Genomic DNA, 141,324 nt, shown 5'->3' on the forward strand with positions numbered 1-141,324 from the left:
TTAACAGTGATTAAATGTAGGGGCCAGGCTGGGTATTTCATAATCAATACAGGAAGCATTTAATGCAAAGGATGTACAGCATGACCACAAGTTAATACACCTTTTATAATATTGATTAAATTGTTCTTTTAATGAAGCTAGCTTTGAAGAAATAAAGACTTAAGAAGTGGCTGCAGAGATAGTGGAGACATTGGTTGTAATCTACCAAAATTGGGTGGCGGTGTGAGCTGTGAGGAGGATGCTATGAGGCTGCAGGGTGACTTGGACAGGTTAGGTGAGTGGGCAAATGCATGGCAAATGCAGTATAATGTGGATAAATGTGAGGTTATCCACTTTGTTGGCAAAAACAGGAAGACAGAATATTATCTGAATGGTGCCAGATTAGGAAAAGGGGAAGCGCAACGAGACCTGGGTGTCATGGTACATCAGTCATTGAAGGTTGGCATGCAGGCGGTGAAGAAGGCAAATGGCATGTTGGCCTTCATAGCTAGAGGATTTGAGTATAGGAGCAGGGAGGTCTTACTGCAGTTGTACAGAGCCTTGGTGAGGCCACACCTAGAATATTGTGTTCAGCTTTGGTCTTCTAATCTGAGGAATGACGTTCTTGCTATTGGAGTACAGCGAAGGTTCACCAGACTGATTCCCGAGATGGCAGGACTGACATATGAGGAGAGACTGGACCAACTGGGCTTGTATCCACTGGAGTTTAGAAGAATGAGAGGGGATCTCATAGAAACATACAAAATTCTGACGGGATTGGACAGGTTAGAGGCAGGAAGAATGTTCCCGTTGCTGGGGAGTTCCAGAACCAGGGGTCACAGTCTAAGAATAAGGGGTAAGCCATCTATGATTGAGATGAGGAGAAACTTCTTCACTCAGAGAGTGGTTAACCTGTGGAATTCCCGACCGCAGATAGTTGTTGAGGCCAGTTCGTTAGATACATTCAAAAGGGAGTTAGATATGGCACTTACGGCCAAAGGGATCAAGGTGTACGGAGAGAAAGCAGGAAAGGGGTACTGAGGTTGAATGGTCAGCCATGATCTATTGAATGATGGTGCCGTCTTGAAGGGCCGAATGGCCTGCTCCTGCACCTAATTTCTATGTTTCTAAAATTCCCTGGATTCTGGGGAGGTCCCAGCAGATTGAAAACCGCAAATGTAATGCCCCTATTCAAAAAAGGAGACAGACAGAAAGCAGGAAACTATAGACTGGATAGCCTAACATCTGTCATTGGGAAAATGTTAGAGTGCATTATTCATCATCATCATCATCATAGGCAGTCCCTTGAAATTAAGGAAGACTTGCTTCCACTCTTGAAGGGTAGAAGATGCCTGTGCTGAGGCACTGAGTGAAAGAACTAAACGTTTCTCAGAGAGTGGATGGGTGTCGGTATTGCTCAAGTTTGACTCCTTTTGAATCCCGGGAGCTAGTGCAGTTGACAGTTTATGTTTCACTTTAGGAAAAGTCCATTTGCTGCACAGATGCTGAAAGATTTAACTGTGTCCATCGACTTTAGGCTTGTCACTGAGATATTAGCCCAGCACTGTGGCTGTAAAGTGTGTGAAGTTTTCCTACTCGGAATGGTGACTTATAAACATATCCTTAACAGTAAGATTATACGGGTGCTGTGTAACACTCGAATAAGAACGTAAGAAATAGGAGCAGGAGTAGGCCTTTTGGCCTCTCGAGCCTGCTCCACCATTCAACGAGCTCATGGCTGATCCTCTACCTCAACTCCCCCTGTCCGCACTATTTCCATATCCCTTGATTCCCTTAATATCCAAAAATCTATCAATCTCTATCTTCTTGAATATGCTAAATGTCTGAGCCTCCACAGCCCTCTGGGGTAGAGAATGCCAAATATTCACAACCCTCTGATGAAGTACAGATCCGTGGCTGGTGGTGGAGGAACTGAAGTTCAAGAAGTGTATTGCAGACATTATCCTACCTGGGTTAGATTCATAGATACTTACAGCAGAGAAGGAGGCCATTGGGCCCATCGTGCCTGTGCTGGCTCCTTGAAAGAGCAGTTGTGCTTAATCCCCCACATCCCTGCTTTTTACCCGTAACCGTGTTATAAGAACATAAGAAATAGGAACAGGAGTAGGCCATACGGCTCCTCGAGCCTGCTCCGCCATTCAATAAGATCATGGCTGATCTGATCATGGACTCAGCTCCACTTCCCCACCCGCTCCCCATAACCTCTTATTGTTTAAGAAACTGTCTATTTCTGTCATAAATTTATTCAATGTCCCATCTTCCACAGCTCTCTGAGGAATTCCACAGATTTACAACCCTCTGAGAGAAGAAATTTCTCCTCATCTCTGTTTTAAATTGGCGGCCCCTTATTCTAAGATCATGCCCTCTAGTTCTAGTCTCCCCCATCAGCGGAAACATCCTCTCTGCATCCACCTTGTCAAGCCTCCTCATAATCTTATACGTCTCGATAAGATCACCTCTTATTCTTCTGAATTCCAGTGAGTAGAGGCCCAACCTACTCAACCTTTCCTCATAAGTCAACCCCCTCATCTCCGGAAGCAACCTAGTGAACGTTCTCTGAAGTGCCTCCAAAGCAAGTGTATCCTTTCGTAAATATGGAAATCAAAACTGCACGCAGTATTCCAGGTGTGGCCTTATATAGCTGTAGCAAGAGTTCCCTGCTTTTATACTCCATCCCCTTTGCAATAAAGGCCAAGATTCCATTGGCCTTCCTGATCACTTGCTGTACCTGCATACTATCCTGTTGTGTTTCATGCACTTGTTGGGTAGAAATCTGTTTCACCTCCTTATGTTCTGTTGTGTATATATTGTATTGAAACAGTTTTACTTTTCCTCCCATCTTTGTATCGTCAGCAAACTTGGCTACATTACACTCAGTCCCTTCTTCCAAGTCGTTAATATAAATTGTAAATAATTGGGGTCCCAGCACTGATCACTGGGGTACCCCACTAGTTACTGGTTGCCAACCAGAGAATGAACCATTTATCCCGACTCTCTGTTCTCTGTTAGTTAGCCAATCCTCTATCCATGCTAAAAGATTACCCCCAATCCCGTGAACTTTTATCTCGTGCAGTAACCTTTTACGTGGCACCTTGTCAAATGCCTTCTGGAAGTCCAAATACACCACATCCACTGGTTCCCCTTTATCCACCCTGCTCGTTATATCCTCAAAGAACTCCAGAAAATTTGTCAAACATGACTTCCCCTTCATAAATCCATGCTGACTCTGCCTGACCGAATTTTGCTTTTCCAAATGTCCTGCTACTGCTTCTTTAAGAATGGACTCCAATATTTTCCCAACCATAGATGTTAGGCTAACTGGTCTACATGTATTGGTATTACAAACCAATCTGTCACCAGGTTATGGTTCGAATTTGGAATGCCGTGGGTGAATTTGGGTAACTTTGTATTTTTCTTATTTGGTAGTTGCATATAAATTGGGCGCTAATCACGTCGCTGCTCCTCTTCCACACAAGACAAGGGCCTAGCGTTTCCACTAGATTGTGCTGGCTTTATCAGCGCAATCGGGCTGAAATTGGACAAACCAGCACAAAAGATCACAGAATTTTAAGTTACATTAAACATAAATCAAGTTTCTGCGATCTGTAACACTGCTTTAAAAAACATTGTGCAGGATGTTGGCCCCGCCTCCAAAATTGGCCACACTCCCAGATCAAAATAATGAGAACAGCATAGAAAGGGAAAGACTACAAGTGCGGAAAAACTGCTAATGCTGGTGGCAGTCTGAAACCAAAATTAAAATGCTGGAAATACACAGCAAAGGCAGTCAGCATCTGCAAAAAAAAGATGCAGGTGATGATACATAACATAAGAAATAGGAACAGGAGTAGGCCATACGGTCCCTCGAACTTGCCCCGCCATTCAATAAGATCATGGCTGATCTGATCATGGACTCAGCTCTACTTCCCTGCCCGCTCCCCATAACCCCTTATCCCCTTATCATTTAAGAAACTGTCTATTTTTCTCTTAAATGTATTCAATGTCCCAGTTTCCATAGCTCTCTGAGGCAGCGAATTCCACAGATTTACAACCCTCTGAGAGAAGAAATTTCTCCTCATTTCTGTTAAATGGGCGGCCCCTTATTCTAAGATTATGCCCTCTAGTTCTAGTCTCCCTCATCAGTGGAAACATCCTTTCTGCATCCACCTTGTCAACCCCCCTCATAACCTTATACGTTTCGATAAGATCACCTCTCATTCTTCTGAATTCCAATGAGTAGAGGCCCAATCTACTCAACATTTTCTCATAAGTCAACCCCCTCATCCCTGGAATCAACCTAGTGAACCTTCTCTGAACAGCCTCCAAAGCAAGTATATCCTTTCGTAAATATGGAAACCAAAACTGCACGCATGTGTAAGTTCCTCATCCTCAAGTACCTGCCCAACACCCTTTTAAAATGATTAATGCAATCAGCTTCCACCACCTTTTCGGGTGGAGTGTTCCAGATCCCGACAACTCAGTGAAAACATTTATCCTCATCATCCCCCTAGATCTTTCTCCAATGATTTTGAATTGTGACACAGCCCCGGAGATCGCTACAACGCCCCTCCCCTTCCATTAAAGGGGAGGGCCGCTGCGCACGCTGCACAGCCTTTTGGTGGCCACCACTGGGCCACCAGGGCAGCGTGGGACCGGGCCAGCAGCCCGGCACCAAAGACGGAGTGCCGGCTGCACGACGGTGGCCTGGACCATGCTAGGGCTGACCCAAGAGTCGGCGATGAAAAAAGATGGCATCCCGGGGCGCTGCAGGCCTCCCCTTTAAACAGCAATGTCTGTGTTACAACAACGGGTGGAGGAATTTCAAGGCTAGTTTACTTGCATTTGTTACTGTGTAGTTTCAATTCCACCGTGCATTGGCTTGAGAGTGCTGCTTCTTAAAAGGTGCATTGGTCCCAGTGCAATGAGCATGGCTGGTGATGGTAGTGAAGTAGCGGTGTGATATAATACACAGGAAGGACCGAGATTTGTTGGTCGCTAGGTAGCAGCCTGCTCATTTTAAACTCTTGAGCCTTACCATGGCAAATGATAAACTCAACAGCCAAAGCAATGTGCTTGGGTCTAGGATGTGCTATGTTGAAGAGTGAAAGGAGTAAGACATTGAGTCTATTTACCTGTTGATTAACTTGCACCAAGTCCCGCTCATGCATCACTCCTGCGCTCGCTAAATCTGCACCCGGTTAAGCAACCCCTCGATTTCAAAATTCTCACGTTTGTTTTCAAATCCCTCCATGGCCTCGCCCCTCCCTGTCTGTGTAATCTCCTCCAACCCTACAACCCCCCCTCCCCCCCCCCCACCCCCGTCCGAGATATCTGCACTCTTCTAATTCTGCCCTCCTGACCATCCCTGATTATAATCGCTCTAACATTGGTGGTCGTGCCTTCTGTTGCCTAGGCCCTAAGCTCTGGAATTCCCTGTCTAAACCTCTCCGCCTCTCTATCTCCTTCAAGATGCTCTTTAAATCCTAGCTCTTTGGCGAAGCCTTTGGCCACCTGCACTAATTTCTCCTTACGCGGCTCGGTGTTAAATGTTTTATCTCATAATACTCCTGTGAAGCGCCTTGGGACGTTTCACTACACTAAAGGTGCTATATAAAAAAAAGTTGTTGTTGTATTTGTAACAAAGACACAAGCTCAAGTTGTATGGTTGATGAAAGAGATGATTTACTTACTCTAAATGAACAAGATTTCCAGCATTCTGTTTTTTCATCTATTAATAAATTCAGTTTGTGAAATTGAAGATTTATTTGAAATGTCTTAAAAAATGTATTGATCTTTGTAGTAAGCCTCTTATTTTAGGACAGCTTAATTAAAATAATAGATCACAAATAAACAAATACATAAACAGTGTGCACTGCAAGCAGATAAATAAAACTGCATGTAATATGCTGTAGTTCTATAAATAAATATATATTGCTCACAGGCCTCGGTTACATAAAGAAATCTATGCACCTCACCTGTTTTTGTACATATATATTAATTTAAAATAGAATCACTGAGCATAAGAATCAGAAATATACATATTATATACAAATAGAAAATGTTATATATAAAATGTAAAAATATATAAAATTGTACAGAACTAACAGTATATAATCAACACACATTTTACACAAATGTAAATATGCTTCATTTTATATATCTATATATATATTTTTAAAATATTAAATTATTATAAATGCATGCAATTGGAAATATGTGATTGTAATTATAAAGAAAGAAAAAGTTGCATTTCTATAAGCACCTGTCACAACCTCAGGACGTCCCAATGTGCATCACAGTCAATTAAGTACTTTTTGAATTGTCACTGGTGATATAAGGCACCCAATTTGAACACAGCGTGATCCCACAAACAGCAATGAGATAAATGACCAGATAATCTCTTGGTTGAGAGATAAATAGCTAAGACACCGAGGGAACTCGCCAGATCTTTCTTCCAACAGTACCATGGAATCTTTTACTTCCATCTGATAGAGCAAACAGGGCCTCGGTTTAACATATCACCAAGCAATGGCACCACCAAACGTGCAACACACCTTTAGTACTGCACTGAAATGTCAGCCTAGATTATGTCTCTGGAGTGAGGCTTCAGTTACAACCTTCAGACTCAGAGACGAGAGTTCTAGCTCTGAGCCAAGCTGACACTATTTAAAATTATATATGCAAGGAATCACTGGGCTAGAGTTGTAGGTCAAGGACAAGACTCAGAACCAGGTCATGTAATACCATTTGGCTGAGCAAACGGTGGGGCAAGTGATCTGGGATGCATGGGGGAGGAGGGTGGGGATGATAAAATATCTCAAATTGGTGTGAGGGGAGTGGGTGCAGGCTGAGACCTAGCCTTGGGTTATAGAATCATAAAATGATACAACACAAGAGGCCATTGGCCATTGAACTATCCAATCAGTCCCACTCCCCATAGCCCTGTAAATTCTTTCCCTTCAAATATTTGTCCAATTCCCTTTTGAAGATTACTATTGAATTTCTACCACACTTTCAGGCCGTGCATTCCAGATCACAACTACTCTTTTGCCAATCACCTTAAATCTGTGTCCTCTGGTTACTGACCCTTCTGCCACTGGAAGCACTTTCACCTTATTTACTCTATTAAAACCGTTCCTAATTTTGAACACCTCTATCAAATCTCCCCTTAACCTTTTGTGCTCCAAGGAGAAAAAAACCAACTTCTCCAGTCTCTCCACATAACTGAATTCCCTCATCCCTGGTACCATTCTAGTAAATCTCTTCGGCACTCTCTCCAAGGCCTTGACATCCTAAGTGTGGTCCCCAAAAGGTGAACACAATACTTCAGCTGAGGCCTAACTAGTGTTTTATAAATGTTTAGCATAACTTCCATGCTTTTGTACTCTCTGTTTCGATTAATAAAGCCAAGGATCCCATATGCTTTTCTTTTTAAAAACAGCCTTCTCAACTTGTCCTGCCTGGTTCAATGATTTGTGCATACACCCCAGGTCTCTCCGTTCCTGCAGCCCATTTAAAATTGTACCATTTAGTTTATATTGCCTCTCCTCATTCTCCTTACCAAAATGTATCATTTCACACTTCTCTGCATTAAATTTCATCTGCCACGTGTCTGCCCACTTCACCAGTCTATGTCCTCCTGAAGTTTTGAGTTATGTGTTATCTGCACACTTTTAAATTCTGCCCTGTAGACTCAAAATACAAATAATTAATATATATCAAAAAGAGCAGTGGTTCCAACACCGACCCTGGGGGACAGCGTTATATACATCCCTCCAGTCTGAAACACAACCATTCACTACTACGCTCTGCTTTCTATCCCTTAGCCAATTTCGTATCCACGCTGTCACTGTTCCTTTAATCCCATGGGCTTTAATTTTGCTAACAAGTCTATTATGTGGTTCTTTATCAAATGCCTTTTGAAAGTCCATACCACACTACCCTCATCAACCCTTTCCGTTATTTTTTCAAAGAACTCAATCAAGTAAGTTACACTATTTGCCTTTAATAAATATGTGCTGACTTTCATTTATTTGCCCATAGTTTTCCAAGTACCAATTAATGTTGTCCAGGAATATTGTTTCTAAAAGTTTTCCCCCTCACCGACATTAGGCTGACTGGCCTGTAATTACCGGTTTATCCCTCTCTCCTTTTTTGAACAGGGGTGTAACATTTGTAATCCTCCAGTCCTCTGCACCGTCCCCATTTCTAAGGAGGACTGTAAGACTGTGGCAAGAGCCTCTGCAATTTACACCCTTACTTCCCTTAGTAATCTAGGATTTAGATCCTATCCAGACCTGATGAGTTTTCTACTTTGAGTACTGCCAACATTTTAAATACCTCTTTGTCTTATTTTCACCTTATCCAATATCACTACTACCTCCTCCTTTACTGCTACATTGGCAACATCCTCCTCACAGATGCAAAGTACACATCTTGGCTGAATTTCTGCGTTTGCCGTTTTCGGGGCAAAAGTAGAGGCGGGATGGGAAAGTTACTGTCCGGATAATGTTTGCACTGTGTGGAGAAAGTTTTGCCATCTGGGTTCTGCGCTATCGCAAATGGAGGCGTTGTACGACTTTCGCGCCGCAAAAACGGAAACCAACTAAAGTGAGGGGCTGGGAGCGCTGAGAGGCCTTGGGAGAGGGGAAAAAATGTTTTAATTCACAAAAACATTGCCCACACCACAGCACAAATCGCTATAAAAAAATAAAAGAATAAACACTGGAACTTACCTTTTTTGCAGTTTATCTACCTCACCGCCGCTGGCAGGGCTGGACCGCTGTGTTTTCCCTGGCGGTCATCGCGGGGTGGTTTCGGGGCGTACGGGTTGGGTGCGAGTCGAAACTACTGCCAGTTTTGTAACGAGAGCCGTTGCACACTGGCGCAGCTCTTCCCGGCAGTGCTTCTAAGCGCTGTCGCAAAATCCGACCGGAGGATCACGACTGGAAACAAAAGACCGCATTTTTCGCAGCAGAGGGTCAAAACCTGGCGCGCAAAAGACCCAAAAATTCAGCCCTTAGTATCTCAGCCATGCCCTCTGCCTCCACAAGATCTCCTTGTTGATCCCCAATTGTCCGCACCCTTCCTTTGATTACCTTTTTACTATTTATGTTTATAAAAGGCTTTTGGGTTCTCTTTTATGTTAGCCGCTAATCTATTCTCTTACTCTCTCCCTGTCCCTCTTATTCCCTTTTTTGATCTCCTCTGTACTTTCTGTATTCAGTTTGGTTCTCCACTGTATTGTGAACCGTACACTTGTCGAAAGACTCCTTTTTCTGTTTCATTTTAATCTCTCTGGGCCGTAATTTGCAGCTGCTATGGTCGTGTACGAGGTGCGCACGCGCCCATGAGGGCCATGCAAGAACGTGTTTTCGTGCACAAGGCGCATGTGTGAAAACCCGGTGCTTACATCTGTCAAGTTGATAGATCCAATACATCCCTGAGAGAAGGGTACCCATGGGCGGAGAGTTGGGCTACTTGCCCAACGAATGTCCATGAAATTCTTACGCCTAAGGCTTGCTTGCACCAGTGCAAGAGTTAATAAAAACATAAAAATAAAATTTTATACATTAAAAACGCTGTGCATTAATTAAAGTTTATTTTTAGCCCCTTTAAACATGTACATTTATTTTTCAAAAAATTAAATATTTAATTAAATGCCATTTTAATTCATTTTAAATATGTAATGTGTTTTTTAATATTTATTTGAAGTGTAGATGTATTACCAGGGGTATTCCCATTCATACTTATGGGATTCCGTACATACATGAATGGGCATTCCCTTCTTTCATTCGTTGGGCCATCCCACGTGATCCCAGGGGTGCTTGCGAACTGCCTGCGTCCCTGGGATTCGTGGGCCTCTACCCGTGGGTACCCAGAGAGGCCCAGAATTGCGAATCTCCGCACCACCAGGTACGTGGGCATTTTATTTGCAAATCGGAAGCAAATTCAGGGTTTGTATCTGTAGTTACCCAGGGAGCTCTAGCTTCCTTTCTCCCTCATGGGAATGTGTCTATGTTGTATCCAAACCATCTCCTCTTTGAACGCTTCCCATTGTTCAATTACAGTTTTGCCTACCAATTTTTGAGACCAATCCACTTGGGCCAGATTCCGTTTTAACTCACTGAAATTAGCCCTCCTTCAGTTACAGATTGAGGTGTATCCCAGCATTGCCAACCATAATTTCTAGCATGTATTGCTCTTGACTTTTAAAAGTCAAATTATATGTTTGGTTTCCAGCAACAGGCATGGAGGTTGAATTTTGCATTTTCTAGTAGATCTGACTGACTGCCTTAACCTAGAGTTGGCAATCTTTTAATGTCCTAATTTGCACTGCCTACATTTTTATTGAAATACTTGCAGTTATTAATTTTCTCTTTGAGCTCCTCAGTACCACCATGTCCATCCAAGATGGCTTCTGCCAATCACTTCTGTAAGCAGCCGTGCCTTCTGTTGCCAGGGCCATGAACTCTGGAATAGCCTGCCTAAAACTCTACACCTCTCTTTCCTCCTTTAAGACACTTCTTAAAACCTACCTCTTTGACCATCTGCTCTAATTTCTCCTTATGTGGCTCGGTGTCAATTTTTTTATCATAATACTCCAGTGAAGTGCATTAGGACATTTTATTACCTTAAAGGAGCTATATAAATATAAGTTGTTTGGAAGAAGGCAGGAACATCTCCTAATTACTTTTTGCCTCCTTGTTGAGAAATTTCAGACACAAATCTACATCCTGTCACTTCATGATCCACTAGAAGTAATTTCTTAAATTGGTATATACTTATGAGAGACAAGATCTATTATAGTTGGAATAATGTAGTTGTATAATTGAGATTTTGCAATTGTAACACATTTTTGATCACATAGTAAGTTCACAACACTTCTAATTAATAATTGCACATAATCAGTTAGGCATGACAGCAAGAAGCTCAACATATGGATAACTATTTCATCGACATTAATTAATGGGCCTGTTTAATTAAAGCCTACGTGTTTGCAGCTCAAACACATTTTGGATGCATTATCCCTCCATTAAAAATAATGCAAAGCAAGGGAAAATACATTTATATTGTAGACTTCAGCATGCTCTGTAGAAAGGCAGCTTGACAGCAAGATGCAAAGAAAGTAATCAATAAAAAAATGAATGTGCTTCTAAATTTATTTGACAAAGCCTTACATTTGAACAGTTTCAAGTACTGTTTTGGAATAAGTTAGTGGCAGAAAACAGGAGTGAAAATATTTCATGATTATTGTTTAATAATGTTTCTTTTTAACATTTGTTTTCAAATACTCTGGGATCTTGCACATTCTCACTGCAACAACTGCGGTAGAACTAAAATGAAATGTTATTATAAAGTAAAACTAGCATCATTTCACAAAAGACAAGAGGATATCTGAAATATTAAACATAATGGCTAATATTTGCTGCACAATGACTGTGATAATACAGCAGAAAATGTTGCATAATGTAAAAACAGCCTTATGCACAACTGCTAAAACAAGCAAAAAGTAAAAATGGTTGAAGGCTAGCATTTTTGCATTTGAAAGTAAAATAAAGACACGTATGAGTACTTTTGGAGTACTATTTTAATTTGGCCAGTTGTTCAAGCAGTTAATTTATAAAGCATATATCAACATATTAAAATATATTGCACAGACCACATTCCAAAAGCAAGAATCAGTGTTAAGACATTTCACTTTATGGAGTAAATAAAATGTCGTGCTTTTTTTTGTTGTGGGCAAGGCTTCATCTAATTTACTATTTAAAAAAAATATTCTCTGCCTTACCAATTGTTCCATGCACCATCCCAGATCAGAAAGGTGAGTACCTTCACCACACAGACTGCAGCAGTTCAAGGCGGCGGCTCATCACCAGCTTCTGAAGGACAATAAGGGATGGGCAATAAGTGCTGGCCTTGCCAGCAACGCCCACATCCTATGAACCATAAAAAAGACCTTCTACTCCTTCACCAGTACCACTCAGAAGTCAGTTGCAGAAAAGTATGCAAGCATGACCTGGAACTTACTTGCCCTCTGATTTTTCCAATGCTTCCTGAATTTCCTATGGGGAAATTAGCATGTAGGACAAAAGCACACACAACTCCACTTCTAACCAGAATATAGTGTAATTTCTTAGACGGTATACTTTTCATATCATCTAATATTTGCTTTACCTTCTGGAGAGGATAAGAGGAATAATAACAGGGAGTTAAAGCCTGCACGTGCAGAGTATGACACACCATAAATTATGTAAGGTGCAATGTACCAGAGAAGATATTTGTTTAAGTTCAAGAACTCTGGTCCCTTTACAATGTCAGAATAGTCTTACTTTTATGAAAATGAATCATGGAAACAGAAAATCACCAAAACTTTAAAGTAATGTCATTGATGTGTAAAATGTACACAATGAAACAATTACAGAACATATAAAGCAAAAGTACAAATAAGGAAATAAATGTGTTGCTATGAACAGTATCTATTGTAAGATTCACCAAACCAGTCAAGATATTAGATTGCAGGAAAAACAGCAGTTGGTTTCTGCTTATGGCTTCAATAAGACAGAAATTTGTAATGGTTTTATCCACCTTTCCCAAAGGACTGCTTTTTAACAAGGTCCTATCTTTCTTGTTTTGGGAGGATTCTGATAAAATGTTCCAAGAACATGGCACGTTAGACATCCCTGAGATAACTTTGACAAATACTAAAACAAGATCAGCCATCATGTGAATGATCAGAAAAAACAAACTTTGCCCAACTGTCCATAAAACAAAACTGAGATTGGCCATCCGGCGAGATACTGGCTCTGTGAGTGCCTCACACACATGCAGTAGCAGCCACAATATCAACATACTCATCAGAAGGCAACCTTGCACTTTTATCCAGTCTATTACCAATGTCCTCTTCTTCATTATGTAAATGCCAGCCTGTACACCAGCCATGTAAATAGCTATGTATCCAAGCATTGAAAAGAGTCCTTCTCTGTTGGCATTAATGAACCCAACCCTCGTACCTTTGCCATCACTTCCATGCAATATAAATTGCTTCAGATTTGTAGTTTCAAGAAGCAATTGATAACATATGGCAATGCTAGCTGACAAGATCCAAGAACTTCGATCAGGACATAACATCAAAAGAATAGATGACAGGATCCTAACTACTGCCAGCGTGAAAAAGAAGTTCCAATGCAAACCATATTCAGATACGTGCTCATGGTAATCCACTGTTTTAACACTTATTAGACGAGCTAACCCCAAGAAAACTAAGGGCCAAACTGCAATGATCTGTTTAATCACAAAACTAAATTTAGAATGCGATATATTTTTGTTCCTCTGTCTTGCTTCAGGAGAAACAAGTGCATTTGCAAAAACATAAGCTGCCACACCAAAATCCATAATCCCAGTCCCATATGTTTCAGCTTTAGCATAGCGTCTTGGAAATATTGGAAAGTCCACGGCTAGAATGCTGATACCAGTCTTTATGTTAACAAAGACTCGAAACAAAGTGACAAAAGGAATGTAATTCATATCCAAGCTGGTTTCCAAAAAAGATCCTATGACTTCTTTCAAGTGTTGATGGGCATATTGTTTTCTTTGATTGTATATCTGAACCACAGATATCACAAGAATAGCTGCTAGAACCAGCACCAGCCAGTGAAGCACATCCGACAAGACAGTGCAGGACAATACAAGAGATGCCACCAACACAACAAAATCAATCAACAGGAGCCTTTTCCATGATGATCTTGTGCTTCCTCCAATGAAATACATCAATATCAATCCTCGGTAGGTGACACATAACGCAGATAGAATTAAACCCAATAAATTCTCAGTCAGGGTAGTACCACTCAGGTTACTGATAAATGCTTCTTTGAATTCTTTTTGTGCCATTTTAGGATTGATTATTTTTTTTCCTGGAAAAAGACAAAAAATATATTTATATTCGTACCCGATATGCTGTATTTTTGAAAACTGAAAATTGGTAATAGATTATTGGAAAAGAAAGTATATAATTGATTTACTCACCATACAAATTACCTAGAATCTGTTGTTTCTGTTGGGTCAGCTGGGGAGATAAAAATAGATCTTTACTCAATCAAATGTGTTTTTAAGAATTCTATAACATCCTTGTATTGGATGCCCATTTTAAAGGCGTTTGTATTTTTTGTCCTCAGTCCAAAAGAAACAGTTCCTAAGCTTTTGGCTCTGCCACTGAAGTGTCTAAAAGTAGTCTTTGGCAATTCACCCACTGCTAGGAAAGCATCTGACACCCACTTGCGGTGTTCTGTGATGGCACAACTGATACTGAGCAGTCACCTTAGAAGGAACTGGAGGTATAAAAGTCCCACCACTCTTATTTCAATTTGCAGCAACACCAATATCCCGCACCATGTTGGACCTCAACTAGAAACAGGTGATAACCGAGAAGTGGTTTTGCACATTGACTAATGCAAACCCACATATCAGTCAAGAATCCTCGACTCCAAGGGACTGCCTAAAATAAGAGATTTTCCAACAGTCCATCTAGAATATAGGTGAGAATGCAGAAAAGATACTAAAATAATTAAGAGCTCAGGTATCATCCAGAAGTTGCTCTGGCTGCCGCCCTTCTACGACAATATCTGTGCCCGGGTGGCTCCTAGAGTGGGAGCATGCAGTGTCCACTGGTACCCTTGAGGCCTTCCGCAACCAGTGGGCACCACAAGGTATACAGTGCATCCTGGATGCTCACAGTGACATTATAATTTGATTATTGTTTGTGTTATTATTTGGTTGTTATATTTGAGGTGCATTTGACTTAAAGTTTTCCATTTGTGGTGCCCTAAGGCACTTGCCTTAGCGTTTTCTGTTTCCCTTGGATGACACTGGGGCAACTCAGTCTTCCCCACCAGTACCAAAAAGGCGCAGGTACCATCCAGATGAATGCTGACTCTTCTTCTTACTGGCAGTGGCCAATTTAAAATTCAGCTTGTACCCCCTTTTTAAAGGAGCACAACAAATAACGACTGTAAATTTTAAAAGAAATTAAAAGAAACCGTAACAAATTAAATTAGTATTCTATTTCCGGGAGTGATGAAGCATTCTAGTCCCTCCGGTGCTCACCGGTGGCAGAAAAAGAAAGATTTGCATTTATATAGTGTCTTTCACGACCACTCGACGTCTCAAAGCGCTTTACAGCCAATGAAGTAATTTTGGAGTGCAGTAGTCACTGTTGTAATGTGGGAAACGCGGCAGCCAACTTGAGCACAGCAAACTCCCACAAAGAGCAATGTGATAATGACCAGATTATCTGTTGAGGAAAGCCTCAAGCGAGCCGGTGGACGCCGTGTGCTCCAACTCCAGGGACACAGAGGCGCGAATGTAGCCACGGAAGACCCCCTCGATCGACTGCCCACTGCCCAGGTGAATGCTGAGTTCGATGCAGAGCCCAAGCCACATCTCATCATCATCATCAAAGGCAGTCCCTCGAAATCGAGGAAGACTTGCTTCCACTCTAAAAGTGACTTCTCAGGTGCTGTACAGTCCAATATGGAAATTACAGTCTCTGTCACAGGTGGGACAGACAGTCATTGAAGGAAAGGGTGGGTGGGGAGCCTGCTTTGCCGCATGCACCCTTCCACTGTCTGCGCTTGATTTCTGCATGCTCTTGACGATGAGACTCGAGGTGCTCAGCGCCCTCCCGGATGCTCTTCCTCCGCTTAGGGCAGTCTTTGGCCAGGGACTCCCAGGTGCTGGTGGGGATGTTGCACTTTAGCAAGGAGGCTTTGAGGGTGTCCTTGAAAAGCTTCCTCTGCCCACCTGGGGCTCGCTTGTCGTGTAGGAGTTCCGAGTTGAGCGCTTGCTTTGGGAGTCTTGTGTTGGGCATGTGGACGGCCCAATGGAGCTGGTCGAGTGTGGTCAGTGCTGGGGATGTTGGCCTAATCGAGAACACTGACGTTGGTGCGCCTATCCTCCCAGTGGATTTGCAGGGTCTTGTGGTGGTGGTATTTCTCCAGCGCTTTGAGGTGTCTACTGTATATGGTCCACGTCTCTGAGCCATATAGGAGGGCGGGTATCACTACTGCCTTGTAAACCATAAGCGGTGCCAGATTTGAGGTCCTGGTCTTCCGCAGGTGACTAAAGGCTGCACTGGTACACTGGAGGCGGTGTTGGACCTCGTCATCGATGTCTGCCCTTGCTGATAGTAGGCTCCCAAGGTATGGAAAATGGTCCATCTTGTCCAAGACCCAGCCGTGGATTTTGATGAGGGGGGATGTGTGGCAGTGCTGTGTGGCGGGGTCAGCTTGGTGGAGGACCTTTGTCTTATGGATATTTAGTGTAAGGCCTATGCTTTCGTACACCTTGGTGAAGATGTTGACGATGGCTTGGAGTTCAGTCTCTGAATGTGCGCAGATGCAAGCGTCGTCCACGTACTGTAGTTCGATGACAATCTGAGCACATCTAAAAGGCAAATGTCACCCAACACTTCCAGAATTAAAAGCATTCAGAGGAGGGTTACTTTGCTCACCTGTACCTGGCTGTGACGTTCACCGCATGAACCTTTCCCGATTGTTCAGAAGCGTCACTTAGGGTGAAATTTACCGCTGGGCCGGGGCAGTGCTCACTGCGACAGGTAAACACCGAGCGCGGCCGAGCGGCTGCCCTCACTCCCGCGAGTCATTGGCGCACACGGGAGGTCATCCCTGTGGCGGCCTCGGTTAGTGAAGCAGAGTCAGGCTCCCACAGCCGCCTGCTGAAGGCCCGAGAGGCCGAGGTTAAAGGTCAGGGTAACCAGGGTAACGAGAGTCCCCCCCGCCCGCCAGGTCCCGCGAGATCTGGGCGAGCGCGTCCTTCAGAGCCGCTGGAAAGTGCGGCCAATGAGGGAGTTGTGGAAGCGGTGCCTCGGACTGTGAACCACCGCGGAGCCGGGCTTCAGGCAATGGAGCGGTGAAGAACCCCGGCACCGAGGCTGGCGATGGCCGCCTGGAACACTAACCGAGCGGCGGGGGATGCTGTTCCCAACCGGAGAGGTGCCGTGGCTCCGCGCTCCACCACAGTAAGGCGCCAGGTAAGAGCGGCCGCTGCCTGCCGGCTGATCCAGGGGGCCGCGTGTGTTTAAAAACTGCCAGTGCCTCTAAAACTTTCCCCCTTCTGCCACAGGCTTGCTAAGCGTGTCAGACGAGGCGTAGTGTTTGATTTTCCAGTCACAGGAATGACTATCCAAGGGCGATGTCACCTTCATTGCACCGGACACTTTCCCTACATCCTCTATAAACCGCGCTCGTTTGAATGTGAGACAAACTGCAGGTTTAAAAAAAACATTAAAGTGTGGAAAGACTGAGGAAGACCGTGAAATGGGTGTACAATAAACGCTGCTAACCTTATCTGCGAATTTTAAATTTCATGCATTGTCCACTTCTGAGATTGTAGGTTCTGGTCACCAGGTTCTTTTTAATTATTCTAAAACGGTGACTAGCTGGTCTTTGGGGAAAACAATCTGTCTGGGAGGAGTTGTTCAGCTAACTGAATTTACTGCTGTAGCACCATACATTGATTGCAATTACAGGTACTGGAATTTTTATACTATATACTGAACACCAATAAAAGGAATGCCACTTTAGTAATTTCAATTTATGTACACATAAATTCTGTTTCCTCAAACTGCATTTTAGCATGTCTGCAAAGAATTCAGGTAGGATGCACACATGATAGGCATTTTGGGGTCGTCTGCAGTCTGATCTGTTTACCTGACAGCATATCGGCTGCTTAATGGATGTAGAGAGGTGGAACCAGCTAAGTTTAGCAAGCAATTTTTCAAGGGTACATTTACACTCCAACTGTAACATTGGTGAGAACCAATTTCATTTCACACCAGTATTGTAGTTACAGTGTAAATGTAGCCTGAATCTGGAATCATAGTCTCAGCAGATACAGGAGCAATGGAGCAAAGCGAAAGAAGGAGGCGTGCTTCACTTTGTTTCAGAGTTAACTTGGCCATAACAATTTATACTGCACAGGTTTAGCATCAGTGCATTCATACTTTCAGAATTGATTTTTTTGTTGTTGAAAATAGTCCTCGGGAGAAATAATCTTGGAGGCTATTTGTGACAACTTGCAACAGTGACCTCTACTGTCCTTGGCCCTCAACAGAATGTTTGTGTTCTGAAAATGAATGTTTTGTCAGTTTTCAAATGTTGGTTCATATTTAATTAACCTTTTTCACAAACTTAGCTCTTGGATTTCCCACTCTATCTGGAACACCAAGTGACCGCACGTATGACTTGGGTGCCGCCAGTTCCGTATCTTGGGCTGTTTTTGTTTCTGTTGTACCGAGATTAGACCCATGTTGGATTGAATTCATGTTCTTGGTAGTTATATTTGAACAGTGATGCAGCAGCCATTCTGCCATCTGATCTTGTTGCCAGACTTATTTTCCCTTCCAGTGCAATAATTCCGCCTGAAAATGGTGGTCTCTGCTTTACCTTGCCTTTCAAATTTCAGCTTGGCTCGGGTGGTAGCACTCGTGCCTTTGAGCCAGAATGTTTTGGTTTCAAGCCCTTCTTGAGAACCTGAGCCCAGAATGTAGGCTGACAACTGAAGGAGTGTTGCTTTGTCAATGGTGTCATCTTTCAGATGAGATATTGCATTGGGGCCCAGTCTGCCTCTTGAGATGCCCATGGCACTATTCTAAGAAGAGTAAGAGTTCTGTTGATGTGCTGGCCAACATTCCTCCCTCAACCAATGCCACCAGAAACAGATGAACTGGTCACTCATCTCATTTACAGGATTGGCTGTCTTGTTTGTCTAGGAAATGTGACTACACTTCAAAAGTATGTCATTGGCTGTGATGTGATTTAGGGTATCCTGATAACATGAGACTTTATATAAATGCTCTTTATTGGCCAACTTAGACACATTGAGGGGTATATTCCAATTGACTTTCCTTCCAATTTCCACATTCAGCATATTACTGATCTTCCATTTACTATGGGATAAGAGCAAAACCTAACTTTTGGTGGAACCAGTGCTTTGTGTTTTCCCTGATCTATGCAAAACAGATTTGTTTGGTTATTGGGCACTTCAGCATGTTTTATTTAGAAGGTAGCGTTTTCTATGATTATCTGCAGGTGCACCTGAAGAAATTAGAAAATATGTCACTTGATCAATTATACATGGGGGTCTTTCTTTAACAATTTACTTCTCAGACAACACTGACATTACATAAATGTTGAGATGCAAATTTGCTATTTTAATGGCACATTTTGTTAATGGTTCAAATAGTTGCTTTTATAGTTAGCCTCAAAGTCCAGACAAGGGAGGGGAAAATCATCCAAGATTCCTGATTGCAGTCCATTCTCTTGATGGGATGATGCTCATATGATGCCATTTGAATTTTTGTAGTATTCCTGAACTAACTTTCACTATCCCTTATCTGCTGGCAACTGTATGTGTGCGAGTGTCAGATGAGGACTGGCTCAAACTAAGCTGTGATGTCTGCCACAACTGTATAGCTTGCTAGCTCGACTCCTGCTTGAAGAATGACAAAGTGGGTGAGTTATGAATGGGGTGGCTGGCAATAATGCAAATACACTCCTTGCAGAAAGGGGGGAATTGGACAATACAGGTTGAGCCTCTCTTATCTGGCACCCTTGGGACTTGGTCTGTGACGGATAAGGGATTTTGCCAGACGAGGTCACGTTAAATTGGGTAGTATAGGTACTGAGCAAGGGGATATTGGGGCTGGGAGTGCGACAGAGAGATCGTGGGGTGGGGTGGGGCGGTAGATCGCAGGTCAGGTCAGTGATTGTGGGAGTCAGCAGCGAGGAACTACTTCAATTTGTTCATGTCGGAGTGGCCGGGAATGGTGCTGGACGAGCGGTGGTGCCAGATAAGGGAGGGTCAACCTGTATATTGTTTTTAAAAGAAGAGAAATTAGATGCAGAAGATATTTGATTTTAACCTCACCAGTGACCTGTTGCTGTGACTCTATCTATCTATCTATCTATCTATCTATCTATCTATCTATCTATCTATCTATCTATCTATCTATCTATCTATCTATCTATCTATCTATCTATCATAGAAATGATAAAGCTGAGTGCATTGCAGTAATGAAAAAGTTGTACACCATATCCCCTGAGCATGCTGATGATTCCTTGAATATAGTTTGAAATTTTTGAATTGCACTGTAAATATTTTATTGTGGTTAGTGTGGGTTCTGCTTTACGTAGACTGGGAGCGGCAGCCATACAACTCGGTGATGCGTTTGGACTTGCACTGCTGGATTTTGAACAGTTTCATGCAGCCTCTTAGAATGCTGATCGAATCTCATTCAATGTGGCTATGCCCTCATAGTCTAAAGAACAGTTTCTGAGTATGTTGGAAATGGAAATTATATACATCAATTAAATTTGACCTTACAGTAGAAATAATGGGTTACTGAAAATGTAGTGTCAGGGTGTGTATAGGGGTGGCGGGGGGGAAACGGGGGAATTTTTCTGCCGGTGATAGTTGAACCATCCCTGATGGGCATGGCAAAGTTCCTAGGATCTCTTCCACTGAAACAGGAAGAATGGGTGTGTGTCCCTTACTGAGTCTGTTAGAGTCCTCTTGCTGTGTCTGACTTTATGGAAACAGTCAAACACTGAGTTTTGAGTCTAACTCCACCCTGTTGAAAAATGGAATGTTGTCATTAGTAATATTTCTAGAAATTGTTTCAGAGTGGGTGTTCTGTTACAAAAGTAGCAAGCTAGAAATGACTCAGCAGCCACATGCACACTAAAGTTACTGTCCTGACTTGTGAACAGTGCCTTGGCTGCTTCACACGAGCAACTTCCATGCTGTAATCAATAGCTGTAACTTTTTAAATTTTGGTATTTGCTCTTTGGGTAATGCATTGAGACAATTGTAAAATAATATTATTTTCTTTTAAACGTGCATAAATGTTGACAAAACATGGATAGAGTACAGTTGTTCAACACATGGAGAAACCTTGCGTTGTATACAGATCAGCGTTCAATGGTCCTCAAATCAAACTATGTAGTGAAGTCAAAAAATATTTCTAGTACAGTACACCAAAACAGGTGGGTCTTTATGTGACTCCAGTCAAGCGTTGATGCCTGCTGGAATTATCATTTATTTACTTGCAGTTTTGCACTAGACATTTGCTAAATCAGCCTCCAGGGGTAGAGGATGGTCTTGCGAACAATTGATGTGCACAGGCACACGTGCTGGTGTGTAACTTGTGGAGGTACAAATGTATAAGAACTGAGCAGAGGCACCCCACTGTTGGCTCATAAACTAGGCACTCCCAGGTGGAAAAGGATGCATTTGAAATTTTTTCTTCATCCTTTTGGAAATTGAAGATTTTGTCAAAAATCCTAGTTTTAGAAAAAAATCTCAGAAAATTAACGAAGAATTGCCAAAACGTTCACTGGATATATGTCATTTGATTTGGTCGGTGGTGACGTACAGTATTGTCATGTATTCCTGCAGTTGACAGATGATCTAGTTGAGATTGCTTAAATATTCTGCAACCACCAAGCTTCTGGTGTTCCAATATGCATGTTTTTATTTCAGAATACATTTCATTTCTCTAAGTGAGGAGACAATACCAATCTATTCATTTGGTAATTTAGTAATGTATGGAAGAGTTCAAGATGTTTGACTGTTTTTTGCCCAGATTGAACTGCAATTGTTTTTTTCCTCCAAAAAAAGTGTTTGTAGTGTTTTTATAATGGTTACTGTAAAAATTGATATTATTGGAATAAAATCAGAGCAGAAATTTGAATGTAGTGTAAATGCACCTCCTGAATTCTAGACATGTATATCATCTACAGAGTTGCAGTGGAAGATATTTGTAGAATAAAACTTGCTGGAAGTGGAACTGATCATCCTCTCACTCTTTGCAGTGTCTGACACATTCGCAAAGTCCTCATCACCTCACAACTGGTGCCAAAACTCATTGTGCTAATAATTTGTACGAGAGAAGATTTCTGTTTTTTGGTGTGCTCTGTCCCCCCCATCCCCACATTATTTTCCTACCTGACTGTCTTGGCTCCTTGCTGGGTATGGTTCCTTGGATGACAGTTGGCTTCCTGTATATTTCCTAAGCAGCTGTTCCTCGTGTGTGAGCCCAACCAGTGAGTATTGGCAGACTATTTGAGCATGAAGTATCGGAGCTGAGCCTCTGTATCTCCTTGCCTGAAGTTCACTAGATAGGTTTTGGCAGTGGTTCTGAGCTATTTAGGAGTGATCAGGAACCCTGATTTCAGTTGCTTTTTCACTTTTCATAACCCAGTGTGATCAAGGCAATTGCAATACTGCCTCCCAGGTTAAGATCAACTAACTCAGCCCATAATGAGAATTGAACCTGGGACCAACCTGATCTGCATGGTTCAGCTCTTCCCTCATTTGTCAGTTGAATCATTGGATGAGTTGGATTTCTACTTTGAATTTAAAAACACAGCAAGAGGAACAAGCATTGGCTGATTGTAGAAATGCTGAACAAGCAAAGAAAGCAGCAAATGAACTGAGGATGTAAGCCAAAATAAAAACTTTTAGTACTTGTAAAAACACATTAGAGGTTCTCCAAAGTTGTCGAAGCTAATTTTATCAGACATATCCAAAAACAAAATAGAGGAATACACTTATCTTTATGATAAGGTCAAATAACTTCAATGCTGGAATGAGCACTTTGGTTCCACTTCCAGTAATCTCTCTGAATCTGTCAGATATGCAACAAATGAGAAGCTTGAAGCAAATCTGGAAGTGAGCGAGCCCTTTGCTCTTTTTGAAAATGAAGGATAAAATCTGAAACGGATGAAACCATATGTTGCCTTATTTTAGAAATGCATTCCTAGTCACTTTGACAGGCACTAACTGCTACTGTTCATTGAGAAGTTTTATTCTTAAAGCTGTCTGAGCAAATAGAATGTCTGCTAACCTTCATTGCTGACACATTAAAGTTTTTAAAGAGATTGGTGTAATCAGTAAGCCTCAGAATTGTCTGGATGAATGACAGAAACTGATTTTGTAATCCTGTTGTTTCAGAAATGCAAAGAGCCATTCTTCTAATAGATAATGCATCTGCATACTCATCAGAGATGTTCTCTGGAGAGATGCAGAGCATGTTTCCATCTAAGAACACTTAACCATTCAATAAAATCCATTGGCCCTGCGTACAATAAAAGCCACAAAATATATTTACTGATTAAAAAGTGCTTGAATTGATTGGTTTTTTTGTTATTGTCAATGTAGGTCAAATGAACATGAAGGATGTTTTGTATTTGGTTGCCGAAAGATGGAATAACTTAATAGTGTTTCAAATGTAGTGAAACTATTTGGATTAGAAAATTGAGCAGAAGACATTGAATTGGAGGGGTCAGCTGTACTTTAAATTGGTTGGTAGAAGTATTGAAAAGGCATTACAGGTGTGGATAAATATGAGTAATTAAATTGGATGTGCAGGAGTAACTGAGAAGGCCGTGCTGGAGTGGATGTGCATTTGAATGACTGGCCACCATGCTGTAGGAGACGAAGATCTCCATAGCTGCAATAATGTAAAATAGAAGAGGCTAAGACTGTGATTTAAAAAATCTGTGGGTCCAGTGAGTGTGAGAAACCCGAGACTACTTTGTCACCATGATTTGAGACCATTGTTCAGGTGTCTTCTGCATAACCCCTTCCCCATTCTTACATAGCCCTGAACCCTTGTCCTTTTCTAGTTTCTCTCCTATCTCCACTTGTGCCCTCTGAGTTCATCTTGTCCAAAAGACCCACTTTCTGCTCTCTTGAAACCATTCCCATAAAACTGCTGACTTAACTTCCCTTCCTGGCCCCCATATCTGCCAACATTGTAAATAGTTCCCTCTCCTCATGTACTGTCCCACTCCCTTTCAAAACCACTGTCAGCGCCCCTCTATTTTTATATTAAAAATAAAAGATCCACCCTTGACACATCTGTTATTGCAAACTACCACCACATCTCTAACCTCCCCTTCTTATCCAAAGTTCTTGATCGGGACGTCACCTCCAAAATTTGTTCACAGCTTTCCTACAATTCCATGTTTGAATATCTCCAATCCGGTTTCTGTGAATCTATTATTGTTTGATTACGCTTCTGTGAAGTGCCTTGGGGCCGAAATTCATCACTCACCGCCGACTGCCGCCGCCAATATTACTCTTCTTGGTCCGCCCAGTGCCACTTTCCATTTGGGCTGAAGCGGGCGGGAGGGGAAAGCCACCGGGAACCGCCCGCGGACGGCCGCGTGGCACAACTGAGCTCCCGCCCACCGAGCTCCCAGATTCCTTCAGGCGGGACTCGGCGGCAGAACGGGGTGGACCGCTGGGAGGAGGCTGGTCTGCCCCCAATGGTGAGTAGGAAGAACCTGAAATTTAAAAAAGTTCACTTACCTTTTTTTCAACAGCGACTTACCTGTATGGGGTCCCCTGAAGGTCTTCGGAAAGTTTAAAAAAAAATGTTTTAGTGTTGATTTTTTTTTTCAGCCCTTTGACCCGCCGTGAGCCCAACTCCATCCTCGGCTGCACTTGAGTGGCAAGCGCCTCTGCTGCCGAGAATGGGAGCTACCGCCCGCTGCCACCCAGATTGACGGCGTATGTCGTTGATTTGCTGCCCGCCGACCTTCGAGGGACCTTGGCCATGAATATCTCGCCCAAAGTACTGTCCGGTACCTTGGCGGCACTTGGGCAGGTGGAGGCCTTGATGAAAATCGTCCCCTATATAAATGCAAATTTTTCTATTAGTCCAATGATCAGGAACCATTAAAATGACTAGAACAGTAAGTCATGGCAGATCCAGCATAAATTGTACTTTTGTGGTCTTTGATCAATATGGCAATGAACAGACCTTCAAACAAAGAATCAACTCTATTCTTCTTTATGCTCATCAGGATGAAGAATGTTGGTGCTGAGAAGCAGAAAATTGTTTCCATTTTTGACATGCAGCACAAGCAGCTAGAGTTCCTATGACACTCTCTTGCTGACAATGTGCCTGAGCTCTAGTCTCATTAAATTCTGCAGTTGTGTGACAATTTCCAAATCTCTCAACAGCCATCCTTGGATCTCTGAATGAGATTACCAATGATCAAATTTGGGAAGATTTTGTGCTGTGCTCCTCGCGCTTGGATTGAGATTGCCTAATTTGATATAGGACATTTTTATAGCCATCAGACAGAGGGGTCTTTTATTTCATCATTTTGAGCTAGATTTGAATTTGAGGTGAAAGGCTGGTGGACTACACACTGTACGATCCTGTCCCCAACCTAACCATTGCTCGAGTACACGCTGCTTAGAGGTTATGCTTATTTTGAGGCAGTGTGGAGTACAGCAACTAATTCTGTCCCTTGTTGTGTCTGTTAACACAGCTGCCCTTCAGACATTCATGTGTTAAGAGTAATTACACCTCTGGGTGTATGAGGTTACACGCCGTTTTTTAAAAATAAACTAAGTTGCAGTGAGTACATTTGGATTATATTGGGCTCAATTTTCCCCGGTTATCTGCACACTTCTTTTTGGCGCACGCCACTTTTTTTGGCTTAAATTAAAATATCCAAGTTTCCCCAAAGTTTCTGTGCCAGCGTAACTCAGTTAGTTACGATTTTTTTAGGTTAGTATTTTTTTGTGTCATGGGAGCGTGACCTGATGTCTGTGCCAGTTTTTCAGATTTAAGCAAGTTTGGTCAACTTGTATTTTTCCTAAGACGGCGTATGTGACCATTCCCCAAAAAACCTTCTAGGCACTTAAGAAAAGCCAGTGCACATTTTAAAAACTTGGCGCAGAAAGACGCCATTGTTTTTAGGCGAAGTTTTGGAGGGAGTCAAGAAGACAAAGAATATACATCATGAAGCTTAATTTTTTCAAAGTCAAAAGGGAGAATATGGAAGTCTAATGCATTTCTTTCATTTTTGTTTTTGTTTCAAAGTATTACCCCACCACCGAACGTCTCCTCACTGGGCTCGAGGGTTGGAGCTTTGGCCAGCAGAATTGCTCCCTTGCCGGGACACAGGTGCTCGGCTTCAAATGAAGCCGGGGGGCGGGGGGTGGGGGGGAAGCCGAATTGCAGGGATGAGAACCCTTAGACATACACAGCTTCAAAAGAAGCCTGGGGGGTGGGGGGAGTGATTGACGCCATGCCCCTGGGTCAGAGCGGCAATTTAATTATGGGGGCAATATTGACAATGTCGAACCTCATACAAGCCTTCTGCGTGATAGTGCTGCGGATGAGACGATCAATTCGACATCATCGCTGGGGAACCTCCGAGCATGTAGCATGATGGGCAGGAGGCCTTGCCCACATCGGGTATATCAAGACAAGCGTTCATAACTGCACCAGAGTGATGCAGACTGTGTGAGAAGGCTACGTTTCCGCAAAGAAGTTGTAACCGAGATCTGTGAGTTAGTAAAAGCAGACCTGCAATCTAGAAGCTTCAGGAGGATTGCTTTGTCAGTTGAAGTGAAGGTTACAGCTGCACTTTCAGTCTATACATCTGGATCATTGCAGGCCACAACTGGGGATGTGTGCGCCATTTCTCAACATGCAACACACAATCTGCATTCGGCAGGTGACTGCTGCACTTTATGCCTGGAGGAATGACTACATAAAGTTCTCCATGACCGCCCAGGCAATGCGTGAAAGGGCTGTGGGCTTCTCTAGGATTGCTGGCTTTCCAAAGGTACAGGGCTGCATTGATTGTACCCACATCGCCATGCGAGCATCTTTGGAGGATTCCGAGATGTACAGGAACAAAAGGCGTCCACTCCACGAATGTGCAGCTCGTGTGTGACGACATGCATCGCATCATGTCAGTTGATGCGAGATACCCTGGGAGCACCCATGATGCATTCATCCTATGCAAGAGTGCTATATCTGCCATGTTTCAGCAGCAGCCAGAAGGGCAGAGCTGGCTACTGGGAGACCAAGGGTATGGCCTCGCCACCTGGCTCATGACACCCCTACGCGTAGCCCAGACGGAAGCTGACCGGGAATACAACATGTCGCACATTGCGACGCACAGCATAATAGAGAGAATTATTGGCACCTTGAAAGCAGCGTTTCTGACGCCTGGATCATTCCGGAGGCTACTTGCAATACTCCCCATAGATTGTCGGTCAGTTCACTGTTGTCTGCTGCATGCTGCATAACTTAGTCATCATGAGGCAGCAGCAGCTGGTAGTAGAAGACCCACCTGAGATGAGAGTGGCCGATGAGGAGGAAGATGCAGATGACGAGGAGGATGAGGAAACCATGCTACCTGAACCCAGAGCACGACGGCAGAGGAGGACGGGCCCTCATGCCCCTTTTAACGATTGCTTGAGCCTTGCGCCAGCAGCTCATCCGTGAAGCTTTGCTGCATGAAGGCTCAGCGGCAACTATTCCACATGGACCATGTTTACTGTTTGGAGCTGTTCTGTAATGTTGTGTTGTGTTAATGGAACAAATAATGGAAATGATTCTTTAGTTCAAAAAGTTGTGTTAATAATGGAAAAAATAATGGAAATCATTCAGTTATAATTTAAAATATATTTTATTCAAAAGTTTCACAAACTTGTTTGTATTAACTTAACTTTAAAATTTGATGCAATATTTTTATTATTCAGTTAAGATCACTTACGAACTTTTAAACTTGTAAATTTACATCACTTACAAAAAACTTTAATTTGAGAACAGTTACAACTAACAACAATAATAATAATAACAGCAGTAGCAGCAAAGAAAGGCTGCATCCATCTCTCCTCCACCTTATTCTAAGACCGCCCGGTCCGCAGACGGTGGCGCAGCATTTCTCAGATTGGTACCAAGCTTATTCTTTCGAGCATTTCTGTTAATGTGCACTTCTTGATTGCTTGATTGGGGGGGTGGGCATGAGCAGGCAGTAAGGCCTGGCTTGGGCCTCTTCAGAGACTGGTCTGGGGATTGGCGTGGGAATGGCAGTTGATTCTGTCAGTGGGCACGGGGTTGGGGCGTGTTCCCTTATTGCAGCAGCTAACTTCGACATACATTCCCTCCCTCCCTCCCTCGTGCCCTGACAGTGTCTCAACTACCTGCAACATTCCCTTCCTCATGTTCACTGACAGTGTATCAGCTACCTGCGACATACACACTCTGTGCACGAGGGAGGGAATCAGCTGCCTGAGGCATTCCCTCCCTTGTGCCCAGACAGTGTTCCCATTTCTCGTTAGTGTTGATATTTCTCCAGACAGTTCCGATACCTCATCACACACCCTACTGATGCTGTCCAGGAGTGATTGTGTAAGATTAATGCTCTCCGCACTCATTGCCATCATCTGAACCACATCTGTTAGATCCTGCACCTCGGAAGAGCGCTGTCGAGCTCTCCTTCCCCTCCTCACCCTGGGTGCGCCTCGCTGCATCATACTGGGACCCGCAGCCTCGGATGGTGGGGCCCTGGGTGTGCCTTGCTGCATCCCACTGGGACCCGCAGCCTTGGATGATGGGGTCCTGGGTGTGGCTTGCTGCATCCCACTGGGACCCGCAGCCTTGGATGGTGGGATCCTGGGTCTGGCTTGCTGCATCCCACTGGAATCCCCAGCCTCGGACTGTGAGAAACCATGGAATGTCCCAATACTTGTACCACTTGGGAAAGGGGCTGGCACCTCAATGGGTGGCACCTGCACATCCTCCAGAGTGAATACAACAGTGGGAGCTTCATCCTCCCCCTCACCCCCATGCTCTTGGTCTGGAAGGTGGGATTGGAAAATGTACTCCTCTTCAGGATCGTCCGTGTCTCAATCTTTTGCATCTGCTCCATCCTCATCTGGGTTGGCCTCCAGTTCTGCAAAATATAACAGAACAGACAAATGGTTAGCCACAAAGGAGAGGGGCAGGGTGGGTGGCATGAGTAGGCTGAAACAGCACAAGCAGCAGGCTCATTTGAAGGACCACGATGAATGATATATGAATATGGTTGATCATGGTGAAAGCTATGGAGAGGCTGAGGAGGATAAAGAGGGATAACGCACAGTGGTCATCACAGAAGTTGTCATTTGTAACTATGGCCAGGCAGTCTCGATACTGTGAGCAGAGTAAAAGTCGCATTGAAGGGATTCAGAGGGGGTTTTGGGGAGAGATGGGCACAATGCTGGGAGGCGATGACATATCTGAGGACCTTGAAGAGCAAAAGGAGGTTCGAGATTGGTGTGGTTGTTGGAGAGGATGGATGGGCCAACGGTAAAAGTTTTTGAGGCAGTTGGATTTGAAAAGAAGAGGGTTGGTGCTTGTGGAAAGAAAGCCAGTGTTGATAAGGGGTCATTGAGAGGGGAAGTGGGGTTCATGGAGGCAATGCACTTAGAGACTGATTGGATGCGGGAGGGGTGGAAATGGGAGAGAAACCACAGACTAATGGAGAATTTGACGCCGGGTGGATGAGAGACTGGGGGAGGTCGGGAGCAGCTAAGAAATCCATGAGCCCTTTGCAGTTGGTATTGGAGGTGAGAATGGAAGGGGTGGGTCTGAGAAGATGATATCTTCTGGGAAAAAGTGCAATGTGTTCTTCTCCAGGATGATCTTGGAGTAGTCGGAGGATTTGGTTGAGGAAAGCAAGGCATAATGGTGCTTAAACTGGTTAAGCCAGTGCTGGTGGTAGAGGAGTAGACCAGCGTGTGTGCCAGGTACGAACAAACCTGCATTTATATAGTGCCTTTCATGACCTTGGGACGTCCCAAAGCGCTTCGCAGCCAATAAAGTAATTTTGAAGTGTGGTCACTGTTGCAATGTAGGAAATGCGGCAGCCAATTTGTGCACAGCAAGCTTCAGCAAATAGCTATGAAATAAATGATCAGCTCATGTTTTTAGGTGTTGGTTGAGTGATAAATATTAGCCAGTACACCAGGGTAACACCTTTTGATAATCTCTGAACAGAGTCATAGGATCTTTTACGTCCACCTGAGAGAGCAGACGGAACCTCTGTTTAACGTAGTCCCTCTGACTGTGCAGCACTCCCTCAGTACTGCACTGGGTGTCTGCCTAGATTTTGTGCTCAAGTTCCTGGAGTGGGACTTGAACCCACTCGGCCAAAGCTGACTTCATGGTAAGCGACTTCAGGGACTGGAAAGGTGGGGGCTTTTGCGGGGGAGGGACGGGGGGGGAAGAGCAGGTCATCAGCAACTAAAGTCATGATGGGTGAAGGGCCAAGCAAGGAGGAGGAATTAATTTTCAGACGACTTCACTGCTTTACTAAGGCACCAGAAGAGCCTTGCCCCGAGGAATTGCAATATGTGCACATTAAATACAGGCATTGTTTTAATGTTTCAAATGGAATTGGCAATGTCGTCCATTAATGTAGATCAGCATTGTTTGATGTGACAACAGTTCTGGTATGCAATATTCAGGATGTCTTGAGAAGGCCAGATTTTCTGCCACTCTTATCAATAGTGCTGTAAATGTGCAGTTATTTTGTGCTGTAGTATTTGTGTTCCGTGTGTAGACTTATGTGCTCCCTGATGTTTTGTTTGAGGAGTATGAGTTATTTTCCAGTTTTTGTTTTCTCCCGCTCCTACCAAACTTAATTTAAAACTAATATGTTTTACATGGGGCAGCTCTTGCAGATTTTCAGTCTTATTCAGAAGAACTGAACTCAAACTTTGTGCTGATATTCATGATCACAAGGTATTACGTTCAGTTCCAGCTGATCAGAGGAACTTTATGTCATGCTTTATGGAACACTATGGCTCGCAACTCTTTCATTCCCGCAATGAATCTGCTGTATTCAAGCATTCTTGTGCAGTTTGACCTGCTGTATGACATTGAAGGACTGTAGTATTTCTGTTGACAAAAACAGCACTGATTAACATTTCTTTTTTAAGGCAGTTGTGGAGCTACATTATTCTCACAATTTAAAAAATGTTTTTCTCATTTCTCTCCCTCTCTGCCCCCCAACAAAGGCATCCATGATGGCATTGTTCCACATGCTGTAGGTGCCCATTATTTTGCTAAAGTGACCATCTGTCACACAAGCTTGGTCAGTGAATGTTCGATTTATTGACCCTGCGTTTCAGCAGGCTATAACCAGCATAGGGGGCCTCCCTGTCCAGCTAGTTCTGCCCTCCATCACCTGATGTCCACACACGTGATTTTTCCAGAAGGTTATCCCTTCCAACCTTCAGGATGTAGTTTGGGACCTGGAATATTAGTTCCTTCATTGAAACACCTGTGAACTCATCCCTTTTTGGCGTGGAAGCAAGTCATCCTCGATGCAAGGAACTGCCTATGATGATGATGATCATTCAGGACTGGTAGTCCTTGCCGATTTTACTGCTCTCCCATCTAAATTGCCCTGGCTGAGATTAGCTAATTCGGGGTTGAACTTGGGAATTCCATATGGTGCATGGGGATGATTGACTCACCAAGAAGAATTGAACGTTTTAGTATTTGCTTTCCTACCGTCATCTAGGACAATGAGTAAGGGGAATGATTTTATTTATAATGTCATTTGGTCCTTGTGAAATTTCCGCTCCGAACTCAGGATAGCAACCTCTTGATGTACCGGTATGACCATTTCCAATGTTTCACACCAGCCATTCTGTACTCTCTCTCTCTGAAAGAGATTCCTATTTAGGGATAGTTTAATGTTGTGGTCCCACATAGGATCCTTACAGTCAGCAGATAAAGGAATCATTCCTCTCCTCATTCTAAGCAGGATTTCAACTGGGGCCCCAGAGTTGAAAAGTAATGTTCTAACTAACTGTGCAACCCCAGTGTCCCAGCGCTCTCTGTAAGCAAAGCACAGAAGCAGTGACCAATGCTATTTTTCTGCACTTTTTTATGTTATAATTTCCTTTCTATTTTCACTGAGTTGCTTTATTACCAGATTTAGTATAATCTTTATTTGTTGAGTTTACATTCTGTCACTGACCAGCGTTGTTTCACCAAAAGCAAAACAAACTGGAGTTTCCTCAATACTTAGTACTGAGGTTATTTCTATTCACTAAATGTGCGGCACACGAGGGTAATCTAACAAATGCAATAGCACACACATATATTGTATAAGTTCCATACTATAACAAACATTGTTTACTGCTCCCGTAAGAGGAATACTAGTTAGCAATAAAAATTAAGCAAGTGTTCATGCTCTAGAAAAAGTACATGTTGGATGTCTTGTGGTTCTGTTTTCAGACTAATAGCTTCAAAAAGTCCCAGGCTTCAAATCACACTACATTGAATCATGCACTTGAGGAGGAGATAAAAGCTTTTCTCATTAATGAAGATGAGTTGCAACAGTTTGATGACCTCACTAAAGTCAACCCAGTGACCACTGCCACAGGTATCTAATACATTGGGTAGTAACCTGATTTTTATGGCATACTTGCTTTTTTAAAATACTGGATGTTTACGTATGACTATGACTTTGGTACTTAATGTGTGACCGTATTTTATGTATTAATAATGGAAGTACAAGGCACATATTCTTGGGTGAGGGAAAACTGTAAATATGAGTAAGACATTTTTGGAAATACACAGCAGATCCATAGGCTGGAATTTTTCTTACTTGACGTGGCCGGTGTCTGTTGTGTGTTATGACCCTGCTGCTGGCTCCATCCCGCTGTAGAAAATAAACTTGCCTTAATGGGGCCTATTAAGTCCGCCCAGCGCGATACCCGGCCCAATGAGATGGAATGGGTCTGGTGATGTAATTCAGGACGTGTTTTAAGCCGGAATCCTTTAAAGGACCATGGCCACATTACATTTTAAGTTTAATCTAACATAGTAGGTGTACAGTAAAGATTCAACAATCGTGTAATAAAAGTTATATGAAAGTGACAAAGGAATATTTAATATCATTAAGTAACATGACGCCATCTACAAATACGATCAAGAACATAATTAAAAAGGTACATTAATTATTGGTCACAAATCTAGACTTTTGTATCCGTAACTACTAGTAAAAGATGTGTGAATAGGTAATATTAAGCACATTTTAAATGAAATTGTAAAGGGGTGGATTTACAATCTTATGCAAGTTCAGCGAAGAACTGTGGAATCCCCGATAAACAGTGTAAGTGGTGCTTACAATATGTTTCTGGGATTTCTGCAGCTCATTCGATGAAGTTAACAATGTGAGAGAACCTCTGCAGAAATTCACCCTAAAGTCTCCGACTGAAAATTTAAATTAGTCATATTCAGGGACTGAAAGTAAATTGAACCAGTGGATGAGTGATGAGAATTAAATTGTTACGGTTGATGACTTTATTTAAAGTGTGACTGGACAATCACTGAGAAAAACCTGACCAGAAACAACAACAAGAATTTATTTAAATGGTATGTCATTTTTTTATAGTACAAATCAATTCACTGCAATTGCTGTTGAGTTGGAAGGCAACAGCTGAGAATGGCCAGTAGAAAATGTATCTCCCTCACGATCCAGGGTAGCATTTACTTACCCTTCAAGAATTTCTGAATTAACATTTACCAGTAACTTTTCAAGTAGAACAGAATCTCCATCAATCTGTTAGCTGATGTAATCAACATGTTTTTATTTTGGTTTGTTTTCCATGCTGTCAAATAATCAGCTGGAGCAATGGCCACGGAACTCGGGGCTCAGGTTGACAGACATGATTCCCGAGCTGTGTGACTCCCGTGGTCGTGCAGAGAAATTTAAAAAGTAAGTGAATAAAGGCTCTTAAGTGCCTGTAAACTACCCGATAATGATTTCAATTGGGTCACCCGCTGCTGCCGGTCGGGTCGGCTCCGCGATGACACGCGCCTGTGAGAAAGGCACGTGGGAGGAAGATGACGGCAAGTTCCTGATCTGCCAGAAATCTTGTCCGCTACCACCCCTGAAAATTCAGTCCATTGTCTTCTGCATTTAAGAATAAGGCCCCTTCAACAGAACTACTTTTAGAAGAGTGTGTTGATTTGACAAATTCAAAGTGATGTTTCTGCCTGTGTTCATTATCCAACTTCAAGGTTGGGAAATTATTATATTACCAGTGGTCTGATTATCCTAATTACAGAGGCCAAAGTACATTTTAATGGTGACGCTGGGTAAACAAAGGGACCTTGTGTTAAATGTGCATATTCTTTGCAGATACTGGATTATAATCCAAAACCATTTGGATCAACAAATCTCTGTACAAAATAAAAGGCATGATACATTAGATTTCACGATATTTTTAATATTAAGCAATCTGCAAAAATTGAACAGTGAACATCATTCTTTTTCTGTTTCCCAGTTTTAAAATGTCTGCAGGCAAGATATGCGGCCAGTGTGTTTTACACCAATGCAGGTTGTACGCTGGTGGCTCTTAACCCATTCCAGCCTGTGTCGAACTTGTATTCCCCTGGCATTATGAAGGAATACCATGCTGCGTCTCGACCACAGGTAACTCAAGTACAGAGTGGCACTTTGGTGCTTTAGTCATATAATGTGCTTGAAACAAAGAATTGATTGCAATGGTATTCATCCCAATTTCTGTAACCTATATAATCAAAATATTAATATTGAATTTGTTCCCAGTTTATTCTGACCATTTCTTCAATGTAATGTACGCTGCAGCCAGACCATGAATTTGCTCAGACTATTTAGATTAGATATTTGTTGGGGGAAGGGAGGGGGTGGCACTGATTTACCACACGTTCCTTCCGCTGCTTGCGCCTGATCTCTTCATGCTTGCAGCGTTGAGATGCAAAGAGCTCAACGCCCTCCCGGATGCACTTTCTCCACCTAGGGCGGTCTTCGACCAGGGTCTCCCAGGTGTCAGTGGTGATGTCGCACTTCACCAAGGAGGCTTTGAGGGTGTCCTTGTACCGTTTCCGCTGCCCACCTTTGGCTCGTTTGCCATGAAGGAACTCCGCATATAGCAGTTGTTTAGATGAGTCTTGTGTCTGGCATGCAAACTAAGTGGCCTGCCCAACGAAGCTGATCTAGCATGGTCAGTGCTTCAATGCTGGGGATGTTAGCCTGGGCGAGGACACTGATGTTGGTGCGTCTGTCCTCCCAGGGGATTTGCAGGATCTTGCGCGGAGACTTCGTTGGTGATGTATCTCCAGCGACTTGATGTGTCTTCTGTAAGTCGTCCATGTCTCTGACCCATATAGGAGGTTGGGAATTACTACAGCCTTGTAGACCATGAGCTTGGTAGTAGGTTTGAGGGCTTGGTCTCCGAACACTCTTTTCCTCAGGCAGCCAAAGGCTGCACTGGCACACTGGAGGCGATGTTGAATCTCCGCAACAATGTCTGCCTTTGTTGACGAGAGGCTCTCGAGGTATGGGAAGTGGTCCACGTTGTCTAGAGCCGCGCCGTGAGTCTTGATGACTGAGGGGCAGTGCTGTGCAGCGAGGACCAGTTGCTGTAGGACCTTTGTCTTCTGGATGTTAAGCGTAAGGCTCAGGGTTTCATATGCCTTGGTGACTATATCCTGGAGTTCAGTCTCCGAATGTGCGCAGCCGCAGGCGACGTCCGCGTACTGCAGTTCAACAACAGAGGTTGGGGTGGTCTTGGACCTGGTCTGGAGGCAGCATAGGTTAAACAGCTTCCCACTGGTTCTGTAGTTTAGTTCCACTCTGGCAGGGAGCTTGTTGACAGTGAGGTGGAGCATGGCAGCGAGGAAGATTGAAAAGAGGGTTGGAGCGATGACTCAGCCCTGTTTGACCCCTGTTCGGACATGGAATGGGTCTGTAATGGATCCGATGGTAAGGATTACAGCCGGCATGTTGTGGTGGTGCAGGCGAAGGACGTTGGCAAACTTTTGGGGGCATTCAAAACTGAGGAGGACGCTCATAGTTGACTGTGTCAAAGGCCTTTGTAAGGTCGAAAAAGGCCATGTATAAGGGCTGGCGCTGCATTTTTCCTGTAGCTGTCGTGCTGCAAAGATCATGTCCGTTCCCCGTAGGGGACGAAATCCGCACTGTGACTCCGGGAGGAGCTCCTCAGCCACAGGGAGAAGACGGTTGAGGAGGACTCTAGCGATAACCTTCCCAGTGGTTGATAGTAGGGAGATTCCCCTGTAGTTGCCACAGTCGGATTTGTTCCCCTTTTTAAAAATGGACACGATCACTGCATCTCTGAGATCTCTCGGCATGCTCTCCTCCCTCCAAATGAGAGAGATGAGGTCATGTATCCGCTCCAACAGCGCCTCTCCACCATATTTTAGCGCCTCAGCAGGAATTCCATCCGCACCTGTAGCCTTGTTGTTCTTGAGCTGTTTTATGGCTTTGTCTACTTGCAGCGTTGGAGTTTCACTGAGGTGGCGGCGGGTTGCATGCTGCGGGATGGAGTTGAGGACACGCGAGTCAAAGGCAGAGTGAAGATCTCCTCAATCGAGAAAGTGCTCCTTCCAGCGGGCCCTGACAACCTTGGTGTCCTTGATGAGTGTTTCCCCATTCTTTGCCAGGAGTGGGGTGGGGCCTTGGGAGTTTGGACTGTAGGTGGCCTTGACTGCAGTGAAGAATCCTCATATGTCATGGCTGTCGGCTACTTGTTGTATTAACTGCGCTTTCTCCATCCACCACCAGTTTTACAGCATTAATAATTCAAGACTTTTCTCTGTTTTTACTACTTTTAGTGTCTGTTTTATACAAATTAAAAACGTCACATGATTAAGTCTTTCTATTCTTCAGGAATTGAAACCGCACATATTCACAGTGGCTGAACAAGCCTTCAGGAATGTACAGAGCCACAATGAACCAGTTAACCAGTCGCTAATAGTTAGCGGGGAGAGTGGTGCTGGAAAGGTAAGAATTCAACATGAGGAATGTAGTTTGATCCATAAATAAGCAAATTTGCTGCATCCACAAGTTAACCAGTGTGGATGTGATTTTGGAAAATGGATTTTGATCATTATAAGCAACTGATCACTACAAAAAGTGATGAGTACAGTAGGATTGCACTGAACTGGCTTTATTGATCTGTGCTTTCTTCAGTAATGAGGCACAATCATCATGCAGTTGTTCCAAATGTTATATTTTTCAGTAGTGTTTTGGTGGCAGATCTCTGATCACTCTATGGAAACCAGTATTTTAAGTGGCTCCAGCGTTTGAGTGCACAATTTTTCTGCTTAAAAAATTATAAGGCAGGGAAATGACCAGGACACAACCAAGCAAAAATGCTTACTCGTCACATGGCCATGTTTTCAAGATCCATAATAGCGACCTTCAACACAAAGCAGTTTCGAACCTTTCTAACCATGCCGATTGATGAAATTTCCCTTTTTGCAGACCTGGACTTCTCGGTGCCTTATGAACTACTTTGCCACAGTTGCTGCCTCGTCCACTTCTGTAAAGTGCCAAGAAAATGTGGAAAGGATAGAAAAGCGAGTACTAGATTCCAATCCTGTGATGGAGGCTTTTGGTAACCAAGCTTTCTGCATTTATTAAATTGAATGAATGTTTGAGAATTTAGTGAAATATTTTAATTGGCTACCCAGTATGAAGTACTCCTTTTTATATTGGAATTTGGAATCTAATTACTAACCAGAAGAAGTGGTCCCATTAATATTTACATCATATTGATCACATTAAGTGGTCAGATCCTTGGCTTGCATTATGTGTCTGTGCAGTGCAGATTCAATGATGTGGCCAATGTTCTCAGATAACTTGGAAGGAACCAGAGGTATAAAAATCAGTGCTGTGGTGACCTTCACTGACCACTGGCAGTGTTTGCAGCTCAATATTCAGCAGATGGCATAACTCTGTCACTGCCTCCCTGGTGAAACAGATCCCGCAAAAGTATCTTTGGATATTGCAAGGTAAATGTGTCTTGGTCCTTAGGTGGGTAAGAATGAATGTAGTCCGTCCGCCTCTGTTGTGAGAAAACTACTTGTATTTATATAGCATCTTTAACATAGTAAAACATTCCAAGGTGCTTCACAGGAGTATTATGAGACAAAAAAGTTGACACTGAGCCACATGGGGCCTAGGCAACAAAAGGCACAGCCACCAATAGTTGAGCAATAAGGGCGAGGCCATGGAGGGATTTGAAAACCAAGATGAGAATTTTGAAAGTCACGCATTGTCGTAAGGCAGAATGTGGGAGGCCAGCCAGGAGTGTTAGAATAGTCAAGTCTAGAGGTAAGAAACGCATGGATGAGGGTTTCAGCAGTGGATGAGCTGAGGCAAGGGCGGAGACAGGCGATGTTAAAGGTGGAAATAGGCAGTCTTAGTTATGCTGCGGATATGTGGTTGAAAGCTCATTTCAGGGTCAAATATGACACCAAGGTTGCGAACAGTCGGGTTCAGCCTCAGACAGATGTTGGGGAGAGGGATGGAGGTGGTGGCTAGGGAATGGAGTTTGTGGCGGGGACCGAAAACAATGGCTTCGGTCTTCCCAATATTTAATTGGAGAAAATTTCTGCTCATCAAGGACTGGATGTCGATCAAGCAGTCTGACAGTTTAGAGACCTTGGGGCCATTGAAACAAGTGGTAGTGAGGTAGAGCTGGGGTTCATCAGCGTACATGTGGAAACTGACGCTGTATTTCTGGATGATGTCGCCAAAGGGCAACATGTAGATGAGAAATAGGAGGTGGCCAAGGATAGATCCTTAGGGTCACCAGAAGTAACGATATGGGGGTGGGAAAAGAAGCCATTGCAGGAGATTTTCTGGCTACGATTAGATAGATAGATAGATAGATAGATAGATTAGAATGGACCCAGGCGAGTACAGTCCCACCCAGCTGGACGATGGAGAGGCATTGGAGAAGGGTAGAGTGGTCAACTGTGTCAAAGGCTGAAGACAAGTCAAGAAGGACGAGGGGGGATAGTTTACCTTTGTCACAGTCTCGAAGGATGTAATTTGTGACTTTGATAAGAGTTGTTTGGTACTGTGGAAGGGCGGAAACCTGATTTGCGGAATCTGCCCATTGCTCCTTTCTTCCTCCTCTATAAACTGTGAAGATAAACAACCATAGCAGTTCCCGTATTCAAAATTTAGTGTGCAACAATCAAAATGCAGCTTTAAATACTTGCATTTTTATAAAATTAACAATATATATATATTTTTATGTACAACCTGAACACAATGCACAATCCCACTGAGAGAATTGGGATCCTGCAGGTTATGGCACTTCAAGTCCATCCAAGCACCTTTTTAAATGTGGTGAGGGTTTCTGTCTCTACCAACCTTCCAGGAGGAGTTCCAGACCCCCACAACCCTCTGCGAGAAGAGGCCCCCCCCCCTCAAATCCCCTCTGAACCTTCTCTAATGCAATCACATCCTTCTTATAATACGGCGACCAGAACTGCACGCAGTACTCCAGCTGTGGCCTAACCAGAGTATTATACAATTTAAGCATAACCTTGCTGCTCCCTGCTCTTGTATTCTATGCCTCGGCCAATAAAGTCACGCATTCCGTATGCCTTCCTATAACCACCTTATCTACCTGGCCTGCTACATTCAGGGATCTGTGGACAAGCACTCCAAGGTCCCTTTGTTCATCTACACTATTAAGTGGCCAACTGCTTAATGTGTATACCTTTTCCTTATTAGCCCTCCCAAAGTGCATTACCTCACACTTCTCCGAATTAAATTCCATTTGCCACTGCTCTGCCCATCTGACCAGTAGATTTATATCCTCCTGCAGCCGATGACTTTCCTCTTCATTATCAATCACACAGCCAATTTTAGTGTCATCTGCAAACTTCTTATTAATACTCCCTATATTCAAATCTAAATCATTGATATATACCACAAAAAGCAAGGGACCCAGTACTGAGCCCTGCAGGACCCCACTGGAAACATCCTTCCTGTCACAAAAACATGCATCAACTATTACCCTTTGCTTCCTACCTCTAAGCCAATTTTGGATCCAACTAGCTACTTTGCCCTGGATCTCATGGGCTTTAACCTTTGTGAGCAGTCTACCATGTGGGACCTTATCAAAAGCTTTGCTAAAGTCCATATACACTACATCGGACGCACTACCCTCATCGACCCTCCTGGTTTCCTCCTCAAAAAATTCAATCAGGTTAGTCAAACACAATCTTCCCTTAACAAATCCGTGCTGACTGTCCCTAATTAATCGTTGCCTTTCCACAAATGTAGGTCTATCCTGTCTTTCAGGATTTAAAAAACTTGGCCTATCCCTTTCTCCCTTCTTAAACAAGGGTACCGCATTTGCAGTCCTCCGGTACCATGCCCAAATCCAAAGAGGACTGAAAAATGATGGTTAAGGCCTCTGCTATTTCCTCTCTTACTTCGCTCAACAGCTTGGGATGCATTTCATGTGGGCCTGGGAACTTATCTACTTTCAAAGCTGCTAAACCCATTAATACCCCCTCCTCCTCCTCAGTGTTTATTTCATCCAGAATTTCACGCTCGTCCTCGATAGCAGTATCTGCATTGCCTCTTTCCTTTGTGAAAACACATGCAAAGTATTCATTAAGAACCATACCAACATCATCTGCCTCCACACAAACCATACCCTTATGGTCTCTAATAGGCCCTACCCTTTCTTTAGTTACCCTCTTGCTCTTAATATATTTATAAAACATCTTTGGGTTTTCCTTAATTTTATACATCTATATAAAAATTATTTAAAGTACAGCTGGAATTACAGATTTCCTATGCCCATACAGGTAACAGCAGCACAACTTTAGAACTAAATATATTTCTCACTCAGTGGAGGTGCCGAGTATCCTCTGTTTCCCCCCTGGTCACGGTTTGGAGCCCCTGCATTGTAAGGGTCCTTTTAAGTAACAAAATTAAAACAACTGATAAACTGCTTTACTAAACCCTGTTTGGCGAGACTGATACTTATTCTGACAACTTTATTGAACAGAAACACACAGGCATTAAAACAAACTAATAAAAAAAAAAGCTCTTTGCAATTCTACGAAGCTCATGGCAAAATTATTCAAACTAAGCTCAAGGACTTCCCTCTGTTGTAATGTTCCAGCTTCACTTTTATGTGAACTAAATAATAAAACTTGCCGAACGATGCCTTGGATCTGTTGAGTTATCCCCTTAAATACAAACAGGCCCTGTCTCTATTTGCATCAGCTGTAAAATTTCCATATGTAATTGCTGGGCAATTAGCCCAACTCTGCGCCAGCAATGAGGATTTCTCCTTCGATGTGGATCATCTGTCAAGTCAGAACTTAACAGATTGCAAGTTCTGAATTTAGCGCAAGAGCATGCAGAAATCCTGAACTTGCTGCCCATTTCAAATAGGTATATGCTGTCATACCCACTACAAATTCTCGCCTAAAATAACCATCTGCAGTGAACAATCTAAGCAGCGCTATTTAAAAATGGGTTTGAGATAGTGTGTCTTGTACATTTACCAGTGTACGTGCCACAAATTAATGAACCACAAATTTATGTCCACAATTCACATGATAAGTTACCATCTCGGCCAATTCATTTGAGATGAACAAGAAAGTGCTTCCTTAATGGCATTCATAATAAAAAAAAATCAGTCGACAGTCCCAGATTGACTCTTGTGCACCACCTTGTGGGCTACTGCAGAACATCATTGGCTTAATTATTGGAACAGGCTGCTTGCTCACTCTTGTGGTCAGATAATGAAGTGTGCCACAGAAAGAATTGTGGGTGGTTGAAGCAGAGGAAAAATAACTTAAAGGGATGCAATTAATAGAACTCTCATTTACATTCTTGGAAATCAAATCGATAAAGTCTGACAGTAGGTTTGTTAAGCAGTACAAAAGATATGGAGTTAAAGCCAGTGAAAACAGTGGCACCATGTTTCTTGGAGGCCATTAAACTATGGATGAAAAGCTTGTTATTTTGCATGCATAAACCACTACACAGTGAATCGCAGAGACCAGTTAAATAATACTAAGACCAAAAGGAACTGCGCATGAAAGATTTGTAGATGACTTAAAACCATGATTCTGGAGGGAAGTAGATAGTGTCTCAAATGGATAGTGCCAGATAGTGGACAGTTTTATGTCCTGGACTAAGAACCATGAAGAACTTTTAAGTCATTTCACTTGGGATACGAGAAAAGTTTCCATGAATTATCCCCAGCATCCTGGGATGACCTTTAGTAAATGGCCAAGTACTGATGTGCGGAACCACCCAGTTTTTAGGTGCAACTTGGTGCTAAATCTGTGCAATATTGGATATTTTCAACTCTACTTTTATTCAACTTTCTAAAAAGATTAAAGGGTTGCTCCATACTTCTTTTTTGTTAAATGAACCTTGAAATAACGGTGAGTATTATTAGCCTCACGGCAAGTTATGGCCCAAGAAGGCTTTCAGAAACTGGAAGTGAGACTTTCTGAGGAGAGCATAAAATGAAGTGATTGATTATCAACATTATTAACTGTTTCACAGGAAATGCTTGCACACTACGGAATCACAACAGCAGCCGATTTGGGAAATACATCCAACTGCAGTTAAACAGGTAGTTTTACAGATCAGCTGTGTCTATGCATTTATTCAATCTGCTTTTAAATTCTTCAAAAGATTTACAGAGAATCATTCTCAGAACAATACTTTCCATGGTACAAGCCCATTCCTTACTGTCTTATTTGCTAATGGTTATAATACAAATGTAAGAAATGATATTTTCATTTAAATTATTATACTCTCCTGATGCAGGTTGTTCAGTTAGTAGCTGAATCATACAGACCAAGAAGGTCCACTGTTTGATGCTGAACTGTGCGGAGTTAGCTGATCTATTAAATGGCGTTATAGTTGACCTAATGCGCCAACGGGTTAGGGAGGTAGCAATCAGCCAGGCTTTCTGCTCCCCATCTCGCAACAAACCTTTCTGGAAGTGTACATGTGTAGAAGTAAATTAAAGACAGGATTTGCCTTGGACATGATGTCCTTTGTGGTGAAACAGCCTACTTCACTCTCTTGTGTGACGAATGATCACTTCGGCAAAGTAAATTCTGAAATTTCTGCAGCTGTTCAGATTGCGGAACACCTTACAGACTTGTTCCATTTTAGTCCTTCTCCTGTGTAACTAGAATCTTGTTTTTCTTCTCTTTTCTTGACGATCACTACTAACAGATGCTTTATTTTCAGATCACAGCAGCTGGAGGGAGCCTCTGTACAGACTTACCTATTGGAGAAAACACGAGTTGCCTATCAAGCTCCTTCTGAGAGAAATTTTCATATTTTTTATCAGGTAAGGCAGTGATTCTGTATCAAGGACGGTTTTCATATATTTAGTGGATTCTAATGCAAGTTGGAATTTTATATTGGAAAAAGTTGGAGATGGCAGATTATTGGGCTCGGTTCATAAACCACCACCACCAACAACAACTTGTATTTATATAGCACCTTTTAACGTGGTGAAACATCCCAAGCTGCCTCATAGGAGTATTATGAGATTTTTTTTAAAATCCTGCCACGCTTCACACAGTGGGGAGAGTAGGACCAGAAATGGCAACTCTTGGGGCCCAAGTTTCCACACACGCCTAGAACGGCACAGTCCCGACCTGGACGCCCGTTTTTCGCGCCACAAAGTGCGCCTAAAAAAATCCTCGGTATTCTCCACCTACCTGCAGGTCCTCTGGCCCTCGGCGCAGCCAGCACGAGCTGTGGGGGGGGGGCGGAGCCAGGTTCCTGCGCTGAAAACAGTGCCGGGACCTCTGCACATGCGCGCTACAGTGGGCACACAAGTGCAGTAGCTCCAGGCGCCGAACTGTGTGGGAGGGGCCCGAAGCACGCAGCCCCTAGCCCTGGCTGAATGGCCTCACTGGGGCTACGTGAATAAGGCTCCTCCCACGGCCAGCCGCCCTCCCCCCCCCCCCCCCCCCCCCGATCAGACCCGACACCCGCTCTCCCCTCCAGACCAGACCCGACACCCCCCCCCCGACTGACCCGACCCGCGCTCCTGTTCCCGCTCCCCGACTGGACCCGACCCGCCCCCGACTGGACCCGACCCACGCTCCTGTTCCCGCTCCGCCCCCCCCCCCCGACTGACCCGACCCGCGCTCCTGTTCCCGCCCCCCCGACTGGACCCAACCCGACCCGCGCTCCCGCCCCCCCCCCGACCCGACTCCCGCTCCCGGACTGGATCCGACCTGACTTCTTTTTTTTTTCCCCTCTCCTCTCTCTCTCCTTTCTGTCTGTCTGTCTTTCTCTCTCTTCTCTCTCTCTCTCTCTCTCTCTCTCTCTCTCTCTCTCTCTCTCTCTCTCTCTCTCTCTCTCTCTCTCTCTCTCTCTCTCTCTCTCTCTCTCTCTCCTTCCCCCCCCCCCCGACCCGAACCTCCCCAACGCCACCTACCTGTAAATCTGGTGCTGGGGACGGGCCCTGCCCGAAGTCTCGGGCCGGCCCGTTCAGCCTTCAGTCCCGAAAGGCCTGCCTGAAGCACTTTCACACAGGTAGGAAGATGGTTTATTTAATCTTTTCTTGGCTTATAAATGTTTATTCAGGTTGGATTTATTTGTATAAGTATAAATAAGGATTTATTATAGAATTTAATGACTTCCCTTCCCCCCCCCACCCCCCCCCCCCCCCCACCTCGTTCTGGACGCCTAATTTGTAACCTGCGCCTGATTTTTTAATGTGTAGAACAGGTTTTTTCAGTTCTACAAAAATCTTCACGTGCTCCATTCTACTTTAGTTTGGAGTACGTTTTCACTGTGGAAACTTTCAAATCAGGCGTCAGTGGTCGGACACGCCCCCTTTTGAAGAAAAAATTCTGTTCCAAAGTAGAACTGTTCTACCTGACTAGAACTGCAGAAAAAAAAATGTGGAGAATTGCGATTTCTAAGATAGTCCGTTCTTCACCAGTTGCTCCTAAAAAAAAAAAATCAGGCGCAAATCATGTGGAAACGTGGGCCCTTGATGTGGGGATTTATGCTGGGATGTGACCAAAATTGAGGCATTTATGTTGATGAAATAAAAACAACATTCTGGAAACACATATCAGGTCAGGCAGCATCTGTGGAGCAAACAAGCAAGTTAATGTTTCAGAACATTGGTGAAGGGTCCATATCCGTACGGTTAACTTGTCTGTTCTCTCCACAAATGCTGCCTGACCAGCTAAGTGTTCTCCGCCTCTTTGTTTTGCTTTTTGATTAAATTGATGACAATCTGCTTGCTGGTTTACATTTGAGCTATAAAATCCAGAACTGGTGTCCATGGACAAGCTTCTGACACTAGTTTAGGTTAATTTTGAAGATTTACACTAGAACCATGGAAAGACACCATGTAAGTGGGGACTTGGGTTGCAGTTTTATTATATCTGACAATTCCTAGTTACAAAGGAAAAGGTACTGTTATTTGAGAAACACTTTCTAGGTTTGTGCCTTTTGCTACTAAAACCGAACAGGTGTAGAATAGAGTCGAAAATTCTAATACCAGGAGATCATAAAATATAAGAAGTAAAGGAAAATTCAACTTCTGTTTTGAAACCTGGGATTCTGATTTGATAGCGCACTCAGATGAGCTGTTCTGTTCCAAAACAGCCTCTGTACGTGCAGCTCGGTTGGAGATGTTAGCCAAGTTTCATTTAAGAACTTTGCAGATACTCAAGTATTAGTCTAAGGATAAGGGGTAAGCCATTTAGGACCGAGATGAGGAGAAACTTCTTCACCCAGAGAGTGGTGAACCTGTAGAATTCTCTACCACAGGAAGTTGTTGAGGCCAATTCACTAATTATATTCAAAAAGGAGTTAGATGTAGTCCTTACTACTAGGGGGATCAAGGGGTATGGCGAGAAAGCAGGAATGGGGTACTGAAGTTGCATGTTCAGCCATGAACTAATTGAATGGCGGTGCAGGCTCGAAGGGCCGAATGGCCGCCTACTGCACCTATTTTCTATGTTTCTATGTTTCAATGTCCTTAACAAACCCAGTGTCTGAATTTTTAGCACACAACTGTTTAAAAAGATGATGAGATCTTCCCTTTTCAAAGATTGCATTTAGGACATCTAAAAGAGAACTTTGGGCTGCATGAATGCAGAACCAGAATCTTATTGCAAATCTCCTTGGAAGAGAGTTGTAATTGTAATAGTGGAGGTCGTAGGATAATTGAAATACTTTGCTGCTGTCCTGGATACCTTCTCTGTTGTGTTGAAGCCACTGATTCAGCAATACTCTGAATGTTGGAATGTACTAATGCGACCTTTCCTCAGGTAGTGAAAGGAGCCACTGAGGAGCAGAGGCTAGAGTGGGGTCTTCCTGAAGCAGCAGAGTTTTTCTGGTTACCAAATGCTGAAAAGACTTTAGAAGGTTAGTGTTATGTCGCAAATAAAGCAATGTGACTGAGTACTGTAGACCTGAGTAAGTGTGACCTTAGTCTCTTTCTTCTGACTCCAGAGTGCTGGCACAGCATGGGAGGCCTGCTTATATGTTCTGCTCCCTCTGGTGGTGGTAGAATGCTGATTACAAGGTGTTGCATACATAACATCACTTTCTCCCCACCCCCCAAAGTACACTTATTTACAGGGTGAGCCAACCTGGGGCTTTCTGCTCCCTAGTCGATCGTCTCGGTACAAACACAGTTGCAGGTGAGTTGGTTGGGCCTTTGTTGGGCTACTGTGCAGCTGGCCTTGCTGGGCTGCTGGGGATGATGGGTTCAGCTTCGTGATCAACCGTGATGTCGGTTGCCACTTGTATGTGTATCGGAGGGTCGAAGTTGGTGGTGTCCTCTTCAGGTTGCTTGTGGCTGTCTGTGAATCACAGTTTGGTTTGGTCCAAATGCTTTCTGCAAGTTAGTCCATTTGCAAGTTTGACCTCAAACACCCTACTCCCTTCTTTGGCTACGACAGTGCCAGCAAGCCATTTGGGACCACGTCCATAGTTGAGTACAAATACAGGATTATTGACTTCAATATCGCGTGACAAATTTGCGCGATCATGGTACATGCTTTGATGATGCTGCCTGCCCTCGACATGATCATGGAGATCAGGGTGGACTCGAGAGAGCCTTGTTTTGAGTGTCCTTTTCATGAGCAGTTCGGCAGGGGGAGCCCCGGTGAGCGAGTGGGGTCTTGTGCGGTAGCTGAACAGGACTCTGGACAGGCGGGTCTGCAGGGAGCCTTCTGACATGCGTTTCAAGCTTTGCTTGATGGTTTGGACTGCCCGTTCTGCCTGGCCGTTAGATACAGGCTTGAAGGAGGCAGGCGTGACCTGCTTGATCCTATTGCGGGTCATGAATTCCTTGAATTCAGCACTAGTGAAGCATGGCCCATTGTTGCTGACAAGGACATCAGGCAGGCCCTGCGTGACAAACATGGCTCGTAGGTTTTCGATGGTGGCGGTGGACGTGCTTACAGACATTATTACACTCTCAATCCATTTTGAATAAGCATCCACAACAACCAAAAACATTTTGCCTAGAAACGGGCCAGCAAAGTCAACGTTGGATCCTAGACCACGGTTTGGAAGGCCATGATCACAAACTTAGCGGTGCCTCCCTGGGTGCATTGCTCAGTTGAGAGCAAGTGTTGCATTGGCGCACACAAGACTCCAAATCTGAGTCGAGGCCGGGCCACCACACATGGGATCTGGCTATAGCTTTCATCATTACTATGCCTGGGTGGGTACGGTGTAGGTCGCGTATGAACGTTTCCCTGCCTTTCTTGGGCAAAACCACGCAATTACCCCACAAAAGACAGTCCGACATTTCGTCTTTGTGCCGCTGGAACGGCTTGATCTCTTCCTGCATTTCTGCTGGGGCGCTGGACCAGCTCCCATGGAGGACACTTTTTTTTTTTTTACAAGGGACAGTAAAGGACCCTGGCTGGTCCAGGTCCTGATCTGGTGGGACGTAACAGGTGACTTTTCATTTTCAAATGCATCCATCACAAAGAGCAAGTCTGCAGGCTGTGCCTTTTCCACCCCAGTGGTGGGCAATGGTAGCGAACTGAGAGCATCGGCGCAGTTCTCTGTGCCTGGCCTGTGGCGAATTACATAGTTATATGCAGACAGCGTGAGCGCCCATCTTTGGATGCGAGCAGAGGCATTGGTATCAATACCTTTGCTCTCTGAGAATAGCGATATGAGCGGCTTATTGTCAGTTTTTAACTCTAACTTAAGCCCAAACAGATACTGGTTCATTTTTTTCACCCCATAAACACATGCCAGAGCTTCTTTTTCAATCATGCTGTAGGCCCTTTCGGCCTTGGACAAACTCCTGGACGCATAAGCGACCGGTTGCAATGTTCCCTATTCGTTTGCTTGTTGTAACACGCACCCGACCCCATACGAAGACGCATCGCAAGCTAGCACTAAACGTTTACATGGGTCATGGGTCATGCAGAACAAGCAGTTTGTTGGAACAAAACAGATTTCTGGCTTTCTCAAAAGCAGTCTCTTGTGATTTCCCCCATACCCAGTCATCTCCCTTGCGTAGCAAAGTGCTTAACCAGGGTAGGAAATTACCAAAATAATTGAGGAGTCCCAGGAACGACCGCAGCTCCATCACGTTCTGTGGTCTCCGTCTTGGGGCTGATGGCGTCGGTGGGGCTGATGCCGTCTGCCGCAATTCTTCTCCCTAAGAACTCGACCTCTGGCGCCAGGAAAACACACTTTGAGCATTTCAACCCGAGTCCCACACGATCTAGCCGATTTAGAACCTCCTCCAGGTTCTGCAAGAGTTCGATGGTGTCCCGATCTGTGATCAATATGTCGTCCTGGAAAACCACGGTGTGCGGAACCGACTTTAGCAGACTCTCCATGTACCTTTTTGAAAAATAGCCGCGGCCGATCGAATCCCAAACGGGCATCTATTGTAGATGAACAGACCTTTGTGTCTGTTGATGCAGGTGAGGCCTTTTGAAGATTCCGCCAGCTCCTGCGTCATGTAGGCCGAGGTCAGGTCCAACTTGGTGAATGTCTTCCCTCCTGCCAGTGTCACAAATAGGTCGTCTGACTTGGGTATCAGGTACTGGTCCTGCAGTGAAAAACGGTTAATTGTTACTTTATAGTCCCCACAAATTCTGACCGTGCCATCGCCCTTGAGAACTGGAACAATCGGCCCACTCGTTGAACTCAACTGGTGCGATGATGCCTTCTCGTTGCAGCCTGTCCAGCTCGATCTCCACTTTCTCTCGCATCATGTATGGCACCGCCCGTGCCTTGTGGTGGATGGGTCATGTACCGGGAACCAAGTGGATCTGCACTTTCGCCCCAGAAAAATTTCTGATGCCTGGCTCAAACAACGACAGGAACTTGCTCAAAACCTGGGCACATGAGGCGTCGTCAACGAACGAAAGCGCTCTGATGTCGTCCCAGTTCCAGCGGATTTTTCCCAGACAGCTTCTGCCGAACAGTATGGGACCATCTCCTGGTACAATCTATAGTGGTAGTTCGTGCACTGCTCCATCATAGGAGACTTTTATTGCTGCACTGCCAATTACAGGGATCAGCTCTTTAGTGTAAGTTCTCAGCTTGGTATGAATAGGCTAAGCTTGGGCCTTTGTGCCTCTCGAAGGCCTTTTTGCTCATAACAGACTGACTCGCACCCGTGTCCAATTCCATGGATACTGCAATTCCATTCAGTTCAACTTTTAACATGATCGGTGGACATTTTGTGGTGAAGGGTGTACCCCGTACACTTCTGCCTCCTCGGTTCGAGTCTCTAGTTCAGTTTGATCCGCCATGGATCGGCCTTCCTATGCAACATGGAGGTTTGCAGGATTTGCAGCTCGTCTGCACACTCACTGGAGGTGTCCCATTGCTCCACAGCCTTTGCACGCATAGTGTTTGAAGCAGCATTGATGGGCTCGATGATCATCTCCGCAGCGCCAACAAGGTGTTGATTGCCTCGCATTCACACTTGATGGCGGACTCTGAGTCATCTGAGGTCGCGCAGCTGCAGGCGCATACGTTCTGCCATATGCATTCCTGCCTGAAAACAACGTTACTTTGTGTACAATACTTGCCGACGCATCTTTATTGCTGCGAAATTTGTTTGGTGTTACCGCTGGTGGACATAAATGCCTGGGCTATCGTTATGGCTTTGCTCAGGTTTGGTGTTTCAACAGTCAATAGTTTGCAAAAGATAACCTCATGGCCAATGCCAAGCACAAAAAGGTCTCATAGCATTTGCTCCAGGAATCCATCGAATTCGCAATGTCCTGCAAGGCTCCTTAGTTCGGCGACGTAGCTCACCACTTCCTGGCCTTCAGACCGTTGACCTGTGTAAAATCGATATCTTGCCATCAGAACGTTCTCCTTCCGATTTAGGTGCTCCTAGACCGGCGTACACAGTTCTGCACACGATTTGGTTGTTGGTTTCACTGGAGCAAGAAGTTTCTTCATGAGGCCGTAGGTTGTTGCCCCGCAGACGGTGAGGAGGATCGCCCTTCATTTGGCAGCGTTCTCATTCCCTTCCAGCTCGATGGCCACGCATTATTGGTCGAGCCACTCCACGAAGGCTTCCCAATCGTCACCTTCTGAGAATTTCTCCAGGATACCAACAGTTCTCTGCATTTTCATGTGATGGTTCGTTATCTACTACTTGTCGCCAGTTGTTGTGTCTCGAATAAGACAATGTGACTGAGTACTGTAGACTTGAGTAAGTGTGACCGTAGTCCCTTCTGACTCCAGAGTGCTGGCACAGCATGGGACGCCTGCTTATATGCCGTGCTCCCAAGGGATGCTGGGATCCCTTGGGACTCCAACAGATGCTCCATTTGGTGGCAGTAGAATGCTAGTTACAAGGGGCCCAAGTTTCGAATCGCACCTAGAACAGCGCATTCCCGACCTGGACGCCCATTTTTCGCGCCACAAAGTGCGCCTAAAAAAAACCTCCGTATTCTCCACCTCCCTGCAGGTCCTCTGGCCCTCGGCGCAGCGCAGCAGGAGCTGTAGGGTGCGGAGCCAGGTCCCTGCGCTGCAAACAGTGTCGGGACCTCTGCACATGCGCGCTACAGTGGGCACGGAAGTGAATTGCTCCAGGCGCCCGAAACTGTGTGGGAGGGGCCCGAAGCTAGCAGCCCCAAGCCCTGGCCGAATGGCCTCGCTGGGGCTGCGTGAATAAGGCTCCTCCCACGGCCAGCTCCTGCTTCCTCCCGACCCGACCTGACTCGACTCCCACTTCCCGCCCCCGGATCGGACCCGACTCGACACCTGCTTCCCCCCCCGACCTGACCTCCCTCCCTCTCTCTCCCTCCCTCCCTCCCTCCCTCCCTCCCTCCCTCCCTCCCTCCCACCACCCCCCCCGACCCGATCCAAAGCCACCAACTGTAAATCAGGTGCTGGGGACGGACCCTGCCCGAAGTCTCGGGCCCGGCCCGTTCAGCTACCTTCCCCTTCTCCTCTTTTCCCCCCCCCCCCCCAAATCTCCATCCCCCTCCCCCCCTCCAATCTCCATCCCCCTCCCCCCCCCCCCCCCCATCTCCATCCCCCCCCAATCACCATCCCCTCCCCCCCCCAATCTCCATCCCCCTCCCCCCCAATCTCCATCCCCCTCCCCCCCCAATCTCCATCCCCCTCCCCCCCCCAATCTCCATCCCCCTCCCCCCCCCAATCTCCATCTCCCCCCCCCCCAATCTCCATCCCCCTCCCCCCCCCCCAATCTCTTTCCCCCCCCAATCTCTTCCCCCCCCAATCTCTTCCCCCCCCAATCTCTTCCCCCCCCAATCTCTTCCCCCCCCCCAATCTCTTCCCCCCCCAATCTCTTTCCCCCCCCAATCTCTTTCCCCCCCCAATCTCTTTCCCCCCCCAATCTCTTTCCCCCCCCAATCTCTTTCCCCCCCCAATCTCCTTTCCCCCCCCCCCAATCTCCTTTCCCCCCCCCCAATCTCCTTTCCCCCCCCCCCAATCTCCTTTCCCCCCCCCCCAATCTCCTTTCCCCCCCCCCAATCTCCTTTCCCCCCCCCCAATCTCCTTTCCCCCCCCCAATCTCCTTTCCCCCCCCCCAATCTCCTTTCCCCCCCCCCAATCTCCTTTCCCCCCCCCCAATCTCCTTTCCCCCCCCCCCAATCTCCTTTCCCCCCCCCCAATCTCCTTTCCCCCCCCCCAATCTCCTTTCCCCCCCCCCAATCTCCTTTTCCCCCCCCCAATCTCCTTTTCCCCCCCCCAATCTCCTTTTCCCCCCCCAATCTCCTTTTCCCCCCCCAATCTCCTTTTCCCCCCCCCAATCTCCTTCCCCCCCCCCAATCTCCTTCCCCCCCCCCAATCTCCTTCCCCCCCCCCAATCTCTTTCCCCCCCCCCCCAATCTCCTTTCCCCTCCCCCCAATCTCCTTTCCCCTCCCCCCAATCTCCTTTCCCCTCCCCCCAATCTCCTTTCCCCTCCCCCCAATCTCCTTTCCCCTCCCCCCAATCTCCTTTCCCCTCCCCCCAATCTCCTTTCCCCTCCCCCCAATCTCCTTTCCCCTCCCCCCAATCTCCTTTCCCCTCCCCCCAATCTCCTTTCCCCTCCCCCCAATCTCCTTTCCCCTCCCCCCCCCAATCTCCTTTCCCCTCCCCCCCCCAATCTCCTTTCCCCTCCCCCCCCAATCTCCTTTCCCCTCCCCCCCCAATCTCCTTTCCCCTCTCCCCCCCCCCCCAATCTCCTTTCCCCTCCCCCCCCCCCAATCTCCTTTCCCCTCCCCCCCCCCCAATCTCCTTTCCCCTCCCCCCCCCAATCTCCTTTCCCCTCCCCCCCCCAATCTCCTTTCCCCTCCCCCCCCCAATCTCCTTTCCCCCCCCCCCCATCTCCTTTCCCCTCCCCCCCCCCCAATCTCCTTTCCCCTCCCCCCCCCCAATCTCCTTTCCCCTCCCCCCCCCCAATCTCCTTTCCCCTCACCCCCCCCAATCTCCTTCTCTTCTCTTCCCCCCCCCCCCCCCAATATCCTTCTTTCTCCCCCCCCAATCTCCTTCTCTTCCCCCCCCCCCCCATCTCCTTTATCCCCTTCTCCCCCATCGCTCCCCCCCCTCTCCCTCCCCTCGCTGTCAGAAACTTAGACAATGAGAGACACACAGATAGACACACTGAGGGGGGTATCCCAGCATGCTGTTGCAGGGCTCCTGCTGCTGCAGTCGGTAAGTAGAAAATGTTTTATTTAATGATTTAAAAAAAAAAAAAAAAAAATTTCTTAATTAATTATTTTTTGATTGATTTATTGATGTATTTATCATTTATTATTGATGATGACACTTTATTTGTAAAACTGAAGTGTTTAATGTTTGTAAACTTCCCTTTAAACACCCCCCCCACCATTCCCTACTCCTGATTTGTAACCTACGCCTGATTTTCTAAAGTGTAGACAAGGTTTTTTCGAGCGTACAAAAATCTTCACTTACTCCATTCTAAGTTAGTTTGGAGTAAGTTTTCACTGACGAAACTTTGAAAACGGGCGTAAGTGGCCGGACACGCCCCCTTTTGAAAAAAAAATTCTGTTCCAAAGTGAAACTGTTCTAACTGACTCGAACTGGAGCAAACTAAATGACGAGAATTCAGATTTCTAAGATACTCCGTTCTACACCAGTTGCTCCTAAAAATCAGGAGCAAATCATGTGGAAACTTGGGGCCAAGGTGTTGCATACATAACAGTTAGCAAGATTGCCAAACTCTGTTCAGCACTGCTTTTGAAAGCAGGCGATCCAAAAATACACTGATTCTTTAAATATAATATATTTACAGATTTATTCATTCTTTAGCAGGTCTTCTGTGGTATTGCTCACAGAAAGTTGGATGACGTCCCGCTTTATCAGCATTCTACCATGTGATACATGATGTGTTATTGAAACCGATGAGGTGGAGCTGTGTTTAAGCTAGCCTGTCCCTTTTTACAACATGGAGCCCAATTCCTGTATACAAACAGGGCCTGAGATCACCAGTTAAATTTAGCAACGAGCACGTCACACATGCCTCGAACTCCAAGGAATAGTAAATAAACTGTTTTTCTTCTTTTCTCCCCCTTCCTGTTCTTTCCTTGACCCCTTACTGCGATAGAGGAGTCCTTCAGGGAGAGCCTGGATTTTTTTTTTTCTTTTTCCTTTCCTAAGCATGTAATATTTAACTTGAATTAATGCCCCTGCTCTATGCAGCTAACTCAGCACAAACCAAGGAGTGAAGTTGGAAGCTTCCTAGTCTTTATGGCTCTTGGCTGAGTTTGTGACATTGCACTGCACTCTTTGCAACTGATTTTATTTGCAATGAAATAGGTTACGAATCCTCCCTCTGAAACTGCTTTGTCATTGAAATTTACTCCTACTAATGTGATGTCCGAGACTTTTTTTTTTGAAGACTGACATTCTATCTTGTTAATCATATTGATTTTTTACTTGTCATGTCTTTTTATTCATTGTCTGGATGTGGGCGTCGCTGGCAAGGCTGGCATTTATTGCCCATCCAAAAGGTGACTGTGAGCTGCTGCCTTGAACCGCTGCAGTCCATGTGGTGAAGGTACTCCCACAGTGACTTTGTCGTAGCGGTTTGGTACAACTGAGTGGCTTCCTAGACTACTTCAGAGAGCAGTTACGTGTCAACCACATTGGAGTCACGTGTAGGCCAAACCAGGGAAGGATGGCAGATTCCCTAAAGTGAACCCGGGTTTTTAACAGGTTTAATTACCTGAATTTAAATTCCCCCAGCTGCGCGTAGTGGGATTTGAACTCGTGTCTCCAGATTACTAGTCCAGTAACATTACCACTATGCTGCCGTTCCACGCATGCAGTACTTCTGCCAGTGGCATGGGGCAGAGCTCTAATGGCCAACTGGGGTGGCGGGGGAAGAAAATGAGCACAATATGGAAGTTTCAGTTCGTGCAGATATCTTAGCTATCAAAATATCAGTCCAATTATTTTAGTCTCTTATGTTGTTGTGCAGAGGACCAACTTGAAGAAACCAAAAATGCAATGCTCCATCTGGGCATTGACAGTGGCACACAAGACCAGGTGTTCAGGGTAAGTGGACTTTGAGCCTTTGTAATTTCTAGCTTTTAAATTGAGCAAGATTTTATTTTTAAATAGAATATTAACTCATTAACCACTTCATTATTTGTATGATAGCATATCTATTTTAGTAAAATAGTTTTTTTAAAAAACTTTTTTTGTGAAATTAGTGCTGGAAAGAACCCCTCATCCAAAACGGGTAAAGTTTTTCTCTCCTAGTAACAACTATTCCAAATCTACACTGCAAGAAGAGGCAAGGGGTTGTTTTGAAGTATTCAGTGGTGTCTCAAGCTTTGAATCAGCTTAGTGTTCCCTGCTCCAGGTTAAAGATAGTGTTCCTTTTATAGCTAGTAGTAAGTGGGATGATTAAAGTTTGTAATACCTGGTTGATTGGTAAAGTGCTGCTGCTCTTGGTCTAAGGTCAGAAGGTACCACACGGGAGATTGTTACAGAAGATTAAGGAATGTGGAAATAGGGGGAGGATGGAAAACTGGATTAAAAAAATTAGTTAGAAGAAAGAAAACGGATACTCGGATTTGAGGGCAGTTTTTTTTTGAATGTTTGGAAATGGGTAATGGAGTCCTACAGGATTCAGTTCTGGGACCATTTCTGTGCACAAAATGAAAAGGGAGTGAGGTCAGGGGCAGCAGGTGAGGAAGGCAAAGGTCAGGAGAAGGGAAGATTTTGAGTGGTGGGAATGCTGAGCTGGGTCTTGTGGATTGGGGGGGAGGAGGAGGAGGGCAACTTGGATAAGTCAGGAGAAAGGGAGAAGGAGGATTTAAAGGGTCACAAAAGATAGATGAACAACAGCATTGAAGGTGAACTAAAGCCTCACCTGTGACCAGGAATGCAAATAAAAACCTTAAAGAAGGTACTGAAAGATATAACAGGTAGTTTAATTCTGTTGTCCTAGATTGTATATTTTTTTTCTGTTTTTTTTGCCATATTTTAAGCAAAATAATTTTTTTGACTTGATGGCAAATGTTGAAAAAACAGTGGGCTAGAATTTGCAGTGGCTTACCGCTCAGTTTCTGGGGATATTGGCCATTTGGGGCGATAACCGGGTCGGCAAGAAATTCCCCAGCTGAGTTACGCCGGTGGTTTCGAGGTACCACTGGGGAGCGGATTGCAGGCGTGCACCGTCCACAGATTGCCATGGCGTGATATTTGGCTCAGCGGTGACCCATAGGTAAGTATAATTTTAAAAAACGCCCACGAGAATCAGCAGAGCTGGGCGGTAGGTGAGTAGCTCTGCAAGAAAAATGTAAGTAATTGGTTTTTTACTAATTACTCTTCTTTTATAAAAAAAAAAAAAAAAAATTTTGTTGCAGTGATTTAAGTTAAAAGGATCCTGAGAATGTTTTTATGATTTCTTTTTTAATGTTATGTTTTAAAAAATATATATATTGTGTTTTTCTCCGAGGCCCAACCCGCAGCCTCGGGGTAAATTTTTAGTAAATTTATTAATTATTGCCCATTTTCTTTAAGAACCACCCAATCGACCCAAAATTCACCTTTTTCGCCGAGAATCGGGCTGCAACGCCCATTTTTCTTTTGCTGGGCGGATTTTTTCCCTCTTTTTTGGGGGAAGTTTTCGCCAGCGATAACGTTGGGAATCTTAGCGGTATTTTGGGCGCTGGCGGGTTGTTAGGAAATTCTAGCTCTGAGTTATTTGTTTCAGGTTTTACTTAGTTTTTTGGTTGATTTGTAGATTTTGGTTGATTTGTTGCTGGTTCGGTTAATGCATTAAGAGTTAGGAACAGCAGTAGGCCGTCTGGCCCCGCGAGCCTGCTCTGCCATTCAATAAGATCATGGCTGATCGTCGATCTCAACTCCACTTTCCCACCCGATCTCAATATCCCTTGATTCCCCTAGATTTCAAAAATCTGTCGCTCTCAGCCTTGAATATACTCAATAATTCAGCATCACAAGCCTTTGGGGTAGAGAATTCCAAAGATTCACAACCCTCTGAATGAAGAAATTCCTCTTCATCTCAGTCTTAAATGACCAGTATTCTGTAATGTAAGTACTGAGTTCTCATTTCTGAATATGCAATTTAAACCAATCAGAAGTGTGGTTTCATCACATTACACAAGCTTTTATTTTTTACAACATGGGCTATGAGCTGTAAAATGTTTAATGGTAAGTGTAGTTATCCTGATTGTGACACTGCCTAATAATTGGAGCCAGATATTTTAAACTGTTACATAAAAAATAATGTGTGAAATGATTGAAACAGGTATTTTGGGGCAAATGTTACATTGGCAAACAAAAACAATTTTGAGCAATATGTTAAAGTACTTGTCAGCACAATTCTTGCTATTTTTCTATTTGTTTTCTGCATTTCTTTTCCAATAGGTTCTTGTTGGCCTTCTACATCTTGGCAATGTGCGGTTCAGCTCTCCAACAGATGAGTGCCACCCGTGCGATCTCAAAGAAAAAGCCGCGGGTAAGAAAAGTCGTGGATTATTGATTTTCAAAAAATAATATTTCCATTAATTTTGAGGAAGCAATGGTTTGAGAAATTCCTGGAGCGCTTAGGCCGGTACCTTAACCTTTTTTCCTCTTCATTGATTTGGTTATAGAGGGGGGAAAATTGCGGTCGGAGGCTTCCTTCGGACGAACGCCTCCGACCCGAACATTTTACGAAAATACCCAATGGTCACGGAGCAACCTTCAATTGCGATCGGAAGTCTTCATTCGATGCGCAGCGTATGGAGAGATGACTTCCCCCTATGTATGGAAATGCTGGAGTCACATGGGCCTGGACCACCAATCATTCTGCAGTATTCTCATTGATAATAACAGGATTTCCGTTTGTACGGACTCCCATTGCTATCAACGAGAAAACCCTCCTAAAACAAGAAACACAGCATAATAAATAAATAAATAACACCTCACATATTTAAAATTAATTGAAATTAAACTTAATTAAATGTTTTAGAAAAAAAACATTTTAGATTTTAAAAAAAAAAGTGTTTTAATAGGGTTAAAAATAAACTTACCTTAATGGACAAAGTTTTTAACATTAAAATGAATGATTACATTTTTTATATGCTTCAAACTCTTACACTGGCAAAAGTAAGCTATGTGCCTGCTTTTACCAGGCGTAAAAGTTTGAAGGACATTCGCTGGGCAAATAGCCCAATCCCTACCCCGCGGATGTCCTTCTCCTGGGGATGCGGAGGATCTGTCGAGAGAAATCTTGACAGATTGGAAAAAACGATTTTCAGCGCATGCGCATTGCGCCACGAAAACCAGCTCTTGGGAGGCCTCGCGACCTAGCGAGGCCAGAAATTTTGGCCCATAATAGTCAACCTTTTTTAAAAAAAAATGTAGACTGTGCGCTTTATGTTGACAAGAGTTTTCTTCCTGGCACTGGGAATAGTCACTATGTGGTTTTCTCCTTTATCATGTTTTATTAATGATTGGACTACTGTACTAATCCGAATCGCTGATTCCTTCAGGCTTTCTTAAGACAACTGCAAATCTGCTGAAGGTTTCTGAGAAGGACCTTTTGGAACAGTTGAGAGTCCGGACTATTACAGCAGGCAGACAGCAACAGATTTTTAAAAAGCCATGCTCTAAAGTAGAGTGTGGGACGAGAAAAGACTGTGTGGCCAAAGTCATCTATGCAAAGTAGGTGGTGTAGTATTTTACTGAAAATGTTGAAGTTATTCTGTATTGGTTAATTAAATTGATCAATAGTTTTTCCAATTGGAAAAGACAACTAGTGGAACCTTGGGCTCAAAATTGGACCACCCCTTTTTTCGGCGCACTCACCAGAGATGCGCCAACTTTGTAGGCTGAAAAAGATGTCGATAAAATCTCCCCCGATTCTGACTGCTGTGTTGCCTCTCCTGGGGCTTGATGCAGCGTGGCCAGTCGATTGGGGGGCGGAGCTGGGGCCCTGCGCCAGAAACAGTGCCGACAGCTCTGCACATGCGCATTGGAGTGTGCGCGCATGCGCAGTAGCTCCTGCCCCCAGCCTCTGTGTACGTGCTGCAGCGTGGGATCCGATGCGTCCCGCCCCTATCCCGGGCCGAGTGGCCTCCTGCACAGGCCGGCCCGCTGCCTTCCCGGCCTAGAAGGCCACAACAAACAGGTTGGTGCGGGGCCCAAGCTGGGGTGGCGGGGAGAGTTTTGATCTGTGGGGGTGGGGGGAGTTTTGATCCCCGGGGGGTGATAACTGTGTAGCCAGTCATTTTAATGAGCTTACTCAAGACTTTCCTTAACCCTGTTGATGAAAATACTTTCCTAACCAAGTTAATAGAAAATACTTTCAAATACATCATAATCAATTCTTGAACATTAGATTTGATGGAATTTTAAAAATATTTCTATGATGGTGGGTGAGCTTGGGCGGCTGGGAGAACATAATACAAGAATTACGAGTAGGAGGTACTTCTATTTTTTTATTTGGATATTTTGAGAAAAATTATGTAAATATGTTTTGTCTCTACTATTAGTTTTGTACTTTAAGCTTCCATGAATGCTTCTGTTGTATAGTAAATTAACTTTGCGACATTTGTCATATGATGTTCTGTATAGCTGTTTGATCCTATTCACATTCTTTAGTCAAGTCATTAAGTTTTGCTGGCCTCCGATGTACCTACCTGCACTGATTTCTTAACTCTCCGCAAGGGTTTTCTGTGTGACCACGTGCGCTGGCCTAAGTTAGTTTAGAGCAACTATTAGCTGTCCAAAGTGGCCTAAATGGCCAAAACTGGCCTCGGTGGCTGATAACGCTCCCTTTTGAAAAAAACTAAACTAAACTTTAAAAAATCCTAACTAACTCGCTTACACTGGCGCAAATTGAATGTGCCAAATGGGGATTTTTAAGATACTCCAGAAAAATCAAGTTGCTCCAAAAAAACGGAGCAGCTCCTGGGCAATTTTGAACCCCTTAAATGTAAAAATGTTGAAATTGCTCTGCACTTGCCTATGATTCCATGTTGGCTCAGTAAGTAAGTAAGTAAGTAATGTGATAGTAAAGCATAAGCTAGCTAGACAATAGGCATTACAATTAATATCAATGAATTTGGGATAGGGTGAAGGGAGACATTAAGAGTACAGCATTGTCAGAGGTGCTGTCTTTCAAATGAGATGTTAAAACCATCTGCTTGTTCCGTGAATGTAAAGATCCCATGACACTATTTGAATAAAAGCAGGGAATTCTCCAGAATCTTGGTCATCATTTCCCCCTCAACTATCACCAGCAATAACTGATTAATCAGTCATTTGTCTCATTTTCTATTTGTGAGATCTTGCTGTGCACAAATTGGCTACTGCAGTACATTGCAAATGTAAATAATTGGATGTGAAGTGCTTTGGGACATCTTAAGGATGTGATAATGCAAGTTTCTTCCTCTTTACTAAGGGGAAAATTAAGAAAGAAAGGAGCTGCACTTGTACAGCACTGTATCACATCCTCAGGATGTGCCAAATCGCTTTCCAGCCAATGGGTTACCTTTTAGAGTGCAGTCACTGTTGGCAACCGTGGTATCCACACACAAAGTAAATGAATGACAGATAATCTTCCCTAGTGGTTTTAGTCGAGATAAGGTTAACAATCAGGACATCAGGAGAACTCTCAATTCCTTTCAATAATGCCATGTGATCTTCTACATCATTGGAGCTGGAAGATGGGTCGACAGTACCCCTTCAGTAAAGCACTGAGTCACCAACTGAGCCATTGTTGTGATAATTTTTTTGTATTCTTGATATTGTTAATTTCTAATTTTTTGTTCTGGGTATTTTTCAGGTTGTTTGACTGGTTGGTAAAAGTTATAAATGGCTCCATATGCTCAGATTCTATCAAGTGGACCAATTTTATAGGTATTTATGCATGTTTTACAAAGTTCAAGTCCTGAGTAAATTTTACAGTTGCGTATTAAGACAATGGAACAAGCTGATATTCCAGGGGAGAGTACTTGCTGGAAGTACTCCACTTTACAGAGAAGAATATAACAATTTGGTTTTTCTAAAACAAAAATCAAATTAATTTGTAATCTACTGAATTGAGCATTAATTTTATTTTCTTCCTTGTGAGTTGAGCACTAGATTGAGGCTGGATCAATGTCCATTCCATTTTATTGGGGCAAGTGGTTTATTATCCTCTGATAACTCAGATTGCCTTTCCCTGCTTCCTGGGACTTTTTAAATAGAATATTGCAATACTGTGCTCGTAAGTCACTTTATAGGCATGGCGTGTCGTGCTGTGCCATCTTGGCATCTCTTGCCCTACGTTTTATTTATAAATGAAACCTTAATTGTATACACCTAGTAGATTGCACAAGAACAGAAGCAAGCATTGTTTAAGTGGTAAAACTTGAATTTAAAACTACAAGTTAAGTTGAATGCTTCTCTACGTGAGATGGCTGCCACTTAGCTCTGTCAAGCCCGTGTGGTGTGCAACGGTCACCCCACGTTTAAAAAAAATTCATGCACAGGCATCTTCCACCCTTCAGGATGTAGTTCGGGTCCTTCATTGAAACACCTGTGAACTCGTCCTTTTTTGGGCATGGAAGCAAGTCATCCTCGTTTCGAGTAACCGTCTATGATGATGATGACTTTTCACTTTTCAAATGACTTCAACAACAACTTGTATTTATATAGTGCCTTTAACGTAGTGAAATGTCCCAAGGTGCTTCACAGGAGCATTATGAGATAAAAATCTTTATTTAAAAAAAAAAATTGACACCGAGGCACAAAGGAGAAATTAGAGCCGGTCAAAAAGATAGGATTTAAGAAGCTTCTTGAAGGAGGAAAGAGAGGCGGAGAGGTTTAGGCAGGGGATTCCAGAGCTTGGGACCTACACAGCAGAAGGTACAGCCACCGATAGTTCAGCAATTATAAAGAGGGATGCTCAAGAGGGCAGAATTAGAGGAGCGCAGACATCTCTGGGTGGGGTGGGGGCGAGGGGGTCTGGAGGAGATTAGAGATGGGGAAGGGCGAGGCCATGGAAAGATTTGAAAACAAGGATGAGAATTTTGAAAGTCACGCATTGCCATAGATGTTTATTGTATTTGAGCAAAATCAGTGATGTTGAACACCACTTTATTTTATTTGTGCAGGTTTATTGGATGTGTATGGATTTGAATCATTCCCACAAAACAACCTGGAGCAGCTTTGCATTAACTATGCAAATGAGAAACTCCAGCAGCACTTTGTGGCACATTATCTCCGGGCACAACAGGTACTTCACCTCAATGATCCAGTGTACCTTTAACATGGCATAACCCAGCCACTTCACATGTAATTGTTGCAATACATGTGGGTATCTAGAAATAACACACCTACAAATTAGTAACTAAGGATTAGCAAAGCTTGCTGGGATTCAGTGGGAGATTTAAAGGATGAGACTAGGGATGTGTTAAAATCAGATGCAGGAGTTCCAGTTATTATTCCAGACATTAAGTAATCTGTTTAAACCCCAGTGGTAAATTGCTGTGTGATTCCATCCCTCTTTCCTTCCCAATCCCCCTTACACCCAAAGATCTCTCAAAAACACAATAGAAACTCATAGATGCCATGGCAACTTGCTGATATGTAAGTTTTTAACTGAATGATTAATTGTCTTTAGAAAGGCAATATTGTTTATTCTTAAGCTCAGTAACTTTTGATTAAATCTATTTAGGCAACTTTTGTGCAATGAAATCTACTACAAGTAGAGATGTAGTTCCAGTAACTCCACATAAGGAGAGCAGGGAAGCAGTGAGAGGCTGTCAGTAACATGTGTAAACAAGCTATTTGGACAAATATGGTGCCACCAGAATGCTCAGATCTCTGGAGAATTGACTGCATTTATGTATTTGAAGTCTTTCATCCCCTGTCATTCTATTCTTTAGGAGGAATACACTGCAGAGGGTCTGGAGTGGTCCTTTATCAGTTACCAGGATAACCAGAGCTGCTTAGATCTGATTGAGGGGAATCCCACCAGCATCTTTTCCCTTTTAAATGAGGTTGGTTGTTTCTTCAATTTGTCTTTTGTAAGCTAATGCTGAGTCTAAAACACAAATTAAAAGGTCACAGTGGTTTGGTGATTTGCCCCACTAGGAGATTTGTGGTTAAAATAATGTTTTTCTTTTTGCCTGTGGTGAGGGCAGGGAGTGGAGTAGGAAGAGGAAATTTTTTGAGAAGTTTTAGTGAATCATTACTTTTCATTGTATAGGACATCTCCAAAGTCTTTGACAGAGTTATACTAAAATCAAAATTCATTGCAGTCTTCTAATCTTTCCCTCTACCTTACAACTGGAATTTCTTATCTCCTTCAGCTTTTCATTTTCCTACAATCTCCTTGCATTCAAACTACAAGTTTGGTGTCATCTAATGGTTATCTCCTGATTTTCCTCCCTTTTTTATACTCTTCAACCATGGTGTCTTGCAAAGTGTCTATTTAGCTGGGTGATAGCTTTCTCCTTCGAGTCAGAAGATCATATGTTCAGGTCCCACTCCAGAACTTCAGCAAGTAATGTAAGCATGGTACTGAAAAAGTGCTGCATAGTCAGGGGTGCATCTTTAGAATGCAATGTTAAATGAAGGTCCTGTCTGCCTATTCAGATTGATGTAAAAAGTCTGATGGTATTATTTGAGGAGCAGAGGAGTTCTCTCGGTGTCACGGCGAACATTTTTACATGGAATTTACAGCCAAAACTGGTCTATGCCAGTATTTAGGCTCCACACGAGCCTCCTCCCATCCTACTTCATCTAACCCTATCTGCATACCCATCTACTTCTTTCCACTGCATGTTCTTATCAAGCTTCCTCTTAAAAACATCTACGCAATTCGCCTCAACTACTCCATGTGGTAGCGCGTTCCACATTTGACATTTATCCCTCCAACAGTGCCACCAAAACAGATTAACAAATCATTTGTAGGACCTTGCTGTGTGCAAACTGGTTGCCTTGCTTACACAACAATGGTGACCGCACTTCAAAAGTAATCCATTGGTTGCAAAATCTTTTAGGACATCCTGAGCATGGGAAAGGCATTTTCTAAATGGAAGTTTGTTTGTTGCTTCTATTGTTTGTTCCTTTTCATTCATTCTTTCTGAATTCACTTCTTGGTTTCTCGAAGTTTCCACGAGCCTAAGTTGTTTAATTTTATTTGAAGTTGGGAATATGGTGTTTAGACTTCTACAAAGTATCAGTGTACATCTATTGGATTGGTAAAGTAAATTGAAATGCTGTATTACCAGTTTGTTTTTTTAGCATTCCAGGGAAGTAATTAATCCCACAGCCTGGCTGGGGGAAATATGAGCAGAACTAGCATTTCATTATCTATCAACTATCGTCGGGTGAAATTTCTTTTCTGGACATAAAATGTATTTTTCTAAACTTTAATTCCACCAATTAATTGATTTTGCTGATGCCAAGGTCAATGCTACATTTACTGCAACAACAACTTGTATTTACATCGAGTGTACAGCACAGAAATAGGCCATTCAGCACAACTGCCCCGTGCTGGAGTTTATGCTCCACACGAACCTCCTCCCAACCGACTTTATCTAACCCTATCAGCACAGCCTTTTCGTCCTTTCTCCTTCATATGCTTACTAGCTTCCCCTTAAATGCATCTATGTTATTCACCTCAACTACTCCTTGTGGTAGCGATTTTCATATTCTCGCCACTCTCTAGATAAAGAAGTTTCTTCTGAATTCCCTATTGGATTTATTAATGACTATCTTATATTTAGGACCTCTAGTTTTAGACACCCCCACCTTTTAGTGGAAACATCTTCTCTATGTCTACCATATCAAACCCTTTCATTATCTTAAAGACCTCTATCAGGTCACCCCTCTGCCTTCTGTATCCTAGAGAAAAGAGCCTCAGCCTTTTCTGATAAGTATAATCCCCTCAGATCTGGTATCATTCTTCTGAATCCTTTTGCACCTTTTCCAATGACATTATTTCCTTTTTTATAATGAGAATAGAACTGCTTAAAAACGTCTCTTGAAACTACTGTAAAACCTCTCTCAAATTCCCTTCATCTCCATTGAATGATGCATTACACTAAGTGCAGGATGGCTGCCGCACTAAGGCACGCGATATTGATCATAGAATTTGAATTAAGCACCAAACCTCACCAGTCAGGACTCATTTGGAATAACCAATGAATTTACAATGTCTTTCAATGGTTGATATTTTTTTTGTTGCACAATTTCAATTTGAATCATCAGATCTTTCGAATTAAGCAACTTAGAATGAAGAGTAAACTGGATTCTTGCACCTCATTTCTTCTTGGTGGCATTTCTCAGAACTTTGCTCAACGCACTTATCTAGGTGATGTCCATTTCTTCTGTATAAATGTAAATTTACCACTTTTAAAGAAAGAACTTGCTTTTATATAACTCCTTTCGCAACCTTGAGACATCCCAAAGCGCTTTACAGACAATTAATTATTTTTGAAGTGTAGTCACTGCTGCAATTAGGAACTTTACTGTATTTTGCATAATGTCTTTTAGCAAAATTTTATACAAGAGCTAAAAATTCCTGATTTACAGAAAATGACGCATTGAATTGTGAAATTCGTATAGTGATGAAAATTCTAATACACCTAATTGTTGGCACTACTTTAAGTAAAGTTTATATAATTATATGAACCAGCTCAAGCCTTTGCTCTGCAAATGTAACTTCACTTTCACTAACTCTTGCTGTACATGCAGGGGGGGGGGGGCGGAATTATTTTAAAATGTGATTTTGTGAAAGAAAACATGCTTTGTGCCTTTCTTTAAAAACAATTGCAGAAATTAGGTAAAAATCCATTTCACTTTTAAAAGTTATTTCAGCTCCTACCGACGAGGTGTTTTGACACCTTATTTATCCAACGTATTGTAGTGATGGACTGTATCTATAGTTACTAAATGCACACTGATCTTTAATTTATTCACTCTTTCTGTAGGAGAGCCGCCTCAACCGACTTTCGGATGCAACCCAATTTAAAACTCGCCTTCAGGCAGCTTTGGCAAGTAACCATTGTATGAGCTGGGATGTGTTCAGCAAGGTTCCCAATTTCATAGTTGTTCATTACGCAGGCAATGTCAGCTACCAGATTGAGGGAATGATGGAAAAGAACAAGGTAAGGAAAATTGAATATTCATTGAAGCATTCATTGAATGCCCAGTTAATGAGGCACGACCCCTCTGACAGTGCAGGACTTATTCATTTAAAATTAAAATATCATAATTGTGTTGCTGAATACATTCAGTACATGATGACATTATAGAATATTCTTTCTAAAAGATGTACCGTGTCCACAAAATAAGTTACCGGAATATTTTTGGCAACTTGAAAGGTGATTTGGCACAATGGTGCTGGTAACTTAATCTCATAGGATCACATTGGATTACATCGGATATACGGCACAGAAACAGGCCATTTGGCCCAACCAGTCCATGCTGGCATTATTGCTCCATTCGAGCTTTCTCCTGTCTTTCCTCATCTAAATCTATCAGCATAACCCTCTATTCCCTTCTGTCTCATATGCTTGTCTATCCTCCCCTTAAATCCATCTGTACTATTCGCTTCAACAACTCCCTGTGGCAGCGAGTTCCACATGCTCACCACTCTTTGGGTAAAGAAGTTTCTCCTGAATTCCCTATTGGATTTCTTGGTGACTATCTTATATTGATGGCGTCTAGTTATACTCTTCCCCACAAGTGGAAACAGTCTCTATATACGCTCTTATCAAAACCTTTCATAATTTTAAAGACCTCTATTCGGTCACCGCTCAACCTTATTTTAAGAGAAAAGAAATCCAGCCTGTTCATCCTTTCCTGATATGTATACCCTCGCAAATACTTGTATTAGTTTTTTTTTATTTATGAAATACCCTGATGTAATGTGCATTGCTTATTGCTTCCTCATTAATAAAGAACCCATTAAAATTATTTATGAAGTGCCTTTTTGTATCACCCTCAAAAATTATGTATCATGGGGATGGCTATGTGTATAAACAAGTAAACTCAGCATAACTTTTGTACTAAATTCCATTTTAATAAGTCTACAGGTTTTATTAAGAGCTTTGCAGTTCGCCTTGCTGTGGCCACCATGCAACAAACTGATATTGTAAATCATGTTCTTGCTGCATTAGGATCCTGTCCCACCAGAGCTGGTGCAGTTGTTGCAGAAGTCCCAGGATGCCTTGCTGAAGAAGCTATTTCCTGTTGAAGAGAGAGAACACAATGACACTAAAGCTCAGAACAAAGCAGTTACTGTGGTCTCCAAATTTAAGGTCTGATTGTATTGACACTGAATTGCTATACCTGACAAATACAAGATAGCTCTCTTGTAATTATACCCTCCATTGTTTCTCCACCTCTTCTTTCTCCTGCAGGGTTCACTGGAAAGCCTCATGCGTATTTTGAACAGCACGTCACCTCACTACATCAGATGCATCAAGCCTAACATGAACTGCAAGCCTCTCCTTTTCAGATCAGAGGAGGTACTGTAGTAAAATAAGAAAAATTGGTTATGTTGGTGAAGATACAAGCAACAAACTAGTTTTGGTTCCCGAGGTATGGGAAATGGTCCACGCTGTCTAGGGCTGCGCCGTAGATCTTGATGACTGCGGGGGAGGGGGGAGGAGGAGGAGGAGGAGGAGAGTGCTATGCGGCGAGGACAGGCTGGTGGAGGACCTTTGTCTTATGGATGTTTAGTGTAAGGACCATGCTTTCTTACGCCTCAGTAAATACGTTGACTATGACTCGGAGTTCAGCCTCTATATGTGCACAGATGCAGGCATTGTCCGCATACTGTAGCTCGACGACAGACGTTGGGGTGGTCTTGGACCTGGCCTGGAGTCGATGAAGGTTGAACATGTTCCCACTGGTTCCCTCGGGAGCCTCTTATCAACAAGAGCAGACATTGACGATGAGATTTAGCGCCGGCGCAGCCTTCGCCACCTGAGGAAGAGTGTTTAAAGACCAGACCCTCAAATCTACCACTAAGCTCATGGTCTACAGGGCTGTAGTAATATCCAATATCCACCCTCCTGTATGGCACAGAGACATGGACCATGTACAGTAGACACCTCAATTTGCTGGAGAAATATCACCAACGATGTCCCCGCAAGATCCTACAAATCCCCTGGGAGGACAGATGCACCAACGTTGGTGTCCTCGACCAGGCCAACATATAAACATAGAAAATAGATGCAGGAGTTGGCCATTCAGCCCTTCGAGCCTGCACCATCATTCAATATGATCATAGCTGATCATGCACTTCAGCACCCCATTCCTGCTTTCTCTCCATATCCCTTTAGCTGTAAGGACCACATCTAACTCTCTTTTGAATATATCTAACGAACTGGCCTCAACAATTTTCTGTGGCAGAGAATTCCACATGATCACAACTCTGAGTGAAGAAGTTTCTCTCATCTCGGTCCTAAATGGCTTACCCCTTATCTTTAGACTGTGACCCCTGGTCCTGGACTTTCCCAATATCGGGAACATTCTTCCTGCATCTAACCTGTCCAATCCTGGCAGAATTTTATATGTTTCTATGAGATCCCCTCTCATTCTTCTAAATTCCATTGAATTTAGTCGATCCAGTCTTTCTTCATATGTCAGTCCTGTCATCCCGAGAATCAGTCTGGTGAATCTTCGCTGCACTCCCTCAATAACAAGAATGCCCTTCCTCAGATTAGGATACTGAAACTGTACACAATATTCAAGGTGTAGTAAGACCTCCCTGCTCCTATACTCAAATCCTCTCACTATGAAGACCAACATGCCATTTGCTTCTTCACTGCCTGCTGTACCTGTATGCCAACTTTCAATGACTGATGTACCATGACACCCAGGTCTCGTTGCACCTCCCCTTTTACTAATCTGTCACCATTCAGATAATCTGCCTTCCTGTTTTTACCACCAAAGTGGATAACCTCACACTTATCTACATTATACTGCATCTGCCATGTATTTGCCCACGCACCTAACCTGTCCAAGTCACCCTGCAGCCTATTAGCATCCTCCTCACAGTTCACACTACCACCCAGCTTAATATCATCTGCAAACTTGGAGATATTACATTCAATGATGTATATTTTAAATAGCTAGGGTCCCAGCACTGAACCTTGTGGTACCCCACTAGTCACTGCCTGCCATTCTGAAAAGGACCCGTTTATTCCTACTCTTTGCTTCCTGTCTGCCAACTAGTTCTCTACCCATGTCAATACATTACCCCCAATACCATGTGCTTTAATTTTGCACAGTAATCTCTTGTGTGGGACCTTGTCAAAAGCCTTTTGAAAGTCTAAATACACCACAACCACTGGCTCCCCCTTGTCCACTCTACTAGTTACATCCTCAAAAAATTCTAGAAGATTTGTCAAGTAGGATTTCCCTTTCCTAAATCCATGCTGACTTGGACCGATCCCGTCACTACTTTCCAAATGTGCTGCCATTTCATCTTTAATAATTGATTCCAACAGGCTAACCGGTCTATAATTCCCTGTTTTTTCTCTCTCCCTCCTTTTTAAAAAAAGTGGTGTTACATTAGCTACCCTCCAGTCCATAGGAATTGATCCAGAGTCTATAGAATGTTAGAAAATGACCACCAATACATCCACTATTTCTAGGGCTACTTCCTTAAGTACTCTGGGATGCAGACTATCGAGCCCTGGGGATTTATCGGCCTTCAATCCCATCAATTTTCCGAACACAATTTGCTGACTAATAAGGATTTCCTTTAGCTCCTCCTTCTCGCTAGACCCTCAGTCCCCTAGTATTTCCGGAATGTTATTTGTGTCTTCCTTGGTGAAGACAGAACCAAAGTATTTGTTCAATTGGTCTGCCATTTCTTTGTTCCCCATTATAAATTCACCTGATCCTGACTGTAAGGGACCTACATTTGTTTTCATTAATCTTTTTCTCTTCACATATCTGTAGAAGCTTTTGCAGTCAGTTTTTATGTTCCCTGCAAGCTTACTCCTCATATTTTATTTTCCCTCTCCTAATTAAACCCTTTGTCCTCCTCTGCTGAATTCTAAATTTCTCCGAGTCCTCAGGTTTGCTTCTTTTTTTTGGCCAATTTATATGTTACTTTCTTGGATTTAACACTATCCCTAATTTCCCTTGAGCCACTTCCCCGTTTTATTTTTACGCCAGACAGGGATATAGAATTGTTGAAGCTCATCCATGGGATCTTTAAATGTCTGCCATTGCCTATCCACTGTCATTCGCCAGACGATCCTAGCCAATTCACGTCTCATACCATCGAAGTTACCTTTCTTTAAGTTCATGACCCTAGTCTCTGAATTAACTGTGTCACTCTCCATCTTAATGAAGAATTCTACCATATTATGGTCACTCTTCCCCAAGGGGCCTCGCACAACAAGATTGCTAATTAATCCTCTCTCATTACACAAGACCCAGTCTAGGATGGCCTGCTCCCTAGTTGGTTCCTCAACACATTGGTCTAGAAAACCATCCCTTATACACTCCAGGAAATCCTCCTCCACCGTATTGCTGCCAGTTTGGTTAGCCCAATTTATATATAGATTGAAGTCACCCATGATAACTGCTGTACCTTTATTGCACGCATCCCTAATTTCCTGTTTGATGCCATCCCCAACCTCACGACTACTATTTGGTGGTCTGTACACAACTCCCACTCGCATTTTCTGCCCTTTGGTGTTCTGCAGCTCTACCCGTACAGATTCCACCTCATCCACGCTAATGTCCTTCCTTACTATTGCGTTAATCTCCTCTTTAACCAACAACGCTACCCCACCTCCTTTCCCTTTCTGTCTATCCTTCCTGAATATTGAAAACCCCTGAATGTTGAGTTCCCAGCCTTGGTCACCCTGGAGCCATGTCTCCGTAATCCCAATTACATCATATCCGTTAACAGCTATCTGCGCAGTTAATTCATCCACCTTATTACGAATGCTCCTCACATTGAGACACAGAGCCTTCAGGCTTGTTTTTTTTAACACATCCCCAGCATTGAAGCACTGACCACACTTGATCAGCTCCGCTGGGCAGGCCACATCGTTCGCATGCCAGACACAAGGCTCCCAAAGCAACCACTCTACTTGGAATTCCTTCACGACAAGCGAGCCAAAGGTGGGCAGAAGAAACGTTACAAGGACACCCTCCAAGTCTCCCTGATAAAAGGCAACATCCCCACTGACACCTGGGAGTCCCTGGCCAAAGACTACCCTAAGTGGAGGAAGTGCATCCGGGAGGGCACTGAGCACCTCGAGTTTCATCGCTGAGAGCATGCAGAAATCAAGCGCAGGCAGCGGAAGGAGCGTGCAGCAAACCAGTCCCACCCTCCCCTTCCCTCAACGACTATCTGTCCCACCTGCGACAGGGACTGTGGTTCTCGTATTGGACTGTTCAGCCATATAAGGACTCGTTTTTAGAGTGGAAGCAAGTCTTCCTCGATTCCGAGGGACTGCCTATGATGATGATGAGTTTTGGATATTCATATTAAGCTGATGGAACTTGTATTAGTTTGACTTGGAATCAGTGTTCTGTATATGGGCACGCCTGCTTTCAGAGGCTGTAAAACAAAAAGTTTTGTTTTATTCCAGTAATGTAAAGAAAATTCCAGTTAATAGTTTTAACCTATTTAGATATATGATTTCATTCCATGCTGGCAGTTTAAGAAATGTTTTTAGTTTATAGTTTCAAAATGTTAACAATTTTAAATGGAGATACTAGTTTTATTTTGGGTAATGCCATAAGTCTCGAGTGTTATGCAATCTCCTTTAGTAAAGTGGTATTTCTGAATTTAACATTTTATTTGCGCAACTAAATTTTTTTGCAACATTTCAAATCGATGTTTGTCTTTATGTAATAGTTTACTGTAGGTGCACCATGCTTTTGGAACTTGTCCATGATGCAGCCAGAAGGAAATTTTCATCAAATATTTTATAGTACTTACGCTTATTTTGAGGTGAACAAACTTCATAAAGTGACCTGTTTGTTTTAGATTCTCAGCCAGCTAGAGGCCTGTGGTATAGTTGAAACAATCAACATCAGTGCAGCAGGATTCCCTATTAGGTATGTTGGCCTATTACAATTCTACCTATTTTGTATGGTAAGTAATCATGGCTCTTTGCGTGTCATGTATTAATTGCCAGAGTGAATGATTGAGTGGAATAAGGGATCTTCAGCTAATTATAGCTCTTGGCATATGCCTAAAACGTGATGGAACATAATGTATAATAATTATGGTCTATTTGTTCCTAATGGGTTATGAATAACTAGTTGTGGAAAGCACATGCTGAAGAAACTACAAATTAGGCCAGTTCACGGCGAATACTGATTGATTTGACAGGTGATTCCTTTAGGGAAGATATTGCAGTGTAAAATTTGCATTTCATTTGGCCTGGATTCAAAACTGAGGTATGCTTTGTAAACTATGTCTTTGTTCTCACATGTGGTGTCTAACAGTACTTTGTAATTTAGGGTCCCATACCAGCATTTTTTGGAGCGCTATGGACTTCTGAGAGCACATTGGCAACATAATTTACAAACTGCAGCTAGCATTAATGGATGCTCTCCTGCAAAAAAGAGGAAAGGTTTGTCATATCAGTTCTGTCGGCAATTTTCACAACATTTACAGCATAAACTGTAATTCAGCTAAATGATTCCTGGTTTAATACTGTATTGGTAGTTCAACTGCATGTATAACAAAATAACTTTTATTTATATACTGCTAAGTTTAGTGCTAATACTGTGTGTTTTTGTAACTGGTGCTGTATTAAATTTGTCCTCTTAATTTTCTCCCTTTCCTCTGTTTTCTGTCTCTCCTTCCAGTTTCTCTCGATTTGAGTCTTCACCAATTCCTACATTTTCTGTTTGCTGCCTTCAGCTTGCTAAATGCCTCGATTCTGCTGCGGTGTCTCTGATGCTTTCTCACATCTGCCTGTAATGAAGATGCTGTTGCCATGGAAATGGATATCGTTTGCCTTTGCAGGTTCATCAGCAATAGATGGCAGCACTGAGGCTTTGCAGTCCACTGTGCAGGACATTCTCACTAATGTACTAGCTGGCCAAAGTGTCGTATCATCCTTCTATAACCCAGCTGAGAACAGATCATGTAGCTCACTCGTACATTGTGGCAAAACAAAAGTGTTTATGACTCATGGCATGGTAAGTTGCCTAAATTATCTTGAGAAATATTCTCTCTCTGGTTATATACTTGAATTTTCATTTTCGTTCAGGCAACTTGGGAACAGGAGTAGGCCATTCAGCTGTTGAAGCCTGTTCCACCATTCAGTGAGATCATGGTTGGTTTATATCCTAACTCCATCCACCTGCCCTGGCTCCATATCCCTTAATACCCTTGGCTAGCAAAAATCTTATCAATCTCCGATTTAAAATTATTAATTGATATAGCATCTACTGCTTTTTGAGGGAGAAAGTTCCACATGTATACCACCCTTTGTGTGGTCTGCTAGCTTCTCTCTTGAGATGGCCTGGCCCAGATTTTAAACTTATGTCCCCTTGTTCAAGACTTCCCCACCAATGGAAAACGTTTCTCTCTATCATACCCAATCAATTCCTGTCAAAATCCTAAATATCTCGAACAAATCACCCCTTAACCTCCAATATTCCTGGGAATACAAGTCTAGTTTATGTAATCTTTCCTCATAATCTAATCTTGGAGCCCTGGTAACATTCTGGTGAATCTGCACTGCACTCCTTCTAAAGCCAATATATCCTTTCTAGGGTGCTGTGCCCAGAACTATATACAGTATTCCAGATGTGGTCTAACAAGGGCTTTTTGTAACTGTAGCAAAACTTCTTCCCCTCGATATTCTAGCCTTCTAGTTATAATGGATAATATTCTATTAGCCTTTTTAGATGATTTTTTTGTACCTGACCCCTTAATCTCTTTGAGCCTCCAATATTCCTATCTCTTCACCATTTAAAAAAAAAATACTCGGATTTGTCCTTTCTTGGTCCAAAATAGATGACTTCATACTTACCTGCGTTGAAATCCATTTGCCACAGTTTTACCTACTCACTTAATCTAGCAATGTCTCGTTGTAACTTTATGCACCTATCTACACTACTTACTATGTCACCAATCTTTGTGTCATCGGCAAAATTGGATATGTGGCTCTATCTTTTGTTATCCAAGTCTTAATATACATAGTAAAAAGTTGAGACCCCAGCACAGATCCTTGTAGGACACCACTAGTGACTTGCTTCCAACTCGAGTATCCATGATCCCTGCTCTCTGACTTCTACCAACTAACCAATCTCCTAACCAGGTCAATAATTTGCCTTCAATACCATGAGCTTTAATTTTAGCAAACAGTTTCTTATTTGGAACTTTATCGAATGCCTTCTGGAAATTCATGTAAACTACATCCATAGACATTCTCCTGTCTATTACTTTTGAGTAATCACTGTTGCAATGTAGATTACGGGGAGGATATGATGAGTGTTTAAAATAGTTCGTAATTGTCTAATTATTAAATCCTTTTAGCTCGAGCTGCTTGAAAGTGCAAGGAGTCAAACACTTTCCGAGAAGGCACTTTGTATTCAATATAGCTGGCGAAGATACCGTTGGAGAAAATTAGCACGACTAAGGCGGGCAGCGACTATCATTCAGGCAGGCAAGTATTGTACCATTATTGCTCAACTAGCTGAGATGCTTCAGGAATCTGTGTCTGCCTCATGCATTCCTACCTCTGGTTTATCATGAATAGGTGCAAAGTAAAGCTCCCTCGATTCTGCCCAACTAGTTTTAAGCTTTTAATGTATTTGCACCACTTCCCTTCCCTACCCCCACTTCAGGTTTAATTTTTATTCTTGCCCTCCCCACCTAATCATGGGTTCCAGCCTCATGCTCAACCTCAACCTCCTTCCCTCCACACTCCAACTCAACTCCATTTTCTTTTGCATAAAGTATCCAATTCCCGTAACACAGTGGGTCTTGATTTACTCCTAAAATAATTTTCTACGTCATTCTTGCCAAAGGCAATAGTTGCTTTTCATTTTTGAATTAGTCAGAATATTGGTAGTAGTGGCTTTTAATATTTCTGCAAACATTCCTTGTACAATAGAAACTATCCACGTACATACTCACGTAGGGAAATTGAACTCTTGATGTCAGTTTCAAACTGAATGCAGGGAAACTTTTTTTTAATTGTACCTTTCATCATTTATTTGAAAAACTAGATCAATACAAAAGGCATCAGTTAGTTTAAAGGTTTGCATTCATACAGGTTGTGGCAGTTCATTGCCTATTTTTACACCCAGTGCATGCTTGCAACTTTACGGTTCATTTTTTGTTTCTCTGCAGCGATGAGATCGTGGTTGACCAGGCAGTGGATTAAAAAACTCCATGATGCTGCCAAAGTGCTGCAAAGAGCATGGAAAACCTGGAAAGTGAGTTGCAATTTTGAATTTTAAAAGTGCTGCTGTATCTGGCTTAACTGAATTGCAAACACAATTCAAAACTAACATTTAACTTATTAAAACAGCATTTTTGAATCTAAATTTGATTATCAAATTGTGAAATTTGCATAAATTTCATAAATGTCTTGATCAAAAGTATGGCATTGCTACACTCTTGATTAACCTTCTGTAGAAAAGATCTAATCACATTTTTGTAGTATCAGCAGACTAATATATTTATGGGCATTCTAAAGTTTCATTAAATAATTAGCAACAAAATAAAAATGCTGATGTTCATTCAGCATGACTTGCTGCAGTGCAAGATTCTGAAAACACACTTTACCTTCATTCAAATATATTGAACAATAGAAAGACAGAAATATAAAATTAACTTTCATTTATATCATTTTATTATATCCTTCGGATCGAGCTTCACATCTGCGGAATAATTTTTGGAGCGTAGTCACTTGTTTAGGGAAAAGCAGCAATTGCTTTCTCCACCAGAAGATCCCATACACATCAAATGAAATTAATGAGCAGTTAATCTATGTTTTGGTGGTGGTAGCTGAATGAGGAATGTTGGCCAGGACACCGAGAGAACAGCCTGTTCCTTTTGCCTACGTAACAGTGACTGTACTACAAAACAAATCCCTTAGTTGTAAAATGCTTTGTGAAGTTCTAAGGACATTTAAGGTGTTATATAAATGCAAGATTGTTCTTTCTTTCTCTTTGAATGGAGCCATTGCATAAGGAGATAAGAAATAGGCGCAGGAGTAGGCCTTACGGCCCTTCGTGCCTGCTCCGCCATTCAATAAGATCATGGTTGATCTGATCTTGGCCTCCACTCCACTTTCCTGCCTGTTCCCCATTACCCTTGACACTGCTATAGGTCAAGATTCTGTCTATCTCATCTTTTACATGCACTAAAGAGGCAGACAGGGCCTTGGCTTAATGTCACTTCAGAAAGACAACACCTCTGACGATACAGTGCTGTCTCAGTACTGCACTGCAATGTTGGCTTATATTATGTGCTCTAGTCCTGGAGTGAGACAAACCCACAACCTTCTGACTCAGAGGTGAGAGAACTACCAAATGAGCTAAGCTTTCACATAAGCTATCAACTATTTAACTAATCTCTCTATTTAAATTGATAAAACCTTTAGATTAAAATGGAAGCCTTGGCAGCAGAAGAATTGGATGATGCAACAGATTTGAAAGAAATGGAAATGGTTCCAGGTTCTCCTATTTGCTCGCCTTTATTTCAGTCATTACATGAATCACCAAACAAGCTTTCGCAAGGTACTCGATTCCAAGATCTAAAGTTATACTCCTGGCCTCTGGGTCTAGTCCTGGCCTCTTTTAGCATTACTGGAATGACTCCATCTGTGTCTGGAACTCTTAAGGCCTTTACTCGACTGGCTGCCTTGAAGATGCGGTGGAGAAGTAACCGTAAGGTGGAACATAATCAGTCTGATCAGGGTATTGCTTCTATTAGAGCAATACCTGAGGTAAGTTATATTTTCTTCTATATAAATGAAATGATATCCATCACATTAAAAATTTGTAATGCTATATTTAGGAGTGATTTGCTAAATGGTACTATTAATACTTGATGTTTATGCATGATCTTGTGTAGCATAACTTAATTTTATATTTACTTTTTTTCCAGGTGCAAGTAAAGTTTCACTGCAGGCGATCTCCATTACTTTTTGCTGATATTTATCCAGAACACCAAAAATGCACAATCATTGGCCTTAACCAGATTTTATTAGAAAATATGTAAAGGTAATCATTTTATCAGTATACCTTGCCCCCATCGTCCACATAATCCTATATATTGAGCCTTGTTACTACAAGCCTCTTGCAAGAACAAACATCTCTGATGCTTGGAGAAGCCATAACCAGAAAAACAGATCAAACCTTGATCAGATTAGCCCCGATAGAAATTACTGATGGGTTGTAATGAGGTTTGGATAAAAATGCATTTTTAATGCAAGAACATAGATTTGTATTTGCACTACCGTCAGTTTTAATTTCACGCCTATGACATGATCATTTGACAAAAACAACACTTTAAAGAAAACTAAACCAGAACAGTGCATTACTGGGATTGCCGAGTGAATCTCAACCAGAGCTGAAAGCTAACTCATGTACTGCATCTTACAGCATACTACAATGTTTATTAAGCCTGTACTTGTACTGCCTTTCTGATGAGAAATTCTATCCAAAATATCACTTCATTACTATTTCAATTTATATGTTAAAATCTATGTTGCACGAATAAGTGCCATTATTTGAACACTAGTTTTGGAGCACTAGTTAAGAATTTTGTTTTACAGTCTTATTTTTTTAAATTTGGGAATCTCTTAGCTTGAGAAACTTGTACCATATTTTCTTTACCTTTTTTTTTCTAAATGTGAGACTTTTTAAACCTGACTCCTATCTCAAACATAAAGGAAACTGACAGTTTCACTTAGTTATTCTGTTTTCTAATTTAAGCCTAAATAACACTACCATTATGTTTTTGTTCATATTCATAAAATAAGCTGAGAACTATGACATTCTTTGGGACAAGACCAAGGAAAACAATTTTTACTGACTTCCTAATGCTGAGATCTGACTTCAGTATAATTTATGCACAGAGATAAATTCAAGTTACACTCTTGCACAGCATTGATGCCCTTGGGTGTTGTGTAAAGACCCTGATGTACTGGACAGTGACATTGTAACATACTAAATTACTTTATTTTTAGATTACTGTCTTTCCAGACAGATAGCAGTTGACAATTTTTGAATAAAAATGTAGGCTGTGGACTCCTCTACATTTCGTTTTCAATGCTGCTCCTACATTCAGCCAGCAGCAGACCTTTTAGCAGGGTGAGGTATATATTTGTGGGTTGGAGGTCCAAATTGAAGGAGAAAAAGCTGTTTGACTGGAAGCTAATGGTGCTCAACCAACTAAGGCAAGTGAAATGAAGTAACAAGAAAATCATGGTTATAAACTTGATGGGGTTTGAGCACTCTGAGCATCTGGATTCTAACACGAAGTAACCAGATTTTTTTGCTTCTGCTTTCTGCCACCTGTTGCCATTTACTGATGGAGAGTAGGCAGGCCCAGTATTGTTCTGCAACCTTCCACTAAGAGTTGAACAAGTGTTCAGGATCAACCCTCCTGTCACTTGCCCTAGACAGTCCAACTGAAGCCAGTAGCTCCCCATGTTGCGTGTATGGGGGTTCACAACCTCTGCTGCTATGATCTGTATCACTGAGTTGCTACATGTACATTTCTTTGTTGAAACTTCATCCAAGGACTAACTGATTTGTCATCTCTCAATTCTTCAGTGAAGACCATATTCAACTGTCATTCATGGAAATAACTTAAAGTCTTAAAATATATATGTGCATTATAAACAGTTTGCTGACCAATTTGAGTGTTTGATGAAGGCTGCAAAAGAGTTTTAACTGAACAATAAAATTTTGCACTAAGTATTAACCTTTTGGATTAATGTAAGTGAAAATGGTTAGTTTTAAAAAATATTATACTTTGGCAAATTTGTATTTGTTATTTTAAAAATCCATGTTGTTGAACTGTCTGTCACTCATAGAAGGTCATCCTTCAGGGCCAAGGAAAGAACTATTATTACTAAATTCCTGTCAGTCAGTGCAGCAGCGACGATGGGACCAAAGTGACCTTATAAAACGCCTCTAAGGTACACATTTTTGGGTACTGACTTGCTTATGAAGGGCTCTATACTCTTATTTCTCATGCAGTGTAGTCTCAAGCTTGAATTTCTGCATTTCTCAGTACTCTAATTACTTCAAATCAAGAAGCTGTTACTAAACAAAAATCTGGGATCGATGGTGAAATTTGCTTCTTTGAAAATCACTAGTGATAAATGTATTTATTTATATACTGTATTATCTATTTTAAGTGAAAACAAACTATGTACAAATGAGAAACTGATATGTGCAGGATTAAACATATGCACAAACATTTTGGCATTCATTGTTTTTAGGAAGATTTTAAGGCATTTTGTTCATCTCTTCAACTTGTATTTTCTTGAGGTATGACAATCTAACTTTAATCTATAATAATTGTGCTGTCTGGCAGAAAACTGTATCAATCCTTAAATGGATTTCTATCCCTCCAATTACATACAGCTCAGGAATCTTGTTTAGTCATCCAGGTTTAGAAGCCTAATTAATTTCTCAGTTATGACTAATACTGCATCACAAAAAAAACTTCCATCATCAGCCTTTCGAGGAACTGCTGGTGAGATATGGCGAGAGGTCAGCACTCTTGACAAATTTGAACTGCCCAATTCAATCATGTTGCACAGTTGGATTTGGATTTCATCCAGATAGGACCAATTTTACAATGTTAATTGTTAATGTTTTGGTATAAATGCATTAATACTGATTACAGTAATTAATTCCAGGCTTATCACTAATAGGATTTTTACTTCCACGATACTTTTAATTGGTCACCATGTGGGAACATAAAATTTCTTGGAACTTTTGCAAACAAAGCCCTTGCCAACTATGAGCTTATCGTGGATGTTTGCATCGACATCATGGTCCTGATGCAAACGTGGCTGAGGGGTGATGACACTTTACCCTTGAATGAAGCCTGCCCGCCTGGCTATACCTTCCACCACTTGCCCCGCTCAGACTGCCGTGGTGGTGATGTGGCTCTTATCACCAAATCACACCTTGGTCTGTCCCCCGACTCCTCCAGCACTTTCTCCTCCTTTTGAGCATTCTTATTCCACCCCACTCTCTCCTCCATTTAAAATTCTCATTCTTTACCGTCCATCTAAGTACCATAACAATTTTATTACTGAGATATCTCCACTGCTTTCCACCTTCAGCCTCTGCACCAAACGACTTCTCGTCCTCGGTGATTTCAACATCCATCTTAATTCATCATGCTCTCTCGAGTTCACTAGCCTCCTATCCTCTCAATCGCTCCCTCCATGTAAACTCCTCAACCCAAATTTACGGCCAGCCCCTCGACCTTGCCATCTTTTGTGGCCTCGCTACTCCCATCGTGTCAATCGCAGATAAGACTATCACTGACCACTTATTTGTCTTGCTCTCCACCCACATCCCCCTACAACCCCCCCCCCCCCCCCCCATCCAACGCTGCTTCTTTCTGTGTGTGCCCCTGGGAAAAAAAACTCCAACTCTCATACAATTGCACATGAAATCACAACTCTCCAGACTTTGGTCCTCCATTCACCATATTTCTGCGGCTACCGATCTGCTCAACCGCACCCTCACCACCAGCTTTTGATGCCCTACTCCATATTAAAACAATTACTCTCTCTCCCTGGTCGTTCCCCATGTATGGTTGTCCTCTTTGCTCCCTTAAGTCCAAGAGATGCAGATTTGAACAAATATGGCAGACAACTGGTTTAGCCTGGCTGGCACATAAAGCATCATCAGGTGGTCCTCCTCGTCTGCCAAAATTGCTCACTATTAATGCAAAGATAAACCCCGGCTTCTATTCTCCACTGCTAACGGTCTTCTTAAACCCTCTCCCTGTCTCTTCCACCCTCACCTCTGACAAGTGTGAGGAGCACATGGACTTCTTTGTCTTTTAAGATTGAGACCATCTGTTCAGCTACCTCTGCCACTTCTCTTCCTTCCCCTAGCCCACCTTCCTCTAAGGTTCTTTCTCCCCCCCCCCCCCCCCCCCCCAGTCCTGAACTCAAATCTTTCTCGCGTTTCTCGCCTCGTGACCTCTCCGCACTCATCTTGTCCATGAGATCCACTTCCTGCTCCCTTGATCCTATTTCCACCAAACTACTGACCACCCAACTTCCATTTCTGGCTCCCATGTCAGCTGACATTTTTAATGGTTCTCCTCAGGTCCTCTCCCATTCCCCCCTCCTCCTTCTCGACTTGTCTGCAGCCTTTGACAGTTGACCATCCCACCCTTCAACGTCATCCAGCTCGGTGGGTCTGCATTTGCCTGGTTCCATTCTTATCTATCTAATCATAGCCAGAGAATCACCTACAACGGTTTCTCTTCCCGCTCGGCATCGTTGTGGTGTCCCCGAAGGATCTATCCTTGGCCCCTCCTATTTCTCATCTACATGCTGCTCCTCAGCGACATCATCTGAAAACGCAGCATCAGTTTCTACATGTACACTGACGACACCCAGCTCTACCAAACCACCACATCTCTAGACCCCTCCATGATCTCTAAATTATCAGACCGCTCGTCTGACATCCAGTTCAATATGAGCAGAGATTTTCCCCAATAAAACATTGGGAAGACCAAAGCCATTGTTTTCAGTCCCCGCCACAAACTCCTTTCCCTAGCCACTGAATCCTTCTCTCTCCCTAACATCTGCCTGAGGCTGAACCACACTGTTCATAATCTTGGTGTCATATTTGACCCTGAAATCAGCTTCCAAGCACATATACACAGTATAACCTCCGTAACATTGCCCGTCTCCGCCCCTGCCTCAGCTCATCCGCTACTGAAACCCTCATCCATGTCTTTGTTACCTCTAGACTTGACTATTCCAACGCATTCCTGGCTGGCCTCCCACATTCTACTCTACGTGTACTTGAGGGCATTCAAAACTTGGCTGCCTGTGTCGTAACTCGTGCCAAGTCCCGTTCATCCATCACCCCTGTGCTTGCTGACCTACATTGGCTCACCTCTATTTCAAAATTGGTGGCTGTGCCTTCTGTTGCCTAGGGCCGAAGCTTTGGAATTCCCTGCCTATACCTCTCCGCCTCCTTCAAGACGCTCCTTAAAACCTACCTCTTTCACCTGCCCTAATTTCCCCTTATGTGACTCGGTATCAAATGTTGTCTTAATATGCCTGTGAAGTGCCTTGGCATGTTTTACTATATTAAAGACGCTATATAAATAAGTTGTTTTTGCTGAACTGTCAACAGGCAATTGCAGGACACACTAAAGTTACAAACAGCAATTAAATGAGTTAATCTGTTTCTGGCTTTCGATAGTAATTAGAGGAATGTTGGTAGATTGGGGGATCTGCCTGATTTTTGTTTTGAGCAGTGGTCTGCAATGTTCCCTCTCGCAGGGAAGATGTTTCCTCTGGCTGGGGAGTCCAGAACTAAGGGTAAGATGGGGGATGAGAAATTTCTTCACGCAGGTGGGAAGTGAATCTTTGGAATTCTCTACCCTGGAGGTTCAGTTGTTGAGTATATTTAAGACAGAGATTGATAGATTTTTGGATATTAAGGGAATTGAGTGATTCTATTGAATGGTGGAGCAAGCTCGAGGGGCCAAATGGCCTGCTCCTGCTTTTTGGGTGGCTGTGCGGTTCATTCAAAAATCGGTGCATGCATTTCACAGGGATCTATCCTTGGGCCTCTATTTTTCATCTACACGCTGCCCCTCAACTACATTATCTGAAGCCATAACTGGTTCTATATGCATGCTGACAACCGACCAGCTCACCACTTAAATAGATAGCATCAAGCATCCATTCCTTGTGATTTTTTTTTTTGCACCCAGGCAGTCCAAAACCTCAAGCTTAGGAACAGGAAAATTTACCTCCTGTCCAATAGGAATGAAATTAATGAATACGTAAGACAAGAACTATCAGTTATAGCCCACGTGAATTTGTAAAGGGCAGGTAGCATTTGACTAATTGAGTTTAACAAAATCCTTCTATATAAAAATCAAGGGAATATGGTGAATGTTGTATTATGGGTATTTTTCAGTCAGCATTTAATAAAGTGCCACATAAGAGACTTACAAAAATTTAAGTTGCATGGTATTAAAAGGAACATAAAAGTAAGAGTTGGAAAATGGATGTTTTTGGACTGGTGGTATTCCAGAATTCTTTTCCATTTGTCGGTGATTGGACTTAACCACAAGAGGAATAATGAAGTGCTCAAATACCAAATGAGAGAGAATGCTAAACTGAGGTAGAACATAACAGCAGACATAATTGGAATTGGCAGATAAGCAGCAGATGCAAATAAAAATATTACAATTAGAACATAAGTGAAAGGAAATAAATCATAAATACTAGGCAGAGGGACAGATCTTTAAATGTGGGAGTAGAGGTAGTAAAGATTAAGAGGGAAATTGGATTCTAGGTTTTATCTATAGTCATAGTATATGAAAGCAAGACAATGAATTTGTTCCAAGCCACTGGTTAGGTTCCAGTTGGAGTATTTTTTTTTACTCTTCAACTATGTTCTTTAATAAAAAATCATTATTACAATGGTTTATACATTAAACTTTGGGAAACAAAATTGTTCAAAGCCTTTAGCATCACAGCACATTCAATGAGTTGCTGAATTCTCAAGCTCTCCATTTTGCAATCAAGTAAAAATAAACAATTAAAACCAGGATAGCTATAAAACTATTTGCTCAAAGGTGAGACAGTTTATACTAGGAGGCAGGAATTTCATTTTTTTTCTCTGGGGGTTCAACTATTTGTAGACATCGATCTGCAAATTCCACAAAAATTGGTTCCTGCATAGCTGTCTTCATGATGCTTTCTTTATCCTCTGCTTTGTCTACTGTCAATAGCAACCGTCTAAGGTGAGGGTTACAAAGTAAACTCTTCAACTCCTCCGATTCTGCTGTTGGAATGACAGGAATGGAATAGACAGGAATGTAATAATCCATCATATTTAAAACTGAAGCCTAAGTGCCTTAAGTCCACTCCAGCAGAACCTAGCTCTCATCGACCCAGGGCCTGCTATAGATCTGCTTCAAAATTCCAGAGAATGGGGTTGGTAGTCAGCATCTGTGAGGGTGCTTCAGAGGCACTTGCCCCATTCCATGAGGACAAATGTTGGAGCAGTACCACGTTACTCCAAGGATGGACTCCCGATGTCTAGCTAGACTGAAAAGGCACTACATTAAAATTTGTAAAATGCTCCTAAGTAAGTATTCGGATAGTTAAGAGGCAATTGATCCCTTCTGTGATCAATTGCCTCTTTGTCAGGCAGTGTGGGTTGGAGTTCCTCAGTGACCATTATCAATATTGTCACATGATGAGCCAGCAGCAGTGCAAATGACTATGTTTCCCCTTGGCTCGGAGAAGGGGGACGTCACCATCTTGCAGCACTATAATTGAAACCCATTTCAAGTGACCGATGTCCAAGAACTAAAGCACCATCTTCTGTGTGAAAATCAGGTGCTTAAACACTTAACTATTACATTAATTGGTTCCAATTACTCATTCCCAATAACAAATGCTCAAGAGCCACAACTTTTTTTTTCAGTTGCAGTCAATTTTTAGCTACATACCCAACAGTTTCAATTTCTCTAATGGCACCCGATCAGATTCTTCATCTTCACCCAAGATATCATCTGTGGACCAATGGTGTCCTGTTAACATTTAAAAAAAAGACTTCAACACAACTTATTGACTTAGAGGGTAGTTCCTACATAATGAAAGAACCCACAGTACAATTATTTAATGGTCTTCTACAGAGAACCTAACAAATGATTAGTCTCTTTGTAGACATATATTTAAATCTACAGATGCTCAAAATCAAACTAAAACCTAGAAATTACCATAAATACATAATTTTAAACGGAAAGAGTTGGATTCCTGTTTTGTGAATCAATCCTTCATAAGAACAGAAAATGAGTTAAAACTTTAATCCATTTTTTCTACTTCATGCTGCCCATGTTCATTTTTGTCTCTCCCTCTCCTGACCTCCCAGTGTCACTCTCTTGTGCTTACATTTCCACCCAGCCCTGTTCTCCATCAGGAACTTAGCGACTGGATTGGGCGACACCATAACCCAGATCGCTGATTGGAGCGTGGGCAGGTACAACAGGAGTGGCGAGAGATTGCAGAGCAATGTGATCAGGGCCCAGGAGAGGTATGAGCTCGGGGCCCAGAAAAGGCATGGACCCAGGGGCAGCATAATCAGCCCACTCTGCGACATGTGCGTACTAGGTCCGTGCAGCAGACCTGGTCTCCAGTCGTCTTGGTTAATTAACCCTTGCCACTGGACCAAGACCTGCCAAGCCCATGTAGTGGTTGGTGTGCAACGGCCACCACATATTAAAAAAATCCAAGCACAGGCATCTTCCACCCTTCAATATGCAGTTCGGGACCTAGAATATTGGGTCCTTCATTGAAACACCTGTGAACTCATCCCTTTTTGGCGTGGAAGCAAGTTATCCTCGATTCGCTGGACCGCCCAAGAGGAGAGAGCAGAAGAGCATTGGACAACCGTTTGAGACCCAAATGAAAACAAGTGTCACCAGAACAATGTAAGTTGTTATTTACTGCAGCAGATATTAGGGTTGGACAATAAATGTTGGCCTTGCCAATGATGCCCGTATCCCACGAACAAATAAAAAATAATAATTTGGTCTTTTAATTCAGTGCTCATGGATATAGTGTGCATTGACTCACAAATGAAGTACATAGGAAATTCCTATTTGAAATCAGAACAGTGAGACAAAGAATATTAATAGATTAAGTGCCACATATTTGCATTAGCTTGACACAACTGCAATACAATTCATCTGAACTCCACATTTTAGTTAAATGATGTTTTAAAATTGGGATCCAGAACAGTTTGCAAATTGATTGTAGCATCTCAACACTTAAACAATTATAGCCTTGTAGATATTTCTCTCGTAGTCACCATAGTAAACATTATATCTGTACCGTTGCTGTCTTGCTGTGCAATTCCCCTCAGTGCTGGAGAAAGCTCCGAAATTGTTGACACTGAACCAGACTCCTGTGGTTTACAATCATCTAATAAAACAAAGTGCTGCTTTTAGTTATTTTACAGAAATAGAAGTACATGCACAAAGGTTCTTTGTCCAACTGTTAAATCACTTTTTTCTTGTATATAAAGAATACAAAGAACTTGTCAGAAACTGGAATATTTCACACTGCAGAATAACTGCAGCAGTACTTTAGAAAGCAGAACATTTTCAAAAAGCCAAGGCTTCAGTCACAATTGTGCAGATGGGAGGTGAGGTAGTATGCCCAAAGACAAATTTGGGTCAAAATCCTGGAACCCCCTCCCTAACATCACTGTGGGACTATCTTCACCCCATGGATTGCAGCAGTTCAAGGTGACAGCTCACCATCACCTTCTTAAGGGCAATTAGGGATGGACAATAAATGCTTCAGATTCCAGCATCTGCAGTATTTTGCTTTCGAACAAATGCTGACCTTGCCAGAGATATCCACATCCCAGGAACAAATTTTTAAAAAATAATTTGGGCTTTTAATTCATTGCTCATGGATAGTACATGCATTGCCTCACAAATGAAGGATAGGAAATTTCTATCTGAAATCAGAACAGAGTGAGACAAAGAATGTTAATACATTAAGGATAAAGGTGGACATTTTCCATGCAGGCCCTGGACAACACATCATCTTGGCATCTGCATTTGTGATATTCAGGGCTGAACCTATAGGCTTCCAATCCAATAAAGTTATTGAAAATCACCCCCTCCATCAAGAAGAATGCCAATTCACAGAGGATTTAAACAACCTTCTCAATATTCCAATCTACTCTTCAAACACTACTGCCAGAGGCTTTAAAGTTTCCTTTGGAAGGTTGGCTATTTTATAACAACCAGCTGTGAATGTTTAAAAATGTATAGAGACATTGAAGTTGAGAACGTGGGAATTGTATAGGAACAGTATAAGCTAACAAAGAATTCATGGAGGAATAGCCATGACATCTCAGACTCGAGACTGCGAAATGTTACAACACTAACACATATTGAAACAAAACCCACAGCTTGCAGAAAAACCTCAAGGTCTTATTAAATCATGTTATTAACCTGAAACATTTAACAGAAGGTCTTTGTTTAAAATCAGACCATACTTAGGTCAGCTTATGAGTGGACAAAGGGAAAGAGGGATCAAAAGAGATAGGCTGAACTAGGATGTCACTCTAGCCCTATCTTGTTATCTTTTGCCGAAAATGTATAACCATCGTCCCTTTACAATGTAACGTCACTTTGTCTGTAGGAAGTGGGTGCGTTCGAACAGACTTGCATTCCTTCTGTCTGATAAGGTCCCCGATCGGGATTTGCTATTTAAATAAAAGCTTGCTTTGTTTAAAGCACAAACGGTATTCGTTTCAGTAATTTTGCTGAACCAGATTGAGAAAAGAATCTACATTTACATTTGGTGTCAGAAGTGGGATCTCAACGGACGACTGCCGAAAACTTGCGAATTAAGAGCCAGACTAGCCTTGGACGAGACGAGGGGAAAGTGGCCACTGGAGTGAGTTTGATTTCAATATTGCTCCAGTTTCCCCCGGTTTCAAAAGTCTGAGGAAAGTTTAGCCACTCGCTGGTTCTCAGGTAGTGTCTGAACGAGATCCAGGACAATCTGGTGAATACCTTTCAAACTTAGAATAGGGATAGAGATAGGGAAATTGCGCGGTGACGCAAACCAAGCGGCGACTTGGAAAGATAGGTTAGAATAGGTAAGTATTGCGCGGTGACGCAAACCAAGCGGCGACTTGGAAAGATAGGTTAGAATTGCGCGGTGACGCAAACCAAGCGGCGACTTGGAAAGATAGGTTAGAAGTAGATCCGTGCGGCGACACGTAAAGTAGATATAGTTAGAGCTAGATAGGGATAGATGATCAATCATGGACCCAAAAATTAATAGGAAAGAAAAGAGACTCTTGTGAACGTCTGTTTAAATGAGAAATGCTTCTGTGATTTTTACTGTAAAAAAAAAGCTGGGGAGTTGTGGTTTGTTTTAGCTCCACCTACTTTTTCAAATAGAATGAAAGTTTTTTTTAACCCTTCGTAGTGTTGTCCTGTATGTGGGAAGTTTAAGAGTGTGAACCTTATTGAATTACGTATATTCGGATGATAAGTTACGGAGCCAGGAAATGCACAAAGGATAGCTTTGTTGAGTAAAAAAAAAAAGAAAAAAATACATGGTCCCAGTGGTTAAAAAAAAGGATTTGACATGCTCACTTACTTGTCGAAAGAAAACATTCAGAGAAGGCACAGCAAAACAACTGAGATGGATTCAAAAGGATTCAAAAAAAAATATTAAATAACACGACCTTGAGGCTGGAACAATTGAGATAACGAAAAGCAGTCCACAGCCTACGTGCCAGACTTCTCTCTAGTTATGGAAAAGACAAAAAAAAAGTAACGTACTAAATAGGTGCTGAAAGAAAAAAAAAATGTTCTGAGATTTTAAATTATGAGAAAAATTCCACTGCAGTCTAAAAAAAAATCACTCCTGTCGAGTTGGCAGAAAAACTCCATTAAATTAGGGCTTTCATTGACAGAAGGAGGACATATTAAAAACCGTAGACGTCTTAAAGAAAGAGTGCACGCACGAGAAACGTACTCAGAGTTCCACTGGGACCTCTGAGAAATGTATCGATAGACTACTAGTTAAAATGGTTGGCTTTGCGTTGACCGAGGCTGATGACGAAATTGAATTTCAGTAAACAAATGTGTGGTCCCGTTTTAAATCAAAAAAAAAAAATATCTTTGGCAAGTACTTGAATAAGAAGTTAAAAAAATATTGGAGTTTAATCAAATGCTGCCTTTCCTGATGAAAAGATTTTTTTTTCAGATGGTTACATGAAGTCACGTAATGACATCAGGTCTTCTTACAAACCTGTAAAGGAGTTAACCCTTTCCATTGACAGCCGTTTCATACTGAACATTATCAATTTGGATTTCTTAATAGAAAAAGACTCACCTAACAGAGGAATGGTGCGAAAGTCAGAATAAAAATAAAAATAAAAACAGAACTAGCTTATGTAATAATACTTGCCTGATACAATAAAGAAATAGATACTCAAACAAAACAAATTGAAGAGTTAAAAGGCTAAGATAAATAAGCTGAAAGGGATCCACAAACCCAACTTAACCCTGACCTCCGATTTCACGGAGTGACCTCGACATGCATGGATATAATGCAGAATCAAGGGACCTGTGGGCCCTGGTAAAGCAAACCCTGAGCCCAACTGAGCATGCCCGATTTCTAACTCACCTAGGACGTGCTACTCATGATGCATTGGTGGTTGCTCACCCTAACGATGTCCAGGATCGCCTAAACGCTATCTTTAATGCTCTCACCACGACCCTTCAGAAGCCCATCAGTATGGAGCCGCCTCGGGTGGAAGGACCAAAACCTGACCCAAGGGGATACCAGATGGAACCGCAGTATTGCGTGCAAGGTTGGGTGGATAAACGGGAATACGGTTATATCAAACACCCAAATGGCCTGGGCCCTGCTAATTACGGGCCGCCCTACTGTCCCCGGCCTGGTATGGGAAGAGGTCGGGGCTGGGAAAGACGAGATGGATGCTTTATTTGTGGGCAAGAAGGACATTGGAATAGAAATTGTCCCCTCCCGTCAGCACGAAAAAGGAAGAGGAGGAAGAGGAGGGGGGCAAGGGGGGAAGAGGACGGGGATCTTACACTAACTTCTCCCAGAACAACCCGTTTGGCCAACCGTCCCCCGATTCGTATTGACTACGCAGGGACCCTCCCCGGATGACGAACCGATGATATTGTTAAAAATTCGGAATGAGTGCCAACCCTTCTTGATAGATACGGGAGCCTTCATGTCTTCTGTACAATCAAAGCTTAAACTCCCCGCCTTCACTGAAACACAGGGACTGTCAGGATTCCTGGGACAAGTCTCTACATTCCTGGTGTCAGAACCGGTTAAAATGGGTTACCAGGAAGAATCAGTGGAACATCGATTTGTTATCACAACCAATCTGGACTGTAACTTGATGGCTAGAGACCTCTGCAAATTCCAGTTGCATTTGGAGTGTGGAGATGATGGGATTATTGTAAAACAGGGAACCCTTAAGCGGCAGTATACCACTAGAACCCCTCAGTGGTGGTCTCTGGACCTGCCGCAGGCACCCTATCACGTGACCCTAGCATACGATCCCAGTGGAAATGGGAAGACCTCTTCACTCCAGCAATCGATGTCCCCCATGCTCAGAGGCAGAGCAAAACCTCATCTTTGCTTGGGCCAGGCACCAGAGAACAGACCAGTGCAGCACCTGAGGCACAGACCATCCATCACGACTGCGTGGCAATGATCCGACTGGAACGATCTAAATATACCTTCCCAGCTCCAGTGGCAGGACTCCTGGGGAAGAAGATCAATTTCATAGGTACCCTTCCAGCGTTTGTGGCAGAATCGCGGGAGAGAAGGATCAAGGCAGTCGACCTCGAGGACAGAGGCAAGATGGTGTTCCTGCTGCAGCGAGGGGCAGCGTGGTTGAAAAAAGAGCCCCACCACGCTAAAGATTTGGAAGTTATGGTGCGCCAGGCTATAGACGAGGCTGACCCTACCAGCCGGGATGTGCAAATTCTAAAACATGGCCGAACAGTCCAATTCCACGGGGACCCCGAGAAGGTCTCAACGACTCTGCAGCATCATACTGGCTCTGGCATACCTGACTATGTGGATCCTCATGTGTGGGCAGAGGACCCCTCCCAAGTGGGTTATACTCCCATTGATCCGATTGAGATCCCAGTGCAGGGCAATGTGGGCTGGCCCTCTATCCGACAGAATCCACTGAAATCACAGGCAATCCTAAACTGACCTTTCGGCACTGTACTGCAATTAATCCGGCCTGTTTTCTTACTGAGCCACCCGAAGATGAGGAAGAACCCAGTCATGATTGTTTATCTTTAATTTAAGAGGCCACATCAGTCAGGGAAGATTTAGTTGATGTACCAATTAAAGATCCAGACTGTATTATGTATGTTGACGGAAGTTCTTCTATTAATCCAGAAGGTACACGAATCTCAGGATACGCCATAGTAAACCAGGAGAATCAGGTCTTGGAATCTGCCGCTTTTGAAACCGCCTATTCTGCCTAACAAGCTGAACTATTCGCCCTCACCCGAGCCTGTATCTTGGCCAAAGACCTCAAAGTCAATATCTATGCCTTTGGGGTGGCCCATGATTTCGGACAATTATGGAAAAATAAGCAACTAGTATCTGATTTGTTGCAAGCCGTCATGCTCCCCAAGCACATTGCCGTTGTTAAATGTACCGCCCACACCACCGGAAAATCCCCGGTTGATATAGGGAACCACTGTGCTGACAAAGAGGTTAAACAGGCCTCTCGTGACCAACAGATGGTAGTGCCCAAAATTATGAGTCAGACTAAAAATCCTGTGAAGGATAAGTTAGCCTCGGAAAAACCAATACCAACCATCCAAGATGCTATAAAAGCACAGGAGGACGTTCCTGAAAAAGATAAACTGTTGTGGAAATATTATGGATGTACTTATGACAATGTTTCTAAACTCTGGACCACTCCCGCGGAACAGACTTGCATGTCTGACGAGTTGGCTCTATGCGTTATTGACTGTATGCATTTTGCTACTCATTGTGGAGCAGGAACCACGAGTGATACACTTTTGGCTACTTGGTGGCACCCTAGACTCCAGGCGCTCGCCCAGAACATCAGTAGTCGTTGCCTGGTTTGCCAGCAACATAATCCAGGGAAGGGAGTCCCCTGTGATTGGGGTAAAACGCCCCTACCCGAAGGTCCCTTTGAGACATTTCAGTTGGACTACATTGAGTTGCAAAAAGTTCAGTGTTACAAATATGTGTTAGTAATAGTAGATGTGTTTAGCAGATGGATTGAAGCCTACCCTACCCTGGACAATAAGGCTCAAACTGTTGTTAAGGTGTTAATGAGGGGAATTGTTCCTAGATATGGTATCTCAGCTCGACTGATGACCACCTATGTTCTTTCTCTGACTCAGGCTCTGCGACTAGCTCACAACCAGGTTCAAGATGCTCACCTTGACCTCCCAGTTTTACCCGAATTGTCCCTCATGGCACCAGGGAAGTATGGATTCGGAAGGGATTGGAGCCACAATGGGAGGGGCCTTTTCAGGTGTTACTCACTACCCCCACTGCAGCCAAGGTTGAGGGGAGGGGTGCCTGGGTTCACCTGCACCACTGCAAGCTCACCACCCTCTAACGAACCTATTTTACTGGTTATTCTAACTCCTGTTTCTGTTCAAGACTTCCTCTTCTCCATAGCTGAACAAGGCCGTTGGCATCCTAATTGGAACGTGGACCAGTTTGAACTTTTACCCGTAGTAATAGACAGCCAGCTATACCGATACAAATACGAGAGAGGAAAGGCGGGTCAAAAGAGGGATCACAGAGATCAGGAGGAGTATCATACCGTTATCACATGAACGACCACAGGAAGGTCACCAAGTGGGAGAGTGCTGGAGATCCCATTAGTCAGACATTCCAGGGATGGTACCAACCAACCTACAACCGTGAAAAGGAACCCCCATTCATATCCCTGACCAATACCTCAGGGATTGGGAGGCCAACCGGGGACATATGTCTAACCCGAAATGACACCAGTAACAAGGGACATATCGTAGGGTACAGCAATTGCCCACAGTCTCAACCTCACCACAGGTGCACGAGTCACCATCCACTCTCACGATCCGAATCCTTGGTTGCCTAGGCGATGGACAGGGTTCTGCTATCTGGGATATGTGGTGCCATTTGTGCGGCAAGTACGTACCCTGGCGGAAGCACATGCCTCCAGCCGATACTAGCGAGCCATCACCCCCACCGACAAGTTCTTTGGGGTCTTAATGTTCCCAATCGGGATAAGACGTCTCATGGACGAAGTACAGAACCTAGAGACGATATTGGACAATAAGGACCGTAGCATTACAAAACCGAATGGCCCTCAATTACCTGTTAGCTGAGAAAGGGGGAATGTGTGCCCTGATAGTGCAACATTCAGATCCTTACATTCCTGATAGTTCAGAAAACATAACCAATCTCGCTGATCACATAAGAAGGGAGGTGAAGAAGTTATCCACACCAGCAGAAGGATCTAGCTGGTTTGATTGGCTATCAGATGGATCTTGGAGATCCTATCTAATTGTTGGTTGCCTTAACCTTTGTTGTAAAGTAATGATGGCAAGGTTAGCAAACCCTCTTGTGGTCAAGGGCTCCCGAGTTATGATCCAACGAACTAAAGAACTACTCGACACTAACAACAATATGATTCAGGAAATAGTGTGTGAACGGATGAATGCGATACTCCTAGAATGATCCTAAGTGTTATCATGGAATGATAAAAGGGGGGAATGTGAATGTTTAAAAATGTATAGAGACATTGAAGTTGAGAACGTGGGAATTGTATAGGGACAGTATAAGCTAACAAAGAATTCATGGAGGAATAGCCATGACATCTCAGACCCGAGACTGCGAAATGTTACAACACTAACACATATTGAAACAAAACCCACAGCTTGCAGAAAAACCTCAAGGTCTTATTAAATCATGTTATTAACCTGAAACATTAACAGAAGGTCTTTGTTTAAAATCAGACCATACTTAGGTCGGCTTATGAGTGGACAAAGGGAAAGAGGGATCAAAAGATAGGCTGAACTAGGATGTCACTCCAGCCCTATCTTGTTATCTTTTGCCGAAAATGTATAACCATCGTCCCTTTACAATGTAACGTCACTTTGTCCATAGGAAGTGGGTGCGTTCGAACAGACTTGCATTCCTTCTGTCTGATAAGGTCCCCGATCGGGATTTGCTTTTTAAATAAAAGCTTGCTTTGTTTAAAGCACAAACAGTATTCGTTTCAGTAATTTTGCTGAACCAGATTGAGAGAAAAGAATCTACATTTACACAGCCATCAACTAATCGATCCACACAGTAAAACTAAAATTGTGTTATTCAGCAACTTTAGGGAACCACACAGAACAATCCATACCTTTGTGTTTCTTGTAGCACCCCACAGAGCAACTGAAATAAATACAAAGCAGAATTATAATTAAGTTGACAAATAACATACCACAATTTTACTAACGAGTACCACTTAATAAACTGGTTAGCAAAATTAAAGCCCATGAGATTAAAGGGACAGTGGTAGTGTGGATACAAAATTAACTAAGGGACAGAAAGCATAATAGTAGTTGCCATTGGTTGTTTTTCAGACTGGAGGAAAGTGTGTAGTTGTGTCTTCCATGGGTGGGTGTTGGGACCACTGTTCTTTTTGATATATTTAAAAATCTGTTTAAAAAAGGGGGCAGGCAAAAGGCAGGTAACTATAGGCCGGTTAGTTTAACATCTGTAGTGGGGAAAATGCTTGAAACTATCATTAAGGAAGAAATAGCGGGACATCTAGATAGGAATAGTGCAATCAAGCAGACGCAACATGGATTCATGAAGGGGAAATCATGTGTAACTAATTTACTGGAATTCTTTGAGGATATAACGAGCATGGTAGATAGAGGTGTACCGATGGATGTGGTATATTTAGATTTCCAAAAGACATTCGATAAGGTGCCACACAAAAGGTTACTGCAGAAGATAAAGGTACGCGGAGTCAGAGGAAATGTATTAGCATGGATAGAGAATTGGCTGGCGAACAGAAAGCAGAGAGTCGGGATAAATGGGTCCTTTTCCGGTTGGAAATCAGTGGTTAGTGGTGTGCCACATGGATCAGTGCTGGGACCACAACTGTTTACAATATACATAGATGACCTAGAAGAGGGGGACAGAGTGTAGTGCAACAAAATTTGCAGATGACACTAAGATTCGTGGGAAAGCAGGTTGTGTAGAGGACTCAGAGAGGCTGCAAGGAGATTTGGATAGGTTAAGCGAATGGGCTAAGGTTTGGCAGATGGAATACAATGTCGGAAAGTGTGAGGTCATCCACCTTGGGAAAAAAAAACAATAAAAGGGAATATTATTTGAATGGGGAGAAATTACAACATGCTGTGGTGCAGAGGGACCTGGATCCCAAAAGGTTAGTTTGCAGGTGCAGCAGGTAATCAGGAAGGCAAATGGAATGTTGGCCTTCATTGCGAGAGGGATGGAGTACAAAAGCAGGGAGGTCTTGCTGCAACTGTATAAGGTATTGGTAAGGCTGCACCTGGAGTACTGCGTGCAGTTTTGGTCACCTTACTTAAGGAAGGATATACTCGCTTTGGAAGGGGTACAGAGACGATTCACTAGGCTGATTCCAGAAATGAGGGGGTTACCTTATGATGATAGATTGAGTAGACTGGGTCTTTACTCCTTGGAGTTCAGAAGGATGAGGGGTGATCTTATAGAAACATTTAAAATCATGAAAGGGATAGACAAGATAGAGGCAGAGAGGTTGTTTCCATTGGTAGGGGAGACTAGAACCAGGGGGCACAGCCTCAAAATACAGAGGAGCCAATTTAAAACCGAGTTGAGAAAGAATTTCTTCTCCCAGAGGGTTGTGAATCTGTGGAATTCTCTGCCCAAGGAAGCAGTTGAGGCTAGCTCATTGAATGTTTTCAAGTCAAAGATAGATAGATTTTTAACCAATAAGGGAATTAATTAAGGGTTACGGGGAGAGGGCGGGTAAGTGGAGCTGAGTCCACGACCAGATCAGCCATGATCTTATTGAATGGCGGAGCAGGCTCGAGGGGCTAGATGGCCTACTCCTGTTCCTAATTCTTATGTTCTTATATATTAATGACTTGGATATACGGGGTATGAAACTCGGAAATGTAGTAAACAACCAGTGCGGAGGATAGTAACAGACTTCAGGAGGACGTGGACTGGTGAGTAAATGAGGAATGTTTCCAATGATAGAAGTGTAAGTAACCAGAGGACACAGATTTAAGATAATTGGCAAAGGAACCGGAGGCAAAGTGAGGATTAAAACAAAGAGCCAATTATGATGATCTAGAGTGCACTGCCTGAAAGGGTGGTGGAAACAGATTCAATAGCAACTTTCAAAAGGAGATTGGTAAATACTTAAAAGGGGAAAGTTTGGAGGGTAATGGGACAGCTTTCAAAGTGCCAGCACAGGCTCAATTGGCCGAATGGCTTCCTTTTGTGCTGTATCATCCTATGACTCTGATAATATCCTTCTTCTGAATCTTTCAAATTACTTAAATAGAAGCACTTGCAGTATTTACTCCAACTGCAGAGTACACAAATCAGGCACCCTTCTCCTTCAGTAGCTCCCTGTAGTCTACAGATACAGTACAGAAGTTAGCCAGCATGGTGTTCAGATGGTCAGCCTGATGGTTTGGAGGTAAATGCCCAGTTTGTTGATCTCAGCTGGAGCAGCAATGGGTGAACAAGATCAGCTCGCCCTGCCAGTCAACCATGAAGGCATCACTAAGCGTGACCCCGCTTTGATCGCACATCAGAGGCCGAATAGCCCCCTGACACTGGGGGTGAAGAGGGCGAGTGGAAGCAAACCGCTGGCTGCAGCCGCGGGGTCGGCGGCCCAACGCGGCCTTCAGATCAGAAGGCGGGGCCATGCGGCCGCGGACCAGAATTTATAACTAACGCCGGCTGCGAGCGGCCGCTGCCCCGCTCCTGTTACAGTAAAGGCGGTACTCACTAGCGCAGGCCGCAGCGCGGACACCGGTATTTCGGCGGCTGCTCCTCACACACGCGGCAACTCAACATCCCGCACCTCCGTCCGCCGCGTGAGCGCGTCCCCCTGGTAACCGGCAACGGCCGCAGGCCGCCTCAATCCACAGCAGAGGAACTCCACCCCCTTCACAGGCACAATCAGCGGAGCGCCGACACACGGATCATTGCAGGCCAACAGCCCAGGGTCATCGTCATAGGGCAGTCCCTCGGAATCGAGGAAGACTTGCTTCCACTCTAAAAGTGAGTTCTCAGGTGGTTGTACAGTCCAATACGGGAATCACAGTCTCTGTCACAGGTGGGGCAGACAATGGTTGAAGGAAAGGGTGGGTGGGGAGTCTGGTTTGCCGCACGCACCTTCCGCTGCCTGCGCTTGGCTTCTGCATGCTCTCAGCGACGAGACTCTATAAGCTCAGTGCCCTCCCGGATGCTCTTCCTCCACTTCGGGCTGTCTCTGGCCAGGGACTTCCAGATGTCGGTGGGGATGTTGCACTTTACCACGGAGGCAGTGAGGGTGCCCTTGAAACATTTCCTCTGCCCACCTGGGGCTCGCTTGCCGTGTATGAGTTAGAAACATAGAAAATAGGTGCAGGAGTAGGCCATTCGGCCCTTCGAACCTGCACCACCATTCAATAAGATCATGGCTGATCATTCACCTCAGTACCCCTTTCCTGCTTTCTCTCCATACCCCTTGATCCCCTTTGCCGTAAGGGCCATATCTAACTCCCTCTTGAATATATCCAGTGAACTGGCATCAACAACTCTCTGCAGTAGGGAATTCCACAGGTTAACAACTCTCTGAGTGAAGAAGTTTCTCCTCATCTCAGTCCTAAATGACCTACCCCTTATCCTAAGACTGTGTCCCCTGGTTCTGGACTTCCCCATCATTGGGAACATTCTTCCTGCATCTAACCTGTCCAGTCCCATCAGAATCTTGTAAGTTTCTATGAGATCCCCTCTCATCCTTCTAAACTCCAGTCTTTAAAGGTCCAGTTGATCAAGTCTCTCCTCATATGTCAGTCCCGCCATCCCAGGAATCAGTCGCTGCACTCCCTCAATAGCAAGAACGCCCTTCATCAGATTAGGAGACTAAAACCGAACACAATATTCCAGGTGAGGCCTCACCAAAGCCCTATACAACTGCAGTAAGACCTCCCTGCTCCTATACTCAAATCCCCTAGCTATGAAGGCCAACATACCATTTGCCTTCTTCACCGCCTGCTGTACCTGCATGCCAACTATCAATGACTGATGAACCATGACACCCAGGTCTCGTTGCACCTCCCCCTTTCCTAATCTGCCGCCATTCAGATAATACTCTGCCTTCATGTTTTTGTCCCCATAGTGGATAACCTCACATTTATCCACATTATACTGCATCTGCCATGCATTTGCCCACTCACCAAACTGTCCAAGTCACCCTGAAGCCTTTTAGCGTCCTCCTCACAGCTTACACCGCCACCCAGTTTAGTGTCATCTGCAAACTTGGAGATATTACACTCAATTCCTTCATCTAAATCATTAATGTATATTGTAAAGAGCATTTTTCTCAGCACTGAGCCCTGCAGTACTCCACTAGTCACTGCCTGCCATTCTGAAAAGGACCCGTTTATCCCGACTCTCTGCTTCCTGTCTGCCAACCAATTCTCTATCCACGTCAGTACATTACCTCCAATAACATGTGCTTTGATTTTGCACAGCAATCTCTTGTGTGGGACCTTGTCAAAAGCCTTTTGAAAGTCCAAATACACCACATCCACTGGTTCTTCCTTGTCCACTCTACTAGTTACATCCTCAAAAAAATTCCAGAAGATTTGTCAAGCATGATTTCCCTTTCATAAATCCATGCTGACTTGAACCGATCCTGTCACTGCTTTCCAAATGCGCTGCTATTTCATCTTTAATAATTGATTCCAACATTTTCCCCACTACTGATGTCAGGCTAACCGGTCTATAATTACCTGTTTTCTCTCTCCCTCCTTTTTTACACAGTGGTGTTACATTAGCTACCCTCCAGCCCATAGGAACTGATCCACAGTTGATAGACTGTTGGAAAATGATCACCAATGCATCCACTATTTCTATGGCCATTTCCTTAAATACTGTGGGATGCAGACTATCAGGCCCCGGGTATTTATCGACTTTCAATCCCATCAATTTCCCTAACACAATTTCCCGATTTTTAAGGATATCCTTCAGTTCCTCCTTCTCACTAGACCCTCGGTCCCCTAGTATTTCCGGAAGGTTATTTGTGTCTTCCTTCGTGAAAACAGAACCAAAGTATTTGTTTAACTGGTCCGCCATTTCTTTGTTCCCCTTTATAAATTCACCTGAATCTGACTGCAAGGGACCTACGTTTGTTTTCACTAATCTTTTTCTCTTCACATATCTATAGAAGCTTTTGCAGTCAGTTTTTATGTTCCCAGCAAGCTTCCTCTCATACTCTATTTTCCCCCTCCTAATTAAACCCTTTGTCCTCCTCTGCTCTATTACAAAATTCTCCCAGTTCTCAGGTTTGCTGCTTTTTCTGGCCAATTTATATGCCTCTTCCTTGGATTCAACACTATCCTTAATTTCCCTTGTTAGCCATGGTTGAGCCATGTTCCCCGTTTTATTTTTACTCCAGACAGGGATGTACAATTGTTGAAGTTCATCCATGTGATCTTTAAATGTTTGCCATTGCCTATCCACCGTCAACCCTTTAAGTATCATTCACCAGTCTTTTCTAGCCAATTCACGTCTCATACCATCGAAGTTACCTTTCCCCAATTTCAGGACCCTATTTGAGAATGTATAGAGACATTGAAGTTGAGAATGTGGGAAAATGTATACAGACATTGAAGTTGAGAATGTGGGAAAAATGTATAGAGGCAGTGAAGTTGAACAAAGGATTCATGGAGGAATAGCCTTAAGAATGTCAGACTGCAAATGTTACAAGAGTGTGAATCTTATTGAATTACATATATTCGGATGATAAGTTACGGAGCTAGGAAATGCACAAAGGATAGATTTGTTGAGTAAAAGATAAAAAATACATGGTCCCGGTGGTTAAAAAAAAAGAATTTATTTGACACGCTCACTTACTTGTCGAAAGAAAACATGCAATGATTGATTACATTGGGTTGAAAGACATAAATTTAGTCTCGGAATGAGATAAAGAATGCCTTTTAAAAAAAAGGCTTCTAAGCTCAAAAAAAGTTTTAAATAAAGATTGAAATTACAAAGTTTGAATTGGGATTTTGAGATATTCAGAGAAGGCTCAGCAAAATACTGAGGTGGATTCAAAAAAAAAATTATTATTATATTAAATCTGCAGTTTAGAAGAGACAGTATAACACGACCTTGAGGTTGGAACAATTGAGATAACGAAAAGCAGCCCTCAGCCTACGTGCCAGACTTCCCTCTAGTTATGGAAAAGACGGGAAAAAAAAGACGCAACCTTGAAAGAAAACAAATTGAACGAATTTGAAAGAAAAAGTGTCTTCGATTGCCTGAGATTTTAAATTAACAAATTTACCGAGACCCGAGCCCTCTGTAAAATACAAAATCTAATTTGAAGAAAGGTGATCTTAAAAAAAAAAGACGTAACGTTCTAAATAGGTGCTGAAAGGAAAAAAAATGTTCTGAGATTTTAAATTATGAGAAAGTTCCAGTGCAGTTTGAAAAGATGCATCACTTCTGTTGAGTTGGCAGGAGAACGCCACTAAATTAGGGATCTCATTAATGGAAGGAGGACATGTTAAAACCATAGACGTCTTAAAGAAAGAGTGCGCACACGAGAAACATACTAAGAGTTCCACTAGGACCTCTGAGAAAGGTATCGATAGACTACGTAGTCAAATGGTTGGCTTTGCATTGACCGAGGCTGATGACGAAATTGAATTTCAGTAAACAAATAGCTATTAAAAATGTGTGGTCTCGTTTTAAATCAATTTAAAAAAAATCTTTGGCAAGTACTTGAATTAGAAGTTAAAAAATTGGAGTTTAATCTAAATGCTGCCTTTCCTGATGAGAAGACTTTTATTATGACGGCTTTACTAATGATTTCTGCTGTTTAACTGATTCCTAATTTCTAAGCAAGTTTTTAAGGCACAAAGACTTTTTTTTCAGATGATTACGTGAAGTCACGTAATGACATCAGGTCTTCTTACAAACCTGTAAAGGAGTTAACCCTTTCCATTGACAGCCGTTTTATACTGAACATTATTAATTTGGATTTCTTAATAGAAAAAAGACTCACCTAACAGAGGAAATGGTGCGATAGTCAGAATAAAAATAAAAACAGAACTAGCTTATGTATTAATACTAGCCTGATACAATAAAGAAATAGATACTCAAACAAAACAAATTGAAGAGTCCTGTGGCAAAAGAGCCAATGTACCCCATGGTAGGGAATCCATAAACCCAACCTAACCCTGACCTCCGATTTCACGGAATGACCTCGACATGCATGGATAAAAGATGAGTCAGACTAAAAATCCTGCAAAGGATAAGTTAGCCTCGGAAAAACCAATGCCAACCATCCAAGATGTCATTAAAGCACAGGAGGACGCTCCTGAAAAAGATAAACTGTTGTGGAAAAATTATGGATGTACTTATGACAATGTTTCTAAACTCTGGACCACTCCCGCGGAACAGACTTGCATGTCTGACGAGTTGGCCCTATGGGTTATTGAATGTATGCATTTTGCTACTCATTGTGGAGCAAGGACAACAAGTGACACACTTTTGGCCACTTGGTGGCACCCTAGACTCCAGGCGCTGGCCCAGAACATCAGTAGTCGCTGCCTGGTTTGCCAACAGCATAATCCAGGGAAGGGAGTCCCCTGTGATTGGGGTAAGACGCCCCTACCCGAAGGTCCCTTTGAGACATTGCAGTTGGACTACATTGAGTTGCAAAGAGTTCAGTGTTACAAATATTTGTTAGTAATAGTAGATGTGTTTAGCAAATGGATCGAAGCCTACCCTACCCTGGACAATAAGGCTCAAACTGTTGTTAAGGTGTTAATGAGGGAAATTGTTCCTAGATATGGTATCCCAGCTCGACTGAGTTCCGATAATGGCCCTCACTTTATTGGCCAAGTTAACGAAGAATTCTGTTCCCAGATGCGCATTAACCAGCAGCTGCATTGTGCCTACCAACCCCAAGCTGCGGGACTAGTTGAACGTGCTAATCAAACTCTTAAAACCAAGCTTGCAAAACTGGTAGCATCAACCGGACTCAATTGGCTCAAACTCCTTCCTATAGCCCTTTCCAGATCCGAACTACTCCCACCGGTAAGGCTAGACTGACCCCCGCTGAGGTCATTTATGGTAGGCCCCTTAGGACCCCCTGGAATCAGAATGTCCCCTCCACTGTCCAATTCCACCACATGACTGAGGAAATGACCACCTATGTTCTTTCTCTGACTCAGGCTCTGCTAATAGTCCACAACCAGGTTCGAGATGCTCACCTCGACCTCCCAGTTTTACCCGAATCGTCCCTCGTGGTACCAGGGAAGTATGTTCTGATTAAGAAATGGATTCGGAAGGGATTAGAGCCACGATGGGAGGGGCCTTTTCAGGTGTTACTTACTACCCCCGCTGCAGCTAAGGTTGAGGGGAGAAGTGCCTGGGTTCACCTGCACCACTGCAAGCTCACCACCCTCTAACAAATCTATTTTACTGGTTATTCTAACTCTTGTTTCTGTTCCAGACTTCCTCTTCTCCATAGCTGAACAAGTTCCTTCCTAGGAGCGTCCTGACTAACCGAGTGGGTCCCGAGGAGACCAGTTTGAACTCCTACTCATAGTGATAGACAACCAGCTACACCGACGGTGACCTGAGAAGAGAGGCGAGAAAACTGAAATCTTTGAATCAGCAAAATATTCGGACTATTTATCCTTGTCCATAAAGACACTACAAGAAACATTTTGTTCCTGAGTAACAAGATGAAACTGTGTCTGTGTGCCACAGTCTGTAGGGTAGCGTTGGTGTACGACAGGTGCGGCGCATGGGAGGGGAGACTGAAGCGAGAGCTCCATGTAAACACCTTTTTGTACATGTCTTATGTTTATGCGCAAAATGGAAACTTTTCTAGATGCTAGGTGTGCTCACATATCCCTATACATTCCAAAGGGGGAATTCCTTTGCGCCCCATTCCACTGACCCTAACTGAGACTGTCAAGTGGCTTCTGAGCCAGACTAGCATGAGAGGAGGGGGGAGCCAATGCAAATACGAAAGATGAAAGGCAGGTCAAGATGTTGGTCTGGGAGCAACCAGACTTTCAGCTGCGAGGCGGCCTGCCCTTCGGAGCTTTCCCCCAACTGTGAAAGAGTTAATAACGATACTTGCTTCTCATGTATCCCTCTTGCTTTCAAAGATTGCAATCTCACAGGTATCGTCAGAGGGATCACGGAGGGCAGGAGGAGCATCATACCGTTACCGTGTGGACCACCACGGGGACGTCACTAAGTGGGAGAGTGCTGGGTACCCCATTAGTCAAACGTTCCAGGGATGGTACCAACCAACCTACGACCGTGGAAAGGAACCCCCATTCTTAGTCCTAATACCTCGGGGATCGGGAGGCCAACCGGGAACATATGTTTAACCCAAAATGACACCAGTAGCAAGGGACATATCATAGGGTACAGCAATTGCCCACACAGTCTCAACATCACAACAGATGCACGAGTCACTATCCTCTCTCACCTTCCGAATAAAACAGGTGGAGGTCTGTGGGCCCAGTCTTGGGACCCCGACACAATATATCAGAAGGCAGCGTATAACGGAACGTATTTTGTGTGCGGGCATAGGGCATATCCCTGGTTGCCTAGGCGATGGACAGGGTCCTGCTATCTGGGATATGTGGTGCCATTTGTGCGGCAAATACGTACCCTGGCGGAAGCACATGCCTCCGGCCGACACAGGCGAGCCCTCACCCCCGCCGAAAGGTTCTTTGGGGTCATGATGTTCCCATTCGGGATAGGACGCACCACGGATGAAGTACAGAACCTATAGAGGGTATTGGAACAGATAGCTAACTATACCGCTGAAGCTCTGGAGGACATCACGGCCGAAATGGTAGCAATGCGGATCGTAGCATTACAAAACCGAATGGCCCTCGATTATCTGTTAGCTGAGAAAGGGAGAACGTGTGTCCTGATAGGATCTGAATGTTGCACTTACATTCCCGATAGTTCAGAAAACATAACCAATCTCGCTGATCACATAAGAAGGGAGGTGAAGAAGTTATCCACGCCAGCAGGAGGATCTAGCTGGTTTGATTGGCTAATGGGTGGATCCTGGGAATCCTATCCAATGCATGGGGCAATTATTCTCATCGTAGTAATAATTACCTGTTGCTTGATTGTTGGTTGCTTTAACCTTTGTTGTAAAGTCATGATGGCAAGGTTAGCAAACCCTCTTGTGGTCACGGGCTCCCGGGTTATGATCCAGCAAACTAAAGACCTACTCGACAAGGAGGATCAGGAAAGAGAGTGTGAACGGCTGAATGCGATACTCCTAGAATAATCCTAAGGGTTATCATGGAATGATAAAAGGGGGGAATGAGAATGTATAGAGACATTGAAGTTGAGAATGTGGGAAAATGTATACAGACATTGAAGTTGAGAATGTGGGAAAAATGTATAGAGGCAGTGAAGTTGAACAAAGGATTCATGGAGGAATAGCCTTAAGAATGTCAGACTGCAAATGTTACAACATTGACACAAATAACAGACTGGCTCCAAGGTCTTGCTAAGTCACACCAGTAAACTTGAAACAATATAGGGTGAGAAAGACTCTGAAAGGCTCCTTTGTGTAAAAACAGCCCATACAGATGTCGGCTCATGAGTGGACAAAGGGAAGGAAGGATCAAAGGGGATAGGCTGAACTGAATGTCACTCTAATTGTATCTTGTACTGAAAATGTATAACCGTTGCGCCCTTACATTGTAATGGCACTTGTCAGTAGGAAGTGGGTGCGCTCTATAGGGAGAGCATTCCTTCTTTCTGATAAGTCCCGGCCGGTGAAACTAACAATAAAGTCTGCTTTGTTATAAGCGGCAACGGTGTTCGACTCAGTGAATTCGCTGAACCAGATTGAGGGAATTAACTGTGTCACTCTCCATCTTAATAAAGAATTCTACCATATTATGGTCACTCTTCTCCAAGGGGTCTCGCAGAACAAGATTGTTAATTAGTCCTTTCTCATTACACATCACCCAGTCTAGGATGGCCAGCCCTCTAGTTGGTTCCTCGACATATTGGTCTAGAAAACCATCCCTAATACATTCCAGCAAATCCTCCTCCACTGCATTGCTACCAGTTTGGTTAGCCCAGTCAATATGTAGATTAAAGTCGCCCATGATAACTGCTGTACATTTATTGCACGCATCCCTAATTTCTTGTTTGATGCTGTCCCCATCCTCATTACTACTGTTTGGTGGTCTGTACACAATGCCCACTAGAATTTTCTGCCCTTTGGTATAACGTAGCTCCAACCATACAGATTCCACATCATCCAAACTAATGTCCTTCCTTACTATTGTATTAATTTCCTCTTTAATCAGCAATGCCATCCCACCACCTTTTCCTTTCTGTCTATTCTTCCTAAATGTTGAATACCGCTGGATGTTGAGTTCCCAGCCTTGGTCACCCTGGAGCCATGTCACCTTGATGCCAATTACATCATATCCGTTAACTGCTATCTGCGCAGTTAATTCGTCCACCTTATTCTGAATACTCCTCGCATTGAGGCACAGAGCCTTCAGGCTTGTCTTTTTAACACCCTTTGCCCCTTTAGGGTTTTGCTGTAATGTGGCCCTTTTTGCTTTTTGCCTTGTGTTTCTCTGCCCTCCACTTTTACTTTTCTTCTTTCTATCTTTTGCTTCTGCCCCCATTCTACTTCCCTCTGTCTCCCTGCATAGGTTCTGTTGTGTATCTGTAAAGCATGCACTCCCATGTTCCGCCACCAGGGAGCGCATCCCCTGAAGTCCCAAGGGATCCCAGCATCCCTTGGGGGCACTGTATATAAGCCAGCCCCTAAGGCCTGCTCCTCTGGAGCGTCTTAATAAAGACTGAGGTCACTGTTACTTTGAGGTCACTGTTACTTTAACCTCCCTGTGTGCAGTCTCATCTGTATTAGGAACACAATAGGTTCCCATCCCCCTGCCATGTCAATTTAACCCCTCCCCAACAGCACTAGCAAACACTCCCCCGAGGACATAGGTTCTGGTCCTGCCCAGGTGCAGACCGTCCGGTTTGTACTGGTCCCACCTCTCCCAGAACCGGTTCCAATGTCCCAGGAATTTGAATCCCTCCCTTCTGCACCACTCCTCAAGCCACGTATTCATCTGAGCTATCCTGCGATTCCTACTCTGACTAGCACATGGCATTGGTAGCAATCCTGAGATTACTACTTTTGAGGTCATACTTTTTAATTTAGCTCCTAGCTCCCTAGATTCATCTTGTAGGAACTCATCCTGTTTTTTACCAATATCGTTGGTACCTATATGCACCACGGCAACTGGCTGTTTACCCTCCCCCTTCAAAATGTCCTGCACCCGCTCTGAGACATCCTTGACCCTTGCACCAGGGAGGCAACATACCATCCTGGAGTCTCGGTTGCGGCGCAGAAACGTCTATCTATTCCCCTTACAATAGAATCCCCTATCACTATAGCTCTCCCACTCTTTTTCCTGCCTTCCTTTGCAGCAGAGCCACCCACTGTGCCATGGACTTGGCTGCTGCTGCCCTCCCCTGATGAGTCATCCCCCTCAACAGTACCCAAAGCGGTGTATCTGTTTTGCAGGGGGATGACCGCAGGGGACCCCTGAACTACTTTCCTTCCACTGCTCTTCCTGTTGGTCACCCATCCCCTATCTGGTTGTATAACCTTTACCTGCGGTAAGACCAACTCACTAAACGTGCTATTCACGTTATTCTCAGCATCGTGGATGCTCCAGAGTGAATCCACCCGCAGCTCCCGTGCCGCAATGCATTCTGTCAGGAGCTGCAGCCGGATACACTTCCCGCATATGTAATCGTCCCTGACTTCCCACATAGTACAGGAGGAGCATAACACGTGTCTGAGCTCTCCTGCCATGACTTAACCCCTAGATTAACTTAATTTGGCAACAATAATAGAAACATAGAAAATAGGTGCAGGAGTAGGCCATTCGGCCCTTCTAGCCTGCACCGCCATTCAATGAGTTCATGGCTGAACATTCAACTTCAGTACCCCATTCCTGCTTTCTCGCCATACCCCTTGATCCCCATAGTAGTAAGGACCTCATCTAACTCCTTTTTGAATATATTTAGTGAATTGGCCTCAACAACTTTCTGTGGTAGAGAATTCCACAGGTTCACCACTCTCTGGGTGAAGAAGTTCCTCCGCATCTCGGTCCTAAATGGCTTACCCCTTATCCTTAGACTGTGACCTCTGGTTCTGGACTTCCCCAACATTGGGAACATTCTTCCTGCATCTAACCTGTCTAACCCCGTCACAATTTTAAATGTTTCTATGAGGTCCCCTCTCATTCTTCTGAACTCCAGTGAATACAAGCCCAGTTGATCCAGTCTTTCTTGATAGGTCAGTCCCGCCATCCCGGGAATCAGTCTGGTGAACCTTCGCTGCACTCCCTCAATAGCAAGAATGTCCTTCCTCAGGTTAGGAGACCAAAACTGTACACAATACTCCAGGTGTGGCCTCACCAATGCCCTGTACAACTGTAGCAACACCTCCCTGCCCCTGTACTCAAATCCCCTTGCTATGAAGGCCAACATGCCATTTGCTTTCTTAACCGCCTGCTGCACCTGCATGCCAACCTTCAATGACTGATGTACCATGACACCCAGGTCTCTTTGCACCTCCCCTTTTCCTAATCTGTCACCATTCAGATAATAGTCTGTCTCTCTGTTTTTACCACCAAAGTGGATAACCTCACATTTATCCACATTATACTTCATCTGCCATGCATTTGCCCACTCACCTAACCTATCCAAGTCGCTCTGCAGCCTCACAGCATCCTCCTCGCAGCTCACACTGCCACCCAGAATAGGAGCAGAAGTCGGCCATTTGGCCCCTCGAGCCTGCTCTGCCATTCAATAAGATCATGGCTGATCTGATCTTGGCCTCAACTCCACTTTCCTGCCTGTTCCCCATAACCCTTGATTCCCCTATAGTTCAAGAATCTTTCTCTCTCAGCCTTGAATATATTCAATGACAGCCTCCACAGCTCTCTGTGGTAGAGAAGGCCAAAGATTCATGACCGTCTGAGAGAAGAAATTCCTCCTCATCTCCGTCTTAAATGGCCGACCCCTTATTCTGAAATCCTGCATCATTGCTCATCCATATGAAGTGGGCGCTTCTATGCTCTGGTCTTGACATCTTAGATTGCAGTTGGAGGTGGCATTTTGACTTGGTAGCACAACATGCAATAGTAATATGTGACATTCAAAGCCTTTTGCTTTGGCAGTAACAAGGTACAAGATAAAGCATTACAGACATGGAAGTTTGGATGTGCAAGATGCAAAGGGTTGCACCGGTATTTTTCATTCTCTGTTACTCCTGCTGCACCATGTTGGGGACACTGTTGTTGCCTGGATTTAATTGTAGACAATTAACTTATCAAAACATCAAAGAGGTTTCTCTTGTGCTAACTCTCACCATAAAATTGAAACACAGTTGCACAGTTCCTATGTGACCTCCCACGCTCTATCCTACATAAACTGGAGGTCACCCAAAACGCTGCTGCCTGTGTCCTAACTCGCACCATGTCTCATTCACCCATCACCCCTGTGCTCGCTGAGCAGTACTGACTCCCGGTTAAACAATGCCTCGATTTTAAAATTGTCATCCTTGTTTTCAAATCCCTCCATGGCCTCGTCCCTCCCTATATTTAACCTCCTCCAACCATACAACCATCCAATATATCTGCGCTCCTCTAATTCTGGCCTCTTGAGCATCCCTGATTTTAATCGCCCCTCCATTGATGGCCGTGCCTTCAGCTGCCTAGGACCTAAGCTCTGGAATTCCCTCCCTAAACCTCTCTGCCTCTCTATTCTCCTTAAAACCTATCTCTTTGACCAAGCTTTTGGTCATCTGCCCTAATTTCTCCTTATGTGGCTCAGTGTCAAATTTTGTTTTACAATGCTCCTGTGAAGCACTTTGGGATGTTTTATTACATTAAAGGCGCTATATAAATACAAGTAGGTCACTGTTAAGATTTTGCCAAAAATGTATTTCCAGAACACACACTTTATTGGATCTAGAAATCTGGGTATTTCTGATGAATCTTGGTCAACTTCAACTGATTGGATACCAGTGTCAAATGTTGCAGGGTTTGCAAACCCAAGTGCATGTTGGCAAGGCTAGGGCATTCCTCATTGGTTGTATTGAGCTGACATTTATTATTCGTTCCAAGAATAGGCTGCCAAATACTTGAGTAAATACTGTTGGAATTAGATTTCTCTTCTATACTGTTGGAGGTTTGTGGTTTGAAATCTAATTTATAGTGACGTGTATAGATGGCCCTGAAATTTTGTGGGCCTAACGACTGAACCTATTTATCACTATATAGGGTACTATTGTACACAAGCCACCATGCACACGATTCATTTACATGTAATGAAGACTTTGTTCCTGAGGGTAATAAAGTCAGTTTTGTATGACTAGGAATTTGTCTGTTCAGTGATCCATTTGAAGGGGTAAATATACAAGATTCATTTTAAGCATTCATGTTAAGTATTTTAACATTAATATGCCATTATAGCAACCTTTTTCTCCTCATCTGGCTCTACTGGCCAGTTCCAAAGGTATTTATTTCTTGCTTGTTGTTCCATGGCAACAGCCACATTCTGCCACCTTGGCCAACTGAATATTATTTATGTCTAAGGCTTAGCAGTGTGTTGGCAGGCATCACAGCCAAGCTGAACCCTGTCCTCAACCAGCATTCACAAACATCTTTCCAGCAAAGGACAATGAAGAACAATTTAGAGTGTGATGCCTGGCTGACAGCACCGCCCCCCCCTCCCCACCTCCCTAATAGGTTCAGTCCTTAGGCCCACAAATTTCAGGGCCATCTATACACGTCACTGTAAATTAGATTTCAAACCACAAACCTCCAACAGTATAGAGAGAAATCTAATTCCAACAGTATTTATTCAAGTATTTGGCAACCTATTCTTGGAACGAATAATAAATGTCAGCTCAATACAACCAATGAGGAATGCCCTAGCCTTGCCAACATGCACTTGGGTTTGCAAACCCTGCAACATTTGACACAGATTGGGGTATCCAATCAGTTGAAGTTGACCAAGATTCATTAGAAATACCCAGATTTCTAGATCCAATAAAGTGTGTGTTCTGGAAATACATTTTTGGCAAAACCTTAACAGTGACCTACTTGAGGTCCCGAACTCACGGCTCTCCTGGGCCCCGATCACATCACTCCACGATCTCTCGCTGCTCCTGCGCCCCAACCCCGTCTCTCCTTCGCCCCGACCTCGCCGCTCCTGATGTACCTGCCCGCGCTCCAATCAGCGACCTGGATTTTGGTGACGTCCAATCCATTTGCCCTCTTCACAGCCGTCGCTCTCCTGCACCAGCACGCACTGTACACCTTGAAGTGGTATGCTCCATGCTGCTCCTCCTTTAAGGCCCCAGTTCGGAGTTCGGGGCCCAGAAGAGGTGAGGGCCCAGGGGCAGCACGGGCCAGCCCACACTGCGATATGTGTGTGCAGCAGACCTGGTCTCCAGTCATCCTTGCCACTGGATCAAGACCTAGCTCTGTCAAGCCCGTGTGGTGGCTGGTGTGCAACGACCTCCATACGTTAAAAAAATCCACGCACAGATATCTTCCATCCTTCAACATGTAGTTCGGGACCTGGAATATTAGGTCCTTTATTGAAACACCTGTGAACTCATCCCTTTTTTAGCGTGGAAGCAAGTCATCCTCAATACGAGGGACCGCCTATGATGATGATGATAAATATAAGTGGTTATTGTCGTTGAAATGCTATCACGGAACCTCTGATTAGTTCAGTATCTCTGCGGACTGCTAACTGGGAAAGTATCATTCAAAATCCTTGAGGATATACGGAAACAAAGATAGTTGGGAAGTTGTCAATTACACAGAATGTTTGAATTGACTGAAATTATAATTTTTTGATATGTGTCAAATACTTCGATCGATTTGGGTCACCACTCCTGCAAAATAGCAGCAATTAAATTATGTAGACCAAGGCCTCCCTGATCTAAAGGGCCAGGATTTTATGCTCCTGTCATTGCCAGCCTGCGATTTTCTTTTGGATTAAAATGATTGTGTGCACACCAGTCCATGATTTTCCTTTCAAACAGAAAACCTCAGCCAATATGTTTCTTCTTTGTCCTGAGCCATACTATAATATGTATTCTATACAGAAATAGATAGCAATAACTGACCTTAATCCTGTATGCTATCATCAGCTGTCTTCCCAACCATTTTTGTGCAATAGTGCACAAGTGGGTCCATTTTATGAAATTTCCCCCATAATATGAAGCTTTGTGCAGTGGGAGAGCCTATGGGGAAATCGGGTGCACATTTTTCCATCCATAATGGTTAATTTGTAAAATCCACCCTCATATATATTGCTTTCAACGTTTTAATGCACTTGAAGTGTCAGCCTTGGCTCAGGTGGGTTCAGATTCCACTCCAGAGACTGAAGCACAGAAATCTAGACTGATGCTCCAGTGCAGTACTGAGGAGGCCCTGCACTGTCAGTAGAAGTGCCATCTTTCAGATGAGATCGAGGCCCCGTCTGCCTTCTCGGGTGCGCATAAAATATCCCATAGCATATTTCAAACAAAGAGCCGGGGAATTCTCCCAGTGCCCTAGCCAACATTTATTCCCCAACCAACACCACTAAAACAGATGATGGACCTCATCAGCAAAAGCTTAGCCTCATTAGTGAAGTGTTTATAGCCATTATATAGAGAATATTCTAAAAGTCTGATGATCCAGAACTTGTGGATATGGAGATCAAGTTGTAGCACAGCTACTACAGCTCTTGCACACTCCACGAATCAAATCTGGGAGTTTCCTCGTATGTATTCCTATGCACCACATTGTGTGGTCCAATTGGTCACTGAGCCACCAAGAGAGCCAAAAGCACATCTCTTCAGAGCAACAGTTCCTTTCCCAGGGTTGAAGTGTTCGGAACTTGACAGGAACGAAAGGCTGTTTATTGACCTGCAGTTGCTCGTTTTCTCCTTTGACATTGTCAGTGCGCCTGAGTTAGTTTATGAAAGAAACACAATCAAAAATGAAGAAGCAGAACTGGCATGAATGCAATTGAAAAAAGACTGTTGGCATGAGAAACAAAAGACCAAATGAAGGCAGATGAAACCGAGATTGAAAGTGAAAGAAAATGAAAAGTACAAGACAGATTACAAAGAAATAGTAAATAACTAGGAGACACAGACATAAAAAGAAACCCGAGTAAATATACTCAAAAGCACTACCCCCTCTTTCCCTTTGTACTAACTGCTCTCTTCTAGTTCCACCATCTAGTGCATTGGCTCTAATCCAAGGCCATTCTCATTAAGTGAAAATATAGTACGTACCAGTATATATTTTTATCTTGACCAATGAGTTTTGCCAATAAAGCAAATTCTTGTGAAGCAAAAGATTTTAAAAATATATTTCATGATCAAATTGTGTGTCTTGTTTATAGAATGTTTATATCATAAAATATTATTGATGTTTTATCTTTTAAATGTTTTGGAGTGGAACCAAAACATCTTGTACCTCGTTACCTATGTTTGCGAGGTTGCTATTTGATTTAACTAATCGCTAAATGTTTTAGTTCCTATATTCTATCAAACCTCAATTAATGTTTATAATAATGGAGAACACTTAAATCTACCTTCGGTAATCATTGTCGTAAAATATAAACACATTGATTAAATCCCTTAAGTGTGTTACTTGCTACAAAATCTGTTGCTTAAAATATACTATGTGCCATTTGTGAGCCTAAAGTCAAATATTCATAAACAAGAGAATTTTAAAATGTGAGACAGTGGAGATCACCGAATAGTGCTGTGTGCTTGTGCTGCATAGTTCTACAAAAGTCTTTGTTTTTCTGTTTTCTTTCTAGAAAAATTTGCTGATGTGTACATAATTAATATTCATATGAGGACACAGTATATATGTAGTAGTGACACATGATATGGAACTTCATATCATATCAGGTATATGACGCAGAATTTCAAAGGAATGTTTTTTGATTTTAGGCCGAGATTATTTTTGATACGTGAAATATACAAAACATCTTTATGCATCAAGTAAGTTATAGAGGCTATTCAGTGGAGAACTGTGTAATGCAGAATGCACTGAAAGTGAGGAAGAGCTTTGTGGTAGTTCTTCTCAGCTGCACTTAACCTTAATTACACACACAAAGTAAATTGCATTTATCTCATTATGAAACATTTACCTATGGAGTGATTTCCTGAAAGCTAATGGCATTATATGGCTTTATCTAAAAATGAAGTGTGTTTTAAACATATGACTCAACTCTAAGCTAATATGATTATTTTGTTTTGTTGATGTGCAAAGACTGACTTTTGATTAAGGTGCTGTGTGTATATATGTTATGTGTGTTTGTGCTGCATAGTTGTCCAAAGGTCTTTGTTTTTCTATTTTCTCTCTAGAAAAATTGTGCTGATGTGTACATAAATAATATTCAAAAAACATAAAAACCTTCGCACTGCCACAGGGGAATTTATATAATGGTATAGAAGTTGTGCAGCATTCCTAGCTACTTGTGCATTGTTAGGGACTAATGCTCTTCTCCCAAATAAAATTAAAAATTCGGACCTTCGCCCAATATTTTCAAGCTACTGATCTGAGGAGAGTTGAGGCAGCTCTCTTAAATTATTGAAAATTGGATTTCCTTTTAAGTACAATTAATTTAAATGAATAATATTTTAAAATAAATGATCTCCTTTTACTTGACAAAGAACATTGGAATACAGAAGTTGTTTCACCATGATGTAGGTTTTAATACCACCTATTAATTTGTCAGTTGTAAACTATCAGCTCTTCCTCACTTCCAGTGTATTCTGCATTACACAGTTCACCACTGAATAGCCTCTATATCTTACATGATGCAGATAAAGTTTTGTATATTTCACGTATCAAAAATAACCTAGGCCCAAAGTCAAAAAACATTCTTTTGAAATACTGCATCATATACCTGATATGATATGAAGTTCCATATCATGTGTCACTACTACATATATACTGTCTCCTCATTGCAATAAAAAATGAAAACTGATATCTTTCATTGAAAAAAATTAAAATTCACTACCCTCCATGTGATATAAATGGTACTAAATAACAGTTTCCACTAGTCAGCATTCAGCTAATGAATAAATCACTTTAATTTCACTCATAGTTTATGAATTCTCCCTCCTCTAAATGGTCTACTACTATTTTGTTCTTCATGTAACCCACCGCCCCCTCCCCCCTCTAATATCATTACAGATAAAAGAGCCACATTAAGATAACCAAATCTTTCAACTTTGGAGAGCTATAACCAGCATAGCAGGCACGCCCTGTCTGCAGTATATCAGCAGTAGCATCTATGGTCTAACCTTTAAAATCTGAGGGGAGCTTTATGATAACGCAAACATTTTCAAGGCAGATTTATATAAATTCAATCTGAAATGTGAATTTTTTTTTAGTTCCCCACAATTGGGACTGAAATGTCAATCTATTTTAAGAGTGTAGGTAAAATTAGCAGCAACATGAATAGTTAGTACCAGCAGCAATAATATTGTACAAACATTGACTTTAGAGTAAATAAATATGCTGGGGTTATTTACTTTCTGAAGATAGGGTACTAAAAGTTATGATATTTGAACTGTTTTAATTTAGAAGAAAATAAATGGCTTTGTCAAGTTATTATTCCAAATACAAGAATGCTTTCCATCACATTGCCTGATACAATTCCATTTCAGATATAACCTGCAATTTCTATGGGACAATTCATTAAAAAATAAGGTGCATAAAATTCCTTTTCTATAAAACGGAAGTGTAACAAGCTTTTTGTGTGGCTCTCAAGTATTATGGACAATGCTGAGGGCAATTGCTTTGTTAAGCACATTTTTGTTTAGAGGTCATTGATGTGACAAAGAGGACATTCAATAACCATCAAATATTTTGCAGTGCTCATCAGCTTTTGTCCAGAAAATTCACATGGGGAGTTTCTAAAGGTATTGGAGCTGATAATGCCCCAATTGATGCTAATCAAGTGCAGGCATCACATATTATAGGTGCAGAAACTTACTGTGCATGCATAGAATAATGCTGTGGGGAAGCATTGGTGGTGCTTAGAATCTGTACACCTGCTTGATACTAGCTGCATGTTGACCCAGCAATGTTATTGTTCATTACTTGCCACAGCTACTGTGATCTCTCAGTAACAGTGTAGCTACTAGAGCTACTGCACTAGTAGCTCTGCAGTAGTGCAACTATGGTATCCTTAGTTGCACTACTGCAGCGCTACACCCCATCTGTTATCTGTGAGCTCTCCCTAAATAAGGCCTGTACATATCCTGCTGGTAATCCTCTCTATTTACTGGTTCTGCATGAGATATGCAAGACTGGTCTAAGTATCTAAGATGATTGCAACCTGATGCACTTTACACAACTGCAAACAGCCATTTCTAAGGAAAAGGTGGAGAAGAAGGGAATGTACCTCATGCAGTGGCAAAAGAAAATTTGACCATCAGCCAGCTGATGTGAATCTGTAAACATGCAGCATGAAGGTGCCTTGTGCTGGCTAGATGCTTGGTGTTTATTCTTTGTCATAAGGCACAGGTTAAATGCATTGATATGGCAGCAATACAGAGTGCAACATAAAACATGGGCATGCCTGCGTATTTGGAAAGTAGTTGCCAGAGTACTGTATATTCTCCCTCTATGTTTCTTCACTAAGCTTACCGTGAGGTGCTGTTACGATACATTGTAAGGCAATATTGTAAAACTAGATGGGTGGGCGAAGGCTCGTGCGGACCATAACGATCAGGATGGACCAGTTGGGTTGAAAGGCCTGTTCCTATGCTGTAAATTTTATGTACCTCCATCCATGCTGTTACCGCATTATTTTTCAGAAAGAGATGCCTCTCTGCTCCAACAAAATTACCCTTCTCTCTAGCACTTCCTACAGCAATGCCTTGGTCTTGCCACAGCTACTGTGATCTCTCAGTAACAGTGTAGCTTCAAAGTGACCATAAGCTTTTTAAGACCTGCTGGTGCCAGACAATGCACCCTTTTGCATCGTGCACTCTGCGCTGGGGGTACTGTGATTTTATACAAAGGAGCTAACTTTGCATTATGGTATGTCAGTTCTTAGCAGCACAGAGAAGGATTTCTGTTGCCATAGTGCAAGGTCCCACAGATTACTATTGATTCTCAATTTAAGCAGTGTTCCTCTCCTGTGAGTTTCAGAGGACTGAGTGTTAGACTCAGACTGCCAAAGCTGAACTTACTTGTAACTCTTTAAACTACAATATGCAATTGACTTTCCTCAGACAATTTTATCCACTGCTTATTTGTTTTTCCTTGTACATGCCCAGCAACATAAGCAGAAAGTTTGGACAATGAAAGGTTTACCATTCAAATTCTAGATGAAATTTGTAATAATCGGTACTTGCTATTAGATCTCTTCTGATATTGCTCACAGTTAATCTGGAGTGGTTCCTGATGTTACTGTAGTCCCACTGCAACCTAAATGTGACATTGCTTTACCCTTCACTGTAATTTACAGTATATCAAATGACTGAGGAGAGCTAGATGATGTTACAGAGAAATGTTAGTAATGGATAGGATATTGGGTTGAAGCTCAGTTAGTGGTCAAACAGATTGTGAATCATCCGCTTCAGCCTGAACAAGCAGCTAGAGAGAGGGTGGAGATGGGAAAGGGGTAGGAACATTATGGCGGAGTGGGGCAAAAGAAAGCAGGAGGCACCAGAATGGGGACATAAATAAATGTTGCCCTACAACTTCCACTGCCTTTAATTATCGTCCCCCAAGCGGCCAGCCAAGGTGACAACGCCTCCTGCAGCTGCCGTTGTTGACGTCTGGCGATGCTGCAGGGGGAGGAAGCGAATATTGCATCCGGGGCAGTAATGGGGCGCTGCGCACCGGATGATGTCACGATCTACAAGAGTTCAAGGCTATAAGTTCTTTCTAGCGCTAGTGCAAACCTGCCAGGAAAGTTCACGGGCGTAGGTGATTTCGCCTAGTAGGTAACCCCTTAACGCACCTTTACTGTCCCCCCACCGCGGCTCTAACGGGAGGTTCAAACCAGGCCAGTTTCTCCCCAAAGGGTCTGAGTAGGATTAGCTGTGAAACGAAATTTCCTAATCGAAATTCTGGCTGTAGGGTAGTATCATAAAACCACACTAAACCGCTCGGGTAAGCGCTAGAGATTTGATGCAGGTAACGCACACATATTGTGTTGGGAGTGTCCCAGGATCTCTTCCTGCTGGAAAGCACTATATCGAATTTTACAGGAAGAACAATTAGATCCAAAAATATATCGTGGGACAGACGCCTAACGCTGGTGCGTAGTACTTGCAGAATGGTTGTTTCCACGCGGGTAGCGGTACTTTACCGCGGAGAGCCAGTTTATCGCCATTTGCGTCACAGTGGGGAAATGCACGATGAGAACATGTTTATTTGGAGCGATTGTTTTTTGAAAGGGAAGGACATTTCATCAAGTTTGGGGAGGCGCCGTAAAAATCCTTGCAATCCAGAAAACTGCAACTCAGTAATTATAAAAGTGGCGAGAGAACTGCTTCGAGCAGAGCTCCATCGTTTATCCGCTTTAGGCAAACACTAACGTCGCACATTCCTCTTGGATGAAGAGCAGACTAGAGCTGCAGTTCTGGAAGTAATTTATTTAGCACACAAATTTGACAAATTAAGCTACCGCATTACAACGCAGTGAATTTTTAAATGAGTAAAATACTCATAACTAGATTTCAACCACACAAGAAAAATTAAATACTTTTCTAGATCAATACCGTCAATGGCTCTAATTGAGCTTTAACTAACAGAACACAATTCTATCAAACGGCTGAGTTGGCAACAGGGGTTTAGTAAAAACAAATGGCTGGTGCTCTGAATCACAGCATAATGGAAAAGCAGCGGAACAAGTTCGTTTAACCCTTTGAGTACCAAATGTTCGGTACAGGCTGCAAAATATGGCATCGTATCTCAACAGCACGCTTCTTGTCCGGTTACTGTGTGGAAACCGCTTTGCATTATAACAACCACTGACAGTATTACTTTCAAATACAATTCTTTGCCCATGTGTACTCTGTGTCAGACGTGTCCTGAGGATTCTTGACGATTGTGAAATGTGCTTGACTTCAGGTACACTGAAGACTGGGCGAACTAGGGGTGAATCATGACTTTGGACAGCCACAGTAAATGCCGGTGTATATACACAAAAAGATTCAATGAGAAACACTACCCCGGAAAAGGATTGTTAACAAATGCAAAACGATTACCGTGTTAAGTTTTAGCGATCCAGGCTATCTAGCGGAACTAATCTATAGATCCTCGTGTATTAGTCACGTTCTATCTACTGTTTATGAATTCCTCTCTCAGTTGAAAGCAGCTATATACAATCTGTCGCTGTCCACTGGTGCTGAAATGTAGCGGCGTATTCCCACCTTGCTTTCCGTGCGCTCAGTCTGTATCACAGCTTTCTTTTCAAAGTTCAGAAAAGGTTATCCGGGTACATTTACGCATTCCTTATAGTTTGCACGTGGATTTTGTTGCTAAGAGGGCATTTGAAGGAACAGATGGGGTTTCCCAAGCCCTTTAATTTGTGGGTATAGACTATGGGGTTAACTAAAGAGTTCAGGGTTATCATTATCGCGGTCAAGTTTCTGAAAACATAAATGTGGATATGAAGGTCCCGAAGGGGAGAGTGATCCAGTGCATCCCAGAGAACGCCTGAAAAGAAAGGGGCATAAGAGACCACGCTCATAATCCAAATAACCACACTTGTCCTTGCTACGTGGGCTTCGGCCACCCTGTAACTGTGGCTAACATGTCCGTGTGCTGCAATGATGCACTCCTGTCTCTTTAAAATGACAATAATGGCAACATAGGTGAACAATAAGCAGACGAAAGTTATCACGCAGTTAGGAATCGTGACAAAAACCAAGTAATCGATGCACAGGGGCCGGTACAGAGCAGAAGATGCTTCTTCTTTGTCCAAGCAATTCCAACCCATCAGAGGCAGTCCGCCAAATAGCCCCGCCAGCGCCCAGCTCGTTCCTGCCACCAGCCAGGTCTGACAGTGGGACACCCTGCACCTCGGGCTCAAACAGTCAGACACGGCCAGGTACCGCTCGACGCCGATACCCATCAAGTTGTAGACGGTTGACAGGGTGGAGATGGCAAGGATGGCATAGGCGCGCAGCAGGTCTTCCGAGCCATAGATAGTATTGTCCGGCTTCCAAATAAACAGCAGTGCGATCCAAAAGGAAGATGCGCTGGAGAGGAGGTCGGACAAGGCCAAGCTCCCAAAGAGAATGAAGATGGGTTTGTGCTGGTGCCTTGCAAAGACAATGGTGACGATCACTAAACAGTTGCAAATGACAGAGACCAAATTGATGCCCAACTGCGGGATTCCCAGCGACAGAACCAACCAGTAGCTCCAAGTGACAGACATATTGGCGTGTCCCACTGAGCCATTTGATACATGGTTCATGATACTGACTGTGCGGGTGGGGACCGGAATACGTTAAAAAAAATCAGGGTTTCTTTCGGCAAACCGAAAGCCCACACCGTGGTTTAGTGGAAGAATCCTAGGCGAAGCTTCTAGTCGGTCTGATGATATCCTGACTTGAAAGGAAGAGTCCGGGGTCTATAACGTGGTCACCTAGTTACCTTTGTAATGGTGCAGATTCAATAAACCGCACCGTCTGCCTTATCTTTACACAGACATCAATGTGATTTTATCACATCTGCTCCATGTATTCTCATTAAATATTTACTCTGCCTTTGTTACCATTAATGGGAATTATAATCAATCCGATAATCACAGATGAGGTTAAATATATATTTGCAGTTGGCGATGTGCTTCTAAAATATTGTTGGGAGATTTACTCCCACCGCCACTTCACTGTGCACCAACTGAAGATAACTTCACTGACACTTGTCGCATCTTAGCTTTTCTGTGCAGCGAGCGGGGTAATGTGAACTCCGCCTGAATATTAAAAGTTAAGTATTGAGAGGCTTTCTGTATATCAGAAGTGCGACAGATTTAGGAGTCGTTGGTATTCTACAAAGCAGAGGAAGTATTTCGAAAATTACTCCACCTCCTGAGATGATCCATATCATTTATGATTATGATACAGTTCGAATAAAAACGTATTTTTTGAAAATGTAGTTAAATAAAGTAAATGAAGTATTTTTTTTAGACATTGATTTTTGATTTACAAACAAAAGCAGAATTCTGATTGTAATCTTAGGGGGAGAAATTCGTCTAGTTTGTGCCTCCCGTTAGTGCCTGCGGGAGGCGGTAACAGTAAGGGGTTGCCGACCAGGCGTGGCGAATTCACTGACGCCCACAAACTTCCCTGATGGTTTTGGACTGGCGCTAACACTTACCGCCTCGCTCTCCTCTGCCCCATAGATCGTGACGTCATCCGATGTACAGCGCCCCGGATGTGATTTTCGCTTCCTCCCCCTACAGGTTTACGGAGCGTCAACAAGGGCAGGTGCAGGAGGCGTTGTCACCTCGGCTGGCCGCTTGTGGAGCGATATTTAAAGGCAGTGGTGGTCAGGTAGGGCAATCTTTACTACTCTGCCCAGTCTGGTGCCTTCTGATTTCTTTTCACCCCGCAATTCTGCAGCTCTGCTCTCAGGTGGACGTAAAAGATCCCATGGCACTATTTCGAGGAACGAAAGGGGGGCGGGGAAGAGTTCTCCCCGGTGTCCTGGTCAATATTTATCCATCAATCAACATCAGTAAAACAGATTATCTGGTCATTATCACATTGCTGTTTGAGGGAATTTGCTGTGTGTAAACTGGCTGCCGTGTTTCCCACATTAAAACAGTGACTATACTTCAAAAGTACTTCATTGGCTGTAACGCGAGGTAATGTTTCAGTCCAGTGGTCGTGAAAGGCACTATATATTGCAAGTATTTTATACACACACCCACACACAGATACACATGCACAGATACATACACACCCACACAGACACACACACATAATTTCCTTATTAATTTACTAATTGATTTGTTTAATACTTACTTTATACAAACACATATGTAATCATAATTAGCTCTCAAAGCAAAGTAACCAATCATAACCAGCTTAGCAACAAGGGTAGATGGTAAAATAAGCAAACTTGACTGATTGATTAATAAATAACACACACATAGCATAGGAAATAGCGCATTCAAACTGAAAAGTATAGTGAGACCTTGGAAATCACAAGGCAATGGAAGTTTGAAAATAACATGGCACAGATCGCCTGCTATTTGTACAATAGCAAGAACCAGACTGACAAGGTAGCAAAACAGGCAAGTAAGGAAGGGATCTGCATAGAACTTGGAAAACAAATGCTTTTTTAAATAGTTTAGCTCCTGTGGGATACTACACAAAAGAATGAACCTGGGTACGGTCAGGTGACACAGGAGACCCTATGGAAATAGAGAAGGCTAAGTGTACAACGGTGATTGGTTCAGTAAGACTCCATAGGTTTGAATGGAAAGAAAAGGTATAAAAAGGAGATCCCAGGAAGGGTTAATTGTAAAAGACTGGGGCCTGACACCTAGAGGTGAGAATAATGGACACAAAAGGCCAGGCCATAATGGGGTAGTATGACTATGCGTTATGCTTTGTTCCGCTGCTGAAGACAATGTAGGGGATGTTGATCCTTGCTTGTACTGAATAAAATCAATAAATAATATTTTAAGCTCTGCTATCAATATGGGTCAATGTTGAATCTTTTGGAATCAAAGATCTTACAAGGAGAATCTTACACCACAGAAACAGACACACACACACATCCACCCCACACAGACTTAAAACATTGTTATGTGGAATTTTGTTAATGTTTCAGTCCCTATGCCCTCTGCAATTCTTTTTCAAAATCACTTCATATTGCTACCTCTCTCCTTACCTTTTGAAAGCCTCTTAAAACCTGCCTCTTCGATCTTTCCTTCTATCTTCTCTCCTTTCAGTTTTCTTCACTGCATGCTGTGGTGCACTTCTCCCCTGTAACGGCCTCTGAGAGCGTATTTTGTGACGAGTGCTGTATAAATGTAAGCTATTTCCCCACAGACTTATTTTTTGAAGCATGGAGTAGCTCTTGTTTTATTTCAACAACTTTTACACTCACTCCAAAGACAGTATATGATGCGATAGGGAATATAAATCATTTTTAAAAAAATCCTGGCTGTATGAGCTACGATGGGCCAATTATCCTCTCTCATCTATATCTATCTTAGTGGAATAAATAAAATGAGTACCAAGCAAAATACTAAAAATTTGGGAAAATTAATGAAAGTTCAGTGCAGGGTTTAATAAAGGGGTTATGAGTCTTCATGTAAAGATGTAAAAGACTAGAAATGTTGAAAACCTGAAATAAAAACAGAAAAAGAATAGCAGGCCCACCAGCACCCGGAAAAAAAGGACAGGTTAAGGTTTGGTGCAGAGTCCAATGGCCACAACTAAATCTGGAGTCCAAATGAATGCCTTGAAATCAGGTTATTTAAATATTAGTGTGAAAAATTTGTATGAAATTATTATTGTGCTCTTCTTGTGGAGGTGCTAACCGATTATAGAATGTAATGCCAATATTCAAAGAAACATAAGAACATAAGAAATAGGAGCAGGAGTAGGCCATTGGCTCCTTGAGCCTGCTCCACCATTTAATAAGATCATGGCTGATCTGATCCTGGACTCAACTCCATTTCCCTGCCCGCTCCCCATAATCCTTCACTCCCTTATCGTTTAAAATGTCAAGGCATAAAAGTCTATCCCTGAAACATTGACCTGTCTTTTCTGTTTCCAGATACTCACCAATCTGCTGTATTTCCAGCATTTTCTGTTTGTATTTTGGAGACTACTGCTGTGCTTTCTCCTTAATATCTGTGAGCTGCTGTTGCCTCCAATAACTCCACACCATGGAACTTTTTCTTCTAAAACTGCTGCAGTATTACAAATCAAAATAGTGTGGGACAAGAACAAATCTCAAAGCCATCATTTCACTTTAATAATTAGAAATAATTTATTTGTACAGTTAAACAAAATATAAATTGCAACATATATGGGTACAGAAAACATTAGATGGGTAAGCCAGCATGATGCAAACACCTTCAAGTAACACAAAGTTGTAGTTACCTTATTGTAAAGGTGAAGCCATTTTCACATGAACCAGAATTGCTTTGATATAGAGTGAAATAAAGTTTTGGACTCTTTGTCCTATTATCTCAGCATTAAGACACGGCACTCTGCCCCCGAGTAGGCTGTGGTGTGGACGAGACTGTCATCCATCTCCTTCGGGATTGCTCCTTTGCAAGGCAGGTCTGGAAGGAGATGCAGTGGTTGCTGTCGAGGTTCATGCCAAGCAGCTCCGTAACACAGGACTCTGTGCTCTGCGGACTGTTCCCAGGGACGCACACCGAGACAGACATCATCTGCTGCTGGAGAGCCATCAATTCAGTGAAAGACGTACCTTGGTCTTCCCGAAACTTGCTGGTCTTCCAGAGCAAGGAAATGTTCACGGCCGAGTGTTGCAGACTGGCGCAATCCCAGGTCCAGGAGTATGTGCTGAGGGACGCATTAAGATTGGTGCAGTCGCCGCAAAGGCACGATGGGGAAGAGCCACAGTTTAAGGCCCTTCTACCACAGTAATCCCAGGGGATGGAATCAGACCCCCCCTCGGGCTGTACTTGTTAATCTGCTTGTATACATAGAGCACCATGTACTGAAAAACACCTGCATTGTGCCATGTATAATGAAAGTCTCTGCGCTGTTTAGTAACTTGTAAAGAAATATAAATGTATCCCCATCCATTCCATGTACTGCTTTCATCTGCATAGTGCTACATGTAACGATATTTGTGATCGGTATTGAAATGTATCCTGGAATGTAATGTAAACCTGTTCTCATCGATTCCATGTAATACCCTTATTTGCACAGTACTACATGTATGTAACGTGATTTACGGATTGTACTAAACTGTACCTTGAAATGAAATGCACGCTAGTGCATTGTACGGAATTGCTGCAGCATCCAAACGAATTGTATGGAATTGCTAACCGCAAGGTACTGAACTATTTTCCAGTGTATTGTGAACATTTTATATGAATAAAGTATATTTTTGAGAAAAAAAACCCACATTATCTGCTGCTGGAGAGCCATCAACTCGGTGAAAGACGTACCTTGGTCTTCCCGAAACTTGCTGGTCTTCCAGAGCAAGGCGATGTCCACGGCCGAGTGTTGCAGACTGGCGCAATTCAAGGTCCAGGAGTACTTGCTGAGGGACGCACTAAAGATTGGTGCAGTCGCCGCAAAGGCACGATGGGGAAGAGCCACAGTTTAAGGCCCCTCTGCCTCGGTAAACCCAGGGGCTGGAATCAAACCCCCTTCGGGCTGTATTTATTAATCTGCTTGTATACATAGAGCACCATGTACTGAAAAACACCTGTGTTGTGCCATGTATAATGAAAGTCTCTGTACTGTTTAGTAACTTTTAAAGAAATGTAAATGTATTCTCATCCGTTCCGTGTACTGCTTTCATCTGCATAGTGCTACGTGTAATGTGATTCGTGATCGGTATTGCAATGTATCCTGGAATGTGATGTAAACCTGTTCTTATCTGCTCCATGTAATACCTTTATTTGCACAGTACTACATGTAATGTGATTTATGGATTGTACTAAACTGTACCTTGAAATGAAACATCTAACTCCCAATGTCCTCACAAACTGGAAAATAAGCCACTAGGGGTCTAATTAGTACTGCAGACATGGAATGTGAAGAAAAATGTTCAGTATTTAGGACTCTGGGGAGTAATCAAACTATCTCTACATTAAAACAGTGACTACATTTCAAAAGTGCTTAACTGGTTATGAAGTGCTTTGGGCCTCCCGATGTCCTGAAAGGCACTTATATAAATACATGTTCTTTCTTATATTAGGAAACACAGGATTCTGCCCATTCTTTTATTTCGCAATACTTTTTGGTGCCATACTTTTAATGCAGATCGAGAAGCGATATCACAATAAATCAAAGCTTCCTGCTTACACCTCTTATCAAAAGGATTTTTCCCCCCGGTTCCTTTTAAATTTACCAAACCATCTTATGTGCCGGTGGAAATTGATCATTTATTCGAAACCAAGCTACCGTTGGTCCCTAGAGGTCGCTGTGCACCTTTAACAGCCTCACACTGGACCAGAGCTTCCAATTACAGTACAATCACCGACTACCAGGTACTAGCAGTAGCAACCCTTATATATGTTTATTTAATTTGATTGTTTCAAAACTTTAAATATTTCTGATCAATTCGATGCGCGCTATTAATTAAAGCAGTTGGTCCTCTTTGGTTCTTCCAGCATAATGTCTATCCTGCACGTAGAACCTATATGGGGTTTTATTTACAGATTACTTTGAGTAGATTTTTTAAAACCACATTTGGATAAAATGTGAAAAGGATGAAAGTAATATAAAGTCTACAGAAAATGATCTGTTACTAGAGCAAAGTAAATAGATGGACTTTCACATGATAAGCAATGATTAAACTGTAGATGTTTACAATTTATAGTTGTAGTGCTAGATAAAATGGAAAACTGTGAGTTAAAACGTAAATTACGCTTCTGGTACATAAGATTTGTGTCTTGAAATTGAAACAACTGGAAACATTGCAACACCTGGAAACTGGAAACATTTATTGGGTCACTATCACATTGCTATTTGTGGGACCTTGTTTGTGCGCAAATCGGCTGCTGCATTTCCTACATTACAACAGTAACTACATTTCAAAAGTACTTCACTGGCTGTAAAGCGCTTTGAGATGTCCGGTGGTCGTGAAAGGCACTATATAAATCCAAGTCTTTCTTTCATTCCAAACAGTGCTCCTTCCAGTTCCGAGCTCCCAGGCGTGTAACAAAAGGACTACCTCAGGCTGAGTGTGAACATAAGAACATAAGAAATAGGGACAGGAGTAGGCCATATGGCCCCTTGAGCCTGCTCCGCCATTCAATAAGGTCATGGCTGATCTGATCATGGATTCAGCTCCACTTCCCTGCCCACTCCCCATAACCCCTTACCTCCTTATCATTTAAGAAACTGTCTATTTCTGTTTTTAAATTATTTAATGTCCCAGCTTCCACAGCTCTCTGAGGCAGCGAATTCCACAGAGTTACAACCCTCCGAGAGAAGACATTTCTCCTCATCTCTGTTTTAAATGGGCAACCCCTTATTCTAAGATCATACCCTCTAGTTCTGGTCTCCCCCATCAGTGGAAATATCCTCTCTGCATCCACCTTGTCAAGACCCCTCATAATCTTATACGTTTCGATAAGATCACCTCTCATTCTTCTGAATTCCAATGAGTAGAGGCCCAACCTACTCAACCTTTCCTCATAAATCAACCCCTTCATCCCCGGAATCAACCTAGTGAACCTTCTCGGAACTGCCTCCTAAGCAAGTATGTCCTTTTGTAAATATGGAAATCAAAACTGCACACAGTATTCCATGTGTGGCCTCACCAATACCTTATATAACTGTAGCAAGACTGCTCTGCTTTTATACTCCATCTCCTTTGCAATAAAGACCAAGAAACCATTGGCCTCCCTGATCACTTGCTGTACCTGTATACTATCCTTTTGTGTTTCATGCACAAGTATCACCAGGTCCCATTGTACTGCGGCACTTTGCAATTTTCTCCATTTAAATAATAATTTTTTTCTGCCAAAGTGACCTCACACTTTCCAACATTATACTCCATCTTCCAAATTTTTGCCCACTCACTTAGCCTGTCAATGTCCTTTTGCAGATTTTTTGTGTCCTCCTCACACATTGCTTTTCCTCCCATCTTTGTATCATCAGCAAACTTGGCTACGTTACACTCAGTCCCTTCTTCCAAGTCGTTAATATAGATTGTAAATAGTTGGGGTCCCAGCACTGATCCCTGCAGCACCCCACTAGTTACTGCTTGCCAACCAGAGAATGAACCATTTATCCCGACTCTCTGTTCTCTGTGAGTTAGCCAATCCTCTATCCATGCTAATATATTACCCCCAACTCCATGAACTTTTATCTCGTGCAGTAACCTTTTATGTGGCACCTTGTCAAATGCCTTCTGGAAGTCCAAATACACCAAATCCACTGGTTCTCCGTTTTCCACCCTGTTCGTTATATCCTCGAAGAACTCCAGCAAATTTGTCAAACATGACTTCCCCTTCATAAATCCATGTTGACTCTGCCTGACCGAATTTTGCTTTTCCAAATGTCCTACTACTGCTTCTTTAATAATGGACTTCAACATTTTCCCAACCACAGATGTTAAGCTAACTGGTCCATAGTTTCCTGCTTTTTGTCTGCCTCCTTTTTTAAATAGGGGCATTACATTTGCAGTTTTCCAATCTGCTGGGACCTCCCCAGAATCCAGAGAATTTTGGTAAATTACAACCAATGCATCCACAATCCCTGCCGCTACTTCTCTTAAGATCCTAGGATGCAAGCCATCAGGTCCAGGGGATTTATCTACCTTTCGTCCCATTATCTTACTGAGTACCACCTCCTTAGTGATTGTGATTATGTTAAGTTCTTCCCCCCACCATCGCGCCTTGGCTATCCACTGTTGGAATATTGTTAGTGTCCTCTACTGTAAAGACTGATACAAAATATTTGTTAAGAGTTTCTGCCATCTCCATGTTCCCCATTACTAATTTCCTACCAATTCCCTACTAATGAAGTGCAGGACCAAGCTGTGAGATGGATTTGTGGAAATAGCAGAAATAGCTTTACATGGCGGAGAGCTCTAGTTCACACCAACTTGTCATGGACTACCCTGGGAGAGGCTCAACCTCTTTGCAAAGCCTGTAAAATGTATTTAGTAGCACATTAGTGGTAACCTGACAGTGGCGGTGGAGAAGCTTTTATATGCAATAATCCAGAAAATTAATTGACACTTGGAAAAATATGGGTTAATAAATGAAAGCCAGCATGGATTTATTAAAGACAAATCATTTCAACTAACTTGATTGAGGTTTTTGAAAAAGTAACAGAGGTTTACTGAGTGTAGTGCAGGTAATGATGTGTATGTGAACTTTAAAAAGGCGTTTGAAAAAGTACCACATAATGAACCTATTAGTAAATTTGAAGCCCATGTGCCTAAAGGAGCACAGGCTGTGTGGATATAAAGTTAGCTAAGGGACAGAAAGCAGAGAGTAGTGGTGAATGATTGGTTTTTAGATTGGAAGGACGTTTACAGTGGTGTTCCCCAAGAGTTGGTATTAGGACCACTGCTCTTTTTGATATATATTAATGACCTGTATTTTGGGTATTCTGGGCATAACTTAAAAATTTGCAGCTGACACAAAACTTGGAAAAGTAGTAAACAATGAGAAAGATAGCAACAGATTTCAGGAGGACATAGACAGACTGGTGAAATGGGTAGATACATGGCAGATGAAATTTAATGCAGATGAAATTAGTGTGAAGTGTTTCATTTGGTTGAAAGAATGTTGCGGGAATATAAACTAAATGGTACAATTTTAAAGGGGATGCTGGAACAGAGAAACCTGGTGACAATGTTCCCTTTAAGCTGCCGCACACCTCGAGGTCCCGCGCGGCCCAAAAACAAAATTAGAGGAAACATTGTCTGGAGGTGTACGTACACAAATCTTCGAAGGTGCCAGGACAAGTTGAGAAAGCTGTAAAAAAAAAATGACATATGAGGTCTTTAGCTTTATAAATATGAGCAGAGATTACAAAAGCAAGGAATTTATGCCACACGTTTAGAAAATACTGGTTAGGCCCCAGATGGAGTATTGGGGCTAATTCTGGGCACCACACTTTAGGAAGGATGTCAAGGCCTTAGAGAGAGTGCAGAGGAGATTTACTAGAATGGTACCAGGGATGTGGGATTTCAGTAATGTGGACAGACTAGAGAAGCTGGGATTGTTCTCCTTACAGCAAAGAAGGTCAAGGGGAGATTTGATAGAGCTGTTCAAAATCATGAAGGGTTCATGGAGGATTTTGACAGAATAAGTAAGGAGAAACAGCTTCCATTGGTAGAAGGGTTGGTAACCAAAGGTCACAGATTTAAGGTAACAGACAAAAGAACCAGAGGCGACATGAGGAAGCATCTTTTTATGCAACGATTTATGATCTGGAATATAAAACATAGAAACATAGAAAATTGGTGCAGGAGTAGGTCATTCGGCCCTTCGCGCCTGCACCACCATTCAATAAGATCATGGCTGATCATTCCCTCAGTACCCCTTTCCTGCTTTCGCTCCATACCCCTTGATCCCTTTAGCCGTAAGGGCCATATCTAACTCCCTCTTGAATATATCCAATGAACTGGCATCAACAACTCTCTGCGGCAGGGAATTCCACAGGTTAACAACTCTCTGAGTGAAGATGTTTCTCCTCATCTCAGTCTTAAATGGCCTACCCCTTATCCTAAGACTGTGTCCCCTGGTTCTGGACTTCCCCAACATCGGGAACATTCTTCCCGCATCTAACCTGTCCAGTCCCGTCAGAATCTTATATGTTTTTATGAGATCCCCTCTCATCCTTCTAAACTCCAGTGTATAAAGGCCCAGTTGATTCAGTCTCTCATCATATGTAAGTCCAGCCATCCCGGGAATCAGTCTGGTGAATCTTCACTGCACTCCCTCAATAGCAAGAACGTCCTTCCTCAGATTAGGAGACCAAAACTGAACACAATATTCCAGGTGAGGCCTCACCAGGGCCCTGTACAACTGGAGTAAGACTTCCCTGCTCCTATACTCAAATCTCCTAGCTATGAAGGTCAACATACCATTTGCCTTCTTCACTGCCTGCTGTACCTGCATGCCAGCTTTCAATGACTGATTAACCATGACACCCAGGTCTCGTTGCACCTCCCCTTTTCCTAATCTGCCGCCATTCAGATAATATTCTGCCTTCGTGTTTTTGCCCCCTAAGTGGATAACCTCACATTTATCCACATTATACTGCATCTGCCATGTATTTACCCACTCACCTAACCTGTTCATGTCACCCTGCAGCCTTTTAGTGTCCTCCTCACAACTCACATTGCCACCCAGCTTAGTGTCATCTGCAAACTTGGAGATATTACACATTACACTCTTCATCTAAATTCCTTCATCTAAATTGTTAATGTATATTGTAAAGAGCTGGGGTCCCAGCACTGAGCCCTGCGATTCTGAAAAGGACCCGTTTATCCCAACTCTCTGCTTCCTGTCTGCCAACCAGTTCTCTATCCACGTCAATACATTACCCCCAATACCATGTGCTTTAATTTTGCACACCAATCTCTTGTGTGGGACCTTGTCAAAAGCCTTTTGAAAGTCCAAATACACCAGATCCACTGGTTCTCCCTTGTCCACTCTACTAGTTACATCCTCAAAAGATTCCAGAAGATTTGTCAAGCATGATTTCCCTTTCATAAATCCATGCTGACTTGGACCGATCCTGTCACTGCTTTTCAAATGCGCTGCTTTTTCATCTTTAATAATTGATTCCAACATTTTCCCCATTACTGATGTCAGGCTAACCGGTCTATAATTAACTGTTTTCTCTCTCCCACCTTTTTTAAAAAGTGGTGTTACATTAACTAACCTCCAGTCCATAGGAACTGATCCAGAGTCAATAGACTGTTGGAAATGATCACCAATGCATCCACTATTTCTATGGCCACTTCCTAAAGTACTCTGGGGATGCAGACTATCAGGCCCCGGGGATTTATCGGCCTTCAATTCCATCAATTTCCCCAACACAATTTCCTGACTAATAAGGATATCCTTCAGTTCCTGCTTCTCACTAGACCTTCGGTCCCCTAGTACTTCCGGAAGGTTATTCGTGTCTTCCTTCGTGAAGACAGAACCAAAGTATTTGTTCAACTGGTCTGCCATTTCTTTGTTCCCCATCATAAATTCACCAGACTCTGACTGCAAGGGCCCTACATTTGTCTTCACTAATCTTTTTCTCTTCACATATCTATAGAAGCTTTTGCAGTCAGTTTTTATGTTCCCGGCAAGCTTCCTCTCATACTCTATTTTCCCCCTCCTAATTAAACCCTTTGTCCTCCTCTGCTGGATTCTAAATTTCTCCCAGTCCTCAGGTTTGCTGCTTTTTCTGGCCAAATTATATACCTCTTCCTTGGATTTAACACCATCCTTAATTTTCCTTGTTAGCCACGGTTGAGCCACCTTCCCTGTTTTATTTTTACTCCAGACAGGGATGTACAATTGTTGAAGTTCATCCATGTGATCTTTAAATGGTTGACATTGCCTATCCACTGTCAACTCTTTAAGTATCATTTGCTAGTCTATTCTAGCCAATTCACGCCTCATACCATCGAAGTTACCTTTCCTTAAGTTCAGGACCCTAGTCTCTGAATTAACTGTGTCATTCTCCATCTTAATAAAGAATTCTACCATATTATGATCATTCTTCCCCAAGGGGCCTCGCACAACAAGATTGTTAATTAGTCCTTTCCCATTACACAAGACCCAGTCTGGGATGGCCAGCCCTCTAGTTGGTTCCTCGACATATTGGTCTAGAAAACCATCCCTAATACACTCCAGGAGATCCTCCTCCATCGTATTGCTACCAGTTTGCTTAGCCCAATCAATATGTAGATTAAAGTTGCCCATGATAACTGCTGTACCTTTATTGCACGCGTCCCTAATTTCTTGTTTGATGCTGTCCCCAACCTCACTACTACTGTTTGGTGGTCTGTATACAACTCCCAATAGTGTTTTCTGCCCTTTGGTATTCCGCAGCTCCACCCATACAGATTCCACATCATCCAAGCTAATGTCCTTCTTACTATTGCATTAATTTCCTCTTTAATCAGCAATGCTACCCCACCTCCTTTTCCTTTCTGTCTATCCTTCCTGAATGTAGAATATCCCTGGATGTTGAGTTCCCAGCCTTGGTCACCCTGGAGCCATGTGTCCGTGATGCCAATTATATCATATTCACTAATTGCTGCCTGTACAGTTAATTCGTCCAGCTTATTACGAATACTCCTCGCATTGAGGCACCGAGTCTTCAGGCTTGTCTTTTTAACACACTTTGCTCTTTTGGAATTTTGCTGTAATGTGGCCCTTTTTGATTTTTGCCTTGGGTTTCTCTGCCCTCCAATTTTACTTTTCATCTTTCTATCTTTTGCTTCTGCCCCCATTCTACTTCCCTCTATCTCCCTGCACTGCCTGAAGAGGTGGTGGGAACAGATTCAATAATAACTTTTAAAAGGGCATTGGATACTCAAAGGAGGTATAGTTGCAGGGTTATGGTAAAAGAGCAGGGGAGTGGGACTAATTGGATGACTCTTTCAAAGAGCTGGCACAGGCACGATGGGCCGAATGGCTTCCTTCTGCGTTGTACCATTTTATGAATCTATGAATAGTGATGGATGGGACGGCTTTAATTTTAATGTAATGTGTTTTTAACTTTTGGGTGTTTCATTCAATTAAGAAAAGTGCAGTTAAGATATTTGATCCCTTCCTTTCATTGTACATTAGGGTTACTGACTGTTTTCCACCCATGGAAGTAAAAGTAACATCATTGTTCTTGGAACAATTCTTTTGTATTCCCTCTTGTAGGGCACAAACCTTTCATGGTTCTGGAATAGGATTCTGACCTTGCCCAAGTTCAAAACTAGGCAGGCGTGGTTTAGGATCGGCCTGTGCTTTGATTCAAAATTTTATGGGGGCGAAATTGCCCTGTGCCTCGATTGGGGCCTTCTGGGGCCGGCACGTTCAGAGCCCGGAATGGAAGTCCTGCCCCTGCCACGGAATTGCTCGTACTGCCCCTTAAAGGAAGCGGAGCGCAATCTCCTGCGTCCACTTCCTTTGGGGACGGTAACCAGGGTGGCGAGTCATGCTCTAGGAGGATGCTCCATGTAGCGCTGGTGTGCTTCAATGTCCCTCTCTTTCGCTTAAAGTGGAGGACCGCTACACGCTCTGCACGGCTTCTGATGGCCCCCAATGGGCCACCAGGGCAGCGTGCGACTGGGCCAGCAACCCGGCACACAAGACGGAGTGCCGGACTGCATGATGGCGGCCCGAACCATGCTTGGGCCGCCATTGTCGAGCCAACCCGAGAGTCGGCCGCCAAATAAAATGGCGGCCCGGGGCGCTGGTGCCCTTCCCTTTAAGCACTGCTCCAAGAGCGGATGTTGACCAGCTTTACAGCCCACGAATCTAGTGTTGACATCCGCTCGCAGCAGCCTCACGGCCTGTGGGGCAATTTCCCCCACAGGGCGTTAAGGGGTTGACGCGGGGCAGTGAGGGATCTGCCGTGCAGTGCGATGACATCATCGCCGGTTGCGCACCGGCCCGGTCGCTAACTGTGAGGCATGCCACTGCAATGGCAGCGCCTCCGCAAACTCCCAGGCAAGTTCCCAGGAGGCGGTAATGCCCCCCCACCTCCACAGGCGAAAACTGTCTTGCGGCCCGCGAAGATGCTAACAGGGCTTTAAAAATGGGCAATTTCGCCCCCTATAACCCCCTACTTGGCTTAGTCAATGTATCCAATGAGAATCTGAGCCATACACACCAGGAAGACCTTGTCCGAATGAGCTGATCGGAGGTAATATTAGTGGACACCAGGTAAGCACAAGATCAGGCTTGAGTTAGATTTCCTCCCCCTCACCCCAACAACTTGCAAGTAGCCTGTCAATGCTCACCGTCAAGACTTACACATGAATAACGGTCACTTAGGTGAGATACCAGAGAACAATTGGTGCCCCAGCAAGAGGTTAACACCGTCAACAGGGACAAGAGAAAGCGGTGAGCAGCAATATACTTAAAAGGAAGTTAGATGAATAGCTAAGTGTAGACATAGATGATCAATGACTCCAGGAGTATTGTGTAGCTGGGGCCAATGATATACCATTTGAGGACTGCAACTACTCAGAGTTGATTAACGTTGATTGTAATGCTAATTTATATCCTGGCATTTTATCTCAAACATGTTCCAGGTTCATGTACTGGGAGAAATCTCACAAAGCTTTTCCTTCTTGGAAATTCCATTCTTCAGGAGATAAAGTAAATTGTTTGATCGATGACAATTTGAATTGTGTATGAGCCATTAGAAAAAGTGAGGTTGATGAGCTGAATGGCATTCTCTCATTTCATATTTTCGCATTACTACACATATTTAATAATTTGTTAGAAAAAGATGTAGTGCCAGAGGACTTTTGGATTGCTAACGTAATACCTATATTTAAGAAGGGGGATAGAACATGTCCAGGGAATTATAGACCAGTCAGCTTAGCATTGGTGGGTAGTAAAAATAATGGAATCTCTACTAAAGGAGAAAATAGAAGAACAGCTAGAAACCAAAAATATAATAGCATGGATTTCAAAAGGGAAAGCTTTGCTTGACCAACCTCATTGAATTTTTTGAAGCGGTAACAGAGTGGACAATGGTAATGCAGTAGATGTAATTTATCTATATTTTCAAAAGGCCTTTGATAAGGTACCCCATAATAGACTGATGAACAAGGTCAGAGAATGCAGAGTCCGGGGACAAGTAGGCGAATGGATAGCTAATTTGCTTCAAGACAGAAAGCAGAGATTAGGAGTAAAGGTTAGCTATCCATACTGGCAGAAGGTGGGTAGTGGTGTTCCACAAGGATCAGTGCTGGGACCACTGTTGTTCACAATTTATATTAATGATTTAGACTTTGGAATCAAAAACACAATTTCTAAATTTGCAGATGGCACCAAATTGGGAGGGGGATAGTCAATACTGAGGAGGACTGCAACAAATTACAGGAGGACATTAATAATTTTTTGGTAGGAAAAATACAGAGGTCACTTATTACTTGGAGGGTGCGAGTTTAGGTGGGGTAGAGGAGCAAAGGGATCTCAGAGTACAAATACACAAATCACTAAAGGTTGCGACACAGGTTAGCAAGGCCATACAAAATGCAAACCAAGCACTAGGATTTATTTCTAAAGGTATAGAATTGAAAAGTTGGGAAGTTATGCTAAACCTGTATCGAACCTGAGTTAGACCACACATCGAGTACTGCGTACCGTTCTGGTCACCATATTATTAAAATGATATAGAGGCACCGGAGAGGTTGCAGAGAAGATTTACATGGATGATAGCAGAAATGTGAGCGCATACATAATCGGGAAAGGATGAACAGGCTGGGTCTTTTTTCTGTTGAAAAAAGGCTAAGGTGTGACCTAATAGAGGTCTTTAAAATTATGGAATGTTTTGATAGAGAGAATGCTTCCACTTGTGGGAAAGAGCATAACTAGAGGCCATCAATATAAGACCGTCACCAAGAAATCCAATAGGGAATTCAGAAGAAATGCATTTAAGGGGAGGCTAGACAAGCATATGAGGGAAAAGGGAATAGGGGATTACGCTGATAGATTTAGATGTGGAAAGACGGGAGGAGGCTTGAGTGCAGCATAAATGCTGGCATGGACTGGTTGGACTGAATGGCCTGTTTCTGTGCCGTGTACCCTATGTAATCCTATGTTTTTTGTGTGGTTTGATTTCAGTGCAACAGTAGACCATTTCAATGCTCATCGCTCCATTAGTGTAGGATATAGGCTTAAAATATTTATGTTTTCAACAGTTGAACATTTTCTAGTTTCAAATGTAAAAATAGTTTAAGTAATTATAGCAGAAAAATGTTTTACAAAGTCATAGAAATTACTTCCATAAATATGATACTATATAATCTTTTGAAATTTGCATGTGAATAATGTTATAATTTAGAACAGATTGCACTGTGGTTAAAAAAAAATTGTCAGTGATAAAGTTGGAACCCCGTTACAATCTACAAATCAATTTAGTTTAAACTGAAATTAAAATTCACATTAAATGTTTATTGTTTTACATTTAATCATTAATCTGGTGTTTGTTACATGCAGACTGTATGATAAGTCATGGGGTACAATTATATATCCCATTCCGTGGCCACTCTAAATGTTGTGTGATATTATCATATGAACACTTAACGCACTCATCAAATTCATGTTAAGGTCGATGATCAGCCATGATCTCACTGAATAGCGGAGCAGGCTCAAGGGGCCATATGGCCTATTCCTGCTCCTAGTTCTTATCTCACTATGATTCTAATAGAGATGTTAACCCATGTAATAAGTCATATCTGTTAATATAGGCAACAGAGGAACTTAATACAAGCACTTTAAGTGTTCATGTGATAATGTCACAAGCGTAATTTCCAGGTTCATAACTCACTGTCACCCATGTGTTATTAGTTCAGACATTTTTGGTAAACATTTAGCTGCCCTTCTCCTTGGAACCCGTATCACAAAACTGTGCGCTTGCAACTGGCAATATTCCACACTTTACAATCAATGGATAGGAAATCCCAGACTGGGAGTGTGCAATTTTGCACTATATATTCCGTGCATGATTTGAAGAGCGATGCAGCAGAATTTCTACCCTTTTGTGGGATATTAATAATTTCACACAGCTCTCCATGGATCCTGTCTTGCTGTTCCCATCTATAGATAGAAACTCGCACGTTGAAGATTCCATTCACACCTGGTGGAACTTAGCTGTTCAAACAACAACAACAAGAAATATTTATGAGTTTTGCATTCTATTTAAATGTTCTAATTATAATGTATTCAGTGCCGAGTAATAAGGTTTGGATGTCAGGAAATTTCTAAAATATAAATAGATACAAAAATTCTGATTTCAAAGTCAGAATCCAGATGCTTCCATGCAGAGGTCTTAATATTTTAATAAACCACAAAGCAAATGACAGAACTGAAGCCATGAATAAACATCCCACATTTTCCCCTCTCCCTCTGCACTTGGCGTTACGTGATGGCCCTATCCGGGTGCAATGATTATTAGAGATACAAAGGACTCAATACTGCAGAAACCCTAGAGGAGTATAGAAAGTGCAGTGGTGAAATGAAAAAGGAAATTAGGTCAGCAAAGATTGAGCATGAAAAAATGATGGCAAGTAAAATCAAGGAAAATCCAAAGATGTTTTATAAATACATTAAGAGCAAGAGGATAACTAAAGAAAGAGTAGGGCCTATTAGAGACCATAAAAGTAATCTGTGTCTGGAAGCAGAAGATGTGGGTATGGTTCTTACTGAATAAGTTGCGCCTATGTTCACAAAAGAGAGGGACGATGCAGACATCAGGGAGAAGGAGTGTGAAATATTAGATGAAATAAACATAGTGAGAGAGGAAGTATTAAGGCGTTTAGCAGCTTTGAAAGTGGATAAATCCCCAGGCCTGGATTAAATGTATCCTGGGCTGTTAAGAAAAGCAAAAGAGGAAATAGCAGAGGCTCTAGCCATAATTTTCAAATTCTCACTGGCTCCAGGTGTGGTGCCAGAAGACTGGAGGACTGCTAATGTTGTACCGTTGTTTAAAAAGGGAGAAAGGGCTAGACCGAGTAATTACAGACCAGTCAGCCTAACCTTGGTGGTGGAAAATGATTGGAAAAAATTCTGAGGGACAGGATAAATCTTCATTTAGAAAGACACTGATTAATTAAGGACAGTCGGCATGAATTTGTTAAGGGAAGGTCGTGTCTGACTAACTTGATTGAATTTTTTGAGAAGGTAACAAGGAGGGTGGATGAGGGTAGAAACATAGAAACATAGAAAATAGGCGCAGGAGTACGCCATTTGGCCCTTCGAGCCTGCACCACCATTCAATAAGATCAAGGCTGATCATTCACTCAGACCCCTTTCCTGCTTTCTCTCCATACCCCTTGATCCCTTTAGCCGTAAGGGCCATATCTAACTCCCTCTTGAATATATCAATGAACTGGAATCAACAACTCTCTGCGGCAGGGAATTCCATAGGTTAACAACTTTCTGAGTGAAGATGTTTCTCCTCATCTCAGTCCTAAACGGCCTGCCCCTTATCCTAAGACTGTGTCCCCTGGTTCTGGACTTCCCCAACATTGGGAACATTCTTCCCGCATCTAGCCTGTCCAGTCCAGTCAGAATCTTATATGTTTCTATGAGATCCCCTCTCATCCTTCTAAACTCCAGTGTACAAAGGCCCAGTTGATCCAGTCTCTCCTCATATGTCAGTTCTGCCATCCCTGGAATCAGTCTGGTGAACCTTAGCTGCACTCCCTCAATAGCAAGAATGACCTTTCTCAGATTAGGAGACCAAAACAGAACACAATATTCCAGGTGGGGCCTCACCAAGGCCCTGTACAACTTCAGCAAGACTTCCCTGCTCCTATACTCAAATCCCCTTGCTATGAAGGCCAACATACCATTTGCCTTCTTCACCGCCTGCTGTACCTGCATGCCAACTTTCAATGACTAATGGACCATGACACCCAAGTCTCGTTGCACCTCCCCTTTTCCTAATCTGTCGCCATTCAGATAATATTCTGCCTTCGTGTTTTTGCCCCCAATGTGGATAACTTCACATTTATCCACATTATACTGCATCTGTCATGTATTTGCCCACTCGCCAAACCTGTCCAAGTCACCCTGCAGCCTTAGTGTCCTCCTCACAGCTCACACTGCCACCAAGTTTGGTGTCATCTGCAAACTTGGAGATATTACACTCAATTCCATCATCTAAATCATTAATATATATTGTAAAGAGCTGGGGTCCCAGCACTGAGCCCTGTGGCACTCCACTAGTCACTGCCTACCCTTCTGAAAAGGACCCGTTAATCCCGACTCTCTGCTTCCTGTCTGCCAACCAGTTCTCTATCCACGTCAGTACATTACCCCCAATACCATGTGCTTTGATTTTGCACACCAATCTCCTGTGTGGGACCTTGTCAAAAGCCTTTTGAAAGTCCAAATACACCACATCCACTGGTTCTCCCTTGTCCACTCTACTAGTTACATCCTCAAAAAATTCCAGAAGATTTGTCAAGCATGATTTCCCTTTCATAAATCCATGCTGACTTGGACCAATCCTATCACTGCTCTCCAAATGCGCTGCTTTAATGATTGATTCCAACATTTTCTCCACCACCGATGTCAGGCTAACTGGTCTATAATTACCCGTTTTCTCTCTCCCTCCTTTTTTAAAATGTGGTGTTACACTAGCAACCCTCCAGTCCATAGGAACTGATCCAGAGTCGATAGACTGTTGGAAAATTATCACCAATGCATTCACTATTTCTAGGGCCACTTCCTTAAGTACTCTGGGATGTAGAATATCAGGCCCTGGGGATTTATTGGCCTTCAATCCCGTCAATTTACCTAACACAATTTCCCGCCTAATAAGGATATCCTTCAGTTCCTCCTTCACACTAGACCTTCGGTCTCCTAGTATTTCTGGAAGGTTATTTGTGTCTTCCTTCGTGAAGACAGAACCAAAGTATTGTTCAACTGGTCTACCATTTCTTTGTTCCCCATTATAAATTCACCTGAATCTGACTGCAAGGGACCTACGTTTGTCTTCACTGATCTTTTTCTCTTCACTTATCTATAGAAGCTTTTGTAGTCAGTTTTTATGTTTCCGACAAGCTTCCTCTCATACTCTATTTCCCCACTCTTAATTAAACCTTTTGTCCTCCTCTGCTGAATTCTAATATTCTCCCAGTCCTCCGGTTTGCTGCTCTTTCTAACTAATTTGTATGCCTCTTCCTTGGAATTAATACTGTCCTTAATTTCCTTTGTTAGCCATGGTTGAGCCACCTTCCCCGTTTTATTTTTACTCCAGACAGGGATGTACAATTGCTGAAGTTCGTCCATATGCCCTTTAAAGGTTTGCCATTGCCTATCCACTGTCAATCCTTTAAGTATCATTTGCTAGTCTAATCTAGCCAATGCGTGTCTCATACCATCAAAGTTACCTTTCCTTAAGTTCAGGACCCTAGTTTCTGAATTAACTTTGTCACTCTCCATCTTAGTAAGCAATTCTACCATATTATGGTCACTCTTCCCCAAGGGGCCTCGCACAACAAGATTGCTAATTAGACCCTTCTCATTACTCATCACCCAGTCTAGGATGGCCAGCTCTCTGGTTGGTTCCTCGACATATTGGTCCAGAAAACCATCCCTAATACACTCCAGGAAATCCTCCTCCACCGCATTGCTACCAGTTAGATTAGCCCAATCAATATGTAGATTAAAGTTGCCCATGATTACTGCTGTACCTTTATTGCACACATCCCTTATTTCTTGTTTGATGCTGTCCCCAACCTCATGACTACTATTTGGTGGCCTGTACACAACTCCCATTAGCGTTTTTTGCCCTTTGGTATTCTGTAGCTCCACCCATACTGATTCCACATCATCCAAGCTAATGTCCTTCCTTACAATTGCATTAATTTCCTCTTTAACCAGCAATGCCACCCCGCCTCCTTTTCCTTTCTGTCTGTCCTTCCTAAATGCTGAATACCCTTGTATGTTGAGTTCCCAGCCTTGGTCACCCTGGAGCCATGTCTCCGTGATGCCAATCACATTGTATCCGTTAACTGCGATCTACGCAGTTAATTCATGCACCTTATTCCGAAAGTAGTGCATATAGATTTTAGCAAGGCTTTTGATAAGGTCCCACATGGCAGACTAGTCACGAAAGTAATAGCTCATGGGATCCAAGGCAAAGTGGCAAGTTGGATGCAAAATTGGCTCAGAGGCAGGAAGCAAAGGGTAATGGTTGATGGATGTTTTTGTGACTGGAAGGCTATTTCACAGGGCTCAGTACTAGGTCCCTTGCTTTTTGTGGTATATATCAATGATTTAGACTTGAATGCACGGGGTGTGATTCAGATGTTTGCAAATTATACAAAAATTGGCTGTGTGGTTGATAGAAAGCTATAGACTGCAGGAAGATATCAATGAACTGGTCACGTGGACCGAACAGTAGTTAATGGAATTCAATCCAGAGAGTGTGGTAATCCATTTGGGAAAGGCTAACAAGGTATGGGAATACTTAATAAATGTTGGACACTGTGAAGTGTAGAAGAACAAAGGGATTTTGGAGTGCATGTCCACAGATCCCTGAAGGTAGCAGCCCAGGTAGATAAGGTGGTTAAGAAGGCATACGGAATGCTTGCCTTTATTATGTGAGGCATAGAATGAAAGAGCAGGGAGGTTATGCTTGAACTGTATAAAACACTAGTTAGGCCACAGCTAGAGTACTGCATGCAGTTCTGGTCACCATATTACAGGAAAGATGTGATTGCACTAGAGAGGGTACAGAGGAGATTTACGAGGATGTTGCCTAGACTGCAAAATTTTAGCTATGTGGAAAGATTGGATAGGCTGTGGTTGTTTTCTTTGGACCAGAGGAGGCTGAAGAGAAACCTTATTGAGGTGTATAAAATTATGAGGGGCCTAGATTGAGTGGATAGGAAGTACTTATTTCCCTTAGCAGAGGGATCAACAACCAGGGGGCATGGATTTAAAGTAAGTGGTAGGAGGTTTAGAGGGGATTTGAGGGTCATTTTTTCACCCACAGGGTGATTGGGGTCTGGAACTCACTGCCTGAAAGGGTGGTAGAGGCAAAAACCCTCACCATATTTTAAAAGTACTTGGATGTGTACTTGAAATGCCGTAACCTACAAGGCTACAGACCAAGAGCTGGAAAGTGGGATTAGGCTGGAAAACTCTTTGTTGGCCGCGCAGGCTGACATGTCCTCCTTCCATGCTGTAAATG

At 43.0% G+C, this 141,324-nt stretch overlaps 4 protein-coding genes and 1 long non-coding RNA gene across 9 annotated transcripts; 1 reads left to right on the top strand and 4 right to left on the bottom strand.

The window, feature by feature from the left end:
• Positions 1-11,160: 11,160 nt before the first annotated feature.
• Positions 11,161-16,738, bottom strand: pigw (phosphatidylinositol glycan anchor biosynthesis, class W). Of its 2 annotated transcripts, none has more exons than XM_070857194.1 (3): positions 16,514-16,738; positions 14,026-14,065; positions 11,161-13,913 (listed from the first exon to the last, which is right to left on the bottom strand). In XM_070857194.1, exon 3 carries the CDS (start codon positions 13,888-13,890, stop codon positions 12,364-12,366), a length of 1,527 nt encoding a protein of 508 aa, XP_070713295.1. In that variant the 5' UTR covers positions 13,891-13,913; positions 14,026-14,065; positions 16,514-16,738; the 3' UTR covers positions 11,161-12,363. The 2 variants fall into 2 exon arrangements, with proteins under 2 accessions (XP_070713295.1, XP_070713294.1); XM_070857193.1 differs by having other exon boundaries at positions 16,508-16,738.
• Positions 16,739-16,820: 82 nt separating this feature from the next.
• Positions 16,821-79,044, top strand: LOC139226428 (unconventional myosin-XIX). Of its 3 annotated transcripts, XM_070857195.1 has the most exons (24): positions 16,824-17,047; positions 32,132-32,279; positions 34,189-34,337; positions 36,576-36,689; positions 37,173-37,305; positions 42,252-42,321; positions 42,951-43,053; positions 46,013-46,109; positions 54,641-54,717; positions 57,064-57,154; positions 58,173-58,344; positions 60,470-60,543; positions 61,782-61,903; positions 62,556-62,669; positions 65,610-65,786; positions 66,801-66,941; positions 67,044-67,151; positions 71,651-71,721; positions 72,130-72,242; positions 72,641-72,816; positions 74,162-74,291; positions 74,981-75,066; positions 76,239-76,583; positions 76,745-79,044. In XM_070857195.1, exons 1-24 carry the CDS (start codon positions 16,955-16,957, stop codon positions 76,856-76,858), a joined length of 3,018 nt encoding a protein of 1,005 aa, XP_070713296.1. In that variant the 5' UTR covers positions 16,824-16,954; the 3' UTR covers positions 76,859-79,044. The 3 variants fall into 3 exon arrangements, 2 of the variants coding, with proteins under 2 accessions (XP_070713297.1, XP_070713296.1); XM_070857196.1 differs by lacking the exons at positions 72,641-72,816; positions 74,162-74,291; positions 74,981-75,066; positions 76,239-76,583; positions 76,745-79,044 and adding an exon at positions 72,481-72,613 and having other exon boundaries at positions 16,821-17,047; XR_011587256.1 differs by lacking the exons at positions 58,173-58,344; positions 62,556-62,669; positions 65,610-65,786; ... (7 more) ...; positions 76,239-76,583; positions 76,745-79,044 and having other exon boundaries at positions 16,821-17,047; positions 61,782-61,869.
• LOC139226431 (uncharacterized) lies at positions 66,705-74,727 on the bottom strand. Its single transcript, XR_011587257.1, has 3 exons — positions 72,140-74,727; positions 66,973-67,154; positions 66,705-66,870 (listed from the first exon to the last, which is right to left on the bottom strand). It is a non-coding gene; the product is annotated as an uncharacterized lncRNA (long non-coding RNA).
• A 4,184-nt stretch (positions 79,045-83,228) lies between the features above and the next one.
• Positions 83,229-96,566, bottom strand: znhit3 (zinc finger, HIT-type containing 3). Of its 2 annotated transcripts, none has more exons than XM_070857198.1 (5): positions 96,430-96,566; positions 93,811-93,842; positions 85,719-85,808; positions 84,335-84,415; positions 83,229-83,658 (listed from the first exon to the last, which is right to left on the bottom strand). In XM_070857198.1, the coding sequence occupies exons 1-5, from the start codon at positions 96,495-96,497 to the stop codon at positions 83,468-83,470; spliced, it is 462 nt and encodes a 153-aa protein (XP_070713299.1). In that variant the 5' UTR covers positions 96,498-96,566; the 3' UTR covers positions 83,229-83,467. The 2 variants fall into 2 exon arrangements, with proteins under 2 accessions (XP_070713299.1, XP_070713298.1); XM_070857197.1 differs by having other exon boundaries at positions 83,229-83,661; positions 96,430-96,565.
• Positions 96,567-118,241: 21,675 nt separating this feature from the next.
• Positions 118,242-119,180, bottom strand: LOC139226931 (lysophosphatidic acid receptor 3-like). Its single transcript, XM_070858020.1, has one exon. It carries the CDS (start codon positions 119,178-119,180, stop codon positions 118,242-118,244), a length of 939 nt encoding a protein of 312 aa, XP_070714121.1.
• Positions 119,181-141,324: the final 22,144 nt, after the last annotated feature.

This window comes from Pristiophorus japonicus, chromosome 16 (genome assembly GCF_044704955.1).
Source record: "Pristiophorus japonicus isolate sPriJap1 chromosome 16, sPriJap1.hap1, whole genome shotgun sequence".
Taxonomy (NCBI): Eukaryota; Metazoa; Chordata; class Chondrichthyes; family Pristiophoridae; genus Pristiophorus; species Pristiophorus japonicus.

Excerpts from the sequence above, each read along its gene's own strand:
- pigw (XM_070857194.1), bottom strand. The coding sequence starts at position 13,890 with ATGGCACAAAAAGAATTCAAAGAAGCATTTATCAGTAACCTGAGTGGT.
- LOC139226931 (XM_070858020.1), bottom strand. The coding sequence starts at position 119,180 with ATGTCTGTCACTTGGAGCTACTGGTTGGTTCTGTCGCTGGGAATCCCG.
- LOC139226428 (XM_070857195.1), top strand. The coding sequence starts at position 16,955 with ATGGCCGCCTGGAACACTAACCGAGCGGCGGGGGATGCTGTTCCCAAC. Across the intron at positions 32,280-34,188 it reads CCCAGTGACCACTGCCACAG|TTTTAAAATGTCTGCAGGCA; the intron begins GTATCTAATACA and ends TCTGTTTCCCAG. Across the intron at positions 74,292-74,980 it reads AGCGACTATCATTCAGGCAG|CGATGAGATCGTGGTTGACC; the intron begins GCAAGTATTGTA and ends GTTTCTCTGCAG.
- znhit3 (XM_070857197.1), bottom strand. The coding sequence starts at position 96,497 with ATGTTGAGTTGCCGCGTGTGTGAGGAGCAGCCGCCGAAATACCGGTGT. Across the intron at positions 93,843-96,429 it reads CCGCGCTGCGGCCTGCGCTA|TTGCTCTGTGGGGTGCTACA; the intron begins GTGAGTACCGCC and ends TATTTATTTCAG. Across the intron at positions 84,416-85,718 it reads TGCACAGCAAGACAGCAACG|GACACCATTGGTCCACAGAT; the intron begins GTACAGATATAA and ends AAATGTTAACAG.